The sequence below is a fragment of the Melanotaenia boesemani genome, chromosome 5 (assembly GCF_017639745.1).
Source record: "Melanotaenia boesemani isolate fMelBoe1 chromosome 5, fMelBoe1.pri, whole genome shotgun sequence".
In the NCBI taxonomy this organism is placed as follows: domain Eukaryota; kingdom Metazoa; phylum Chordata; class Actinopteri; order Atheriniformes; family Melanotaeniidae; genus Melanotaenia; species Melanotaenia boesemani.
Genome location: NC_055686.1, coordinates 9,100,970 through 9,225,356, shown reverse-complemented (window position 1 = coordinate 9,225,356; position 124,387 = coordinate 9,100,970). Strand labels below are relative to the sequence as shown.

At 38.7% G+C, this 124,387-nt stretch overlaps 9 protein-coding genes and 2 long non-coding RNA genes across 21 annotated transcripts; 6 read left to right on the top strand and 5 right to left on the bottom strand.

The window, feature by feature from the left end:
- The first annotated feature begins 3,258 nt into the window (after nt 1-3,258).
- LOC121639739 (tripartite motif-containing protein 16-like) lies at nt 3,259-5,531 on the top strand. Its single transcript, XM_041985204.1, has one exon. The coding sequence runs from the start codon at nt 3,259-3,261 to the stop codon at nt 4,921-4,923; it is 1,665 nt and encodes a 554-aa protein (XP_041841138.1). The 3' UTR covers nt 4,924-5,531.
- A 4,171-nt stretch (nt 5,532-9,702) lies between these two features.
- LOC121639734 (tripartite motif-containing protein 16-like) lies at nt 9,703-15,654 on the top strand. 2 transcript variants are annotated; one of them, XM_041985198.1, is made up of 2 exons: nt 9,703-11,180; nt 14,935-15,654. In XM_041985198.1, the coding sequence occupies exons 1-2, from the start codon at nt 9,900-9,902 to the stop codon at nt 15,328-15,330; spliced, it is 1,677 nt and encodes a 558-aa protein (XP_041841132.1). In that variant the 5' UTR covers nt 9,703-9,899; the 3' UTR covers nt 15,331-15,654. The 2 variants fall into 2 exon arrangements, with proteins under 2 accessions (XP_041841132.1, XP_041841133.1); XM_041985199.1 differs by lacking the exon at nt 14,935-15,654 and having other exon boundaries at nt 9,710-12,241.
- LOC121639718 (type II inositol 3,4-bisphosphate 4-phosphatase-like) lies at nt 12,419-47,185 on the bottom strand. Of its 6 annotated transcripts, none has more exons than XM_041985172.1 (26): nt 47,107-47,185; nt 46,516-46,715; nt 45,380-45,438; nt 45,212-45,293; nt 44,922-45,122; nt 43,956-44,003; nt 43,736-43,836; nt 43,440-43,559; nt 35,905-35,984; nt 34,637-34,727; nt 34,325-34,394; nt 34,090-34,237; nt 33,643-33,773; nt 32,516-32,623; nt 32,332-32,440; nt 29,982-30,147; nt 29,702-29,911; nt 29,479-29,617; nt 29,058-29,257; nt 28,466-28,589; nt 28,121-28,247; nt 27,906-28,046; nt 27,387-27,484; nt 27,182-27,279; nt 25,742-25,896; nt 12,419-12,722 (listed from the first exon to the last, which is right to left on the bottom strand). In XM_041985172.1, the coding sequence occupies exons 2-26, from the start codon at nt 46,634-46,636 to the stop codon at nt 12,602-12,604; spliced, it is 3,048 nt and encodes a 1,015-aa protein (XP_041841106.1). In that variant the 5' UTR covers nt 46,637-46,715; nt 47,107-47,185; the 3' UTR covers nt 12,419-12,601. The 6 variants fall into 6 exon arrangements, with proteins under 6 accessions (XP_041841106.1, XP_041841105.1, XP_041841107.1 ...); XM_041985171.1 differs by lacking the exon at nt 12,419-12,722 and adding an exon at nt 20,443-20,754; XM_041985169.1 differs by lacking the exon at nt 12,419-12,722 and adding an exon at nt 23,017-25,535.
- Nucleotides 47,186-47,631: 446 nt separating this feature from the next.
- On the top strand, nt 47,632-54,220 carry LOC121639791 (high affinity immunoglobulin gamma Fc receptor I-like). 2 transcript variants are annotated; one of them, XM_041985297.1, is made up of 8 exons: nt 47,632-47,683; nt 49,544-49,576; nt 49,695-49,825; nt 49,911-50,031; nt 50,777-51,028; nt 52,315-52,455; nt 52,915-52,999; nt 53,087-54,220. In XM_041985297.1, exons 1-7 carry the CDS (start codon nt 47,653-47,655, stop codon nt 52,971-52,973), a joined length of 768 nt encoding a protein of 255 aa, XP_041841231.1. In that variant the 5' UTR covers nt 47,632-47,652; the 3' UTR covers nt 52,974-52,999; nt 53,087-54,220. The 2 variants fall into 2 exon arrangements, with proteins under 2 accessions (XP_041841231.1, XP_041841230.1); XM_041985296.1 differs by having other exon boundaries at nt 52,915-53,108.
- Nucleotides 54,221-54,750: 530 nt separating this feature from the next.
- Nucleotides 54,751-66,399, top strand: LOC121639781 (arfaptin-1-like). Of its 2 annotated transcripts, XM_041985275.1 has the most exons (8): nt 54,751-54,963; nt 56,491-56,574; nt 59,845-59,941; nt 60,576-60,685; nt 60,786-61,007; nt 61,903-62,060; nt 62,756-62,930; nt 63,056-66,399. In XM_041985275.1, exons 2-8 carry the CDS (start codon nt 56,506-56,508, stop codon nt 63,209-63,211), a joined length of 987 nt encoding a protein of 328 aa, XP_041841209.1. In that variant the 5' UTR covers nt 54,751-54,963; nt 56,491-56,505; the 3' UTR covers nt 63,212-66,399. The 2 variants fall into 2 exon arrangements, with proteins under 2 accessions (XP_041841209.1, XP_041841210.1); XM_041985276.1 differs by lacking the exons at nt 54,751-54,963; nt 56,491-56,574 and adding an exon at nt 56,629-56,997.
- Nucleotides 66,400-69,607: 3,208 nt separating this feature from the next.
- On the top strand, nt 69,608-99,180 carry LOC121639713 (FH2 domain-containing protein 1-like). Its single transcript, XM_041985156.1, has 14 exons — nt 69,608-69,767; nt 80,509-80,950; nt 81,060-81,227; nt 81,357-81,418; nt 86,166-86,268; nt 86,367-86,452; nt 87,733-87,833; nt 89,728-89,798; nt 91,427-91,534; nt 91,761-91,831; nt 91,982-92,099; nt 93,104-93,268; nt 93,690-93,782; nt 93,865-99,180. Exons 2-14 carry the CDS (start codon nt 80,660-80,662, stop codon nt 95,848-95,850), a joined length of 3,423 nt encoding a protein of 1,140 aa, XP_041841090.1. The 5' UTR covers nt 69,608-69,767; nt 80,509-80,659; the 3' UTR covers nt 95,851-99,180.
- On the bottom strand, nt 86,159-86,944 carry LOC121639828. Of its 2 annotated transcripts, none has more exons than XR_006010247.1 (4): nt 86,805-86,944; nt 86,581-86,645; nt 86,388-86,457; nt 86,159-86,250 (listed from the first exon to the last, which is right to left on the bottom strand). It is a non-coding gene; the product is annotated as an uncharacterized LOC121639828 (long non-coding RNA). The 2 variants fall into 2 exon arrangements; XR_006010246.1 differs by having other exon boundaries at nt 86,809-86,944.
- A 3,999-nt stretch (nt 99,181-103,179) lies between the features above and the next one.
- LOC121639838 lies at nt 103,180-120,883 on the bottom strand. Its single transcript, XR_006010257.1, has 3 exons — nt 120,873-120,883; nt 111,881-111,885; nt 103,180-103,263 (listed from the first exon to the last, which is right to left on the bottom strand). It is a non-coding gene; the product is annotated as an uncharacterized LOC121639838 (long non-coding RNA).
- LOC121639736 (tripartite motif-containing protein 16-like) lies at nt 103,259-106,610 on the bottom strand. Its single transcript, XM_041985200.1, has 2 exons — nt 106,539-106,610; nt 103,259-105,382 (listed from the first exon to the last, which is right to left on the bottom strand). Exon 2 carries the CDS (start codon nt 105,304-105,306, stop codon nt 103,630-103,632), a length of 1,677 nt encoding a protein of 558 aa, XP_041841134.1. The 5' UTR covers nt 105,307-105,382; nt 106,539-106,610; the 3' UTR covers nt 103,259-103,629.
- LOC121639732 (tripartite motif-containing protein 16-like) lies at nt 107,583-110,891 on the bottom strand. The gene is made up of 2 exons (XM_041985196.1): nt 110,598-110,891; nt 107,583-109,823 (listed from the first exon to the last, which is right to left on the bottom strand). Exon 2 carries the CDS (start codon nt 109,759-109,761, stop codon nt 108,034-108,036), a length of 1,728 nt encoding a protein of 575 aa, XP_041841130.1. The 5' UTR covers nt 109,762-109,823; nt 110,598-110,891; the 3' UTR covers nt 107,583-108,033.
- LOC121639757 (tripartite motif-containing protein 16-like) lies at nt 110,208-113,544 on the top strand. 2 transcript variants are annotated; one of them, XM_041985228.1, is made up of 2 exons: nt 110,208-110,459; nt 111,703-113,544. In XM_041985228.1, exon 2 carries the CDS (start codon nt 111,785-111,787, stop codon nt 113,417-113,419), a length of 1,635 nt encoding a protein of 544 aa, XP_041841162.1. In that variant the 5' UTR covers nt 110,208-110,459; nt 111,703-111,784; the 3' UTR covers nt 113,420-113,544. The 2 variants fall into 2 exon arrangements, with proteins under 2 accessions (XP_041841162.1, XP_041841161.1); XM_041985227.1 differs by lacking the exon at nt 110,208-110,459 and adding an exon at nt 111,188-111,533.
- Nucleotides 120,884-124,387: the final 3,504 nt, after the last annotated feature.

Sequence of the window (124,387 nt, the reverse complement as noted above, 5' to 3'; positions counted from 1 at the left end):
AGATTGTCTCTTTTTAGCAGAGGTTTGATTACAGCTGTTTTTAGAAGTTCTGGGAAGACACCTGAAATTAAAGACAAGTTAACAATCTGTGACAGATCTGGTTCCAGAGTTCTTGAGACCTTTTTGAAAAGGCAAGTGGGCAGGATGTCCAAGCAGCAAGAGGAGGAGTTTAACTCACATATGATATCTCCCAGAACCTGGGGCCGCTGATGAACCAACTGTTTGTCTGATATTCTGGATTTTTTCTGTGAAGAATTTGGCGAACTCATTGCAGGCCTTGGTGGAACAAAGTTCAGGTGCTACTGACACAGGAGGATTTGTTAATCTGTCGACAATAGCGAATGAGACCCGAGCATTATGATAGTTTTTGCTAATAACGTCAGAGGAATAGGACTTTCTCGCATTCCTCAGTTGTAAATTATAAGAGTGAAGTTTCTCTTTATACATGTCATAATGAACCTGTAGATTTGTTTTTCTCCATCTGCGCTCAGCTTTCCGACACTCTCTTTTTCCATTTTTCACCAATGTGGAATTTCTCCATGGAGACAACTTTCACCTTAATAGGAGCAACAGCATCCATAATACTTAACATTTTAGCAAAGCTTGAACTAAACTGAGTGTATAACGAAGGTGAATCCAAACTAAAACAGAACCATTACGAAGTCCCCACATGGGACGCACCACAGCCAGGAATCATCCTGCTGTGCACAAACAATGGTCTGCCACCAAATGATTCACCACCACGAAGCACAACGAATATCCAGTAAGCCATACCACCCAAAATCTGCCATAATCTGTACAAGACCACCTGCGCTAACCAACTTTGCCCAGATACCACACGCACACCCAGTGCACAAAGTGAGGGGAAAGCGGCCTAGTTCTTGATTTATAGATTATAAAGGAGTTGTCCATTTTTATTGTTAAAACTAATTTCCAGGATCAATATGGCGGCGCCATTGACAGACAAAACGGGACCAATGCACCGTCTACATATTGTTGCAGTTCCATAGTGGCCCTGCTAATGTTAAGGGTGGTGTTATTCCCCCATGGTTCTAGCTAATGTTACGGGTGTTAGAATGTTCGAGGGGCGGGGAAAAGGAGTGGGAGTAGTTTTCTTTTTTCTTTTTCTTCTTCTCTCTCTGGGGTTAGAGAAGCTGAGAAGGTCGGGTTGAGAGAGAGCTGTTTAGGAGTGTACGGCGTGGTTACGGCCAACAGTAACCAGTGTTTAAAGCAATGATGCTGTCGTTCTTGGAGAAGCTCCACCTGTTTTTTTACACGTCCAGCCGGACGTTACTACATGTCTATGACAGAAACCGCCATAGAACCGCCAGAGAAACCTGTCATGCTAGCTAACTAGCATGTAAAGCTAGCTAAATTGTTAGATGACCTACTTGTAACTCCTGTTTTAAGAGAGATCAAGCAAAACAAAAATAAACTACATCCAAACTTGATTTATATATGATATATATATGTATATATTTATATATGACCTAGTGTATGCTGCAGTTCATCACTTACCAGAAGTTCAGCTTCCCCACCACCACTGGCTGCTGCCAATCTCTCCTCCTTCCTCCCCTTCCCCTCATCCACCTGAGACCACCTCCATCACCTGTTGCTGATTCTGCTGAGGAAACTCCGCCACTAGCAGCAAAATTTGTGTTATTTTAACAAATTTTCCCTTTCTGTCTTGCTTTTTTCTGTGTCTCTTAAACGTTGTTTGTTCTCCATCTTGTTCTTTATCTATGGCTGTGTGATTGGCATGACAACCGTGGCCTACGAGGAAGGGGGCATCGGCTCTAGGCTGTAATTGGTCCAGCACAGAATCAATCATGACCAATAGGTCGATCTATCAGATGTGAGAACCAATAGGAATCGTGCCTTTTATAATTAGTACAACTAGTAGCCTAAAAAATAAATAAATAAATAAAAAATCACAGCCTAAAATCACCGTCAGCCCACCACCATTAGCCAGTCCACCACTGCTGTAAGTATACAGCATTCACCCACATCAGCCATAGCCAGTGATTGCTTCTCTCAAAAACACTGGTAAGTTCTTTTATGGCCTACTGTTGGGCCTCCAACTAGCTTTGTGATGGAACTGTCTAAAAGGCCCCTAAAGTCCACCTCCACTGGGCAAAGCTTTACATTTCAGCCCCGGTCCTCTGCTTCAGCTGCCAAGTTTGCATATTGAAGCCTTCTCTTTTCAAAACTAGCTTCTACCAGTCCTCATTGTTCATCAGTACCAGGTGCCTCTAGAGTCTAAGATTTTCTGTCTTTTAGCTCCTTGTTTGGTCTCCACCAACTCCTGGATGAAATATCTGAGTCTTTAGCTGCTTAATGATCCACTTTGCCCCCCAGCTGTTTGCTGCTGAGCAGATGCTGTTCAAAAGATTTCTAGAAAATTCTTATAAAAAAACAGCTACCTCTAGAAAAAAAACTATTAAAACTATAATATTATAGTTTATTTTAATGGGGTTTTTAATCAAGCTGAAATGACCATGTTGTTGGAGTTACAGCTGGTGCTCAGAGACGGATGTTTGTGGTTTGGCTCAGCTGTAGGGGGGAGGTTGTGGCAGGTGAAACATCAACCAGCTCTCATTAATGACGGTGATCTTATATGTGCAGTAGTGTGCTGAACTTAGGTGGAGAAGGATTTATCTGGAGCAGCCAGCTAGAGCTGGTGATGGTGTTACTGGTGAAAATACACTATGTGTCCTTGCTATTATTGCCACTAATTAGATTCCTGGAGGGCAGAATTTACCAGATTAAACTGAGTCAACGAATGTTTTTCAATCTCTTCTATTGTCAAAAAGGATTAAACACAGTGTCTACTACAAGCTGCTCCTCTTCCAGGAATCAAACCTCTAAAATAAGATGAATCTGAAAAAAGTTTGATTGAATAATGAGTATGACAAGAAAAGTAAATCAAGAGAAGTGTTGATCCACCTCTAAACTCAGATATTTCAAAATTAATTTCCATTAAAAAATAATAATAATGTGCTCTCCTCTTAACAAAAGAAAAAAGTGGGTTAAATGAACATTTTCTGCTTCTCTTCCTGGAACTAAAGTCTTTTAAAATCTCCATTATATTCCTGTTACGAAACAAAGCAGCTTCAATCTGTTCACTTATTTCCCCTCCCCCCTTCAGATCTACCAGTTTGATCATGAGTGTTAGTCCTCAAGTGGAAGAGATGATGTCAGTCTAGTTTCTGCTGAAAGGAAGTGAAACTAACACATTTGTTGTTACTGAGAGCCGAAATGGCGCAGAGAGGAGTTCAGCTGAATCAAGACACCATTTCTTGTTCCATCTGTCTGGGTCTTCTAAAGTATCCGGTGACTATTCCCTGTGGACACAGCTACTGTATGAACTGTATTAAAACCCACTGGGATGAAGAGGATCAGAAGGGAATCCACAGCTGTCCTCAGTGCAGGAAAACGTTCACACCGAGGCCTGTCCTGGAGAAAAACATCCTGTTAGCAGAGTTAGTGGAGGAGCTGAAGAAGACTGGACTCCAAGCTGCTCCAGCTGATCACTGCTATGCTGGACCTGAAGATGTGGCCTGTGATGTCTGTACTGGGAGGAAGCTGAAAGCCATCAAGTCCTGTCTGGTCTGTCTGGTTTCTTACTGTGAGAAACACCTCCAACCTCATTATGACGTAGTTCAGTTAAAGAAACACAAGCTGGTGGAGCCCTCCAAGAATCTCCAGCAGCTCATCTGTTCTCGTCATGATGAGGTGATGAAGGTTTTCTGTCGTACTGATCAGCAGAGTATCTGTTATCTCTGCTTAATGGATGAACATAAAGGTCATGAAACAGTCTTAGTTCCAGCAGAAAGAGCTGAGAAGCAGAAGGAGCTGGAGGTGAGTCGACAACAAATCCAGCAGAGAATCCAGGACGGAGAGAAAGATGTGAAGCTGCTTCAACAGGAGGTGGAGGCCATCAATGGCTCCGCTGATAAAGCAGTGGAGGACAGTGAGAAGATCTTCACTGAGCTGATCCGTCTCATCCAGAAAAGAAGCTCTGATGTGAAGCAGCAGATCAGATCCCAGCAGGAAACTGAAGTGAGTCGAGTCAAAGAGCTTCAGGAGAAGCTGGAGCAGGAGATCACTGAGCTGAAGAGGAAAGACGGCGAGCTGGAGCAGCTCTCACACACAGAGGATCACAGCCAGTTTATACACAACTACCCCTCACTGTCAGCACTCAGTGAGTCTAAACACTCATCCAGCATCAATATTCGTCCTCTCAGATACTTTGAGGATGTGACAGCAGCTGTGTCAGAGACCAGAGATAAACTACAGGACATCCTGACAGAGGAATGGACAAACATCTCACTGGCAGTCACTGATGTGGATGTTTTACCAGAACCAAAGAGCAGAGCTGGATTCTTAAAATATTCAAGAAAAATCACACTGGATCCAAACACAGCAAACACACATCTGTTATTATCTGAGGGAAACAGAAAAGCAACAGTAATGGAAGAAGAACAGTCTTATTGTAGTCATCCAGACAGATTCAGTTATTGTTACCAGGTCCTGAGCAGAGAGAGTCTGACTGGACGTTGTTACTGGGAGGTGGAGTGGAGAGGAGAAGCAGTTTATGTAGCAGTCGCCTACAAGAACATTAGCAGAGCAGGAGATTCAGACAAATGTTTATTTGGATTTAATGACAGATCTTGGTCATTATATTGTGACCAGAAAAATTACATTTTTAGGCACACCCAAGTCCAAACTCCAATCTCAGGTCCTCCTTCCTCCAGAATAGGAGTGTATCTGGACCACAGAGCAGGTATTCTGTCTTTCTACAGCGTCTCTAAAACCATGACTCTCCTCCACAGAGTCCAGACCACATTCACTCAGCCGCTCTATGCTGGACTTTGGATTTTAGCTCCTGAATCTTCAGCTGAGTTCACAAATATAAAATAGACATCAGTCAATATTTTATCTTACACAGCTGATATTCTCAGTCAGACACACTGATTGTGGGATGAAGTGAATCTGTTCATATAATCATTCAACAAGAATCATTTAGCAGATTTTGTTGATTTAATGTAACAAACTTGATTTTCATCATTAGTAAAGATGTAATAGATGATGGTTTCTGAATTTATCCTAAATTTAGTCATTATTCAACATATTATATATTTGTTTTATCAAATACATTTAAGTTTGTGTCTGGAGACAGTTTGATAGTTAAATTTAGGATTATTTGTTTTTTTTTTTTATTTTCTTTAATCTTTAATCTATCCAGATTTGTCTGCATCATGATGAGCTCATCTTTTGGTCCACATTGATGTTTTCTGTATTGATTGAGTTTTTTGTTTTGAATGTGTTTCTGGATTGTGGAAATTGTTCTTTTTGTATAAATAATGACGTGATGTCAGGAAATGTTGGTGACGCTTGGACAGAAGCTGTAAATTTGAGGAGTGGGAATCAAACGTGTGAGAAGAACGGTACATTTGTATTCATGTACAATGTTTTGGTGTAAAAGACAAATGAAATATTAAATTTATAGCAAACTGTTTTTTATGTGATTTTGTATCATCGTGTTCAGTTTTTATCAAATTTTAATTAAATAAAATTTTATTTATATAGTACTTTTCATACACAAAGTAACACAAAGTGCTGAACATAATAAAAACAAATCATGCAGGGGTGTGGGTACCTTCTGGGGTCGGTGGCAGCTCATTGGCTGTGGTCCCTGTATTGCCCGGTCGTGGGGGGTGGACTCTCCAGGTCTGTCTTGCCCTGGGGGACCTCCCAGGGAGCGTTGGTGCCTAATGCCACTAGAGGCTTAACATGCAGAGGGATATTCACTTCCCTCTGGACTTACATCCCCAGACCCCTCTACTTTCCCGATCTCTCTCTCTGTCTCACACACACACACACACACACACGTAGGAATTTGGGAGGTGTGCACACCATGTGGGGTGGAGTGGAGGGGGCCACTCAGTTGTCTCCTCGGATGCATCCCGTGGCGACTCGTCTCTCAGTTTTAATTGCGCTTAGACACCAAAACACAAGAAACACAACACACAAACAACACCTGGGGGGCGTGTCATGGGGTGCATGTTGGGCAGGGCCACTTAGGTGGCCTGGCTCCCAGCAGATTGTGGTCACTGCTCCTCAATTTTAATTGCAAGCAACACACACTTCATAAACAGTCAGGAGCAGGAAGGAAGAGGGTAGTGAGGACCTCTCACACCCCTGTTTCCCCTGGGTGTGGCCAGGGGCGAGTGGGGGGAGGTGATTGCCCCAAGGGCCAGGACCTGGAGTGGCTACTGGCTCTGTGGGTCCTGGGTCGGGTGTGGGGGGGGTGCTTGGGGCTCACTGTCCTCCTGGGGTGTCCCCCATGGGGCATGGTGGGTGGATTACGTGTGACTTGACTGTATGATGGTGAGTGCTTGTGGAAACGGCACAGGGGAGGGTGTGAGTGTGGGGTTATATGGGGTGGATATTGGAGTAGGTGGAGGGTGGGAGACGGGGGTTAATGGTGCTCTGGTTCCCGGGGTGTGCGGCTGGCCTACGCTGGGTGGTTGTCTGGGGGGGCCTGGTTCTCCTAGGCATGGTGCGGGCCCTCAGCCTTTGGGGGTGGGGGGCCGTCTCTGGGCTCCTGGGGCCCTGGGGCCTTCTCTCGGGCTGCCCTTGGGTGGCCGGTCCCCAAGACCGTGGGGGCCTCTTGCTGGGGCTCTCCTCTGCCGCCCTTTGGGTGGGGCTGGAGTTGTTTTCGTGGTGGGGTGGCTTGGGTTGGTGCTCCGGGGCTGCTGCTGAGGGCCCAGGTCTCTGGGCTGCCCTGGTCTGCCTCTGACCTCCGTAGAGGCGTGGTCACATTTGCACGATTCCACTCACCACTCTTCATCATTGATCACTCCTTATTCCTCATCCTCTGCATGCTGACACAGTCACTGAGTTGTCCAGTGTTTATATACTGAGAGATAATTCTTCTTTTCTGCTGTGAGTTAGTATCTGATCGCTGTTGTGCTACTTTCATGATATGTCTTTTTGATTTGGTTAATAATTAGGGCTCTTAATGACTAGCAGCTGTGCTTTTTGTAGAAGTTGTAAGAAATTTTCTGGTGTGTTCATGTACAGGTGCAACAGTTTGTTGTTTGGTGATGGTGTGGATTGAAAGGTCGTTTCCTTCTGTCTGTGATCTTTTTGTCTCCTTTCTTCTTTCCCTTTTGCATGTTTTTGCTATTTTCCATCTTTTTCTATCCCCTCCGGTCAGGTCCTGCAAGATTACATAGATTCCGTGATTCAAAGTAAATAAATAAATAAATGACTCAGATTATCAATTTTTCCCATGTCCCAATCAACAAGAAAATGTATTATAACACACACTTTGTAAAAACAGATAAATAACTTGGTTGAAAGTGAAACACAACCTTAGATTGTTACTAAAGAGAAGATTTAATTATTCATTAAATTAAAAACACACATTTATATCATTTTCACTTATACAAGAAATACTTTGAAAAAAATTTCATATTTGCAATAATATATTCTGAGTTTAGTCATGAATGTTTCTGGCCAAAAGTTTCTATAATCCGGTATGTTTACATTCATGCTGTATAAGCCTGTCTGTTCATTAACATGCACTGTCCCGCTCAAATAAATAAATAAATAAATAAATAAAGTCTTTCAAGTTTCTTTTGTGGCCGCAGTAACAAACTTGAAAACGGCCACTAGGTGGAGTTGTTGCTCCATGATAAAAATCCATTTAGTTGTACTTTGTGACACTGTGTCCCAGAAACTCTGTTCAAAATACCATTTGTGTTTTCCTAATGTGTGGAATCATTTTAAACCAATCATTATAACAAAAATCAAACATTTGATACTGTTTAAACATTCTGTTTAAAACAGTCCTGAAAGAAAAACTGGTTATTTTCTTGACAATTCTTAACAAAGTCCAACTGTTGTCTTGTAGAGCTTAATTGGGCTGGGTGATGGTATCTGCTTGATTTACATGTGTGAAACGTCCGGGAGAAAGAACCCTTGAAAGAGGGAAGATGGGCTAAGTATCATTAATCAACAAGGTTGTTAGATATCCACAGGTACGAGCTGACAATTAGTTCTGGATTTAATCAACTTGAGATGGCTTCTCAAGGCTCCTATTTGAAGATTGTGAAGTCTGAGTTTTAGGTCTGAGTTCTTATCCATTTAATTGCCCACAAATCAGGAAATCCAAGAGCCTTGGGCCTTAATGCTACACCTGTAAGATGACCTTGAGTGTCATGAAAGGCACAGAAGAATTAAAATGTATTATTATTATTATTATTATTATTACTATTATTATTATTATAATAATTCAATTCCCTTGGCGCTGTAAAGGTGTTTGACAGAGTCAAATGGATTTACGTTTTTCAGTGTTTTGAGAAGTTCAGAATTAGCCCCAAAACCTGGTAAACAATTTCTGTACAGTTCCCCCATCTCATCAGTTCACACCAATTATTTGGATTCCCAACAATTCTTCTGAATCAGGGCATGAGGCAGGGTTATTGCAGTGCTTTTAAAATCTTCTCCTGAGATTTGTGTCATTTTAAGGAGTAGAAAGATACACAAGCTGTGGTTATATGCTGATGACCTGTTTCTGTATTTCACTGATACTTGAGTCTAGTTGGCCTCTATACACCACCTCTGCAGCTTTGACTACCATGTTCATGGCAAGAGCAAAGAGGGTGACAGATATTGTACACCCAGTGATGATGCCCTTCTCCCATCTGTGCCAGCCTGATGTTACTGGCCCAGAAGCGACTCAATCTAAAGTTGTTTTAATAGCCCAAGATGAGGTCCTTGATCTTACTTGGAACATGGTGCTGGTTTAATGTAGACTCTTCCAGCTTGTGCAGTATTGACCCATATGCATTTGCCAGGTCTAAAATCTTGCTGTCAACCACTAAGCAATGAGATAGGTCTGAACTGTTCAACATTTTTGGATTTTTCTACCTTGGGAATCCAAAACCCTTCAGTGTATCTCCATTGCTTGGCAATGGCTCCCCAGCCCAGATTAGTTTCCAGAGAATTTGGAGAATGACTGTACAGCGCTTATAAACCTGATAAGGAATGATGTTTGGTCCAAGTGGTTGAGCTGGCTCTGGCTGCTTTCACCACATCTTGGATTTTCTTCAGGCTCACTTCCTTCATGTCAAACTTGACTTTTGCAGGACCCTATGATCTCTCATAGGGCCCTGCAGTGTGGCATGGAGAAATTGGTTTATCTCCTCCTTGGAGCAAGAGAGACGGCCAATATGCTTGTAAACAGGAATGGGTTGACCAGAAATGCAGTGTGCTTCCTTGTTCTCTCCTTGTCACGTCTCCTGTGCCACTCTGCCCTCCTGAGTGTCATGAGCTTCCTCCTGATCTTTCCGGTTGCTTGTTGGGGGTGCTGTCATTCCAAGCTATCAAATATCTTTACGGTTGTCACCAATCTATTACTGGTTGTCAATCAGACTGTTCCTGCTGGTCACTGGTGTCCCCAGATTGGAAAGTTAAACGATACATCCTACAGATGCATAAGTGACGTAAATATAAAAAAACATTAATATTCCAATAACAGATATATATCTGGGTTTGAGAATAAATTTATAAAGTTCATAAATTTTATACTAATGATGTATTTGGTTTCATGAAAACGAAAAAAAATTATGATCATCTCTACGTTACTCTACTGTAAATGAAACCTGATAACTCCTCCTCCCCTTTCCTGATGTAAAACACAGCAACTCCTCTCTGTTCACTTATTTCCTGGTTCCCGCCCCTTCAGATCTACAAGTCTGAAGATGGGTGTGACCAGCATGTGCTGAAGTGGAAGAGACGAAACACATGTTGTTTAGATCAGATCTGCAGCTACTTTCACTTGTAAGGAAGTGAAATTGACACAGTCATTGTGTCTGAATGCTGAAATGGCGCAGAAAGGAGTTCAGCTTTATTCAGAAAAAATCTCTTGTTCCATCTGTCTGGATCTACTGAAGGATCCGGTGACTATTCCCTGTGGACACAGCTACTGTATGAACTGTATTAAAACCCACTGGGATGAAGAGGATCAGAAGGGAATCCACAGCTGTCCTCAGTGCAGGAAAACGTTCAAACCCAGTCCTGTCCTGGAGAAAAACATCCTGTTAGCAGAGTTAGTGGAGGAGCTGAAGAAGACTGGACTCCAAGCTGCTCCAGCTGATCACTGCTATGCTGGACCTGAAGATGTGGCCTGTGATTTTTGCACTGGGAGGAAGCTGAAAGCCATCAAGTCCTGTCTGGTATGTCGAGCCTCTTACTGTGAGAAACATCTCCAACCTCATTATGAATCTTCTACTTTTAAAAAACATAAACTAGTTGAGGCTTCCACTAAACTCCAGCAGCTCGTCTGTTCTCGTCATGATGAGGTGATGAAGATTTTCTGTCGTACTGATCAGCAGAGTATCTGTTATCTCTGCTTAATGGATGAACATAAAGGTCATGAAACAGTCTCAGCTGCAGCAGAAAGAGCTGAGAAGCAGAAGGAGCTGGAGGTGAGTCGACAACAAATCCAGCAGAGAATCCAGGACGGAGAGAAAGATGTGAAGCTGCTTCAACAGGAGGTGGAGGCCATCAATGGCTCTGCTGATAAAACAGTGGAGGACAGTGAGAAGATCTTCACTGAGCTGATCCGTCTCATCCAGAAAAGAAGCTCTGATGTGAAGCAGCAGATCAGATCCCAGCAGGAAACTGAAGTGAGTCGAGTCAAAGAGCTTCAGGAGAAGCTGGAGCAGGAGATCACTGAGCTGAAGAGGAAAGACGGCGAGCTGGAGCAGCTCTCACACACAGAGGATCACACCCAGTTTCTACACAACTACCCCTCACTGTCAGCACTCAGTGAGTCTACACACTCATCCAGCATCAATATTCGTCCTCTCAGATACTTTGAGGATGTGACAGCAGCTGTGTCAGAGGCCAGAGATAAACTACAGGACATCCTGACAGATAAATGGACAAACATCTCACTGGCAGTCACTGATGTGGATGTTTTACTGTCTGAACCAGAACCAAAGAGCAGAGATGACTTCCTACAATATTCACATGAAATCACACTGGATCCAAACACAGCAAACACATATCTGTTATTATCTGAGGGAAACAGAAAAGCAACAGTAATGAAACAACAACAGTTTTATTCTAATCATCCAGACAGATTCACTGATTGGAATCAGGTCCTGAGCAGAGAGAGTCTGACTGGACATTGTTACTGGGAGGTGGAGTGGAGAGGAGAAGGAGTTGATGTAGCAGTCGCCTACAAGAACACCAGCAGATCAGGAGATTCAGATGAATGTGCATTTGGATTCAATGACAAATCCTGGACATTACATTGGGACATAAATGGTTACAAATTTTGGAACAACAAAGTGCAAACTCCAGTCTCAGGTCCTCCTTCCTCCAGAATAGGAGTGTATCTGGACCACAGAGCAGGTATTCTGTCTTTCTACAGCGTCTCTGAAACCATGACTGTCCTCCACAGAGTCCAGACCACATTCACTCAGCCGCTCTATGCTGGAGTTAGTTTCATCTACACTGGAGACTCTGCTGAGTTCATAAAACCAAAATAAACAAAAGTCATTAAAGGCTCAGATGGTTAAAATGTGTATTTTAGTTTCCAGTTTATTTATCTCCATCATTGTTGAGTCATTTCTTCAGCTGTCAATCACACTTTCTGGGTGGTTCTCTGACATCTTCTTGTTTGTTGTTTTGTTGATGTTTGGGTTTGTTTGGGTGGAGCTCCTTCCTGTGTCTGTTCAGCCATGGAGGCTATCACTGCTCATGAGCATTTTATTCACCTAAACTAATTCCATTTTCATTTAATTAGTCAGAGCAAATGTTGTTGTTGTTCTAATGGATGTACAGATGAGGTGATGTAAACAGTAATGATCATGATCATCATCAATCAGGACATCAATCATTATTTTACTGATTAATGTGACAAACTGATGATTTGCATGATCAATAAAGATGAAAAAGATGATGGTTTTGGGATTTATCCTCAGTTTAGTTCTTATTCTGCATATTTTATTCTTTTTATCAAATATAAACATGATTGTATGGTTACGTTTTTATAGTTAAAATTTGTTGTTTTCTTTAAACTTGAATCTACTGATTCATGAATTTTGGACAGAAGCTGTTCTGTAAATTTGAAGAGTGGGAATCAAACATATAAGAAGAACGGTACATTTGTTTTCATGCACAATGTTTTGGTGAAAAAGGAAAATAAAATATTAAATTCTCTGCAGACTCTTTGTTTTTACGTGTTTATGTATTCTCATGTTCTGATGACACTAAATCATCTTTAATCTCTATGAACGTTCCTCACCTGCTTCCTTGAAAGAAAGTGTGAAGTTTCAGATGATTTTCTACCTGCATGGTGCTTCAATGACTGACGTCAGGAGGACTGTTTGGTGTCCAAGTCTTCATTTATTGCAGAAACATGTTTGTAATTCAAACATCTGCAGCCACAATCAACAGCACAGAGGCTCCTCATCATCAGAAACATCTCATTATTCACATTTACAAGACAACACACACACACATGGGAAAACACACAATCTTCTGTTATAAAACATGTGCAGAAACAGTGGTGAGTCTATCCGTAGCTGCCGTCTGGAGGTCTGTAGAGTTTGGGGAAGGTGAGGAGCTGGACGCTGCTGAAGGCAAACTTCCTGCTGCCCACGTTCTTCTGCACGTTCTCCATCCTGCAGCCGTCCCTGCACACATGCAGCATCACACAAATACACATGCACATAGATCAGCAGTCAGGTGACTCATTATGACCCACTTTCATTCTGAGGAGACAAATACTAATCATTTACAAGAATCTGAACTTTTTAAATGTTCCCATCTTTGTAAAAGTTGCTCCAGACCTCACTTCCAGCTCGTCTTCAGATATCTGACATCAAAGCTGCAAAGTTAAATCTGTCCACTTGGTGGCAGCAGAGTGTCAGAACAGCATGAAGAGATCATCACATTTTAGTAAACATGGTCAACTTGTTGGAGGTGATCTGAGACTCTTGAGACCACATTCTACTAAAATGTGAACACAGACGTGTTCTGGGACACAATGAAGGACCAAATAACCACCTGACCCATCTTCACACAAGCAGCCTAGTTTAGAAGAAGCTGTTTTGTCTCACTCTTGACACACACTGTGTGTTCATTTCCACAGAAACATGAAAAGCTGTTAGTTTAGTTGCAAAGCTTCATATTCATCCTGTTGCTTCATATCCATTTCATCATGAGCTGCACATTTTCTTTAGCAGGTTCCTGTCACACAGACCTCATGACCTCAGAGAATCACTGAACTCAAATATGTTAATATGAATTTGCATTGAAAATAAAAATAATAATAATAATGTGGTCCCCTCTTAATAAAAGAAAAATGTGGGTTAAATGAACATTTTCTGCTTCAAACTGTGTCTCTTCCTGGAACTAAAGTCTGACAAAATCTCTATTATCTTCCTGTTGTGAAACAAAGCAGCTTCAGTTTGTTCACTTATTTCCCTTCCCACCTTCAGATCTACCAGTTTGATCATGACTATAAACAACAAGTCCTGAAGTGGAAGAGATGATTGGCTACCTCAAATTATCATCGGATGTCAGTCTAGTTTCCGCTGAAAGGAAGTGAAACTAACACATTCGTTGTTACTGAGAGCCAAAATGGCACAGAGAGGAGTTCAGCTGAATCAAGACACCATTTCTTGTTGCATCTGTCTGGATCTACTGAAGGATCCGGTGACTATTCCCTGTGGACACAGCTACTGTATGAACTGTATTAAAACCCACTGGGATGAAGCGGATCAGAAGGGAATCCACAGCTGTCCTCAGTGCAGGAAAACGTTCATACCGAGGCCTGTCCTGGAGAAAAACATCCTGTTAGCAGAGTTAGTGGAGGAGCTGAAGAAGACTGGACTCCAAGCTGCTCCAGCTGATCACTGCTATGCTGGACCTGAAGATGTGGCCTGTGATGTCTGTACTGGGAGGAAGCTGAAAGCCATCAAGTCCTGTCTGGTCTGTCTGGTTTCTTACTGTGAGAAACACCTCCAACCTCATTATGACATAGTTCAGTTAAAGAAACACAAGCTGGTGGACCCCTCCAAGAATCTCCAGCAGCTCATCTGTTCTCGTCATGATGAGGTGATGAAGATTTTCTGTCGTACTGATCAGCAGAGTATCTGTTATCTCTGCTTAATGGATGAACATAAAGGTCATGAAACAGTTCCAGCTGCAGCAGAAAGAGCTGAGAAGCAGAAGGAGCTGGAGGCGAGTCGACAACAAATCCAGCAGAGAATCCAGGACGGAGAGAAAGATGTGAAGCTGCTTCAACAGGAGGTGGAGGTCATCAATGGCTCCGCTGATAAAGCAGTGGAGGACAGTGAGAAGATCTTCACTGAGCTGATCCGTCTCATCCAGAAAAGAAGCTCTGATGTGAAGCAGCAGATCAGATCCCAGCAGGAAACTGAAGTGAGTCGAGTCAAAGAGCTTCAGGAGAAGCTGGAGCAGGAGATCACTGAGCTGAAGAGGAAAGACGGCGAGCTGGAGCAGCTCTCACACACAGAGGATCACAACCAGTTTCTACACAACTACCCCTCACTGTCAGCACTCAGTGAGTCTACACACTCATCCAGCATCAATATTCGTCCTCTCAGATACTTTGAGGATGTGACAGCAGCTGTGTCAGAGACCAGAGATAAACTACAGGACATCCTGACAGAGAAATGGACAAACATCTCACTGGCAGTCACTGAAGTAGATGTTTTACTTCCTGAACCAGAACCAGAACCAGAACCAAAGAGCAGAGCTGGATTCCTAAAATACTCAACAAAAATCACACTAGAAAACACAAATCTGTTATCTTTTAAAGTTTTACAAAAAAAATTTAGTTCTTACGATCATCCAGACAGATTCACTCATTGGAATCAGGTCCTGAGCAGAGAGAGTCTGACTGGACGTTGTTACTGGGAGGTGGAGTGGAGAGGAAGAGGAGTTTGTGTAGCAGTCGCCTACAAGAACATCAGGAGAGCAGGAGGAAACTCATTTGAATGTTCATTTGGATTCAATATCAAATCGTGGTCATTATATTGTGACGCAACCAATTATATATTTTATCACAACAGTGTAGAAACTCCAGTCTCGGGTCCTCCTTCCTCCAGAATAGGAGTGTCTCTGGACCACAGAGCAGGTATTCTGTCTTTCTACAGCGTCTCTAAAACCATGACTCTCCTCCACAGAGTCCAGACCACATTCACTCAACCGCTCTGTGCTGGAGTGTCATTTCCTAGGTATGAATCTGTTCCTGAGTTCATTAAACTGAAATAGAAGTGTTCCAACCCTCTGCTCTATACTGGCCAACTGTGTCCACCTTACCTGGTTTTTAAAACCCACATTTGTTTTGTTAATGCATATTATCTGTAATTTCTCTGTCATCTGGAGCTTCTGATGTTTTATTTTTCACCTTCAGTATATAAATAATTCACTCCATGGGCATCATTGGGCCTTTTGAGGGGCTCTTGAGCCACCCTAAAATGTTCTTATTAGGGTCCGAGCCATACGAAGTATGGAAGGACCCTATTATTTTCCAAATGTTTATTATTCTCCTCCTCCTCCTTCTTCTAAGCATTTTGAGTCTAAATATCACCCCCTAAACACCCATGAAAAGTTGTGAAACTTGGCACAGACGTCAAGCCCGGCGAAAATCGGAATATTGTAAGGTCCGCATACACTTCAATGCAAAAATGGCTCAACAGCGCCACCTAGAAAAAAATAAAATCCCCAAATAAATGGGGTCCCGAACGTCTACTTCGACGTAGGAAGACGAAACTCTGCACACACGTGTAACACCCCGAGTCGAGCAAAAAAGTCAATCGTACACCTGTTGCCATGGAAACGGAGCGCCCGCCATTTTGGCGTGTGCGGCCATTTTTTCGCCACTTTTTGCACTTTACACACATCGTATTTGAACAAACTAATCTGAGGGGATTCGTGCGATTGACTCCAAATTTGGTGGGAAGCTTCCTGACAAGTTGGGGACCAAACGCTCCTCAAATCTTTCTAATAGCAGAAAGCGTGTTACCGTGGCAACCGACGGAAAAACGCCTTCTCGCCATGAAACACGGTTTGCTCATATCTCCATAGAAATACATGGAATCTGCCCCAAAGCTCACAGTACGTGTAACACCCCGAGTCGAGCAAAAAAGTCAATCGAACACCTGTTGCCATGGCAACGTGGTGCCCGCCATCTTGGATTTCACTGCCATTTGAACGAACTAGTCTGAGGGGATTCGTGCGACTGACTCCAAACTTGGTGGGAAGCTTCCTGACAAGTTGGGGACCAAGCGCTCCTCAAATCTTTCTAATAGGAAAAAGCGTGTTGCCGTGGCAACCGACGGAAAAACGCCTTCTCGCCATGAAACACGGTTTGCTCATATCTCCATAGGAACACATGGGAACAGCACCAAACTTGACAGGATTCATACACGTTGGGTCCTTAACGCATTACACCACCTGTTGTCATGGCAACATCGGGTGGCGGGGTCCAGGACGCTCGGACCCGATGGATGCCGCTTGCGGCTTTAATTCAACTTATTTTCTCGTTGTTTTATTTAAAAAAAAATCAGGCTTGTGTCTGGATACAGTTTTACAGTTAACTTTTAGATGTTTTCTTTTTTAGTTTCTTTAATCTTCAATCTATCCAGACTTATCTGCTCATTGTTTGGTCCACGTTGATGTTTTCTGTATTGATCAATTTTCTTGTTTTAACATGTTTCTGGATTAATGAAATGATTCTTTCTGTATAAATGATGACGTGATGTCAGGAAATGTTGGTGGCAATTGGACAGAAGCTGTTCTGTAAATTAGGAATCAAACGTGTGAGAAGAACGGTACATTTGTTTTCATGAACAATGTTTTGGTGTAAAAGAAAAATAAAATATTTTTAAATTCATTGTAAAGTCTTTGTTTTTATGTGTTTTTATATCATCACGTTCAGTTATTATCAAGTACAACCAGAATGACATCATCAGTATTTAAAGTATTTTATTGATCCTGCAATGAAAGAGAATAAAACCCAGTTTATTATTCATTTTTTATGTTCATAATTCATTTTAAGTTCAAATGAAATAAATAAATGAACATGTTTTAAATGAAAAAAGTCTGTTTCAGCTTCTACAGAGTGAAAACTTGTTTTCATTGGCACCAAATGACAGTAAACTGGTTTTAAGTTACATTTCTTTTCATTGGCCGGGGGTATCAGTGGAGAGGAAGAACTCCATTTAAACAGGAAGAAATCTCCAACAGAACCAGAACCAGGAAGGTCATTCATCTGCTGCAACCAGGATCTATATCAGGAGTTTAAAACATATGACCCGAGGGCCAAAACCAGCCCACCTGAGGTTCCAATCTGGTCCACGATGCTAAAATGATAGAGGAGAACATACTATATTTTAATAGTTTATTTTGGAACTGGCTGCAGCTGACTTACATAGCCACATCGGCTAACTGTACATAAGACACGAGGCAATGAGACTAAAGAGCATGAGCACTTCTTACAAGTACGGCATCTGTCATGGTCATGGATGTATTATAGAACTGGATAACGGACTGAAAATGGCGGCCCATTCATTTCTATGGAAGTTGCTCACCCAGCGCATACGCCGAAAAAGTTCTCAGGCTTCCGGGTTACTTCCGCATATTGGGCCCATAGAGCATGCGCAGTAGTGTCACCTCCCATCATGCTTCACGTCACTGTGAACGAGCAATGCGCAGCCCAGTGACCTGATCCAGCGACGCGCGGTCACGACATTAATCTGCAGTATGAGAGCTGTACAAACTCAGATGATGATTTTCTACGGCACACGATCGGACCTCGATGTAAAGTAATGATATAATATACGTGGAAAAAGTTGTGTAGTAATTGTTAAAATGATGGTTTGTTTTAATCTGATGAATTTCTATATGGGATTCGTAATAGCCCAATATAAGTCAGTCTATATTGTATATTTGTATAATCCCGTGTCAAATTTTCACGATGACTTACAATTCCTACCTTTATTCATGAATAATTTCAGGCACGTCTTTTGTAATAAATGTTAGAAGTCCTTGTTAATGCATTATTTCATTGTGCTACCCATGCATATTCTCTTTATTTTTCTGCTATTCCCTGGATGACACCAAGATGATCAATTGCGTCTCTTAAAATGTTCCTTTCTTGTGTTTTGCCGGATTCCACTTTGTTAAATGCTGCAGTTTTTTAATTGACAAAGAAAAAAAAAACTTTGTTTAAACTGAGGACTATGTTAAGGAAAACTAGGCCACTTGGGTTATCACCATTCTATATTTATTATGTAGTTATGTATTTTATGTATCGTGATTTCCGTTAGGGATTGAAAATGGTTTTGTAGGCTATTTTACCTAACTTGGCGACATTGTGTCGCTGTCATGAAATGGCTCAACACTCCCAAAATATTTAACTGTATATGTATAACAAAATATCACTGACAGCGATGCGTCAAGACTGTTATTCATATTTTATTTGAACTAACGAAAATAGAATAGCAGCTCATAAGACAAAATATTTTAATTAAAAAAATTCTATTGCCCTCTGGGTGAACAGTGTGATTAAACTACTTAACAAAAAGTGAACTAATGTGAACCAAAATATAAGAAATTAACAAATAAAAAAAAAAGCCACCCTCACTTTCCCCGATCTATTCATGGGCTGAATCTCTCTTTACATAAAATAAACCATTAAAACGCACTATCAGGTGGTTTAAACAGGTGGTCGTAACTACAACCTAGAGCTAATTAGGATTTAGGTCACAATACGTTTAAAAACAGGAACTATCATGCATGTAATATCAAACATTAAGAATACAAATGTATTAAGTTACTCGATATCAGAAAAAAGAAACTTAACTTTAACTTAACTTTTACGAACAGCTTTCCCATCATATTGAAGTCAACAGCCGTCCTCCTCGCTCCCGACACAGCATGACCGCGCTTCGGCAGTGCATGTGCACAGCCGTGACGTCACCGGAGAAATAGAGACTTTTCTGTGGCTTTTATGGCCTTTTGAAAAATAATTGACGGATTAAATGTCCATGAATTAAAAATATTGAATAGAAAGATTAGTAATTAGCTGTGTTTAAAGCTGAAGACGTCCTGTCAACAGTTTTACAGCCGTGTCTTTTACCATTGTGGCCTATGGGAAAAATGCTTTTTGGGCCCCATGGGATTTTTTGTTGCAGTACCACGAGTGGCCACTGGGAAAAATCGGCGTGCCGCCATTGTTCAGTCCGTTATCCAGTTCTATAATACATCCATGGTCATGGTCCACGTGTAGCATAAACCCCCATCGTTTACCAGAATGATCTACATCCTCTCCTTTAGCACGTGCCTTGTATGCAAATGAAAAAATGCTATATGCAAAAAAGTAATAACACCAATCCTAATATTGCAAAACTTTGATATAAACTAGCAGTTGATGCAAGTATTAATTTGTAATGAACCAACAAGATTATTATGCAAAAAAAAAAAAAAAAAAAAAAAAAAGATTTTACCTTTTGTGCCCTTAAGTTAACACTATGCAAATTCAATACTCAATTAAGGTTATGAACATCTCGATTAGAAAACTCAAAATCAGCATTTTCTTAGCTTTACAAACTAAATATCTTGAAAATACCTGTTATTTCTTCTCTTGTAATAAACACAAAACTTGTTCAACAAACATTACAACTGAAAAGTCCAATGCATCAAAAAGGAAAATAAAATATTTTTAAATTCTCTGCAGACTCTTTGTTTTCATGTGTTTTTGTATGTTCTGATGACACTAAATCATCTTTAATCTCTACGAACTTTCCTCACCTGCTTCCTTGAAGCTCTGCTGGACCATCAGTTGGGTGAAATGTGGCCTCCGAGAAACTAAAGCCTCCAGGTTATGTGGTGCAACAGTCATTTCGTCTTGATTTTGTAGATTCTTCCTAAAACCAGTGGACCTGTAGCAGCTCAGTCACTGTGGAGAAGATTCTTCCTCTGATCAGCAGGTGGAGGAAACGTTGGAGATCTGCAGCAATGAGCCCAAACTGGAAAGAAGAGGCCTGCAGGCTGGTTTACATGATGGAAACAATCAGCTTTTTAACTTCTTCCACAGGAGGGAAATGATCCTGAAATTTGACTTTCAACATATTTTCTTAGTTTCTAAATGAGGAGGATTCACCTGTAGTAGAACTAATGTAGAGACCCTGGTTTGTAGAGGTCCTGGTTTGTAGAGGTCCTGGTTTGTAGAGGACCTGGTTTGTAGAGGACCTGGTTTGTAGAGGTCCTGGTTTGTAGAGGACCTGGTTTGTAGAGGGGTCTCGTGTCAACAACTGCTTAGAAAGTGTGAAGTTTCAGATGATTTTCTACCTGCATGGTGCTTCAATGACTGACGTCAGGAGGACTGTTTGGTGTCCAAGTCTTCATTTATTGCAGAAACATGTTTGTAATTCAAACATCTGAAGCCACAATCAACAGCACAGAGGCTCCTCATCATCAGAAACATCTACTCACATTTACAAGACAACACACACACACATGAAAAACACACAATCCTCTGATATAAAACATGTGCAGAAACAGTGGTGAGTCTATCCGTAGCTGCCGTCTGGAGGTCTGTAGAGTTTGGGGAAGGTGAGGAGCTGGACGCTGCTGAAGGCAAACTTTCTGCTGCCCACGTTCTTCTGCACGTTCTCCATCCTGCAGCCATCCCTGCACACATGCAGCATCACACAAATACACATGCACACAGATCAGCAGTCAGGTGACTCATTATGACCCACTTTCATTCTGAGGAGACAAATACTAATCATTTACAAGAATCTGAACTTTTTAAATGTTCCCATCTTTGTAAAAGTTGCTCCAGACCTCACTTCCAGCTCGTCTTCAGATATCTGACATCAAAGCTGCAAAGTTAAATCTGTCCACTTGGTGGCAGCAGAGTGTCAGAGCAGCATGAAGAGATCACCATCCAGGGCTCCAGACTAACTTTTTGCATTGGTTGTACTAGTGCGCCTAACTTTTTAATTTGAGAGCACCAGCAAAAAAATTAGGTTCACTCCAATTTTTACAGCGTTGCTCTCAGCAGCTCATTTTTATACATGTTAAGGACTGTCTTCTGATCATTACACATACACATTAATGGTTATTTAGGCCACGTTATTGTGAATAATACTAAGATTTAGGAAAAAGTTTGTCTTCATTTGAAGCATAAATGATAAGTAGACAAAAAAAATCTAAAAAATAAAGTTCAAGCTTCACCGAATGAAACTAAACTAAACATTTTACACAATTAAACATGCTGCCTCTGGCAAATTTCCCTCCTCTGGATTTACGTTTAATCTTTTCATGATATTTATCTACTTAATCCTGAATTTTGTAAAAGACAGCTCCTCTTAGGTTATATTATATACCATGTGTTTGGCTGCTTAAACAGCCAGAAACATCCAGGGCAGTGAATAGATCAGCCAGCCTGGCTTCAGTCCCAGATCTTTTGATTCTGTTTTATTGATCTCCAGTAGCTCCTGCAGTACTCCATAGTACTCCATTAGAGAACCACAGCTGTACACAACCAGAAGAACTCAATGATTTCATTGTTGTTGAACATGGTGAATGTTTTGCTCTTCTGAGAAATTTAATGTTAAACATTTTATTGACTTTTTGGTAGTTTTCTAGTGTAAAGAGAAACAGTTGGAATCAACATCAAGTAACACCAATCTTCCAAAATTAAAACATGAGAATAAACATGAGGATTCACCTCTTTCAGTCGGTGAAGCTCTCCAGCATATGCCCAACAATAAACCTCCAGGTCCAGATGGTTGTCCAGCAAAATTCTACAAAGAATTCTGGACAACGCTGGCACCTACTTTCTACAATATGATATTAGAAATAAAGGAAAAACAAAAATACCTTTGATTATGAACTTAGCTAATATTACTCTACTATTAAAACCAGGAAAAGACCCCACAATTCCATCCAGTTATCATTCAATTACATTGAGAAACATAGATCTTGAAATAATTAGCAAAGCTCTGGCCAGAAGGATAGCAAAAATAACCCCTCTAATAATACATCCTGACCAAACATTCCTCTACTAACATGTGTAGATTAATTAACATAATAGATTATTCTACTCTACATAATCTGGAATCCAGTCATTTCTTTAGACGCAGAAAAAGAGTTTGACCGAGTAAACTGGAAATTTTTATTTGCAACATTAAACAAATTCGGGTTTGGGTCATCTTTCATAGATTGGATAAAAATATTATATAACAACCCAAATGCATGTGTGAAGACCAATGATCAAACATCTCCAAGCTTCTGTTTGCAGAGAGGAACCAGACAGGGCTGCCCGCTTTCTCCATCACTCTTTGCTATTTTTATTGAACCCCTAGCTGCTGCCATAAGACAAATTAAAGAGATTAAAGGAATCCATGCCAAAAATATAGAACACAAGATAAGTCTTTATGCTGATGATGTATTACTTTCCCTCCAGAACTCACCAACATCTCTCCCCCGGCCATTAACACTTATTAACAAATTTTTATCAATATCTTAATACTCTGTTAACTGGTCTAAAACTATTGTTATGTCCTTTAACTGTGACTAATAAAACAAACCCAATACTACAATACAGTCTGGAAACATTAGATATTTAGGCATAAACATGTCCCCCAGGTTATTAGAACAAAGCTAAATTATGTCTAGGTACTAAAAACAATAGAGGATGATCTCTCACGGTGGAGGCGCTTACCCATATCACTCATGGGGAGGGTTGCCACCATTAAAATGACGGTTTTCAACTACCTGTTTTCAATGATACCCACTAAACCATCCTCCAACTGGTTTAAGTCACTGGACTTATATATCTAAATTTCCATGGAAAAACAAGCCATCATGTATCAGTCTAAAAACTTTACAACAGACTAAAGACAGAAGTGGATTGGACCTACCCAACTTTAATCACTGTTTCTTAGTATCCTTCAAAACAAAAAGATGATTAACTTCACACAATGTAAAAATAAAGGAAAAAACAGAACATTTAACAGAAAAGGAAATGTCTTGTCATTTGACACTCACTTTACAATATGGAATCAGTAGCACTTAAACTTAACTTATCTAAGAATTCAAATATGCCACTAATATAATTACAAATTCTTCATAGAACTCATTATACAAAACAAAGGATGTTCAGGATGGGTCTGTCACAATCAAACATCTGCTCATACTGCACTGACAACACAACTGACAACTATTTTCATGCCTTGTGGTCCTGCACACCTGTCCTGCAGGTTCTGGCTTCACATATGTGAAGACATGTCAACATGGCTTAAATGCAATATTCCTGCAAATCCCAAACTGTACCTGCTAGGTGACTTGGGGGATATTACCAATTAACTCTATACATATTATTTTCAAAGTCTTATGCATTGCAAAGAAAACTATCCTTGTGAACTGGAAAACCAGAAATAATCTGTTAGTTAAGTTAAGGAACCTCTTACTAGATCACATCAGTATTGAAACAATGTCTGCCTCCCCAAACAATCAGATGATTTTCACTCCCTCTGGTCCCTGGTGATTAGCTCCATCACTTAGTGTAGGTGGAGGGTTGTGATCTTGTCGTGGGCTGAGTGGAGTTTGGGGAATTGTAGAGGGAGGGTGGGGTGTGTTTAGGGATGAGAAAAATAAAAAAAATCAACTTGAACACAAAAAAGTTATTATTGAGAATGATTTCCCTTTTAGAAATTACAGACTGCTTTGTTTTATAGTAACTTATCTGTTATAACAACGTATACAGATTCCAGCTCCTATTTAACACAGTAATACCAGGAACGGTCAGTAGATGGCGATAGTACTCTATCTGGATGTGGTAGATGTCCATGAAAAAAGAAAAAAAAACATTAAAAAGTTGTTTATTTTTTTTTCCTCTTTCTTTTTCATAAATAGTTTCACAAATCAGAAACTGTGTTAATAAGTCTATAAGCTCTGCAGAATATTTTATTCTGGTTTCAAACAAGTCTCCAGGGGCCTCATGTACAAAAGATTGCATAGCTTTCAGACTAAAAGATGGTTTACGACCAAAACTATCATATCCCACAGTGTTTGACAACATGGTCTAAGGCCAGTACCACTTCTCTTTATTGTCTGTATAAACCAACCTCGACAGAAAACCCAGACATCACAACCCCCGTCTTCTCCCGACAAGCTGTTGGGACAAACATACAAACTGCTGTCTGGTGTATAAAATCCTGGATGGTCCTGCTCCTTCTGTTCTTGGACAGTTTATTAAGGTGAACTTTTCACAGTGAAGAAGGAAACATGGACAAACTGCTTTTTCCATTAAAGCTGCAGCCAGTGTCAGAGAAATAGTGAATTAAAAGTATTTAAATCCAGTCTGAAGAAACGGCTGCTCAGCACTGATAGACTAGTTCAGTATTCTTACCCATGTTTTATGTCTTTATAGTTATTCTTTTCTACTACTGTAAGATCTGATTATATGTTTTATTTATGTTTCATGTGACCTTTTAATTTCTGGATTTTCTGACCTTTTTAACATTCGGTCGATGAAACACAGATGCTAAATGTTCCTGGGACATTTACATTCAGATGTTTATCAATGTGCACAGTTTATTCTAAATAAAGCTTTAAATAGAATAAATAAATATATTACACATAAATATAGAATATTTTGTGTGAAACTCCTTCATTTCAGATCATCGGTGGTGACATGAAGAAGCAAAGTGACTGAACAGACTGATTGGTGGAGGCTTGGGTTGTTTATCCCACTACGGACCATCGTGTCCACAATGAGAACAAGACAGTAGAGAGTTAGATGCTTTTGAATTAAAGGTTTATTTAAGCTTGTATTTCTCTTCATTTATATCTACTGTTTTTTGGGGGCCACATTAACTCTGCTGCAGAGATGCAGTCACATAAAAAACTGCAGGCTTTTTGCAGCTTTTACAATAAACCTGATTGTTCCATGAGCTACTGGATCCTCCATTTTCAGTCTGACTGAGAGAAAAATTAAAATCAGCGTCTACACCAACATGTCCATGTGGTGGATTTTACTCTTTGGTGTCATTTCAGACGAATCTGAGCTAATTCATTCTGATTTTTCTTGCAGAAATCCAGCTTCTCTTCATCATCTTCGTCAGTGACTTTCTGAGTCTGACCACAAACCTGACGTAAGCAATGAGATTCAAACTGATTTTGTTATCGTCCGTGCCGTCCAGTGCTCCCAGTCTTTGCTGGTCTACTGGTATTTGGCCAGCAGTATCACCAGGCTGAGGATGAGCCAAACAACCAGGAGATGAGAGGTCACCAGGAGGAAGGCCACCGGGTAAAGGTGCCGTCTGGGAGCTTTGGGGGCCAAACTCTGAGGGAGCCAGGAGCTCTGCAGACCTGAGGGGCCCTGGTCTGGACCTAACCCAGAGACAGTGAACCCTGAGTGGGCATAACAGCCCAGCATCTGACCCCAGGACAGACGGGATCTGGAGGAGGGGGAGTGTTTGTGTGTGATGTGAGATGGAGGAGAAATAAAGACAAAGAAAAATAAGGAAAAAGAAATTAATAAAGAAAAAGAGATTAAACCATAAATTAAGAAGGGACAAAGGAAAGCAAAGTAGGGAAAAAGGAAAGAAAAGAGGACAATAGGAAGGAGACATGTTTTCCTTTAGGGATAAACACACACACACACCTCCTCATGCAGTCCAGCGCCGTGCTGAAGTGTTGCTGACCGAGTGAGTGTCGCTCCCGAAGTATTGCACATTGTTCCAGCGTCACCGACATCGCCGTGCGGTCCTTCGCACTCTTACAGCTCGTCAGCCGCACGCCGTTCACCTTACGGCACACCTGCACGCAGGACAGCACACACACACACACACACACACACACATCAGAGATTTATTTCCAAGTCATCCAGCGTCAGTTTTCATCTGTGTCCAGCATCACTTCACAACAGACATCAAACCTGCCTCACAGCGGAGAAGATGGACACTCGTCAGGTCATTTCTAATGATGTTTATTTTTTCATATATTATGAAAAGAAATGTTTTTGTATTTAGTTTATGCAGGGGACACTTCTTAAAAAGACATATCTTTTACTTACTTACACTTTCAAAGTTTTTATTAATTGTTATTTATTCTTTTATTTATTTTAAATGAGGTAAAGTGCTAAAATGTTGCATAATAAGTCCATTCTCACTGCTTGCACAGGAATGAAGTAACATCCAGCATTATCGCCTCTATAAAGGCAGCAGCTTGTTTGTCTGGAGGTTTCTGATGTGTGTCAAGGAGGAAAGACATCAGCACCATCAGCAATGATTGCAAAACTGTAAAAACATAAGCGCTACATCTCAGACTCTATAAACCCCAGTTAGCATGTTCAATGTTAAAGTTCATGACAGACCGAAGTAAGGCTTGTTTGGAAGAGTTGCAGGAGAAAAATGCTTCTCTCTGAAAACAGCAGCAAAGCTTAGGTTTGCAAACTGAATCTGATAAAACTACGAGACTTCTGGAACAATTTCCTGAGAAAAACACACCAGACCACATAACCAAACACAAACGGTGGTGGAGGCAGAGGCGCCGCTTGGCAACACACATACCAGGCAAATGCTTGGACCCGGAACCAGGAGGGCATCCGGGGGCCAACCAACTTTAAATCCTACAGAGCAGTGGCAATGACTGTGGTCAACCTCCACCTGAGGCTGTATTTACCTCTTTTTAAGCTCTGCTAAGGACCAGATGATTATCTGCTCTGTGCAGATACTTAAATATTAGAAATGAAAAGAGATGTACTCTGCGAAGTGGACGAATAAAAGAAGACATTTTATATTTGAAGTGGGCCAAAAGGTCTTATTCTAATAATTCATCAATAACTAAATCAACCCTGTTTTTAAATCTATGTGCAGATTTTCCAGTGCAGGAGCTGCATTTGATAAAAAATATGATTTCCAGATTGTTTATATGTTTACAGACAGAATACCCTGAAAGTTCTCAGTTAATGAAAACTAATCCTGCTACAGAGGAACGTCTTTACTTCAGAAATAAAGAGAAAAGCCGTCACACAGCCAGACGATACAGTTACTGAGTATATATGAGTCGACATGGTGAAACAGCTGTTTTCAGAGCAACCTACCATTGCTGCAATCCACAGCAGCTCCACGTTCTTCCTCTTCCTGGACTCCACACTACGGTCCAGAGACGACAACAAGTCTGCCAGCGACTGGATACCAGCTGAGACAGAGAGAAAAGCTGCTTCAGTTCAGATCCTCATCATATAAAACTGAGAAATCAGCTGGCTCAGGATGATCCCAGTTCTCTCAGAAACACGACAGGCTTACCCATATGAGGCAGCGTGTCCCTCAGTGTGTTACAATAAGCTTTAAGGCGCTCGCAGCTCTGATGATTCACTCTCTCCTGCAGGGAACTGTCTCCAAACCTGAAAATAAAAAGAAACTACTGCAACATCAACAGCTTACAGAGGCTACATCTTAAAGTTTACGTTATATTTAACAAAATAAAATTTTCAAACGTTATTATAAGCATTGGTCCATCTTAAATTTGATGGTAGAAACTCAACCCTTAAAGGGACAGCAGCATGTTTATAACCGATGATCCTCTGGTACACAGAGGAGTTCATGGTGGAGTAAATCAGGAGACTAGATGCATCGTTGATCAACCTGATCATGCTCTGTCACTAGAGTTTCATCTCATGCCCTCTGGATGGCACCATCTTATCCCACAACGTAAAACAAACACTTAAACACTTCTGATGCTTGTAAATAATTTTAAAGGTCTTGTATATAGAAACTCACTATTTTTTTTATTTATTATGAATTATTGTGTGTGTGTTTCTTTACCTCTCAGCCAGACTCTGATGTTGGTTGATCCCAATGTTAAACAAAACCGGCTCAACTCGAATCAAGCAACCATCTTTTAGTTCCTGTGGCAAAGAACTGAAGGTTGCCAGGGGCAACGGCACCTCTACAATGAAACTGCCCCTGTTCAGAGGGGAACAAACAGGGTGAGGACGCTACACTTCCTGGGCATGCGTGTTTACAACGTGTGTTCCCACCATGCTCCACTGAGTGTCGGCAGCAGGTCGTCCGGTTGCTCCGTTCTGGCCTGTGTGACGGTGAACGCCACCCTGCTGAGATCAGCCACGCCCACCTCCATGTCCTCCAGCATCCCCACCTCATCACCTGAGAAACACACCACGGATGTTTCTGACAGCGTTTTAGAGGAACACAGTTCAAAGCTGGAATTAATACTGCTGAATTAGTCAGTAAAGACAGCTGTACTGAATTTAGTTTAATGCCAAAAACAAACCATTTCTCAGCTGTTTCCCTTTACTGTCAGTAAAAACAAAATTTAATGTTTTATCGTTGTTCATTAGTAACTGTTGTGTTTGTATGTGTACCATAGGTGCTCAGCAGGCCTTCAAACTGAGCCAGGATCCCTACGGTAGGAAGCTGCTGCAGGAAATCAGGATCCTCCAGACCTCCGTACAGTTTCAGCATGAAGCCACAAACAACTGCTGGCAACTGAAAGACAGAGAGCGTCAATATTATAGTACACCAGGAACTCTCCTTACCAAAAATAACATAAAACAAAATGCTAAAAACTGAGCTAAACTAAAATAAAAAATAAAAAAAAAAACTAAAAACCAAAGATAAAATTTTAAAAAAATATGAAAAGAAATGTATTAAAGAAAATGTCAAATAAATAAAAGAAAAGACGATAAATAAATAAATAAAATTTAAAATAAAATAAAAGATTAAAATAAATTATTACTGATAAAAAATGAAAATTAAATTCAATTAAATTAAATGAATGAATGAATGAATGAATGAATGAATGAATAGATTAATAAAAAAGAAACTAAATAAGATCAAATAAAAAAAATAAAAAGTGGAACGAAACATATATTATTTCATATCATTAAAAAAACCCACAGATAATATAGACTTAACTTAAGACTTAAATCCTAATTTAAAAACAATCCTTCTCACCGCCTGGCTGAAGACGGCGTGGCGTCTCTGGACCATCTGAGCAGACCCCTGAGCGACAGTCGCAGTCACCGCCCCCTGCAGGACAACAAAGGTCATAGCAGCTCGAGCCTTCGTCACCGCCTCACGAACACAATCCCTGAGAGTGACGACGAGAGGCAGCAGCTGTTCCTGCCAGGAGGCTGAGAAGGAGGAAGGAGAGACTGGAGAGAAAGAAGGAAGAGGGAGGAAAAGCTCTGTTCATTTGATGGATGTCAGCCAGGAAGCAAATAAATGTTACTCAAAACAAGATTTCACTGATTTTGAGACTTTGAACAGAAGCGTTGCACTCAGTGATGACAGATGTGTAAACAGCAAACTTTCAAAACCCAGTGAAGCTGGTCTGACAGCACATATGCATCTGAAACTTGAAATAACATCCCACCAGTGTTCAGAGGTGTTGCTTCTCCTCTGGATTCCCCTGGTGACGAGCTCTTTGACAGACTGCGCTCTCGGCCCTGCAGCCGGTCGACCATGGCGATGATACAGTTGAGGCTTTTGGCAACATTTATCCACACCATGTCCTACACACACACACACACAAACATACAACATATAACACATGAACACACTCAAAGTGAGCTGAGCTGACACACACTCCAACTTGCCCACTCATCCTCGTCGTACTCCGTGTGGCGCCGGCCATGATCCTGCAGCCTGAGTGACGGCAGTCCGTCCTGCCCATCTGAAGAGGTCTCACATAGCAACCCGTTGCTGTGGACATGGCTGCTGTTGCAGCGCGAAGCGACCTGGTCGTGGATCGCCAGCAGGGCATTTTTAACCAGCTCGTCTTTCAGAGCGTGAACAAAGAGCTCCGTCTAAGTGGCAGAAAGGATGCGTCACATTATTGTGTTAATAATAAAACCAGAGTTTTTTCTCCCTCCTCACCTGTAGCTTCAGGTTATCTAGGACCTCCTGCAGCCGGGCGGCGTTCAGCTCCAGGGAGACGGAGAGAAGCTCCTCAGCGAGCCCGAAGATCAGAGGCTGTAGCTGGGCCATGCTGGCCAGCAGCTCCCTGGCTCTGCAGCTCTCATCCCGAGTATAAGACACAGAGCTGGAGACAGAGATGGGTCAAAGCTCTTAACTTTTATTAACTTAGGGCCCAACTTTTCCAATACAAAGTGGCCCAGGGCTCATTCAGATAATAACACTGTATTGGTTTAATTTGTATTCAGTAACTAAACAGAATCCACTTACAGTTTAACAGATAAAACCTTGTCAAATCATGGCAAAATACAATGAGAGCATCACAAATATATTTATTCATCATGTGCATACTAGGCTAACAAAAAAGAACTCATTTACAAGGTCAAGTCAGGATTATTAACACAAAACTAAAGGGAAAAAAGGAAAGCTGACTGATAAAATGATGCAGTAATAAAATAAATAAATTTAAAATAAAAGATTCAAATAAACAAAAAAAATAGAAAGTTTAGTTATTTAAGTAAAAAGAAACCTTTTTATGTTAGTACATTTCTATTGTTAATTCTGCATCTGTAGCTCAGGACCTTCATGATTTATTTCATACAAAGGCAGAGTCATAGGAGAACACGTAAGTTTTTTAGAGCTGGAATCAAACTTTTCACCACAAAAAATCTGAAGTAAAACATGATTTCTATTTTTTGGCTGCTAGCTCCCACAGTTTTGTCTGCTTTCATGTGACATCTGGTTTGTGTGGTTTGCTTGAAGTAGAGAAATTAGCAGAAGCTAAGTGGACAGTGATATTCTTATGTTTTTCTTACATTCCCATATAATCATTTGGAGTTTGAACTGTGTTTGGTTTGGATGCCAGCGCTTCTTGGAGTCTTTTAGCTGGGTTTCTCCCCATCATGTTGTTATGCTACATGTTAGCATGGCTGCTTCCTGGTGTCTACAAACATCTTCTGTTCTGCTTGTATCTTATGCTGCCTCCTGTACAGGAGGCTCTCATCAACAACAAGCGGCACCCTCCGCCGGTAAAATGTGAAGCCTATGCAGAAGTGCAAAAAATTGCAGTTCACCCCTCATCTGCTAGGGGCTCCAAAACAGAGCAAATCCCCTTAGACTCCCATGTTAAAAGGACCAACCTCACAGCAGAAATAAACATATTTGAAGCCTGGAACAAAAAACATTTTAGGATTAATAGGTCAAGTTTACCTTCATGACAACTGTTAGGGGGGTGAATTTTTTTCTAACTCATCTGTTTGGATGTTATTTAATCTTGAAATTCAGCATAATTAGGAGCGTGTCCTTTTAATTGGCAGGTATCCAATATCTGCGGTAATAAGGGATAGTGCAGCACAACTGCGGTTTTTGGCCAGCTAACAGCGCGCCGTAGCTTTAGCCCGCTACCTCCGTTAGCTGGTTAGCTACCGTTAGCGCCGAGTTAGCTTGGTTAGCTCTTAGCTACAGGCAACTCGGAGTTTAATGGGTGTCAATCATCCACCCCGACCTTCACAGTCCCCCGCTCAGCTCCACCTCTTTGCCCATTTTTGGATTTTGAGGGAATGACGACATGCATGACGCTACCAAGATGGCAACGGTGGGAACTGCCCAATAAGCTTTAATTCAGCTCTTCAGAAACCTACGGGTGATGTCACGGAGGCACCGTCCATCTTTTATATACAGTCTATCATCAAGAAGTTAAAATTGGTTTGGGACCACCCATCTTTATGTTTTCGGTTTTTTCCATAATATTGCTAAAAGCTAGCAGCTAGCTGGGTGTCTTCTGCTTATTGGAGCTTTTTAAACTACTGACTGACACATTACTGCCACCAAGTGGTGGGAAGCTGTATTGCAATTAAGTTTCTTATGAATAATAGTAATCTCTCTGCTCTTTCGTTCTCATGGTTAGGAATCTCTGAGTAAAAGGACATGAAAAACTTCAGAGCGCTACCAGTAAACTTAAACACATGAAGAAGTTGTGAAATGTCTGCTTAGATCCATTTACTTCACAACAACAGATGGAGAGAAAAAAAGACCATAACTCTAAAACTTTTGTGTAAAAGCTTCATGCTGTTCCACAAGCAGACTGATGACCCCAATGGAGCCAAACAATTCCATTAACTCAAATTATTTGTGTCCTAATCTACAATGCAGCGCCTCTAATCCTGACAGATCAGATCCTGACACACATTAACCGACATCAGCCAACACTTTACAGAGATAGATGAAGGATGAATGGAGAGAGGATTTAAAAAAAAACAAAGAGGAGCGGAAACTGTGTGAAATATCTGGAAAGTGGAGGTGAGGAGGTCACCTGTTCCTGCGGTGCAAGTGTTTGCTGAGAAGTCTCTTCAGTCCTCCATGTTTGAAGGCGTGGTGATGATCGGCCGGAGCGCCGAATGTGATGACCTCATACCACACACCTGGAGAAGCACACGGAAGAAAGGATTAGAGACTGCAGGTGAAAAGATGGAGGAGGAGGAGCTTCTGGGTGTTACCTGTGCTGTTCGGACTGGTGACCTCCATCCTCTGCGAGTGCAGGTTGGTGGGAACAAACTGAAGGTGTCTGTCGGACTTGGTGCTGCTCGACTTAAAGCAGGACGAGGCTGTTAGGAGAACATTTAAAAAACACCTGAGAACCTGCTACATGTTGTGGAAAATGTGTACAACTGGTGTTCTTTTTAACTGGTTTTAACTAGTTTTATCATGTTTCTAACTAGTTTAAGTGCTGCAGTTTTCCAGCATTAAGGACCCAATTAATTGTACATTTAATCTTTTACTGACATCTCTGTTTTACTCCCCTTTTAGATGAAGGTTAAAGGACATTAAAGAGGACCGACAGCAGCCTGGATTTCTGGCTGATGGATGGACGTCGACACCATGATGAGGAGCATCATGTTATCAGGAGCCAAGTATTAAGCCTGTATTAAAGTATTAAACTTAATGTAAACTTTACATCACAGCTTGAATTTTACTTTTCGTGTTACTCAAAGTTAAAAAAAACAGAGCTGGTTGGTATGTATAAATATATTCCTGGAAATTTTAAAATTAAGATAGAAAACTGAAATCAGTAAGATGACAATAAATACACGCAAGCAGCCGTGTTTGCTTATATTGGAAATAACTGTTTCTTCTTCTGCTGCTGTTTCTAGAAAGTGGAATAAAAATGTTTCATGTAAACATACGCTTTCACAAATGATGTGACACAGATCTTGTCTTTGTTGTCATGGCAACAGGAAACCAGCACAACACCTTTGCTAACCTCTAGACAGAATTTTCTATAAATTGGTTGTTGCTTTGTTGCTTGTTATTTATAACGCACTAAAAAAAAAACAACAAAGTTTGCCAAAGTGCTACAACGTGCAACTTGCTGCTTCACTCTAACGGAGATCATTTGTTGAGGTCAGGAAGGCTGAACGAGGAGAGGTCTCTTCTATTTCTACCTGCTCAAAGTTAGCCGTCACTGCAGATCATCTCGTTTTGTTTTTAGCTTCTCTGTCGACTGAAGTTATTTTATTTTTCATTCTTAAATGATGCATTTTTTTTCTCTGGGAAACAAAAGATGGAATCATCTCCCAAATTATTAAACTTTGGTCGTACATTGTTGGTAATGTGAAAGCCTGACCTGAGAGCTTGTTGAGCTCGGCCAGTGTTTCCTCATAACAGCCAATCAGATGGTTACAGTGGTTGATGACATCATGGCGGAGCCCATCCCAGTGGGGCGAAAGATCACCCAGCTCCTTAAGTTCGAGAACTCTGAGACAAAAAAAAAAGACAAAAAGAGACAGTCAAAACAATTTCAACCGGCCAGCACAAGAACTCTACGAGACCTGTAAAACAGATCCTTAAGGTTTTGGAAAGTTTTGACATTTCTGAACATCTCTGTATTGTGATACAGGGTCCAACCCAGTACTGGCAAGGTAACCTAGCGAATGCTGCCTCGATCTCATACTATAACTCTCACTTACATTAAGTCAGAGTAAGTGTAGATGCAGTGTGTCAATAACCTGTTGCTCAACCAGAACAAACCCACATACTGTACATGTGAGATGACATATTCTAAATAAAATACCTGTTTGTTTGCTCCTGAATGAGCATGTCCAGTAGCTGTTTGGGTAAAGAGAAAGAGAGCGGTGTCTCTGACATCTGTTCCCTCACCAGCAGCCACCTCCGGTCCTCCGTCTGAAACCTGTACACCTTACATATGTGAGCACACAGTGCTGCACACACACACACAGATATAAATGTTGAATAGGGAAAAGTTGAGTAGGTGCACAAACGAACACATGACTGTAACTGAGTCTCACCAGCTCTCATCATGGGACTGTTTTCCTTGTCCTGGACAGAGCTGTGAAGAGTGTCGCACAGTGCAGGACACTGCAGCAAGAAGGAGAGAAAAGCCAAACAGTGTAAAAATACCCCTCCTCCGTCTTCTTACCTTTACCCTAGTCTGAGGTTTCCTGGTGTCATATCAACCCTCCAAAACAACATCATCATGTCTTAATAAAGCCTTACGCCTGACTCATATAACTACTTACACCCATAAAATGTCCCAGTGTAAACTACAGAGTACAATGCCAACCGAGTCGCACAAGTGTTATTAGAATCTCTTCACATACCTGGTGTTCGGGTGCTTTATCTCCGCCATCTTCCTCCATCTGTAGACGCGACACCTTCACCTCCCCGATGTCGTTCACTCCATCCATCGCCCTGATAACAACAACATAGAAGGAACAGATGAAAAAAAATTGAAGAGAGATGCCAATGATATGCATGACAGCTAATTTATTCTTATTAAGTCCCTTTAAATAATCTACAACGAAACTCCTTCACTTCCTCTCAGCGTTCCACACACTCCTTATTTCAAACAGATAAAACTGCTCTGTAAAACTCTAGAAACAAGACAGCTGACTACAAAAACTAACTGGAAACGAATCACCAAGTCACCAAGGTAGAAAACACTAACTATAAACAACCAGTAAGAAAAAGATCAAGTTAAGCTATCATCAATATGAATATAACAACAAACAAGAACAAAAAATTAAACCTATTAACTACACAGTCACAACAATTAGCAAGGATAACTAACCTTAACTGCGCAAGCTAGCAAAACAACAACAACTAAATATTACAAAGCTAACTGGGAACAAGCTGGGAAAATTATTAAAGATGTTTATATAAGCAACACATAAGGACTAAGAGAGTTACATTACACATATTTTTCTGGTACATGATACCAACAGAAACAAAAACCAAAACAACTAGCCTTTGCGTGGAAACCCCAACGTTGCAGCACTAGCTCTCTGTGGCTTTGCAAACCTGTGCCAGAGGTATGTATGAGTAGTCAGACGCCTGAATGCAACATGTCAGGACAGACACGCTGACTGCTTACATCTGTCTCACTCCGTCTCTGTCTCCATACTCCTAGTCCTGTCTTTCTCCTGCTTCTTTAAATCTCCATTTACGATTCTCCGTCTGATTCTGAGTTATGACGCCTAAACAGGAGGTTTTTCTACACTGTGTTGAGGTAAGGCTACACGCTGCCCTCCCACTTCCTCTTTTGGTCACAGGTATCCAAGCAACAACCAATCAGGGTATATGTCCGGGACCCTTTGAGATGGTTTATGACACACAATTCACTGACTTCAAAGAGCCTCTTTGACACGATAAGGGGAAAGGAATACAGAGAATATGAATGGTGGGTACAAGGCTGGTAGTTCAATATTAAGACGAGATTAGTTCAGGTTGTTTATGAAGGTTTTTGATTATAAAAAGCTTTTGGATATGATTTCTCTGTAAACAATATGATACTAAAACAAGAGAGGTGACAAATATTTCCAGTAAAATTATCTATAATGAATGGAAAGGAGAGTTTAAGTGTGTTTACCTGAGGCTGAGGGAGATGTGAGGTTCCTTGGACCTGAGTAGATCTCTGACGGAGAAAGAAGCGAAACCCATAAAGCTCCTCTATAGGAAAGAAAAAGGAAACAATTTATCTTGCATTAAACTTTGTTTTAAAGCTCATATGAATCAAATCAAACTTCTGAAGTTACTACATTTGAATTTGCATTAAAACTTATTTTAATATAACCATATAGATAAACATGGCATTATTATTGGCTATCAAATTAAAATCATCATTGACATGAAGAGAAGCTCCAGTTTGGTCTGGTGAAGGCTCATGGATCGATACCAGGAGAGGCTCGTCCAAGCTTAAGGTAGCATGACGTCTACAGTTTTTTACAGAAGACACTGGATGATAATATATCTGTATTAACAACTCAAAATTAGCTAGAAATCATCAGGATTTTAAATACTGCTGAACATTTTTTTATTCCAACAATATTATTTAGCAACTGATTAGTTCTTCTAGGAACAGGTTAATCACAAATATCAGTCATTTATTTTCATATCGCACCCTGTTTTCTGGCCCGTGGGTCAAGATTTGAGGCCCTGCCAAGATCAAGAGTCCACCTTCTGCCCTTGGTTTGTTTAGGACAGTGGTTCCCAACATGGGGTCTGGGAACCCCCAAGGGGGTCCCAGAGGCTTTGAACATTCAGAGGCACTGTGATTAATGTGTCCTTATTTTAAGAAAAAAAAGAAGGATGGCTATATGTTATAATTTAACTTTGGCTTTATTGAAGGACAGGACTCAGCCAGAATACATTATTTATTGTAAGAATCTCACTTTTAAAAGCATAAAACTGAGCATGGAGGGGGTGGCTTTTTAGTATTTGCATGAAGGGGGTCCTCAAGGAAAATAGGTTGGGAACCACTAGTTAGGAGATCAGTTTTGTTCTACGTTCATGGACTTTTTGATCCAAGGCATTGACGCTAAATCATGGCAAAAATGCTTAAATCTGTAGAAGAAATTAACAAGACTTATGCTGGGCTCACACCAAACGATTTACGGTCGCAGACTAAAAACGGAAGTCTTTAGGAAATCTTAGGAGTTTTACTGGAGTCACAGCGCGCTCCCGTCTTCTCGGTTGTTAGGTGTGAGCTGGTAATCTGAGCTGTTTAAGGTCAGTCTTTCTCCAGTCTTGGATCTGCGACAATTTCTAACATGTTAGATATTATCGCAAGTCGCAGTGACGAAACACGATCAACAACCAATAGATGAGCTCTGACAAAAGCAGAAACAGGAATCCCGACATTCAGACCACCAGCAAAAACGGACGGGGGAAAAAAAAAAGAGGACGAACAAGAAGCGGTGATGAAACGTCGTCGGTGGTCCGTCCAGAAAGAGGAGCGGGTGGTTATTAGAAGTAAATGTCTGCTGTGGATAATTTATGTGTTACAGTATAATGATCTAACAAATAAGAGAATAAAAACTCATTCATCTCTCCAGATTCTGATGAGTCGGTGTAACACCTGGTGGAGATGCAAAGCCACACTTAATAATGATGATGTGTAATTCCCTCCTGGAGGGAAACTCTCCCCTTGCTTGCTTTACTGTGTGCAGATCAGCCCAGTCTGAGACCAGACTGAGACTTAAGACTCTAAACATTGGTCTTTAGATGTGAGCTGGTAGTCTTTCAGAGTCTTGTGCAAATCTTTTAAAAGTCTTCTGGTGTAAGCTCAGCCTTAGTCAAGGAGTAAGACTAAAAAATCAACCCAGAAAGGGAGCATTTCATAACATAAGGAAAAGCTAGAGAAATACTAAATGCAATGACATCTATGTTGTCCTGAGACTTTGCTTTGGATATCATGGTTTTAGATGGTGCACAGAGCAAAATAATAATAATAATAATAGTAATATGTTTTATTTATATAGTCCTTTTCAGAACACTCGAAGATGCTTTATAGCAGGAAATAAGAACAAAGATGCAATACATAAAAAAACATCAGCAAAATTAGAAACAACAAACAGAAAATAAGACAAAAATAAGCAAGATAACAAAGTCACTACTTAAGTGTAAGACATGAGCAATAATTCCTGCTTCATAGAAGACAAAATGTTTGAATTCAAGGAATATAACGTCACAAACTGCTTTTCTCTCCAACAGGACGATCTTCAGAGGGTCATCATGGTGGCTTTAGTACAAAATTTAGCTGCCACAGGATGTTTTAAAAAGGCCTCCAGCAGCATTTATCACCCAACCTTCAAGGGCCACCAACTTTTTACACTCATGGTGATCAAGCGCACACAACACAAATACAGACAACGGGCCAAATCACTTGTAAAGTGGATGGTCTGTCTAAAAATCTGACTTGCTAAAAGTCTGATTTGCCTACAGCGTGGATACACCGTTATAGAGTATGTGTCACAGAGGGATTAAAAAGTGAAGAAAGTGGCAGCAGTAATGTTGGTAAACAACTCTGGAAAGTCTGGGATTTGGAGCAACAGTAGGTGAATCATTTTGTCATCATTTTGGACGACACTTCAGCAACTTTTCCCACAAAGTATTTCCTGCATCACCCCCCTTCCTACCATTTAACAACGTCAAAGCGAGGTCCATGTGTAAATGATTCAATCTATACTCTGATATAACTGTGACTAAAAGTCAAAGCCCTTTGACGTCATGAGGTCTCAGGTTTTACTCCCCATAAACTGACGGACCTCACAAATATAGAAAACACTCACAAACTCATCTCCACCCGACCACGGCCGAGCACCAAAAACCTCCACAGCAGTAGCATTGAAATCCCTCTGTTGCTATGACGATAATCAAAAGCTCAGAGGATTACCTTGACAAGCGAAAAGCACTGAAATCACCCAAAACATACACACACACACAAACACACACACACACTTCTACAAATAATGCAACACAATGAGGAGAAAGTACACAGCATGAATTTAACATTCACAGCTTCTCTAAAGTTGGTTTTCCCCCAACTTTTGTAACTTTGTGGTGATCTCTAATGCAAGGCTTCTTGCTTAAAGTGGGGAGAAAACAACTTTTGCTTCTCTATAAAGAGCAAGCCTACACAATTTGTTTTAAAAAAAGCAAATGTTTTTTTTTTTTTACTTTAAGCCAAACATCCTACATTAGATGTGCAGTATGTAAGAATTACTGACATCTAGTGGTGAAGATGGGCATAGCAATGACTTTAAATTTCAAGCACAGATGGCCGTCAGTGGCCAAAATTCCTCCAACATAAGCGTGTTTTCATCTGCAAGTGGAGCCAGCGGCCTCAGGTGCAACGATAACTGCACTACAGGTAACTACCACAACATTGTGTGCATGCATACTGTCTTCTTCTATGGTCCTTTTAAGGCGTTACTTTTCCAAAACGGTGCTCTAGTTTCTACCAAACAAAGCCAGTAGTGCAATTTTAAAGCTGGAAGGTTCTCACCTCACACACCATTATTTGTCCATTCAGAGACACTGTAGTAAAAATGGAGGCACAAATATGGCAGCTGCTATGTTTGTGGACCCACGACAAGTAGATATAAATGTCTCATTCTAAGTGAATAGAAACATAACAGATATTTAAGTGAGTATACACCAATAGAAACACAGCTTTAATGATATATTAAAATCTGTCACTAGCTGCGTTTCATTTACAGTTTGTCGCAAAGTAAAAGAAATATTTCTAAAATTTCGACACAGTACAGTTGCGATTTGCAGATGTTCCCACTGAACCGTGTTAAGCACATTAGCTGTTACTCTGAGTCTCACGGGACTCCACTTTGAGGAGGAAGGAGGTTTTCTAATTCTTTGTAAAACTCTGCATTTATATTTTTTTTTCTTTAATTTCCAAAAAGATTTTCGTCTCCTCCTGCATCTACTCATACCTCGCCATCTTTACTTGAAATGAACTGGTCACCTGACCCCCTACGTCACGTCCAGAGATGTGTAAACGCGAAAAAAGTGTTTCCATTACACTTGTGCAATATAGGCTACTTCTAAATCGACACGTCTGAAAAACCACCTCATGAGAGTGTAAAGACCTTTTAGCAATATTTGAAAGTTTTTTTTTAAATTTAGGTTTTCCATTACCACTTTTTTATTGCGATGTTCAGATTTTGTGCAGATCTTGGGATAATGGAAACGTAGCTATTGATCTCTGATTTAGTTACATGTTGCACCTTGAAGTTGAAAAAAATTTAAGTGTATTTATGCAATTTATTTTACAAATTATATTCGATAAAACAGTAACTGTATAATATGAAACATTAAATTAAGTTCTCTTATAGAATAGAATAGGCTAGAATAGATTAGAATAGAATAGAAGAGAATAGAATAGAATATTGCTAATTGTCTTGGAAAGACAGACCTGGTCCGGATTTAGGAAGACAAATTCTGGGACTGGATTCGTAAAAATTTCAGCTGCACCTCATGCAGAGATTCATGGAAACATAGTTGAACAAATAAAGTTTCATTTACTTCAGTTTCCTTTTCAGGTCTAAAACTGGTTTCTAACATGTTTAAAGCCTTGTTTAAAACATAGATACTTGTTGATTTCTCTCTATTCTACCACAAAAGCATCATATGGAGCTCATCTCTCTCAGATTTTCAGATTATTACAACCTAAACCAAATATTAGTTTTCTGTTAACTAGCATGAATCAGTTAACTCAGCCCAACAGTCTCAGAAACATCTGAAAACCTCTTGCAGTTGTGTTATAGACAGTCAGATAGAAACAGGTTATTAGGACATTCACACCACACTAACCACATTTCCTCGCCTCTGCTCAAAGTCGGGTCAACAAACATGCAAACACTCAGTGAGTCAACGTTTCTTAAGAAACAAAACAAGAGGCTTTAAGATTACCTGCTAATCCTCACCAAACCTAAATACACACACTCAGCAGAAAAACCACCGCTAACAGCTGAGCGATCAAACAATCTCAATTATTAGGTTAAGATTGAGTAATTTAGAAAATCAGCTTATAAATGAGAAACAATGTTGAGCTCCAGATCAGGAGGAAATGCTGATGTAAGCAGGAAGTATAAAAAGGACAAAGTACATGTAAGGCAGGCAAACTGTGAGGAGAACAAGAGACGAGTCTTGAAGGTAAAGAGGGTCACCCCTGCTGAGATACATGAATTTATTAAAAGATATAGCAGCATGAAGGCCGACCAGAACAAGAAAGCAGAATTTATTACTAACAGAACTTTGTAGAAATAACACACAGATCAGCAGTGAGCAAGCCTTTTCTCATCTGCATCAGGAGATAAAATATTAGCACTGAAACAAACACACAACAGAAACTATTTACATATTTACAGTTTTCCCTCATTTACAGTAATTCCTACTATTTACCTGCTATCCTAACAAAACCAACTCGGCTGCTTTGTGGCGCCACCATGCATCAGAAACGTCGTCTTGGCTTTATTCCAGCCGTAGAGGAGCATTATCTTTCTTCTTTTCAGACACACACAGAACTTCCTGCTCACTTGTTGATCTTTGGCTGCTCCTGATTGGCTGTTACCGTCAATCTAACATCTCTGATCGGTGGAAAGTTTGACAGGAAGTGTCTTCATCATCATGTCCAGGTCTAAATAGAGGTCTCTTAGCAACATAGTAGTGATAGTGATCTTTTTATGATGAAAATGTGATAAACAATGTTTGACTCTATGGCTTTACCATAGAGTCTGTGATTAAACAAAACATTTTATGGCATGATTATAGCATAACGTATAACATATAAGTGTTTAAAAACCATCCATAGATCACCTAAAGGACAAGAAAAGCTATCCATCACAATTTACCCCACAGTTACGCTACTGATCCTGAGAAACTGTTGACAATATAAGCGATAGCACTCAGAGGCGCCAGAGATCTAGTGGCGTTTTCAGGGTTAATGTTGGCTGCATCTCACATAGAGGAAGTTCTACATTTGAGTATCTTCTACAACTAAACCAGGTTTAGTATAAAAACTAACAGCAACTTATTCCATATTTTTCCAAAGGCGTCGTCAGTCTGGAATTAAAAAACTGGGGAATTTAAAAAATCCAGCTGAATGAATCACCTGCTGATGATCATCATTTAGGATGATTTAGCTCGATTTATAAGATTTAAAAGACAGCCTTTACAGCCATGATGGACATCCAGGTCAGCTTCCGCATCCAAAACCAAGCGAAACCAATCTGAACCTGACAACATGACTGATCTCCTTTTCAAAAAAACCAGCTCACTGTCATAACATGGTTCATCAAGGCTGAATGCTTTTACTCCTCACTGGTCATATTTCAGCTGTGTGTTTTTTCTGGAACAATACTGGCATTTGTTTGCATTTATGTGTAATTCCCTACCTGTCCAGCAGAGGAGCTGTTGTCTCCTGTTGGACGAAAACACTCGGTGCACGCCATCATCGTCCTCTGCATCACCAGCTCTGCTTTGAATCTGTACTTAGACTTTCCTGTTTCAGGCTTCAGCGATGAACAGAAACTCGGATAAAAGCCTCTTTTTCTATTGTACGTTACAACATGTATCAATTTTAACATAGGATGTCTATTTTAAATCTATGATAAAATATTAGCTGCTTTTTATATTTGACTTTAGACCGGCCATTTTAGAGATAAATATATATATATAATCCTTCAAAAGCCATCTAAGATACAGAAGGTATTATGAGGTTTACAAATCTAAATTTAAAATAATATAGTCTGAAACTAACTTAATGCAAAAAACAGTTTCAAAAAGCACAAATTTAGTTTAAGATAAAATTATTTTATTAAAACAAAGAGAAGATTCTGTCTGCTTCTAAGTCTGATAGTAAAATAAATAAAAATAAGCTGAATTGTAGCTTCTCCAAGACTAACTGGTAAGTTTTGTATGTGCACCTGAATGCACCATAGATATCAAAGCCTACTGGATATTTAACGATTGCAGCAAACAGTCATATATAAATGACGGAAAACGGCCGAAGGCTAAAGGATAATTCCTCTTACACATCATACATTTACAAGAAGAAACATTTAGCAAAGATTTGGAAAAATAAATAAACAAAATAAAATGCAGAAGAGCCGTCCGTTAATCCAGGAAGGAAACGAGTCCGGACAAAACGATCCGATCGAGCATAAAACACACTCAGGGTCCCGTTTTGGTCTCCGTCTGCCAAAAAGACTAACACACTCCGGCTGGGCAAGTCTCTGCTCCCTCCATCTCTCCTCTTTCATCATCCCAGAGGGATTAAAAACACAACGCCCATGTGCATCATGGGAAATATGGAGATTAGTGAAGCAGCTGCATAGTGGAGTTTGGCAGAAAGCTAGGAGAGCAAAAAGCTGGACACAGAAATATCCGTTTATCTAAAACCTGCCTTTTCCCTCCAGTGACTGTTTCATCCATGTCTGAGTGCGTCTGCGTGTCAGAGATTAAACAAACTCTGGGAGAAATCAAGAGTGTTGCAACGCCGCCACCGATGATCTGACACATGGGCACATCCTCAACACTAATCCTCTTAAACACACATTTTTCAGACATATAACACACTCACACACATGCAGTAAAACACACACTTACCGTGGTGTGTGTCATGGACTCCTCTGGCCGGTAAACTGTGACTTCGATCCTGTTCGGATGGTTCGTAGGACTGTCTCCACGGAAACACACCGAGGTTAGAAACTCACCATCTTCTGATGTCTAAAACACACACACACCTCCTGTCAAATAAGAGGAAAACGCTGGCCCTAAATAAATAAACAAACATCCTGCTGTGCAGAAAAGTGAAGCTGGTCCTCACAACAGCAGCAAAACAAACCTGACAAACACATTATCAGCTTATGTTGAAAAGTCAAAGTATGTGTGTGTGTGTGTACCTTTACTATCTGAGTGCTGCAGTACTTCCTGCCTGTGTGGGCGTTCGTCACACAAACTTGAACCTGGACTGTGGCTGCCATGGCAACCAGGCCTCGACACTCTGATAGAAAGCATGATAAAGTGACAATAAACATGTGTTTTTATTTTAGCCATCATGACAGATGAAAGCAGCAAGTCTGTGGTGTGTGTGTGTGTGTGTGTGTGTGTAAAACAACATACCGACAGCTAGGTGCAGAGGAGAAGCTTCAACAGCTGACTGGGCTCCACCTTGTGGCAACAGAACAACATTACATCAACACTGTATTTCCAGATGTTTATACATCTACAGATGCTGGTTTCCAACATCTTCATCATAAGCTGCTATTTAAGGGTGTCAATGTGACGCTCAGAGGTCACTTGTTACTATAATGCTAAAAACTTTGCAAAATTAAGGGAAAAAAAATCCATCAAAATGTGTGACATGATCAGCATTACTGTGTTGGAGAGTTTTAGAAAACATTTATCACATGGTTAAAATAAATCTGAGCAAAGAGCTGAACCTTAAAAAATACATAATAAAGCAAATAAAATGTAAACATATGTATATAAAATGTCTAAATATCCTAAAAAAAACATACAAAGCAAAAACACAAGTTAAAACAATACAAATCAACATCTCACGCTGGGTTGAAAGCCTTGTGGAAGACGCGGGTCTCGATAACAGATCTAAAGATATCATTATATTAAAAAAGCTGATGAATAACATGTGTCCAGGACCAAATTCTGCCACACAGCTCCAGATTTCTTTCTCTGCTTTTTCTTTTTTTTTTTTTTTTTTTTTTACATAGGGATTGTTTATTTCAGGCTTTATTTCTAATCTGTCCAATTTTGCTGGGAAGATTGGTGATGTGTACCCCATTTCCTTAAAAACTGCCACCATAGCCTCTGTAGGATCTCAAACCATGAGTCCTCCTTGATCAGAACCCTGCAGAATTCAGGGTGGGAAGTCTTCTGATCAAAGCCGATGCACTGCTGCCTACCATGACCTCCTCTGCTGCTTGCTCGGAGGCTTTTCAGCAGCACATCGACCGATTGCTTTGAACTGCATCACAAACGTCACATTCACCAGTTAAAATGACAACTACCATGCCATGTTAGCACTTCACTGGACTTAAGTAATATTGACTAAATTGTTAAAACACTCACTTGTACTCCCTTCATTTTCCAGGCTGCTGTCTCGTGTTGTGTTCGTGTGCTCTTGTGAGTGACTGTCAATGAGCGTGTGCAGGTGTGTGATGCGTCTCCTCAGCGTCTCCGTGTTGGCGTCTCTCAGAGCAACGAGCCAAGATGCAGATTCTGCAGAGCTGCTGGACTGCAGGAAGACCGTAGAGTCGCCGCTCTCAAAGCCTAAAAACACACATAACACCACCTATGTACATTTACTCAAATTTCATACAAAAACATGCAAATGAGTTTTTGTGCGTTATGTAACGTACTGACAGCCAGCCGTCTGCCATCTCCTGAAAGCTTCATGACGTTACATTTCTCCAACAGCAACACCTCCTCCAGTTCTCCTCCCTGTGTTAACATTTCATTTATTTCAAAGGGTAAAAAGACAAATAAAACTTCTTCTGTTTCATCTCCATCTTCTTTCTGTCGCTTACCTGTTTCTTTAAGATGAACAGCAGGTTTCCTCTCAGGCGACAAAATCTCTCAGCAAGAGCTGAAACACAAAGTTTAATTAACACCAACAACACTCAGAGTGATGTAGTGATGCTTTAAGGAAAGGAAGCAGGGAGAAAATGCAGAGGTAGGCAAAATTAGACAAGAATGTACTAAAAATCAGTGGCAACAGGTCTGATGGAGGGATAAATCCTCCCCAGAGCCCAAACATTACTGAGGCCGAGTGGGATCATCTGGACAGAGAACGGCACAAAAGGCAGAAACATCCACAGAAGAGATTTTGAAAGTCCTTCAAGAAACCTGGAGAACTGCTCCTCAAGACTTCAGAAATTAAAAGAAAGCTTGTAATTGAGGAATAAGGTGCTAATAGCAAATTTTGCCTTACATATACACTGCATTTCCATAAATGTTTGCACAATCAATTATTGCAGCTATTTATTGCTTTCCTGACTACATATAAAGAAACAAGGGGTGGCTCATTATCACAGTTATAAACATGGCTTTTTAGATTGTGAGTCATAAAGTTGTTCTGGTTTTTGACCACACGGATATTCCAGGAAGTCAGAGTTAGTCAGAAGATGGAAACAGAGAAGAAAACCAAAAAGAAAAAGAAAAAAACGCACACAAGAACAGGAAAGATCAGGAACGAAGAAAACATGAAAGATACAGTAAAGATTAGGAAAAAAAAAGATGTGAAAAGAAAGCAAAAAATAAAAATAAAAAAGATAAAAGGAAAACAAGACTCCCTTATCTCATTTTCCGATTAGTACATTTTCACTTCCTCCATCTGACTCCTCTTCTCGTGTCCTAGCCTCCCACCAGCAGAGGAAGTGAGGAACTTTGATCTGAGCCGTTGTTTTAAATCTACAGCAGAATTATTGTCACCCTTCCTTAAGATGTTGCAGATGACGAAAAAATGTCCAGTCAGGACACATCAGAGCATCATTGCTTTTATCTCTAATGAGAATGAGAAATCCTTCAAAATATTCTGCTGTGATGAATTTCTAGGTCTGAGGAAGGAGGATGGAGGAGGTGAAGAAGCACAAATCAGATAAAAGAAATTAGCTTTTTGAGACAAACAGAAAACAACAAAACAATAAACTACAACATCTGATACCTGTCTCCTTTCGTCCAACCTGCAGCATTCCTTCTTTCTGGAAATTTTCTGATGTTTTCTCTTTGGACAGATACAGCAGCTGGCTGCGGTTTACCCTTAGCTTCACCCTCCTCATCTTCATCCTCCCACATCACAGGTCAGCAACTCTCTATCGAGCCCATCATCTTCATTTCTTCATTATCACAAGCACATTCAGTGTTCTAAGTAAAAACACAATCAAGTGTGGAGGTTTTCGGGGAGAAAAGAAGGAATATTTGTTTCAATTTCCTGAAGCCATTTAAGAAGCCAACACGTGTAAATACAGCTCTCATCTGACTCAACATGAATCAGTGAACATGAAGTAAAACTAGCACACCAACAACACACCAAGACGCTGTAAAGCAAAAAGTGCATATTGCCATTTAAAGCCGAATATCAGCTGTACCTTGACCTATTTACATAACCTTTTAGCCATCCCGTCATATTACAGTTGAATACTGAGTTAAAAGTTAGCGTGACTTGGTTAAAACATGCTTCTAAAATAATCTTAAACGTAACTTAAATGTAAATATAAATTTTTAACATAATACGAGGTTTATACGCATCTCTTACCGGGGGAAAAACAGGTTTTAAGCCTCATGACTTTTTCACCCGCTGTTTGTTTGGACTGGAGATCATAGTGTAAAATCTGAAATATCGCGAGAGATGTGTGTAGTCAAGGTTACGGTTCCTATGTGCAACCACAAGATGTCGCGAGATAGCAGAACATAAAACGTTAAATGTAAAATCGAGATTTAAAAATGGTTTGTTCCATTTAATTTAAAAAGACCTGATATTAATAAATTAAATGTTTAACTATACTGTTTGTAACCCCTCGTGATGTTTTTGGGCTCTGTTTTTAAAACCGGACAGCAAAAATAAGCTAAACATGAACTGTAAAGGGCCTAATGTAACTCATTTTTAGCATTTTGATGTATTATTATTCCACTTTAGATTGTTAATTTAGACTTAGTTTTAAGATTAAACTGTCATGTTTTTCTTTCATCTTTCTTTTCTTTTCTTTTTCTTTCTTCTTTTCTGTCCACCACCTCTTTCTCTCTTTTTTTTTCTTGTTTCCTTCCTTTCTCTTTCATTCTGCTTAGTTTGCAGCAGGTCGGAATGAAGGTGACAGCTCTTTGTCTTCTTCTCAGTAAGTTACTTCCTTTTTGATGTTTTGAAGAATTTTAAATATTGTGTTAAATGGTGTGTGACTGGGTCACTTTGTAACTGTAAGACATTCCTAATTCTGGGACAAAATATCTTTTATCTCTTTGTAATGTCTCCATTCCCTCTCAAAACACTTCAAAGATGTTATAGCATTGAGGAAACCAAGCAAAGAAAGACTTCAGTAGTTGTTTTATCTCCAGCATTCTCTGTTAGGGACAAGTCAGGACTACAGGCAGGCTAGCCTGGTACTCCTACCATCTTCTTCCTCAGACATGTCATTGTAGTGTATGCAGAATGTGGTTTTGTGTTGGTGTCCCAAATAAAGATGGGGTCTTGAATGCAGTGCATGTTATTGTAAAGTCTGAGTGAAGTGGAAATACAACCTTCACCAATTCAATTCGGTTTAACTTTTTGCTGTCATTGTCACAACAATGCAGTTATAAATAACAGCGATATATCGTTTGAACATCTTAAAACTGGCATAAAGTTATTGAAAGTGAAAAAAGTTTACACTCTGTAGTACTGCTGTAAGCAGATATTAGTATAAGCAATATGGGCAGATATCAAACACTCACTTAATATGCTAAAGAAAAGTGCAGCGCTGTTCAGAAACTGCTGCAATGCAATTTTTTTTCACAGTTGAAATGGAGGAATGTGGTGTGTGTTATGATTGGTTGGGGCAGAAAGAGGAAGGACAAATCATTAAGCCTCACTGCCTGAGGATAGAGGCTGTAGGCCAGTCTGGTGGATCTGCCTCAGAGGGATTTATATCCTTTCCCAGAGGCAAAGCAGGTTTATTTGTACAGCACATTTCTGTACAGCAGATGGTCTCATAAGTCTTGATGACTCATATGCCATCAGTAGATCAAAAATGTATTTTGGACCAGAATCATTCAGAGCCTTTTACATCTGCAGCAAAATCACTTATTTGGCACACAGGAAGCCAGTGTAAAGATGTGAGAACTGAAGTGATATTTTCTCTTTTTCTGGTCTTTTTAATTTTGTTGCACTTTTTGTTGCAATGACAAATAAAGTTCTATTCTATTTGTGAGGACACAAGCAGCAGCTTTCTGGATTAGTTGCAGCTGTTATAGTGATTTTTTTTTAATTATTTTTTTTATTTTTTGAGAAAACTCCACTACAGTAGTCAGGACTACTAAAAACATGCATTAACAAGTTTTTCCAAATCATGTTTATTCTAGATATATTATTGTATGGTAAAAGGTCGATGTGGTTACTGATTTAATATGGCTGTTAAAATTGAGCTCAAAGTCCAAAATGACACCAAGATTTCTGGCTTGATCAGTGATTTCAATTTCAGCAACACATCCACGTATTGATTTGACTGAGACACACACTTAAACTTTATATGAGACCAGAGCATCCTGGATAGGCAATAATATAGAGCAGAGTGTCATCAGCATAATTATGATGAAATAATTAGCTTGTCTCCATGATCTTAGCTAGTAAGAGCATGTAGATGCTGAACAATAGGGGGCCCAAGATGGAGCCTTGGGGAACTCCACAGGTAATCTTTGTTTGAACAGATCTATAATTACTAACTGACTAACCCTTCAGAACTGGACGAGAGATTCCCACCCAATTTTGCAATCAATCTAATAGGATGTCCTGGTCAGCTGTGTCAAAAGCAGCACTGAGATCTAAAGCCCTGTTTCCACCAACGTGTGTGGGTTGCGGCAGGGTGGGTCAGTGCACATTTTTTGCCATTTCCACATGCAAAAACTGGGAATGGTAACCTTATATCCGACTCAGCATACACAAATCTGGTTTGTTCATTTCAATAAAAGATGATTTGCTTTGTGTTTCATTTTGTCTGATTTAGTGATTGAATTTGTGGATTCTGACGAAACAACAGGTAAGATTATTAGATTTTTAAATTCAGTAGAGGACACTGCATCATTATTTACAAAATTATTTGTCAAGGTAGAGCATTACTTGTGTTTCATATTTTCCATTTCTTTACCTCTCTTTAGTCTCTGTGACAGTTTTTCCTGAAAGACTGCAATTCTTTAAATATGAGCATTTCTCTGTGAGCTGTGAGGATAAGGAGGGGAAGAAGGAAGTGGCTGGATGGAAAGTAATGATGAAGATGGAGGAGGAAGAGGTTTGCTTGTTCATATTAAGCTTAAGTCTTTGCTCTTGTCACAGCTGATACTGGAATGAGAGTGTAACCCACGGTTGTCCTGCAGGTGTGTTCAAGGCAGCCCCCCTACTTCGTCAGCGCTGCGTTTCCCACTTCAGACAGTGGAGTATACTGGTGTGAAACTGAACTTGGAGCAACCAGCAATGATATCAACATCACTGTCACTGGTAGGATTGGCGACATATTTAAACCAAAGTGGTAATGGTTCATTTCAGACAACGCTAAGTGGATTCTCAATTAATTTGAAACATAATCAAAGATATTCTGTATCATTACTACCTAAACCACTGTAAACATCCTCGTATTCTTCTGGTTTTGATCAGTGAAATGGTCATGGTCGCCCTCTAGTGGTTGGTTATAGCTAAAACATGAACCTCACCCCACAGCTGTTGGCCCATATGAGTTCAGGTTTGTTGTTACAAGAGTCATTCAGCACAATTATAAGTCACTTAAAAGATACCAAATCTAATAGCAGGGCTTTGATAGCCAAAAAAAGCAATCAGACATATCTCCATTGGCTGGTTTTAAGAGAATTAACCTGGTTGCGTAGTCTCTCCAGAGGGTAATATGGATATTTTCCATGGCTGAAAGACGACTACTCCTTGATTCCGCTAAAAGTTGGAGCACCTTTCCTCTGCAAAAAAAAAAAAAAAAAAAGAAAAGGATAGAGGCTAAATGGTAAGAAAACTGAAACTGGGTGCAACTTCTCCTCAAAACAGGCAAAACCTCCCCAAGGAAACATATAAATCCTCTTGTAAAGTTTCTTTACTTAAAAAAATTGCAATGGAAACCTGATTAGTTCTTATCCCAATGCTGCCTCATCTAAACGGATATAAATGGCCAAATCAGTGAATGAACCATCTAAAACAGTGTCATTTGATGTGCTTTCTTATGTGTCTTCCCATTGTTCAGATGGTCTTGTGATCCTGAAGAGTCCAGTCCATCCCGTGACGGAAGGAGTCAATCTGACTCTGAGCTGCGCATGCAAAGCTGAAGCATCCAAATGCAACCTCCCAGTAAATTTCTACAAAGATGGCAAGCTCATCAACAGCAGTTCTACAGGAAACATGACCCTCCTCAGTGTTTCCAGATCTGATCAAGGACTCTACAAGTGTAACATCTCAGGATCAGGAGACTCACCAGAGAGCTGGCTGACTGTCAAAGGTGAAGAGGTTTTTAAATGCTACCCGTGTAGAAGCTTATGTAGAGCTCACACTCTACAGCAGGGATCTCCAACTCCGGACCCTCTTGGGCCAGTGTCCTGCAGGTTTTATATGTTTCCCTGCTGCATCACAACTGACTCAAATGAATGAGTCATTAAGAAACAAACTGAACAAGAAACATTTGGAGATTTACTTCCTTGGAACCAGGTGCATTGCCGCAAGAAAACATCTAAAACCTGCAGGACTCTGGAACCAACTATTGTAACTATTTTAAAAGCTGGGGAATTACTGAATTTTGAATGAATAGTTGTTAGTTTGAATTTGGTTAAATACAGCTTTGTTAGTATAACGGCAATTCACAACAAAGTCATTTCAAGTCACTTATAAAGACTTTAGGGTTTAACCTTATGGAACGCAGAATGGTGATGTCCACTGAAGTGCACAACCAAAAGGAAAAAAAAACTCCAGTATTAGCAAAGTTCTGTTTTTTACTCACTTTTCTTGTGACATTTACATATTCCTCACATCCCTTACCAAGTACATATAAAGAGTACCATTCAGTACCAAACACATGAGTGTATTTACAACTGTGACCATTATAAACATTCAATACAAACTAGTTCTAAACACAACATCATAAAATACAAAATTACATCCCACCATAACCATTTACAAAACCCCCAAAACAACTAATACTAATTAAGAACAACCGAAACTTAACTACTTCTAATAACCAACTATTAATTCAGCACACTAGGCCTTTGTCAGCAACACTCATGGGCAGGCTTCATGATTGTGCTGATCTCTAAAATCACCTCAGAGAGAGAGAATAGAAGCAAACTAAAACATATACTGAAAACTGAACTAAATCAGTGCATTAACTAACTAAAGAGGATCCCTAATCTCTAAATAAATGGCATCAGAGTGTATGTAAAAGTTGGAGTACATGAAACTGAGCTCCTACTGCATCTCCTTCGCAAAGACACATTCTAATTCAATACAATTAAAAAAAATATATAATCCGCAGTAATCAAGTTTACAGTAATACAGTATAAGTCTATGCATAAAATATGATTGCCTAGCTGAGGAAGCTAAAGGATTACATCAAATCTTGGAATGCAACTAAATGTGAACTCCCCCCACCTTCCTTTCTGCTGCTTTAAGACATCTGGCTCTTTCTGCACTAATACTGCATCCATATCACTACAATGAACAGCAACAGTTTGAAGATATATCTTCTAATTTTAAATTGCTCATAATTAATGATAAGTTTCTTTCTTCTTATAGTGCCACCTGCAGGTGAGGATCCTCCAATGCCACAAGTGTCTGTCTCAACACTTGTCCGACACTTAGTGGTTGGAGCTCCTTACTTGATTTCCACGGTTCTTCTGGGACTTATTTATAAAGACAGGAAGAGGGAGAAAAGAGGTGATGTTACTACACTATAATTACTACTGATATCATCTTAGTTTATGTTTATTTTCTCAGATAAATCAAATCTTCCAGCACTGAATTGTTCAAAGAACTCATACATTTAGTGGTCCTTGGCAGTCAAGCTCAAGAATAAAATGGGCATCCGCTCAGCAAAATAGGTCCTGACTGGCCATTTGAGACACTAAAAGCAGTTTCTGTCAAAATGTGCCAGAAATGCAATGATATAGAAACAAAGTGGGTGGTGCACAGGTATTTTAATGCTATTATTAAACAGCAGCTATATTTCATGAAATGAGTTGGTTTCAGCCATTGGTGTCAAAAGGAAGCAGGTACTTTATCTTATATAGAAATAGATTATTCTACTGTTTCTGAGATTATTCTATTATTTAAGCAAAATGCTACTTTAAAATTGTCTGTTGTTAACTTTTGTTGTATTTGTTTTGCTGTTTGCAGACCAGGACATTCAGACGAGACATACAAGCAATGAAGTCCTCATGCAGATAATTACATAGATATGATGATGCTCAACATGCTCGTTAACCATTGGCCCACAGACTAGGAACTATATTTTCTATCTTTTGGTGTCAATCTCTTTGTACCTGTTTGCAATTAAGAAAAAACATGAATAAATGTTATCAATAACGAATTGACAGCTCTGACATAATGTGTCTTTCCTTTGAACCAGAATAGAACTTCGGCTTTTCTATGTTTTATGGCAGGTTTAACACATTGGTGCCTGTGGGTTGCTGGTCATTGTTTCTGTGCTCCTTGAAGTGAATAAACAGGAAGTGTGGGGGTGTGAGGTATTAAATGTAAGCGTCTAAGGGCACATATAGGTCACTTATACGCCTGTTTCTGTCTTTGTGCTAAAATTAATTTTATCTAAAATTCAGTCATTGTTGCCTTAGTCGCATACATTGTTTATAATAGCAATCATTTACCATCAAAGATGATAAAGAATCATTAATCACATAAATCTGCATGGCCTCAATATAAAGCCATAAGTGTTAAAGTAGTATACATAACACTTAAAAGTCAGCAGAAGCAATGCAACACCTTCTACTGTTTCCTCTAACTTAGTCAGGAGGTTGAAGTTTTGGTAAGCAACCCTCCGGTTTAACAGGAAGCTACCTTATGTTTAGAAGAAACCCTGATGGTCTTTTATGCCACCCATATCTCACTTCTATGACTGAAAAGACACAAAGACGTGGTTTTAAATTGTGTTGAAATCTAAATTATTATTATTAGGTGTTTCTAATTAGTTTTAGTAGAATTTATGCTACAAACATCTAATCTACTATGCATAGCAAAGAAATGAAAAGTATACTACTAAGGTATTTGTAGTTTTAAGTGGTATTGTGTATGTTTTTGCAAGATTTAAACTGGTGCAACTGGATCATGTATTGGAAAAAAAAAATAGAAGAATAGCAGGTATTTTCTATAGACAGCATCCCAGTGACCTTTAGTGGTCTGAAACAATGCATCCACTCTTAGGTGGTTTCATTTAACTAAGAAATATAAGTTTGAATAAATAAAATCTGCATCTGTTTTCCGTTTTGTTTTCATTTTAGATGTACAGCCTCTTGGTTAACACTTTGTTTTCAAACATGCATTTAAGTATATTGACTTGGTTTGGACAGTTATAACTTGTAATTGTAATTATAATAATAATAATAAAGTTGCACTGGATTTGACTGCAGAAACATTAGTATGAACAAAGTACTAATTTCTTTACGACCAATTGTTTGTCTATGTTTATTCTACCAAAATTATGATACAATTTCTGTGACATACAAAGCTAAATTAAATAAAGCCGTAATATGAAAATGTGGTTTTAATGCGTCTAATCATCATCACTTTGTCCATCAAGGTAAGTCTAGTATAATTTTAGCCTTTTTCCAACTTTCTAAGATCAAAATAAGGGGTAAAATAGACACTTTGTGACCAGCCATTCCTTGTACAGACATGTTTTATAGCCTGTGGTGCAAATAAGTGATAGAAGTTCAGTTACATAAATTTCCAGCCCTCGGGTTGTTCTGTTTTGTTTTTGGTTTTTGAACTGCTTGAAACCATAGAAACTCTGTCACAAGCTCCATAGTGATATCTTAATCCTTTGTTATTTATTTGTTGTTGTTTGTTTTAAATTTGTTTTGCCATCTATTACTTTTTCTCTTTGATCAATCTAATAACTTAAATCGGTTTTGTAAATTACTAAAGGAAAGTTTTTCTAGACTGTGAGCTCCTCACCGTGAATATCACCGCCCTTGCGGTACGCAAAGGAGTACCTACCGAACAAACCCTGTTGGGGAAGAAGAGGGGGGAAAACACTTCCGGGTGTGTTTGACTTTTTCTTACTTTGTTTTCATGGCAACTTTTTAATCAGTGTCTGATTCAAAGTTTAACTTCCAAACATGAGGAGTTGACGGCAAGAAGAAAAGCGGAAGAAGAAGTGAAAGAAGAAGAAAGAGGAGAAAAGGAGGAGTTAGTTTGACAGCGGTGAAGGTAACTGAACTGTGGTTACTGCTCGCTGTTTTCCTGTTTGTTTTTAGCCGTTTAAACTTCTTTAACGCCATCTAAATCCACCCTGACAACGTTTAATTAGCATTTAATGGTAAAAACGGGGGGTTTACAAACATAGAAACTCCATTTTCATGTGTCAAAGTAGTTGGATAGGTATTTCAATGACTTCAATGCAAAACCTGATGTATGAAACACACCCATAAAACCTTACAGGTATGGTCACACAAGTTGTCTTCACTTCCAAACTTATTATATCTGCACACATGTACTAAAAATAGTACAACCTTTTAACACCAAAAAAAGTTTTAATAATTAGATTTAGTCGTCAATATACATTTATTTGAATTATTTAAAGATGCATATATATATTAATTACAGCTTTTTTATTTAGTTTTATTTCATACTAGAATGTTTATACGCATATCCTCGAATGTTTTTACTTCATATCATAAAAAATCATTAAAAAAAAAACATATTGCAGCTAGAGCAAACACCCCACAGCAATGCTGAGTTTACTGACCTAGTTTTGTAAGGAAGTCACATACATCTGTTTTTTCCTAAGCAGAAGTACAGGTAAGTCCATTTTATAGTAAATGATAGTAATTTTGTTGTGATGTGGATGATTTTTAAAATTAATATAAACATAACTGAGGCATTTTATCACATGGTTACATAATAACTTGTAGATTTAATGTCTGGATAGTTGATATGGGTGTTTTCTGGGTTGGGACTATAGAAGGCCTAAGGTCACCTTTTTCAGTTTTATTGTCCTTTGAATAAATTAGATTCTATTCTATTCTATTCTATTCTACAGTCATTTAGCAGACGCTTTTATCCAAAGCGACTTACATTTGAGAGGAAGAACAACACAAGCATGAATTCAAACAAGATGGGACGTCATAATTAAGTGATAGTCAGACCGCTTTTGAGTCCAGTTGGACCCAGGTGCTGTCATGTAGTGCTAGGTGCTAGATGATGCAAATGCACTTTGCACCTAACTTTATAGCCACAGACATGAATTACAGCACCATCACATCCATAAAAGCATTTTGTAATGCAACAAAACACCAGGGTTTGTTGTCTGCCAGTGACTCAGGCTTCAATTACTATAAACATGGCTGTGTTTATGGTTAGTTATAATTCCACCTTCTGCCTCCATCATTATAGTTGTCACAGTGTCAGTTTGTAAATGGTATGAATGGTGTTTTCCAGGTGGCAAGGTGTATTTAAAGTTGTAAGTTTAGTTTCTTTCTAAATGAATGAAGCAATTTGTGGGATTGGAGCACTAATGCTATGCGTGTTAGCAGCCACTAGAGGGCGATAGATGGCAGCAACAGGAGTGTACAGTCAGGAAAAAAAGCCAGATTGAAATGAAAAGAAGTGTTGTCGTAATCTTGCAGATTTGTCTCAGGCAGTACTTTTTACATCCATTAAAACAGTCTTGATGGAAATAAGATCCCTTAAAGCTTTTGTTTTCAGAGTGAACTGATTGTTTTCTTTTCTGTACAGACGAGAAGGAGGAAGATGGAGGAAACGGAGCAGGGAGATGTTAGTGTAACATCCACCAGTACAGAAGAGGAGTTTCCTCAGAAGGTGAGACACCATGAAAACCTTCATCTGCTTACCATCTCTGATGTCTCTTAACTTCTGTGGCTCCTCTCAAAGGTTACAGTTTCTGGCTTTAAAGGAGCACTGCAGCAGCCTGTTATGAAGATCAGCATCATCACCTTTACTCACTAGGTTCCTTTCAACACTATCACTCAAAAACTTAAGCAAATTATTATTTAGAATTGAAATATATTAACATCTACCACCAACAATCACCCTGATGTCTTAAATAAACTTTAACCGAAGCTCCTCGCTATGACCTGAAACGTGCATGTGCTTGATTTTGTTAGTTCCCTACACATATACCACGTGCCTTACAACTGGTCACATAAGAGAAGGAGCAGCTCCTACAATGTTATCAGCAACATACACACCAACACAAGCAGAATGGAGGGATGAACGGTGACAGTAAGTGGATGAAACGTGTTTGATACGATGGTTATTGTTGTGGTTGGTTATGAGTGGAGGAATGTGACGCACCTGTGTGAAAAAGAGGGAATGCTGGTACCGGGTTGGACCGCCTTTACCTTCAGAACTGCCTCCATTCTTGGTGTGAAAGATTCAACATGGTGTTGGAAACATGCCTCAGAGATTTTTCTCCATATTGACATGATGACATCACACAGCTGCTGCACTGAGCTTTGTGACATGGTGCATTATTCTGCAGGAAGTAGCATCAGAAGATGCTACACTGTGGTCATAAAGGGATGGACATGGTCAGCAACAATACTCAGGAAGGCTGTGGAGGTTAAACCAGGCCACGTTGGGACTAAGGGGGCCAAAGTCAGTCACCCTAAAGATGGATAATACCATAATTTTTTCTTTTTCTTTTGATATGATGCCTTTAATTTATGCTACTTTTTCATCAATACAGATACTTTTTGTCCCTTAAAGGAAAATCATGATTGTACAGAGTGCATTGATATTGTTATTGCAAGGGCAATGTTTAAAACTCATCAACATACACGATTAAAAGAAATAAAATAATAAAATATGTCAATATGTAGATTAAATAAAAAAACAAGAAAAAGAAATCCTTTAAAATTCTGATAAAAATAATAACAAAACCTAATTAACTTTCTTAAATAAAAAAAATAAAACATAGTGCTCAAGGACCTGCATTAGACTAGTAAAATATTAAACAGCATCATCATCATCATCCGATAGGCGACCATCATCATGTGACATGGAAGGAAAATGCTGGAGTTGTTTTTACAATGTAATTTTATTACCTGGAACTCTTAGAAATTAAAACAAATTGCATGTTTTCTATCAGAACAGTGGTATCACAATATTTTAAAAAAGTATTGAATGTAGTATTTTGACTAGCAAATATCAAATACTGGCAAAGTATGTGCTCCAGAGTATCGATACTTCCATCCCTAACTCAGACCAGTTACAACCATGCAACGTTCAGTCACTTAAATCTTCCTCGTTTTGATGCTCAATTTGGACTGCATTAAGCCGCCACCATGTCTACGTGACTACATGATTTCTTTATGTTAATAAGCATTGAACAGATGGATCTAATTAAGTGGCTGGTGAGTGTATATTTATTTTTCCTCACAAGTCATGATCTTTTCTTAAATGTTCAAACTAAAATGGGTACATTAAGGCATCATTTTCTTCTCATCCAGAAAAACTACATCTATTTTTTTTTCCCAAAACACTGTGAAAGTTCTGGCCCAGCATTAAAACAAGCGTGAGCTCGTGTCTTGCTGCTAAATGAACAGATGGTGGAAGCAGTGAGGCATCGGATTGAACAGTTTCCACTAAAATAAAGTATTCAAATGATGTCAAGTTCAGCTGCTGGTCTAAACAGTAGGATTTGCTCATTGATGCCTTTTTATTTTTTATTTTATTTAAAATTTATTTTATTTCGTGTTATCTGATTTTTGTTGTATCTTTTTTGTTTTTACTTTATTTTATTGTATTTTTTCTTTTTGTTTTGTTTTCTTATTGTTATAAATCTAAGCAAGCATCTTAAATTGATGATGAAATACAAATCTAATTGTCGAAACAATGTTATTATCTACAGTGAAAAAAATGAGCCACAAATGTAGAATAAATCCAGTCTTTTTCGTAGATTTTCTCTTAGGGCTCATTGTAGGGATCAGGGACGTCACACTCCAGCCTCTCTAACCTTTGGAAATGTCAAACGTGGATGCTGCGAGGCTTGCTTTACGTCAGTATGTGCTTCTCTGTCTCTTCACCGGGACGTTACACATCAGCCGGCTTCCTTCGGTGTCCTTTCCATTCACTCCTCCTCAGGTGTGAGTTTGTGTGTCGACCACCGTGAGGAGACGTGGGAGTTTTAAGCTTTGGGAGTGTGGACTTTCCTGTTGTAGCAGAGGGCTGTTTGAGGGTTCGGACCTGGTTTTAGGGTCTGGGTCGGAATACGGTGTGAGGGATTGCTTGACGGTCCTCACAAAGATGCAAGTACACTTGTGTGTGTCGTTACATCTCATATCTGTCAGACTATTTCCTCTCCTGATTGTTTCGGAGAACTCTGACCTCTTTTGCTTCCCACCAATCACAGCATGGAGACATTGTCTCCATGGCAACCTCACAACCTTTTGATCTGGTAATTGGTTGGCCACTGTAAGCTCCGGTTCCCACGGCGGTCCAGCATGTTGTCGCTGTGACTTCTGACCTTTTTACTCTTGGGTGCTGATGAGGTTAATGCTGCTTTCAAGAACTACTGGAAATTTTAGCTTTTACAAAGAAAAGGAGAATTCGTCTTTTTTTTTATCTACATTGTTTTTTTTTGTTGTTTTTTTTTAATGTATATACCTGTGTTTTTAAGGCCTTTTGATTAGTTTAATTTAAGTAAAAACACAGAACTGAGATAAAAAAAAATCTTGTTTTTTTTCTATTTATTTTTTTTTTCATAGCAATTTCTTCTTATTATTATTTATTAAAGGGATCCTTGTTGTTATTTTATTTAACCACATGGTCCTTGTGTGCATATCCTTCTTTCTCTCTGTTTCTTCTCTTTTTAAAAATAATGTATATATTATATATATTATAATAACTTTTGGGGCTGGGTGGTGGGTTGTTTTCTTTTGTATTTGTACATTTGTACACTATCCTTAAAAAAGCAAGAAAAAAACATAAAAAAAAAAACTAAAGCTGATGGCTATTAATTCTTGTCTTGAAAGTTCAAGCTCATTAAGCCACTTGGATTGACTTTGACATGAACACACCGTCTGACAGAGGCTAATATTTCTTTACCCACAATGCTGCTCTTTACAGGAAACAAACAGCGACTCCAACCAGAGTGACAACGAGGTTGCTGATTGTCCAGCTGAGCCTATGTCAGAGGTCTCCATGGAAACGGAGGACAGTGAAGGTAAAGCAGTGATGAATTAGAGGCTGAACTTGAAGCACATTTACTGTGAAGATTTAACAAAAAAGTGGATCTCGGAGCTGTCACTGTATGAATGATTTTCTCATTCAGATTGATCCTCCAGTTTTACCTCAACATTTTATGACATTAAGTGGAACCCTGAACAATTTCCTACTTGAACCACAACAAAAATATTTGTTAGTGAGAAGGTTCAGATTTATTTAACCCTCACACGTCAGTATTAAATATCTGAATGTAAACATTTTCCAGAAAATCCAGTTGAGTTTTGGCAAACATTTCAATGTAAAACCAGCTTGTGAGTATTTTCCAGATGGAGGGAGGAGGGCAGATGTATGATGAGGATGCAGGAGAGGAGTTCAAAAAGGTGAAGAAGTGAGTGCAGGCGGGGTGGAGTGAGAGGAGATAAATGTCAGGAGGGATTTGCAGCATCGTGGATGATTGAAAAGGGTTACTAGAAGTTAAAGAGAACAGCTCTGTTACATGGGTTTGAAACTGTGTCATCAGTAAAAAGAAAGGAGGTAACAGTATCACAGAGATGGCTCAGATAGAAGTTTTGGGATTAAAAATAAAGGGATTGGTGTCTTAATTCATACTAGCACTGACCTCTGACCCCCAGAGCTCCCAGTGACACCACAGAGTGGACCTGTGGTCATTCAAGGCAACAACAAGAACCCGGCTAGCGAGAAGCTGCAGAGAGTCCGCAAGTGGAGCATCACCAAATATAAAGTGAGTGGGGACGGACCAGTTTGTTTCTGTTCAGATTACAGATGTATGATCAGTAATTACCAGTCTGATTAGCAGTAATGTCCCCCTCCCCCCCACGCAGTGCACCAGGCAGGCTCTGTCTGAAAAGCTTGGCCGTGGATCCCGTACAGTGGATCTGGACCTGGAGCCACGCCTCGACCTGCTCAAAGACGACCGACAGCGCTACGATCACATGACCAAGCTGGCTCAGACGCTGTCCAATCAGCTCGCTCAGTTCGCCGTCACCCAGAAGACTCTGGGGGACGCTTTTACCGAGCTCAGCGTGAAGACGCCGACGCTCTACGTAAGTCTAGAAAATGTCATTTATCTGTAGTGGTGAGAAGCTACTGCTCTGCTTCCACAAGATGCTCTGATGAAGTCATTCAGTTCAATTTAAATTTATTTGTATAGATAAATTCATGACAAAGTCATCTAAAGACACTTTTACATCACAGGCCACAGTTCCCAGTCCAGACAGGAAAAGAAATAGGAACAGAGCAAGAAATATGACAAGAGTCAACATCAGACTGACTTTTTTACTGACTAGAGAGCGCTCAGAGAGGAGGTGGGATGCGACATGGATATCCAGTTGCTAGAATGCAAAATTTATTTATTTTTTATTTATTTATTTTTCTTTATTAATCCCACCTTGGAAATTCTTTCTCTCCATTTAACCCATTTTAGTTGATAGGATCAGAGGGTTGCCAGGCTAGATTCCAGCCTTGCTCAGGGGCCTTTACCTTAGTTGCCAGCCTGGGGACTTGAACCCAGGTTCTCCAGACCCAAGCCCACCTCTGTAACCACAAGGCTACCACTGCCAAAGTGAAGCTTGGCTATAACAGGATGTTCATGGCTGGAATTCAAAGTTGTGAAGTGGTTTCTCATCCTCAGGACGCTGCAGGGCAACAAATTAATAAATGTCACCGTGCCATCAAAACCAGTCAGAAACACATATTTTTGTAGCCCAAAGGTTACATGATGCTAATGTAAGATCCAATAGAGCTTGGAAGGAAGCAACAAAAGGAGAAGCTAAAATTAGATAAACATGATCTCTGCTGCTAGTTCTCCTCAGAACTCTGGCTGCTGCACTTTTCAAGTTATTAGACAGCCTAATAATATGCAAATGCAATAGACCAGTCTTGAAGTAACAAATGCATGGACTTGATTTTTCTGCCCCAATGATGTAATACTGACATCAGGTGGAGTTCAGTCTGAATGCAGAGGCTCAGAGGTTCCTGTCAAAGAGCGGCGAGACCCTGACGGCCGCCATCAACTCCTTCACATCCGACATGAACACTCTGGTGAACAAAACCATTGAGGACACCATGATCAATGCCAAACAGTATGAGGCAGCCAGGTGGGTGGAACACACTTCCTCTTTGCTCCTCCATCCTTCATTTGCTCCTAATTACACTGTTCAAGAGCACAAATAACTCTGTGAACTATTCATTTGCACATCTACAGGATCATGGACCTCATACTTATTTATTTATTCAATCTAAATAATTTATATAATTAATTAGTTTGTTTTTTTGTTATTTTTTCCCTCCCTGAGTTGCACTGTAAATAAGGTGGTTTTCCAACTTCCAGCAGTCTACAACTTTGTGATATTTATTAAGCCTCTTTTTAGCAGCCATGCAAACAGCTGCTAGTTTTGTGAACTGTCTTGCAATATTTTCTTCTTCCAAGGAATTATTGCAGAAAAAGGACTGATATTCAAATACTTGACTGGCTCAGGGGAAAATATTTGTTAACCCCATGAACCTAGTTTTTATTGTTTTTTAATGGCGTTCCCATAATGAAATTCATGAGATTTGTTGAGATGTATAAATATCAGTGTATGTGTTACTGGTAAAGAATAAATGAAAATGGCACATTAAATGGAAAAAAGTTTCATGCTCACCTGAAAAAAACGAAAAAATATCCCTTCCAGGATGAAAAGAAAAGAATATCTCTCTGGTCTCAGGTCTTCAAAATGACCCAAAAGGGAGATCTCAGGTTTTAAAATGTGAAGCCATCGAAGATGTGGATGACTTTTACCCTGTCTTCCAGGATCGAGTACGATGCGTACCGAGTCGACCTGGAGGAGCTGAACTTAGGACCTCGAGATCCCACCACCCTGCCTAAACTAGAGGGGGCCCAGAAAAACTTCCAGGGCCAAAGAGAGAAATATCAGAAAGTCCGAGATGACCTGTCCGTCAAAATGAAGCTTCTGGAGGAGAACAGGGTGAGAAAGGAGAAAGTTTTAAGAACCAACAACTGATGTCACATAATTAATCTTCATCTATGTATAAGGATCATCAAAGCTGTAAATTTAGAAACAAGTTAGTAAACTTAATATTCTCTCTGCAGGTGAAAGTCCTCCATCATCAGTTATGGCTGTTCCATGGCGCTGTTGCTGCTCACTGTTTGTCATGTCATGGTTTCCTGGAGCAGAACATGCTTCAAGCTGCCAAACACCTCAACAATGCCAGCGTGGACGGCCCCTCCTGGCTGGAGGAGAGTTGATACAAAAAGCATCAATCAAGACTCAAAGTGTACCAAAGTTGCAGACATCGAGTGAAAACAGGTTGGACGGCTGTGAGACTTGTGTTTATGGGTGCATAATTAATTCATATCCGACTGGAATTTAATTTTGAATGTTTCTGTTGGATATCTTGCTTCTGGAAAGGTCTGGAAAATGGGTGAATGTTTGCAAAGGAAGCAGGGGACTTAGTGGAAAAGTAGTTTGTTTTGGATATTGAATGGAATTTATGGGGTCAACTCTTGTTTGTGAAGGCCAAAGAAAGGTCTCAGAATTGGTTGTTGAACTGCACGAAAGCTTATTCTAAAATTACATTCACAGTTTCGGTAATTATCTTTTTAAACCATACATATATTTACGGACACAACACACAAACTTACAGCAGACACCCCTTCTGGTTTCCTCTCTGTCTCAGTGTGTTGGGAAGTAAATCCGTCTGATCCTTTGTGGAGCACTAAGCCTCTCTTTGAACTTCAAGAATCTGCAGCCACTGCAGTCAGAAACTCAGAGACTAAAAGTGCCTTAACACCACTGCTGGAAAACAACTTCAGAGTCGATAAGTACTGCTATAATTCTCTTCTCAGCACCCCAACCCAATGAAACACATTCATTTCTCATTGCACTTTTTTTTTGTCTTTTTGCATAAGCAAAGAAAATATTTTAGCATTGACCATCATATTTGCCATTTCCAGTACCGAGGCACCAAATATCAAATATATGCTCTTTAATATTTTGAACGCTAACTAATTTCTCAAAGGGATTTGGATTTTGTCATGTTTGTAAATATATTTCCATTAATTATATATATTATATAATAAAACCTTGAAACATGATAGCTAAATGTTGAATAAAAATTTGTTCTTTGGGGAAATATTCAGTTTCAATTGAACATGCAAGCAGCAGGTTTAACATCGGGATCTCTTGTCTTATCAGTCTCAGGTCCATTTCCTTCTTGCTTTGCATCACAAGCAACTGCTAAAAGACCACTAGTTTGGATCAAACCAAAATAAATGTTTTGCTTTTGTTTTTTGTTGATCAAATGTTGGTATTTGTCTGTGTTCTAGTTGCCAAACTTTTAAAGTTTATTTCCAACCTGTTGGAGACAAATATTTAGTTTCAGTAGCATTCGTCATGTTAAAACCAAAGTTATCCCTGTATGCTGATGATGGTGTCTTGTTTGTTGGTAAAGTCGGATTGTTTGTAGCCATTCTTTCATGCAGTAATTCCTCATTTAGAGGCTGTGTTTGCTTACTTTGCCAACTACATACGTTTTTTTTTTAATGGCCATTGACTGTTGACTCCTGGTCATCTTCTTGTATTCTTCTTCACTGTACGGACTAATGATTTGCTTCTAACCAAAACTTGTTGCCTCTTTTGTTGCTATATTTTGCTAATATTATAATAGAACTGAGTGTATTTTTACATTATTGCGAGAAGATTAAGTCTTAGTCCTACACCAATAACTGCAAGTTAAAAAATAAAAACTGATGTTGTTAAAACAATGAAAAACCTGTTTGTTGCTCATGTTGGGTGGATTGTCGTTCAACTTTAGGGGAAGATTTCATCAGAAAATAAAGTTGTCACCTTACTTCGATGATGTTACTTTGATAATAAAGAAAATTTTGTTTTAGACTGCATTTTTACAAGTTAATCAGCTTTCAAAACTTAGTCTTTTTTTCTTAAACCCTCACAGATACAGAAACACTAACTTGAATTAAGACCTGTCCATTTATGGCAGAGGATGATTTCTGTATGATGTTCTCCAGTGACTCACTCCAGTTAATACGCATGAGTTGCATTTAAATACTATTTTCTGAAATAAGTTTTTTGGTGATAGGAAGCTTTTAAATTACAATATTTAAAAAAAAAGTTTATTGACAATTCAACAGGTTACATTATTTTATTTTAAGCCATTCTTAATCCAACGTGTTAGTATTATTTGTTTTGCATGCTAGAAAAAAATGGTAAGGACTTAAGGAGACATTAGCTTGGTTGAAAATCCTAAATAATTCTTTTATTTTCATTTTACTAAGCTGCTGTCTCAGTGGACAAATAACAGATGAAATAAAAAGGTCTCATTTTAAATGGTTAAAAGAGGGGTTTAACAGTGTTTTCTGTATTTTCTCAGCTTTAAATATTTTCTAAGATGTTTATTACAGCTGCGACTCAAAAAACTCTTGTTGACATGTGAGAATGTGTTTTTCTGTGTGTAAGTTTACCTAAAAACTACAACTATGCAATCAGTGACTGAATGTATTTATGCTAAAAATTTCCTCAAAATTTTCTTGCATTTATAAATTATGTGGCATTAAAGAGAAATTTCACTGAATGGGGTGGGGGGGGGGCAGTCAGCACAACTCAAACTTTAATTAGAACTGTCCCCTTTTGCAAAAAATAAACACACTGTTCTTAAATGTATTCAAAGGTAATTACATTGTCCGTAGCAGTAGTCTTTACCGCCTTACATATGTTAAATCCATCCAGTGTGCTGCCTTCCTGTCACCTTCTAAATATACAGAATATACATGAGTCTGAAATGCAGTAAGACTGCTAGATAAATATATGACCAGCAATTTACATTCATTTGTGGTTAGAACAATTATCTTACTTCTTAGTCATCTTGACGTTCCTGTATGATGTCATACAGTTGCACTATGTGTAACTTGAATCTTTATATTGTGGTTCCAGTTACGTCATAAGTTTCTCAAACGATACCTATATTTCATTGCATGTAAATCCTGCTATCTTGACAGTAATGACAGTTTTATGCAATTTTGGCAAAGCATGCAGTTAGCTGATCTCGAACACTTGACAACTTTTATGTGATGCCCTCACTCCTAAGCAGAGAGGATAGAGTTTGTGGATTTGTTGCTGCTCAAGGAGTAAAATCCAAAAATATTCAAATGTAATTGAGTGTTTGAGATTTTCTCTAGGAGCAGCAGGTTAACAGATGATGCATCATCTTTCTCTGATCTGCTAAAATTCCCAGTTAGTTAACATTATCTAATTTCTTCTTGTAAGACTAAAACAAAGGGTTGACATTTAGTCATTCATTTGATACTAAAAGAAGACAAACACGTACACAAATACAATCATTTTAATCATGTTTGAGTGTATGTTTTGTTGCATGTAATACATCTTGAGCTTGCCAAATAAACCAGTTTTAATCCAACATGTGTCTGACAGGGAATTTCTGGTAAATGTGATTTTTAATAATTTGAGTCCTCACTGAGCTGAAGCACTGTCATCTAAAGTTTTACTGATTTTAGTTTCATGTTTGTATGAGTACAGTTTTCTTCCCAGTTGATTTTATAGGTGCTTTCCACAGACACAATATGTGGTTTTCACCTGTGTTTCCACCATAATTTTCCCTTTCTGTGAGATTTAAGTGAGATTAAATAAGATCATAAGCCTTTGTTATCATTGTCCAGACAATAATAATAATAATAAAAAAAAACAATTTAATGTCAGTTAGCTGTTTTTAGCAGTACATGAGCCTGAGTTTATCCCTCAGATGGATAGCTTACCATTAACAAATGAAACTTTAACTTTTTTGTGTTTCACAAGTAAACAAAATTAATTGATCAATAGAACAAATTCGTAAGCTTGGGATTAAAGGGAATTTCTGTAATCTAACATAATTGAGTAAATGCATTGTAAGGAAACGCTAAAGGCCAAACCAGATTTACAAGTTTAACACATTAAATACATGGATTGTTACTTCATTTTCCAGTTACAATTACAATACCAGCTAACAGCGGAGTGGATTAGCATGCAGTGTAGACCTTCTCTCTTTATGCAGGACGATTTAATAACAGCACTCTGGTCTGTTTGTGGTTCTGTTGCTCCAACTGCTTTAAAAAGAGGCAATTATTCACCGGCCAACAGCAGGACAAAAGCTGGATTCTACTGTTTGGTCAGTGTGAGACTGATTTGTACTCTTGCGTCCAGGCTCAATTTCCCAAACATTTCCATTACAGAAGTTTCACCCTACAGAAACTCAGTCTTTGTCTTTTAGATGAGGGCGTTAACATTTAGGCCTAATACTCCCAACTGTAAAGGTGGTGGTATAGAGCTGTGGTTCTCAAACTTTGTTCAGTAATTACTTAGCCAAGTACCCCCTAAATAACCAGAGGTGTCAATTTACATTTTAGTTCAGGTGCCACATGCAGCACAGTCTGATCTGAAGTGAGTGGCAACAATAAAATAACAGCATAATAACCTATAAATAATGAAAAAAATACTTTTCTCTTTGTTTTAGTTCAAAGAAGTACAAGTACATTATCAAGACGTTTACCTTTAATGAACTAGCCTTTTAGAACAACATGAAATTTCTGGAAAATAAGTGAAGTTTCAACCATATTTTACAATAGTTAAACATTTTTCTATCACATATAAATTACAACATATAATCATATTATAAAATATATAGAAATCCATTAAATATTTCACATCTTAATTTAAAATCTATTTATATAATTGAGCAATTTTATATATTTCTTGAACAGATTTTATCATTTCATATATATTAAATAGACTCTCTCTCTTTCTCTCTCTCTCTCTCTCTCCCTATATATATATATATATATATATATATATATATTAATTTCTGTTTTATAAACTTTTTCATCTTCTCAAAATATATTTTCTTTTTATTTATTGTAGATATTTGATTAGTTTTATATATTTACACATTTATTAGAACTTCCTGATCACAACGGATCTAAAACCACCAAACTTTTAATCCCAGGTATCTGGAAGTAAAACAAACTCCAGTATTTCCAGTAATGATCAGAATAAGTTTTCCAGAACTAGAAGTTTTTTTAAATATACATATGTGTACATTTCCTCGTGTGTAGTAATCCTGACCACCTAGACTGTCTCATCTCATAATATCCCTCTTTATTTTCTCATGTTGCCCCATTTAAGAAACACTGTTTTAGAGAAAGAGTTTTATTCAAAGATAAAGAAATTACTTCTTTTTGTTTGTTTGTTGTTGTTTTTTAGGAACATGATTGTATGATTAAATGGATAAAGGATCTGGATTTGCTAGAGTCATGAGCCAAATGGTTTTTATCGCCTTGATGTAAACTAGACTAGATAACTAGATAAGATTATCTTGGTTATCTTGTGTAGACTAGATAACCTTCAATGACCCTGACAGTGACCTGACACCTGAAACGCTGGACAGATTGCATTAGACAGACATCTGTTTGTCGATCAGAAACCTAAAACATTTTATGATCCACCTGATTTCCATGTTGGAATAATAAAAACAACCTCTGACGCAGGCCGTGGCTACCACTGAGGAGTATTTTTCTGCTGTGTACGTAATCAGATGAATAACATAAATGCTTTTGATTTGAAAATTAATTAGTAGTGACTGATACGGACATATCTATTCCTCCCACACCAACTATTTATATTCTGGAAGTGATTCTCAAACTAAATCTCATTCTCATATTGAACATCTGGGGATTATTCAGAAGCAGAGGCGATGAGGTTAAGATGAGAAGAGGACAGGTGCTGCTGTAGGGGGAGACAGACATCACTCTGGATTCCTTAGCTGCTGCAGGCAGGTATGCAGCCCACAGAGAGATGTGGTTTATTATTCCAGATCAGCACAAACTAAGGAAGGTGTAAAAAAAACTGTACTTTAAATGTTTTTGATGCTACCAAAATATAGAAATGTAAGAATCACAACTATTATAGGGAATATATAAGGGATATATAAGGGAAATATAACTGAGTAAAAATGGATAAAAGTGTTTACTAAATTAATGTAATGTCATGAAGTAGATGAAATCAGTTACAGGTAAGTGTTAAAGAAAAATCTTTTTTCTATAAGTATCATATGTCCACCCACCTTTAGCTCATTACTTTTTTAATTAGACATAAATTATGTTGCTACAGAGATATAGGAGACATTATGGAAATGACTGGGGCTTTGTTATTGTTTTGTTACCTTTATTAGAACTTTTCCTGATTGATCATTTATTTGTCAGAGACCAGCATGAGGCCGAACATTACGTCTCAAGGGTCGTGGTTAGAATTAAAGTTAGGATGTGGTTTGGAAGTCTGAGCAGCGTCCTAATATAAAGATGGCGGTATAAGCCAGCTTCGACTGTGTTGTATGTTTTCTTTGTTTCTTATTTATAATTTTTTTTTTAAGTGTGTTTTCTTTTTTCCGCTAAAAGCATTTCTGGTTGAGCTTATCTGGGCCGCACACTCACACGCGAACAGGTGGGCGTGTCCGAGAGAGACAGAGAGAGGGCGTTTTGCCTGCCATTTGGGTGGGCGCGCATGCGCAGACTGGCTTAAACGCCTGATTTTATTCAGTTTCTCCCTCCTTCATACTTCAGTAACAGCACGCGCCCACAGCCAGACTCAGAACGTTGGTAGGCTTCACAGCACGCGCTTCTTCTGGATGCGAGCCTTGGAGAAACGGGATCAATAAATAACATTTTTTTCTGTGTTTTTGGTGTTTGTAAACCGTCTTTTTGCGCAGACGGATCCGCGCTGCTGGACACGTTCACCCCGGTATGTTTTTCTTTTTTCTTATCACGTTACCCCTTCTAAGGGGGAAAAAAAAGTTTATTTCAGTTTGACAATTTGAATATAATCATTGCACGAGTTTGAACATTTAAACGTAATTTTAAATTTATATAATAAACATTTAGATGTTTACTTGTCGTTAATGCTGTTTATGTAATTAATTAAAATGTATTTTGTGACAACATAGTCACATTTGACTTAAGTTTACGTATGTTATTGATGAAGGCTGTTTGTTTTTCTTGCTCTTATGGACAGTTTTCTGAGCTATTTCTACTTACATTTTCAGTACCTCCAGTTAATCTAAAACACCTATTGGTAGTAGTGTACAGTAATGGGAATACGTGTTTTTTTTATAAGGTTTATCTACAATTTTATTACGATTGATTAAAATGAACCTAACAGTTGTGGTGCGCTGTTGTGCCATCACCTTACAATTCATTTATTTTCATTATTATTAAATATCAAAGTAATGAAAAATGTCTAGTAAATTTAAATAATGTTCCCTTTTTTCTTGAAAATGTTTTATCTTCATGTTTTAAATTATATGTTTTTAGCTCAAACGAATGTTTTCATATGAATATTAGAGACAAGCAGACACGGGGAAAAGATAGTGAGACATCTTTTACATTTTTACTGTAAGATTGTTTTGTTGGTTGAAATGTGTGAATGTGAAACCAAGAAAGCAGCAAGTTATTGATTATTTAAATTAATTTTATGTTCAGAAACTCAGAAACCAGCAACCTTAAACCAGACTCAAAGAAAGAATAAACTGTAAAAAGTACGGAAACCAGCTGAAAAACTTGTTTAAGGAAACTCAACTAAAGGGTTCTGGTGTGGTGTGAACCTAACATCTTACTGATCAAAAACAATTAAACATTCCCATTGCAACCTCATCACAGGTTATTTTAAAGCCGCAATCAGCTGTTCTGTAGAACGTAAACACCTTTTGAATGACTGGTAAAAGTGACCTTCAAGTGCTTTGGATAGTTCAACCAAGCAAACCTGTACCTAATAATTCTTCTTAATTTATTTTTCTTAGTAAATAAGGTACAGTCTCATGTCTTCCTCAACTTTTTTAGATATTGTTTTAACTAAACAACATGCGATGATCCATGACTAAGCCTGAATATCTAGCCTAACTTTGTTCAGTTAAAGGTACTTTCAGTCACCTTAGTTAAGCTTTGCAGCTGGTTGCCTTACTTTTCAAGTTCACTCAACTTTTATTACAGCGACACCTTAAACAAAAAACTTATTTATGCTGGTAATGAACTAATGAACCTCTTTTTACTTCCATATATGTGAAATTAACAGGGTTTCTTTAGTTTTTGGAAATTTCCACATTTTTAGAACTTACATGAGCCAGTGTGAGGGTACGGTCTCCTTGTGGTTTTGTCCCTATGCTTCCCAGCAGGCAGTGGCCCCACCAGGCTGACTGCTCCGCCCGACCCCCTGACATCCCTGGAGCTCTGGTGACGATATCAGGATGCTTTTAGGGGGTTCTCTGTTCATGTTCCCATAGTAACCTCTGAGCCCAGGGATGCTCATCCAGCTCTTTGGCTGTAAAACAGAGCAGTGGACTTAATCTCTCTTGTCCCCTTGTTGTAGAAAAGAAGAGCCATGAAAGCGATTTAATAGAGATTTTCCTACTGTTAACACCTCTTTTGGCAGAAAAACAACATGTTTAACAAGCAGCTGGGATGCTGGTCTGGGCTGCATCAGTGTGGGGGGTCCTTCATCTCCTTTACCACTCACACCCTCACAAACACGTGTTTACTGTTGTTTATGTGGTAAACGAGACAGAGGCCATCTCTTCCTCCTCAGGGAGTTTGACTGGGTTTCCACGGCGACTGAGAGTCGTCTTTGTGCCTGGTCCACTGTATCGAGGTTGGTAGTAGTTTGTTGTTAACGCCTGTTGGGACTGGTGAGTCTGGTTTGATTGTTGGTTATTTACAGATGTTTCTGTTTTAAATATTTTCCATTTTATTGGAGATATGTATATTGTTATATATTCTTTAGAGGCTTTGCCTTTGTTTCATTGCAAATTCATTATTAATTTAAGAAATTCTAGTTTCTAGTACAGTAGAGTTGAAGTGTTGATCTTTTGATATAACGAGGGACTCAGAATGCACTCGTTTGATATTTATTGTTAATTTCAATATCAATTCAATAAATATTTTTGGGATACTTTTAATGATAGATTTTTTTTAAATGTATTGGTTATTTCTCTTTAGATTTATTTTTGAGTGTCTTCTTCACTGTTTATTGGATTATTGTGTATTTATTGTATTCTTTTTATTGGTAGTCTTGGCAAGGTGAAATGATTTTTACTGGTGATCCTTGAATATGTGATGGTGATTTAACAATCTCCATTTTATTTGTGATGAAGTTGGTTTACTTGGCTTTTAGCTGTAGTTACAATGTACGTTTTCAACATTTTTTTTTAGATTTATTATTGATTTATGGGGATTTTCTTGATATTATATTGTTGATTTATATCTTTGGACCTATTTTAGGGTATTCCTTGGTCAGTTTTTGAATAATTTCAGATAGGGCTGCAACTAATGACTATTCTGATGGTTGATTAGTCATCAAATTAATTAATTATTAACTGGCTCACATTTCACTTTCAGCTTTCAAATCTTGCATCACGTTGTTATGTAAGTCTGACGTGCCTCGTCTTTAAATGTTTGAGCATTGCGGATGTACTTACGTGGTACACAAGGCCTGCTTTAGAAATCGCACATGTATTTAATTTATTTTGCAAGTGTAATGTGAAGTAGTCCCAAACTTTTGGCGTCCTCTGCCACCGTTTTGTTCCCTGGTCTGCTGCCATATTTTTCCCCTGGCGGACTTTATTGTGCATGTGCATCTCTCAGCAGAGATAGGAAAGAAGACGATATTAAAAACTGTATTTCCTAATTATTGATGAATGTACCTTATTAACATCATAAAGGAGATGTATTTAACACCCTAAAACCAAGTACAGTTGAAAGTTAAAAACAGTAGCTGAGTATACCAGATATAAAGCAAACTTATAAAGAACTAATTACTCATTTCTTTGTCATTTTGTGGATGTCCAACACAGTTATTTTCCCCTTTCTCAAGGTTTGCTTCTATTTAGAAATGCTACTTCTTCTACTGAATTACAACCAACAGCAATGTAGTGTACACAGCCTAGTTTACTCACTTTACATACCTCAAATCAGAAAGTGGAAACTGATTCCCATTTTGCTTAATGTGACTTTTCAAACATCACTTCAGATTTGCTTAAATGGTGAATGAAAACTGGGCTTAATTGAGGTCAAGGTCAAGTTTATTTTTATAGCACATTTAAACAACACAAAGTGCCCAAAGTGCTCTACAAATCTACAGTCTATTAGTATAAAAACTAAAAAAATAAGAATAAATGTAAGATAAAAAACACAACAGATACATAGTAAAAAGATAAAATAGCACCTGAAAACACAGCCAGAGGATAAAAGCCAATAAATGTCCCACACTATCAAAGTCTCACACTTGTACTAAAAGCCAGGCAAATGGGTGTGTCTTTAAAAGAGATTTAAAAATCTTGGTGTTGTCTTTAGATTTTTTGGGGGATGGTAATGTGAAAGGAAACCACTCCATGCAACATAGTTATGCCACAGACTTCAACAAAACATCAGGATTTGGTTCCCTGGAAATGAGAATGAGTCGTTTGGTCATTTATATTTATATTTCTGATTTGGTCATGACCTTTCAATGACATCACTGACCTGCCGTTTCCTAATTTGGCTGGCAAACAATCAACACTTGGCTGACTGGTTTCTTCCCAGTTGTAATATTCCAGATATTCCCAGATATTAAGTTAATTTCTGAGAACTTACCAATTTCTTTGTCATTTTGTGGATGTCCACCAGTTATTTTTATCCCTTCTGGTTCGAACAACTACTTCTTCTAGTGAAATACAACTATTAACAATGTAGCTTACACAACCTATTTTACTCACTTTATTCGCTTCAAATCAGAGAAATACAAATGTATGAAAATTCTAGTTTTCTTTTGTGGCTTAAAAGGATTGCTTTGGATTTTCTTTAGTTGTAAAAAAGAACCTGGCTTTTTCAAGGCGGTCCCTGACTTTTGTCTGTACAGTGATGCTAAAGCACACCTTGTGTCCATCATGGAGATGCCACAAAACATCAGAATTTGACACCTTAGAAATTAAAACGAGTTGTCTTGGCTCATTTTTGGATCAAATTGCTGATTGGATGTTTATTTTGAAGTAGATTCTTGGATGTCCATTGATATTCTTTTAGATATTTTTAGATATTTTTTCAGCAAATTTTTAAATGAAAGTAACAGATGGCCCTCTTTTTTATTTTCTGGTGGGTTTCTGATAGTTTCAGGTTGTGCTGATGTATTTTCAGGTATTTTCTTGTGTATTATCTGGCAAGTTCTTTGTCAAATAGATTGATAGCTGTATTTTTTCATAATTAATTTATATGTTATTTCTAAAGATATTATGCATTTCATGTGAAGATTGTGGACTATTTCTAGAATACAACCCTGGAAATTTACTTAGTTTGTTTCATGAACCAGTTTCAGCTATTAGAATGATTATTATTGGCTGAGTGTGTGTGCACATGCAGGGAACTTGAGTGTCTTTTGTGTAGTGTGGTACACAGGAACAGGAATAGCAGCTACAAACAAGGAGGACAAAGAAAAATACGTCAATATTTAATGAACACATGGAGTTGATCATTATGCACAGTGTTTGCACCTGTGTGCTTGGTTTGTATTAGTGACATTGGCTGGAGTTGCATTAACACAAAAACATGATGTGTATTGACGGATTTCTTGTTGATGATGTATGAGTCCAGGGTTTTCCTACATGCGGATCAGTTCCTGGATCATTTGGTGTTCTTGAATAGTTTAAGCAAAGCTGTGTGTTCTCTCCCTGCAGCCTAAACGTCAGACATTCAGTCTGCTGACCTGCTACTGTAATCCTCGAACTGAGGCGTTGGGAGATCTGTCACTGCTGGAGAAAGTGTGGGAGCTATAATCTGTCAGACTGCTGAGCAACGAGCAGCTGGCCTGAAAACCCACAGAAATCACAAGAGAAGAAAAAAGAAGTGCTTTAAATGCCTGCTGTGACTCACATTGTGTTGTCTGCAGCAATTTCCCCAGTTTTTCTTTCTGGTTTATTCTTCAGAGCTCCAGCTTCCCTACGATGCTTATAGGTGCTAATGAGACTCTTCGGTTCCAATAAGCAGTGAGTGATGTGAGCAATCACAGCTAAAATGTGTGTTTCTTATCTCTGACTGCATTTCTGCTGCTCTTCATAGTCAGAAATAAACCCCAGCTTATTTATGTCTATTTTTACAATACAAATTATTTACATTTTTGTTTTGATGGCACATTATTTCCAAAAGAAATCTACAATTTATGTACATTATATTAGTAAAAATCCTATATTGGATTTTTATTTTAATAAGTATTGAGCATCTTCAAACTTAGCTAGTACAAATTTTGTGACAAGACTTTGATTTGAGGTGGTTTGGCTCCATATAAGTAAGGTTACTGTTTATCTGTTCACATCCTTAAACCAAGCTCATTCCTCCTCATTCTGTAGTTTTGATAAGAAAAAACACAGATACTATAAAACACCGTCCATTTAAATGTTGGGGTCTGGAAAGTTCAGTCTGAACCTTATACCCAGCAAGTCCATTTGAGTTTGTGTGCTAAAAATTCTATCTCTAAACGTAACATGGAAGAGGATATTAAAAAGAAAAAAGTGCCAAGAAAGAGCTGACAAGTAGAGGGTACGCTGGAGAAAATATTCACAAACTCCCCTCAAAATAAAAAATGGATGAAATGTGAGAAGAGGTAGAAATGATGGAAAATTACAGAAATGGAAACAGTCCATGAAACATGACCATAGAAAACCTTCTCAGGTGGGAAACTCAACCTCCGTTCAACCTCTAGAGGATTCGTGTCTCATACGTTCTCTTTACTTCAACAAACCAGCTCTTGTTTTGTCCCATCTCACCAGTTTGGATCTAAAGCTTTCCTCAGTGTCACATTAAAATACCAGTGTGTTTACTTTTTCTACATATTTCCTGGAGAAACTTTGAGGAAAATTCCCAAAATGACTGACAGCAGAGAGTCTACTGCACTTGCAGGTTTTGTTGAAATCCACCAGCAGCTGTTTGACCTAAAAGACAAAAAGATGATAATGATGATGATGATGATGATGATTATTATTATTATTATTATTATTGTTGATTGTATCAAATTATTATTATTTATAACCTAAAAGTTATTGGCACCATGGAGAAATGTACAGCTTAATTCACATCCAGTGGAAGTTTGAGTCCTTCCTTGTCTCCTAAAGTCTATTAATAACCTGTCACACCACATGAGTCATCATCTGAGACACGAATGTGTATTTGAGTCAGGTTATGTTGTCTGATAAGTTTATGATTTGAATACTGCGTGTATATATGTGTGTGTGTCCTCTCTTGTGTGTTAAAGAATAGGTCAGATGAATTTGTAGTGTAAATATTTGTCAGTTTCTTAAACAGGTTTCCAGTGACTTGCATATTTGTGAGTGTGTACAGTGTGTACCTCTGCTCCACATAATGCAGAAGCATTGCAGAGTTGATGTGGAGCAGCTGGTCTGCAGCTTTGCGGCTGATCAAGGCAAATCTAGTCAATCAAAATCCTTCCACCAGGTGCGCCGCGCAGTATTTGTGAAGCGTTGCTGCAGCGTTGTGATGCTCCGGTTCCTCAAAAATACTGTTCTATTTTTTGAGCTTGACGCTTGTAAACCATGTCAGTCTTGAGCAAAACAATGACACAAAGCTCAGATCATCTCCAACTGCTTTCTTGAACATGACACTGAGTTCACTTTTGGATGTGGTGGAACGGGAGATTCTGTAGCAACTGTGTGATGCTGTCAATATGGAGCAAAATCTCTGAGGAAGGTTTCCATTACCTTGTTCAATATATCACACCAAGAATTAGGGCAGTTCTGAAGGAAAACAAGGGTCCAACTCGGTACTAGCAAGGTGGACCTGATGAAGTGGCTGGTGAATGCATATTTAAGTGAATTTAATAGAAAATATGCATGGTAATAGGTGGTACTTTGGCTAGATTAGTTAATCTGAATCCTCCTGCCAAATCTGGTGCATTTTCCTCGATACATCCACTAAAAACTTTATCACTTTATTCAGAACAGGGTGAGTACTAGGTCAGGCCTGCCATTCCTCTGAGACTCGACTCACTGTTGATTCATCACTCTGTCACCTGCAGGAGGAGTTTTCACACACTGAGACGGCGACTTTGGACTCTCCTCCTCTAACATTTGAAGTTAATTTTTATCTTTATCTACAGTATTTGTATCATCCAGCTCTGTTATTGTTTACCTACACAACATATCTGACCTCTGATGTAACCGAAGTTGTTAGTGGAAAATCATTGGAGAAAGAGGAGGATGGATGAAAGCCAGTTACTCATTTACTCTGTGTGTGATTCTCCGCCATCAGTATTGAGGTCAGAGTCGATGCTGCAGGAATGTGGAGCAAAAGATGGATTCATGGAGCGATCATAACTGGGTCGACTGAGAAGATTGTTGGGTGCTTGGTGTGAATTAGGCTTTTTGTTTTCTGAACGAGTGCGCTTTACTTTCACAGTAGATTTCCCAGCATTCATGTAGAGCTGTGGCCTCTTGTTCCAGCAGCAGCCGCTCCCTCAGATTTACCATCAGATGGATGGACAGAAAATTCATATTCCCCTGAGGATGACTCCTGAGTCTCTCCAGAGCTACCATGAGACTCACAGCTGTAGCTGTGGGTGAAACTATAGTAACCAGACCACCTGTTGCAGGACTCTGATCATTATATTTTTATTACTGGTCAGTATTTGTGTTATTAATTTTATCCAGCTTCTACAGTCTTTTGGATATTTGTTGTGATATTTGTTGTAGTCTCTTTGTGGTCTTCATACTGCCTTTGTTTTGGTCACTCTTGCCACCTTGTAGTTCTGTGGTTGTTTGTAGTTTTTCTGCATCGCTGACTCAGTCAACCCCTCAAAGTTGTTGTCCAATCAGAAGTATTTATCTGAGCCAGAGTTTGGTCCCGGTCTATTTTTACACTCCTGGTCATGTTATTGGATGATTCCATGATCCCTCCAGTTTACGTTGGCCCCTCGGCCCTCCCTGAAACCGATGAGAGAAAACCATGTAAATCTTTTCTTTGCTGGGCTTCGAAGGAGGAAGGATGAAAGGAAACAATATGAACAGAGGGCGAAATCTCACACACACACACACACACACACACACACACACACACACACACACACACACACACACACACACACAGTGACCTAATTTTTGCTCTCTGCCAAGTAAACACACTGTCATTGTTTGTAACCGGTCTGTTACCACGACAATCAGTAGCTCTCCATCCTGTTGCCACGGTAGCGCATGGCAATCTTCGGTCCTGCCATCTGAAACACACTCCTTTTCTGCCTCTTCAAGGGAGAAAACATAATAACATTATAATAATGATAAAATATAATAATATTCTGGACATAAACTAATTATACTGTAAACTGATCAAACTTTAATGATCAAATACTTGAACATTAATAATAACAAAATAACTCACTTGCACTAACATCATGGTAACTGAAAAGGCTAAATGATTATAGTAAATAAGTTAAAGAGTTGAAAGTGGTGGGACCGGGTCGTGAAACACACACACTGGGCATTTCTGATTGTTAAGAAGATTGAGCTGAAAATTTGATGGAAGAAATCAGGCGATCAGTGATGTGAGATTAAGTTATGTAACACTTTTACACACTTTCATCTTTAATTCATCAACAGGAAGTGTATATCTTTGTCGACATGTATCCAGAACTTCACACAGGGGTGGGGGGGGGGTTCTGCCTGTTTATGCATTAAATAATTAATCAATGCAGAAATGCAGACCAGAACGGATGTGTGGACTTTGTACCACAAATCTTCTGCCATACACTCGAGTAAACAAAGTGTTTTTTTTTTATTGGAAAAATAACACTAATTGCAGCTCTTGAGTGTAAAATGCTGAGGCTGGAACAACCTCAAAGTTCAGATAAAACAAACAAGATTCAATGAGAAACTCAGAAAACACACAAACACAAGACATAAAGGCAAATATTCAAAGTTGTAAGACAAATGTTTAATTGGATTATATGCGATAACGAGACATTTGTGAAAGGGACACATTTATAAACACGCAGTCAGTGTGAATTCACAAATAATGAAGGCAAACACGTTATTTCATTACACATTTCTAAAATTTTCTACTTTACAATTTATTATTTACACATAAAACCAGTCCAAAGTAAGTAAGATGTATGGAAAGTACATTACTGTTTTGCTTATGGGAGCACTAAGAAATGTGCTCCTGTTAGCTGCTAAATCTGCTTGTTAACAAGCCAGTCAGCTAAAATTAACATCATGGCACTGGGTGATTAGTAACAGGAAGAGCTGCTCAGAGAAGGTGAGATTTTGTGTTTTTAGGTTTTTTTAAACACATATATTCACACACTAGACAGTTTATTAGATTCATCTATTCAATATACATGCAAATATATAATCAGCCAATCACATGGCAGCAACTCAATACATTCAGTCATGTAGACATTGGGAAAGACAACTTGCTGATAATGCACCATATCACAAATGGCCTCCACAGTCACCAGATCTCTGTCCAGGAGAGCAGCTTTGAGATGTGGTGGAACGGGAGATTCTCATCATGGATGCAGCCGACAAACCTGCAGCAACTATGTGATGCTGTCATGTCAATGTGGAGCAAAACACTTTGTTGAATCTATGACAACAAGAACTAACGCAGTTCTGAAGGAAAAAGGGTTCCAGCCTGATACTAGCAAGGTGGACCTGATAAAGTGACTAATGAGTTTATGTTTATATGTAAATAAAATAAAGTAATGTTCTTCCTGTATGACTTATGCTAGTTTCATAAATATCCCTTCTGTTAACGCAGATGAAGTAGCGTGGCTCTGCTTTTGCTTAAACAGGATATGAGTTATTCTCCTCTAGCCTCACTTAGACATCTTTGCCTTGAAAAAAAATGTATTTATTGCCTTGACAAACTGAGCAACCACTTTCTCCACACCTGCTGATGTGAACAGTTATCAGCTGATGATTACACTTTTTTTCCTTGTCACAATGTGCAAAATGCCCACACATGAGCCAGATATATGGCTACAGGTTATAAGAACCAGGTGCTATTGTCTGGAATAAAGAAAAATCAAACATGCCATATTGCCACAATATTCCTGTGGTTTTAACACGATTGCAATAGGTCTGCTTTTTAAACATATAAAAAAAAACACTTGGGGCTGCAGCCCTGGATGCCCAGCCCTATTTACCGTATGATTTGGATAATTAAACCTGTTTATACAGTGTCACACCTGAGGATTGCAGTTGTCACAACTTACTAATTCATGTGCAAAGTCTCACAAATGTAAAACACAATAATTGGGAGTGAATGAATAATTGGAATTTGCCCAGCCTGGTAGTCACAAAAAAGCTGATATTTATTGTTCCGCTCTGTATATGCTTGATATTACTGTAAATAACCACATTTCTTCAAATATCGAAAGTACATTTTAACAACATTTTTAAAGTTCCCTTTTTTTACCTGAATTTCATCTAATTTCTCTCCATATGCCCATTTACTAGGATCTTTTACAGCTACACCCCACCAACATCCTCTAAGGCATCGAAAGAGATGACCCATCATTGTCATGGTTAACCATCCTCCCAGTGACCTGCCATTTTTCTTCCAAACCTGTCGCCTTCTTACTTTGCTCCCATCCAATCAGCTGTGGAGATGCACGTCATGGGAAGCGTCTCCCCAGCCAATGAGAGAGAAGGTTTTTCCTTCCGAGAGGAGGATGTAGCCATTGCCGTGGCAATGCCACCACCTTGTCCTCCAAGTTTTTCTGACATCAGAGAAAATGGTTCAAAACTGAATGAGCCTCCCCATCCTCCTCCACCTCCTCCTCTTCCCCCACCTCCTCCCCCTCCTCCGCTGCCCCTGACATCAGGTGCCCCTTCATTAGGCCTGAAGAAGAGGAACAGTGTGAGGAGATTCTTCTGGAAAAAGATACCAGAGGAGAAGGTAGAGTTGCAAAGAGTGGGCAAAACTAAACACTCAACTATGACTGAATGCTCCATCTTTACTTTTGGGGGTTTAAAAACTAACATTACATTGGTGAAATGTGTTGCAGGTGAGAGGGCATGCCAACCTTTGGAATCAGGGCCAAAGGCAGCAGCATTTCCAGATCGATGCCCAGAAAATTGAGGAGCTGTTTGGTCAAATCGAAGGTCAAACAGATGCCACGGGCGTGCTCCACCAAGGAGGAAGGAACAGGAATTCATTTAGAGAAACCAAAGAGGTGTTTGTGTTTGTGGTGCTGTTTGTTCAGGGTGTGGGGATGGTGAAGTGTGTTTGTGGACAGTTTCCATCCGAGCTGTGAAGTGTGAGATACATTTACTCAATATTTTTCTCTGTGTCTCTCAAACAGGCCTCCATTCTGAACTCAAAACGGGAGATGAACATCGCCATTTTCCTCAAACAGTCCAAGAGGTAAATCTTGCAGTGAGACTCAGACCACAAATATTTTGCTTTCATGTGCAAAATGTCTCCAACACATATGACCATACATGAATCCTGAGGGGCCGAAAGTTTGCCAATTTATTAGTTTTAGATTATGTACAACGGTGGGTTGGTAAATGTATTGATTGTGGCAGTTCACTATGTCTGAAAATAGTACTTTGACAGAGTGTGTGTGATAGAGTGACGTGTCTTCTCACCCTCATCCTGAGGTGTTATGGGTAAAAACAGACATCGGTGTTTCCCCCAGAGTCACAGCCTTGAGAGGGTGGGTCCGGCAGGGTGGAGGACACTGATATACATCTGTCCAATCCATCCATCAACAAATAATTAGTCTGTTTTGACTCTTCAGTTTCATTCATGTAACTTAGATACAGGCTTAATAATAGGGTGCAAATCTCAACCTAAAAATCAGCTCTGCTGAATCATGTATTCATGAACTCTGCAGATGTAACAGGTAACCTACCCATTCCAGCATTACAGTGGGAATAGGACACATGGTAATGACAAAGAAAACCTTATTTAAACATCATGTGACAGCTAGACTCAGCTGTGAAGTCACATCGCATTTCCAAACATTTCCATAAATGACCTAAATGCGGTAATAAAAAAACCCAATAAGGACACATAAAGTTAAACTTTTTAAACGTCGTGATGAAGTCAGTTTCATTCGCTGGACTTGCTCTAAATATTCCTAAAGTTCAGATTTCAGACAACGTGTTTACATTAATAAAACCTACAAACAATTTTGGATCCATTTTTAAGCAGAAATTCCTACAATGATGGCAGATTCAGCTTGTTCAGCTAAACATGATGGGCATGAAGTTCTAGGCGTAAAACCGGAGCAGGAAAAATACTCCAGTGGCATCAGGGCAGAACTTCACAAACAGCAGCTATGACATGCCATCATGTAAGTCAGATAAATAATATCAAACTCTAGATATTTAATCAAAAGCCAAACTATAAACCTGTTCTGGAGGAAAGGGAACATGAAATTAGCTCTGTTGTGACTTGGTGCTGTATAGAAAACCAGATCAAAATTTAATAACTTGACCCTCTATTGGGGGCAGTGGGTCTCGTTGGGGAGGCAGGGCACCCTGCTGCTACATATTTTTTAATTTATTTGATCTTTTGAAGCAAAATGTCTTTCTGGTAAGGTAAGGCAAGGCAATCTTATTTATATAGCATATTCCATACTCTGAGACAATTCAAAGTGCTTTACAGAAACAAGAAAAAGAAAAAAATAATATAAAAAGAGATATAATACATGTGATAAAAAGAAAAACAAAGAAAAGCTACACAGTGCAGAAGGTGAAACCAATCAAAAGGCACAGGAAAACAGCTGAGATTTGAAGGTGTTTAGAGTTTGGATACATTTAAGATCATCGGGAAGCTGGTTCCATCTGTGTGCTGTGTAGTAGCTGAAAGCAGCTTCACCTTGTTTGGTCCTTATCTGGGGTACTACCTGCTGACTGCCTCCTAAGTATCTCAGAGCACTGCTGGGTTTGTATACTTCAGGAAGAGCAGACCTGTATTGCTGAAGGATAGTTTTGGTAGAGCTTGTCGCCAGACAAGGATTCTGTTGTGTTTTCTAGTCTTATGAGAATGCAGCACACGCCTGGGTGTCGTTGCAAAGTTTCACTGCCCACTAGTGGCCTGGCATGCATACTACATCATTTCTGGTCCTATTTGTGTTTTCCCCTGCTGTTGTTGTGAAAATTCTTCTTTTTTTTTTTTTTTTTTTTTATGTCAAATATGCAAGGGAAAAATTTCACATGGAAACATTATGTAAAGAGGCCCTAAATGTATCGAACTGCTACCATGTGATTGGTTGATTAGATATTTGTGTTAACAAGCAATTAAACAGGTGGACCCCATAAAGTGGCCAGTGATTGTGTTTTCAAAATGGTCAAAGAGAAGAGAAGGCAGCAGAATTACAAAGTGTCCTGAAAGTGTTTATGATATATTGACTATGTCAACATGTCATGCTCAGTGCTTACCAAACACACCAGCAGATATACTGGTATGAGGGAGACAGAATGAATGGATATAAATAGAAATGCACCGATACCACATTTTCACAAACTGAGCACAAGTGTTTGAGTACTTGCTGATACCGAGTACTAATAAATCCTGTTGTGGTTCACTTGTAAGGAGTGTAGACCAGATGCTCTAAAGTTAATTGTCGTTAATTGTGTGATATATCATGAGTCATAGTGCAGCATCCTCTAAATGTAAGGCGGGAAAACTGTCAGAACCTTCATAAATAAGGAGGATGAAGTGGTTTTTGGTGGATTCTGTTCATCGCTAACTAGGGCTGGGCAATATATCAAGATTTTCAAATATATTGATACTTTATCAGATGCAATATAGAAGGAGGGAATATTGTTTATATCGAGATATCTTGTTTTGAGGTAAAAGCATCTTTTGTTTTGCATTTTGCACAGCTGTATTTTTGTTTTGGTCATTCAAAAGTATTTTTTAATTTGTTTTGTTTTAGGAGCATTTAATTTAATATAAAGGTTTTTAATTTCAGTCAGCTGTTTTAATGCACATGTGCTGCTGATCGTTAATAAAAGTATATTTAGCACTGAAGACTGTAAATTAGAACTGTCTCGTTCGTTACTTGACAAAAAATAAATAAATAAATAAATAAAATATCGAGAAATATATCGTGTATCGTGATTCAGGTAAAAAATATCGAGATATATAATTTGGTTCATATTGCCCAGCCCTTTCGCTAACATGGAAACTACATGCCAAAAATGAGGTCAAATTCAGATTTTTAATATGGCTTGAGTAATAACTTTGTTAAATAGAATTAAATAAATAAAAATGTTAAGTAGAAGAGAAAAAAGCAAACATTGATTATCTTCAGGTCCGATTATATTTTTAATTCCAGAAATAACCAAGTAAGCAGTCCGTAGGGTTTACCACATGCTTGGATGAATTGGAGTCTTCCTGCTGGGTGATGAGAAGTCTGGCGGGGTACAGGAGAGATGGCTTCAATCCCATCTTGTAAAGGAAGGATTTTGCTTTTGTATATTCCTTCCTCTGGTCGAGCACCTCCGTCTTCATAAACCCTGAATGAATGACCCTGGTAACGTAGCGTACCTCTCCTCCGAGCTTCCTAGATCAGCTGGAAGTGTTGGAATAATAATAAGTTGTGGTCTTTCCTCTGGTTTGAGTGTCACGCTTCGGTGAGCCCGGTCCAGTTCGGGTGGGGAAGAGAAAATTTCCTCACAGCCCCTTCTGGAAGTTTAAAAAAAAAAGAAGCTGTGTAGGTTGTGGAGCTTTAATTCCATCAAGGAGCTCAATCAGCCGAACGTTGTAGCTTCTGCTTCTCCCCTCCAGGTCAGTTAGTTTAGCTGTTAGCTTCCTGTTTAGTTTGAAGCTAAGTGCATAAAGTTTTTACCCCCTCCAGCCGCTTGTTTGGACTCAGTCCAGTTTATCCTTACGTTCTTGGAAGGATTTCTTAAACTCAGAGTTGCGTCATGCATTTTCATGCCTCAGACTTTTCACTTGTTTTAGTGGTTTTTAGTGGTTTATATGTTAATGCATTTTTAAAAGAAATATGTTTCAGTTTCACAGATTAATCTCTTTGCATTAAGGTGTTAAGTTAGATAGCATTAGTTTTTTCACACTGGTATCAGTACATGCACATGGTATCGGACCGATACCTGTTACTGGTATCGGCACTAAATATATCCCTAAAAATAAACTACATGTGTGGCAAAAATACAAACAGACATGAAAATGTGTTGTATAACAATGTTTTATTTGTTACAGAAAGTGTTCAGGAGACTGATTACATGTGTAAAAAAAGTAACATTCAATTTTAGTTTTAACTTCTGGTCTCCACCAGTTGTTCACGTGTCAGCTCCAACACTGTTACCAGAGATGATTGCAGGTTGATTTAAACAGATTTAACAGCTACGACTTCATATGTCACATCAGAACATCAACAAACCCTGCAGCATGACGCCAAGAGCCAACAGCTCTGAAGATTTTTAAGTTCAGAAGGTGACAAATGTGTGATTTTACTCAGCAGAATGATTCTGATGCGTTTAAAAGAAATCAAATATGGGATAAAAGAAAACCATGATGCAGCCTGAACAATGCAAAAACACAGCTGGTGTAAACCAGATGGGACACATGGATAAAATGTGATCACCTTCCCCATTAAAACTCACACGCTTCAGAAAAATAGGACATAAAACGCAGGTTTCATCTCCATTAAGTGAATTCAAATTAGTCTGCTCTTCTTGCACAATAACAATTTACTGGCTTTAATGTTTATTTCAGCATTCATAAGATGAATTTCAAATACAAATAAATGTTATTCTTCCCTAAACCTGTGAAATTTTAGACCAGCGTTTTCAGATCAAATAACAAATCATCACCCAAAATATCTCCATCAACATATATGTGTTCATGTTATTTGTTCACATAGGACAACACAAACCTATAAATTACCAGCAAGAGCACAAAGCATATGGAAAAACTCCAACACACTAAATATTAAAGTTTTTGATTGTTTGGGAGGTTTATATAGTTGCCTAATAGTTGAAACGATGGGTTGTCATAGCAACCTTTAAAACAGCAGCAAAAATAACTACTAAAGTCGTTAAATTTATGACGCTATTTCTTTCAATTCTAGCACATTTTCTAAGTAATTTATCAAAATTGATTAAATGTATAACTTTCTTCCTCCCTGCAGGTCCAATCAGGCGATAGTAGATGATATTCGCCATGGCAACAGTGACTCCTTTGGGTTGGAGCCTCTTAAACAGCTGCTGAAGCTACTGCCAGAGACAGAAGAGGTGATAACACACAGATTTTAAAATTACAGTATGAACTCTCAAACACAAACGTCCTCACTTGCATTGATAAATAAATCCTGCTGTTTGATCTACTGAAGGTGGAAAAGCTGAATTCGTACACAGGCGACATCTCCAAGCTCCAGCTGGCCGACTCCTTTGTGCTCCTGCTGATTCAGGTGCCCAGGTGAGCTGTTATTTTAGACTTTTTAATAAAGAAAATTCAAGCTTCAGTTGTTTAATAAAAAAAGAGGATAAAAGTAAAGACTTAAGTGTAGATTTAAGGTTCACACATATGAAGGTAAAGACCTTTACTTCAGAGAAGTCTTTAAATTCTTGTTCCACTGCTGCATTCATCTCAGTCACTAGCTAATATGGAGCTAGGATGGGGACAAGAGTTTTTAGACTTGCATCTCCAGCTTGGTAACTCTCATTTCCATATTTGTAAGTCTAACAAGGACAGGCAAATCAAATCTACAAATACAGTTAATTCTGCAAGTCTGAAAATACAAGTTTAAAACATCTGTCACACATTTTACCCACACACTTGTCAGGCGAGCCAGAGGGAGAAGCCGGACACAAGCACAAGTACAAAGCCAACGTGTTTAATAAAGCCTCCAGCTCAAGAATGACCAGTGTGCATCAGGAGCGATACATAGATCACACAAGAGACAAACAATACTACACAGTGAGTCAGTCTGTTCGGGGAGTCTATTTAGGTAGACGACCAGGTGTAGACTGATGATGATGAAGATGGGATGCAGGTGAGATCGAAGATGGCTGGAACAGAGGGATTCTGGGTAATGACGTGCTGGGACTGGTGGTTAGAACTCAGGAGAAGTGGAGCGCACCCGAGAGGCGGGTGTATCCATGACAGCACTGAAGAACCAATCAGATTTCTCTAATCCAGGAGTGTCTAACATGAGGCTGGAGGTCCGATCATGCTAGCAGGATGAATTTGGTTAGTGTGAAAATGACAAGCTACTGAAATCAGTTTTTGCAGAGCTAAAAGAGAACAAACAGCAACAGATTGTAATTATGGTGATTTAGTACCACTATAAAACAGCTGTTAAATAAATTAAAATTATTTTCAAAATTATACAAATGAAAATATAAAGGCTAGTTCCTGAATCGGAGGCCCTGCTTGTCCACTAGGGCCCATCCCTAGCACCGGGTCTGCTTATGTCCCAAAATAAGCAAACATGAATTCTAATACTTTTTCCTCTTCTATATGACAGCTGATTGTTTAAAGGGTTAACAGACAGAAACAGTCATTGTTTCAAACAGGGTGTCCAGGTCTTCGAGGGCCGGAAACCTGCAGGTTTTCGATGTCTCTCTGATCCAACACACCTGATTCAAATTCCTCAACAGCTTGTTGTCAAGTTCTGCCCAAGCATGTTGATTTCTGTGTGTGTGGGAAATGTGTAAATTTTCCACTAGAAATAAAACTGGTATCTCTGTCGGCAGTTACTCAGTCCGCATCGAGGCCATGCTGTTGAAGAAGGAGTTTTCTGGTTCCTATGAGGCCATCAAACAGAACATCAAGCTCTTTCGCTCTGCCACCAAAGGTAACAACTTCTCAGATTATTTCTGTAACCATGTAAAGTACTGGTTTGCTGTTATCTTTACTGGGACTACACCGTGTTTCTGAAGTGTCACAGCTAGTAAAAGAGTTGATTAAAATATTGATGGGTTAGCAGCTTGACTGGTAGTGGCTGAAAACTCACTGAGTCTGTTGATTCCTACAGCTGATTGGTTACCCTACCTGTAAACTAGGAGCAAGGTTACTTAGCTACCTGATGTCACCTACTGCAGGAAAGGCTAACTATATTATAAATCGGTTTTACTTAAAACCACTAAAAATTTAAGAGTTTGGTGTTGCTACCATTTAAACTGCACCTGACAAAACCCCCAAAAATCCACTGTTTATACCTGATGTAGTCAGGGGCTCTGAGCTTTCAGGCAAAAAACCCACCAGCCACTGGGAACCAAACCTTCAGTACATTCTGAGATGTTTGCGTCAAAAGGTTGCCAACACAGAGCTTTCATTAGTAAAAAAAAAAAAAAAGCAAGAAAAAAAAAACAACAAGAATCATTTTGAAAATATGTTTTGCTTAGAAAAAAAGTATTTTCTCTCAAAATTAGATATTAAGCAAGTCTTTTTAATATATTAGCACCAAGCTAATTATTTAAAGCAACACTACATAACTGTCCAACCTTAAAAGATTGTTTCTGACTCATTTTAATGGCTGAATTACTGTCGTTAAAGGTGCCCCACAGAGATTGTCAAAGTTGTGAGTAATAAATTACAGCAGTAAAACGTGAGAGAAAATCGCAGTTTTTAAAAGATTAACAAATAATATTTAAAACAAAAGAGGGAGAAATATATGAGATATGGTGTATGTTACATAAGGAATATCCATAATATATATATATATATATATATATATATATATATATATATATATATATATATATATATATATATATATATATATAGATCTTCACTCAACAGTGAAACAGGAAAAAGGAAAAGTTTTACTTGGTGGTTTCAGTTCTTGAATCTTTGGCCTCTTTGGAAAAGATTAGATGGAAAAACAGTCTGTGGTAGTTCAGAAGAAAAACAAGAGGCCAAAAACTGAACCAGCTCTCACCAGCGTGAGCAGAACCGGTGGACTCCAGCTTCAAGTGCAGCACATAAACACTCTGTACAGAATACGTCTCAGGGTGGAGATTATCATGAGGAAGACACACATGTACTGATTGATCATCATATGTCAGCCGTGTCTAGATTCATTGATCCAGTTTTACGCCAGAAAATCTAAATGAACTCTAAATCTTCATCAGCTCATTAGTACGGCCTCATTAGTGAAGTCCTCCACACCCATTACAGACATCTGCAGTTATTTATATCTCCTACAGTTAAATTAAAACTAATGATAAGACACAAAAGCTTAAAAAATCACTCTGAGATTGTTGTTTTACACATGGCCTGAAGACACAGGCATTATCACCACATATTCTGCCCTTATTATCAGTCAGTGTGCAGAAAAAGGTGTGTGTGTGTTTTTCTTTAATTAACGTTTTGTTTTTGATCCATCTACTTCTTCCTTAACACCAAACATGTTTCTCTGTCTCGTGCTGTGCGTCTGAATATCTCACAATACGACGTGATGCAGAATTAGTTGCCAATAAAAAGATAAAAGTCGTGTTTAAGAAGCATCAGCTTCCAGAGCCGCTGCAGAGTGAGACGTCGTCATGTGACACAAACTAACACCTCAAGTATTTTTAGCAGTGTGTCAATGTGATGGACTGTTAACTAAGCTCCCCGCCCCGCCACCCTGCACCCCCAATCTGCTTACACTTGCAGTGATAACACAGTCTAGCATTTTAAACTCACTTTTTTTTCTTATATTGCACATTTACTCTCCTCCCCCTTCTTTTCCTGTCTTTCTCATCCAGAGTTAATGTGCTGTGAGGAGCTCCATGCTGTTCTCCACTTGGTGCTGCAGGCCGGAAACATCCTCAATGATGTGAGTGGGTTGAAAACAAAGGAATTCATAAGTAATTAGACAAGAAAGACGGAAATGAAGCCATAAATCTATTTCAAGCTGGTTCTTAGATTAATGTATTTGTTATGCTATATGTCAGGCTGACTGTATTCTCTCTATCTCTGCTGTTGAGATTCAGGGAAAAAAAAGTCCTGAAAACAAATCTACAAAAATCACTCATTTAAAGCTCAATCCAAGAAAGTTAGGCAAAAAAAACAAAACAAAAAAAACAAACAAAAAAAAAAACTATACAGCTAATCTGGAACTTTGAAGTCCCCCATTTATCCAGTGATGTTACTCCTCACATCCCCAATCAAGGTTAATCTCCAGACATAAGATGGCCCTGACCATCGCAGACATGTTTGGCACTGATATCATCTACAAGGCTGGAAAATCTAGTTTTTTGAGGATTTTTTTTCTCTCTCACAGCTTTCCAAAGATCCTGTTTTTACATGAATTAATCATGAGACTGTTTCCTGACACGACCAGCCTGGATGATTCATCTTGTTAACTGTAACCTCTACTTTGTTTCAGCTCCCCTGACAGCTTGAATTCTTGGAGAACTTTGCTGATGACAAACAATATTCTTCATCAGTGTGTTTCAACTTTCTTGTACGGCAGTAAAGAGATTAATTTATAGGATGGAGGTTTTTATTGGGGATGGATATAAAAAAACAAACAAAAAGAGAAAATGAGTCAACCTGTCTTAGGAAACACACTCTCGGTTTAGATCAGGGGTGTCAAACTCCGGTCCTTGAGTGCCAGTATCCTGCAGGTTTTCATCGTTTCCCTGATCTAACACACCTGAAATTAATGGGTTATTGTGAAGATATTGACAAGATCCATTTGGATCCATTTGATTTTATTCAGGTGTGTTGGAGCAAGGATGCTACATCAAAATTATCCCTAAACAGAAGCAGCATTATAATTCAAAGCTTTTTAAATCTTATAATCTTATGTGGCCATATAGTAAAATAAAAGTATAACATTTTTATATATAAAAAAAACCACAGGATCACCTGAATTGAGTCTTATTAAAACAAATCCCTGCCATGCTTCACAAATATTTTGAAGGGCCTGGACCAGTCAGTGGTTCAGTGTTTTGAAAAGGGTTTTAATCTCTTACATTACAACTTTATAAATACACTGACACAACCACTATTCTGATTAAATAAGCACCATTTAACCTGTTTAAAAACAGAGATGCAGCTGGGAAAGCTTCTTTTATTATAGATTAGTTATAATGGTGAAGTAATGAAGCCCTTTCAACTATTTACCTGAAATGCATCTAACATGATGTCACTCTTTGACTGTATCAAATATTTCGAAACTGCAAGTCAAAGTCATGGCAGACGTGTCAAAGTGATTTCGTGCTTCACAAGGCTTCAGTTTCACCATCCCTAAACCACACTGCAGTAAAAAAGAGATAACATTAAATAGGAGTACCTGAATCCCATCTACTCGAAACAAACCTCTCTTCAAGTTCAAACAAATCACTTACGCGGGTTACATCAGCACTGAAAGCAGGAGGCTGATGGGAGATGTAGTTGTCCAATGAGTCAAGGTGCAGCATTGTGTTGAATGAAGCTGCGGTGTTCTGTGTGTTACAGGGTGGTTACGCAGGAAACGCTGTTGGCTTTAAGTTGTCGTCTCTTCTAACTCTGGCCGACACAAGGGCCAACAAGCCGGGCATGAACCTGCTGCACTTTGTCGCCCTGGTCAGTAAACCCGAGCATTAATGTACTTATTTCATTTTAACTGTGTGGCTATTTATGTTAATATTACTTGTTTTTTTAGTGGATGTGTTTCTGTTTTGAAATTGTGTTTCATGTTTTTGTTGTTTTATTGTTACTGTGAGCGATCTCTGCAGTTTTCTGTTTTTCACTTTTTGTAGCCCATAAACAAACCAAACACAAACTCTAAAACCATTTATTTTTCTTTCAGGAAGCTCAGAAAAAAGATGAGAAGCTGCTGACGTTTCCTCTCAAGCTGAGTGACGTCCAGGCCGCATCCAGGTACGTATTTTTTAGACAACCTCTCTGGTGTCCTGTCACTATGTTCTTTTACCGTTTGAGTTTTTTTAAAAGCTCACTAAAGGCCAAGTCATTGATTCATAAACTGAGCAGGTAGTAAATAAAGAGAAATTAAGAGTTTGTCTTTGTTAGGATCTCTTTGGAAACGGTGGATACTGAGCTGCAATTACTTACATCTCGCGCACACTCTGTAGAGGAGAGCATCCAGAAAGACACAGAGCTGCTGCAGCAGATGGACTGCTTCCTTCAGGTAATACACCCACAAACACAGTACTTACTATTAGTAAGTACTTTAATTTCATTAATATTTTATGTATTTTCATAGAAATTGTATATTTTACCTAATTGAGTCTTCAAGGCTTCATTAATTTACACTGTTGAGGTGTCCTACTTGCTTAAATAGATAAGGCAGCTTTTTAAAAAATTATAGGCCCTGGTAGAGATAAAAACAAAATACAGAAACACATACGTATGACCATACGTATGACCATATAAACATACCACACACACACACACACACACACACACACACACACACACACACACACACACACACACACACACACACACACACACACACACTTCTTTTCTGCTCCTTAACCCTCCTGAGACCTTTTGCATCACTTGCTTAAAACCTTGTTGTACACAAGCTGGTAGTTGTCTTCTGCCCCCTGGTGGGCAGCTTTTGCACTACAATAGTTTAGACAAATCACACAGTTGGTGACAGTCAGGATTCTGGGCTGTTGTATCCTGATTTCTGTGTAGTTTATGGTTTAAGACAACGCTATTTATTCTCTCTGGTTCTACGAGAGCCGGTGTCCTGCAGGTTTTCAATGCCTCCCTACTCCAACACACCTGACTCAGTTAAATGAGTCATTGTGCAGAACTGCGTAGGCTGTTAGATCCATTTGTGTAAAGTATGTTGGAGCACACCGAATTGTGGAACCAAAATGAATAGCCCAGGTTATGAGGTTCTCTGCTCTCTTCTCCAGCCTGAACAACTCAACTACAAGGCTTGCAGTAATAGTGGTCAGTGTCTGGGAGAGTTGTAGCCGTTGGTGTTTTTTAATGGTGGTTTTAATGGTTTAGCTTCTTTTTTCTTGAAAGCTCTGAGTCGCATTGAACAGTGTTTCTACTGCTGTGCTGGTCAACAAAACTCTACAACTAATAAAAACACATAACAGCAGAGACTGCTGCAGACTGTTAGCTCACAAAGACGCCTGACAGCATGCATGTTTCCGTGGTGTCTTTTAGAGCACCATGTCATCTCTGTCCTCGCTGCGGGTCAGTCGGGAGCTGCTGAAGAAGGAAAGCAGTGAGCTGATTGACTTCTTCTGCGAAGACAGCGAGACTTTCAGACTGGATGACTGCTTCAGCATCATCCACACCTTCTGCACCAGATTTTCTAGTGCTGTTCAAGTAAGCACAACAATTAAGACATTCACAGTTAAAATAAAAATACTACTTATATGAGGACAAAAACAGATTTTAGACAGGATTAAGTTTTTGCTTTTTATTTACTTGGAATGAATAGAACTGTGGATCCGTTTCTTCACTCTGCCAGTATCACTTGCAGTGTAAAGTTCAGAAACTCTTACATGTATGTGCAGTTACATTTTCACTAATTGTTTTTAGAGCTCAAAATGTCAGGCATGCCCACTGCTGAGGGCAAACATGTATCCTGCTCTAATGTTGTTTTTTATTTGTATTTGTAACTTCATGCTCTGAGTTTAGAGATAATTTTGTTTGTTAATCTAGAGCTAGATAAATGAGCTCTTCTGTGTCTGAGCTCAGATATGAGTTCAATGAGTTAATAAGTATTGTCTTCTTGGCTCTAAAGGAAAACATAGAGAGGGAGGCAAGGGAGGCTGCTCGTCGGCAGAGAATGCAGGAAGAGGATCAGAAGAGGCATTCGTGGCCTGGTGGCGAGGAGGTAAGGAGAACGCACACTTAGAAACAAACATGCACCCAGTCCAGGACTAATAATAAGCCTCCGTTGTGTGGTGCCGTTGTAGGTGGAAGAAGCATTAGCCTTGCGCTGCAGTAGCGAGACGGACATCGTGTCGCAAGATGATGATGCCGAGTCCCTGCTCTCCTCTCTTCTAAGTAGTTCACCCAATCCTCGAGCATGGTCGCGGAGCCACATAAGCCAACACCGAACCCGAACCTCTCCATCCTGTGCAGCATCTGTTGCTGCCGAGCATGACCTCAGTAAGTTACTGGGAATGACAACCGACCCCATAGCTCCTCAGCGAAGAGGAAGCGGAGATGCAATGAAAGCTTTCCCATCGGCCTCACCTAAACTTCAGCTTCGTTCAGGACTCTCTTCAGCTAAGGCCTCAACTCAAAGGCAAATAGAATCACAAAGCCTCTCAGTACATTCCAAGACCTCCTTTTCTAGCCAAGAAAACACAAACCGTACCACCCCCACGTACCGCAGCAAGGACAATGCTCAGACTCTAGTAAACGATGTCAATATTGCAAATACAGTAATAGATTCAAACCAGCAATCTGACAACAGCAACAATGAAAATAATGATCAGGTGTTTAGTAGCCAGATGGCTGACACTGATGAAGACAGTGAACACAACACAGCTGTTAAAGAAAGCATATCTGTGTTTATAAAGGAAAATACACTGGTGCCTAAGCTTAAAACTTTTGATGAGGTCACCAGTCTGACCAACAATAATGAAGCTCATTGCATCAGTCGTCACATGGAGGACTTGGTAATCACAGATTTGGAAGAAGAGGGAGTGGACGAATCCCAAGAGCAGAAGCTGGAAAGTAAATCCGAAGAGACTGGGAATGCAGAGAAACCAGTTGTGATGAGGTCTTCATCACAAGGAGAGGAAAATGAGGAACAAGAAGACATGGCGATTGCATGGTGTGTGACAGGTGTATGTGAGGCCACTGGTGAAAACACACAAGCACAAACAGCGATGGATCAGCATGGGGGTGACAGTCAGGGAGGATACCAGCAAACTTCCTCTTTCCAAGCCAATCACAAGCCTGACAAGACAAACAAGACGACCTCTCGGACATCCACTGATGGAAAAGCAAAACCTTCAGCTTCATCCAAACTATCTACAAAAAACCTCCCTACCTCTAAACATGGGATGAAAACATTAATCCCAAACATCACCTCTTCAGTTAGCAGATCCAGGTCAATTCGAACCCTAACCCAGTCTGAGAGCCAGAGTTTGAGGCGAGTTGTGCCCATCAGGACCAGCCGAGGTTCTCCATTCATAACCAAACATCCTGAAAAGTCTGCAGCCCTCATTCGAAGCTCCTCCAGAACTCCGGTGCCCACCGGTCTGACTCCTCCCCACCTCAACAGCACCTCTTACCAACAACGAGACAGACCAGCACCTTCCTCCTTATCCCAACGATCTGGCCCCGACTCCAAAGAATTGAGAGACCAGAAGGTTTCGACCATTCAGGGATCTGTTCGAGATCAGAACCAAGGCTTGCAAAGAAAGCTGTCAATCCGGAAGCCTGGAACAAAACCTGAAACTCAAACAGAAGAAAAATTATGTGTCTCCAAGCTGTCTGCACTTAATCAAGGTGGACAAGGAGGTAGCGTGAGTGCTCCTGTTACTCCTTTGCACAAAACCAAAATGCCCTCACCACGTTTTGCTCGGAATACTGCATCATCGTCTTTCAGACGATCCCACATCATCCTTGATCCTTCTTGTTCACCTATTAGTGGTTCCCCTAAATCTTCCAGAAAAGATTCCTCTGCTGTCCCCTCAACTTCTGCCTCTTCGACTTCTACCAGACCAGAGTCCCCAAGACCCAAAACCACATCACCAGATCTCCTCAGCGTTTCCTCCTCGTCTCCACTGAGGAGGTCTCAGAGTATTCGGTCATCTACTCTGTCACTGATCCACAACTCGCTGCCTTTCTCTAAAGGTCGCCACCGAAGCGATAGCGGCAGCTTCTCTGACAAGTCCACTCATTCCAAGGACGTGGTCAAAGCCACAAAGCCAAGCTGGAGATAAGAGCACACGTTTGAACATGACATCTGGGTGAAGTCTCCTTATCCCCCCCTTACTGGAGCTGAAATAAAAGTCAGACTCTTTCCAATGTGAACTGTGGATTCCTGGATTTGAGGAGTCTTGGGAAAAGGATCCTATATTCCAGCCTAAAACCTAACTTCCTTCAGGTTTGAAGCTTCATTGTGGTTGAATAATTTGTGTGCACTGCATTTAAACTTACACTTTTTTTCCTGGTAAATGGATGCATTGATCAAATCACTACTTTATGTACCCTATGTACCTATGTACCTACCTTGTACTTGAAGTGCTCATAAATGATGAGAATATTTGATCCAAGTAAATGTTGAGGTTGATTTCCAATATAACAATAAAGTAAAGACACTTAGATCCTCAGGAAATGCTGCATTTTAGCTAAATCTTTCTCAGAGTTTTCACAAAACAGCTGGTGGCTTATTATTTGCCTTTAAGACATTTTCTCTACGTGGACATTGGATTATGTCTTGAAAAGCACATTTAGCTTCACTGGTTCCCCCACGTGCAGTAAATGTTAGTATTTTTGTAATGCTTTTTATGAAAACTCTTGAAAAAAGAGCCTTAAGTAGCTACAAAACAGTCAGTTGTGTTTGGCAAGATTTTGGTGAACAGGTGGTGTGTAGTGCTAGATGTAGTGATTAAAATACTGATCATTTAGTATGAATTTTGTTTGGACTTTAAGGTTGGATCAGGCGAAAAAGAAGAGAGGTTTGAAACCCAGGGATTCAGTTTTTTGGTTTTTCTTATTTATTTTTTAATAAAAATAATTTCATATCATTTTAAAGGGAACTTTCAGTACATTTCCTGTTAGAAACAGCCTATTTCAATCACATTTTAATCCAATTCAACTCATTTTAGTGTTATATAATTAATGAAATGCCAATTCATGAAATGTTGCTGAGCTAGCACTACTGAAGTTTGGCAGATATTCACACTGGTGCCCCCTAAAGACGGCTAATCCAGCAATAATCTTGCATCCAGGCTTTTCTCTGAGCTCTCACCAGCCTGTAAAAGTCAGTCCGATGTTGACTCTTGTCTTTTCTCTTGCATTGTCACTTTCTCTCTTGGCTTGGTCCAGCATAAATGTGATGATCTGTGGGTGTGTGGGGTCCTGTGCAGACATCCATTGACACACCAGTTTGAAAGGATGAATTAACTTGATTCACACAGTAAATACTGATGATGATCAATGCTTACATTTACACAAACCAGTAGTAACCACACACGTAACTTGCAGAATAAAATAAAATAAAAACACAGAGGCTAAAAAGAAACCCCAGCATAAGAGACTGATCAATGTACTTAAAGGACAGAGTGTAAGTAGAAAGTAAATAAGTGGAAAGTAAGTGAAGGTGTTAAGGTGGTGTTACACTGTGTGATTTTAGCCATATTGTAAGCTCGTTTGATTTAAGACTAGTGTTATTGGCAGCAATCAAAGATTTGACCACGATTCCTTCATGTTTGCCATCTTTTATCTACAACAGCTGAAAATTGCACAGTGTATGAGAGTAGGGGTTCAAGGAAGAAATGAATCTAGCAGAAATTCTTGTAGAGAGAACTTGATAGCTGCATTTCAGCATAGCATACACATCTGAGTATAATCAGGCCCTAAGTTGAAGTGATGCATTAGCATCCATTAGCATAAGAGCTAGTCTATTGAGAAGCAAGAGTGAAAGATTTAGTCAGAAAGGAAATTATTTTCATGAGGAACACCATCTAACCCACCCTTTAATCCTGTCAGTGACCTCAAAAGATGCTAAATACCCTCAAAACGTAGTCTGTGTTAGCATACACAGCTGAGTATAATCAGGCCCTTGAAGTGATGCATTAGCATCCATTAGCATAAGAGCTAGTCTATTGAGAAGCAAGTGTGGAAGGTTTACAGTCTGAAAGAAAATTCTTTTCATAATAAACACTATCTAATCCTCCCCTTAGTCTTGTCAGTGGCATTAAACGATGCTAAATACCCTCTAAACTCTGTCTTTGTTGGGCTGTTTTGATGTGTTGCATGGTTTACCTTTTATCCTTTTTAATCAAAGTGGTTCACAGCTGATTTAACAAGGTTGGTGTTTCAGCACTGCTGCAAACATGGCAGACTGTAGTAAACACAGTAGGCTTGTGATATTAAAATGCCCAAGAAGATTTATAAATGTTGCTGGAATAGCTGTTTATAGTTGAAAATAACAATTCTGAATGCCACATTTTTGCAGCACTCTCTTTGCAAAGCTGATTCCTTGCCAGTAAAAACACATTTCACACTCACATTTCCCAACAAATCCTACTCCACTTGAAGGTTAAATGATGAAATACCCATTTGAGAAGTAAGAAGATCTTCATGCAGGTCTGTGTTGAGGTCAAAGAGAGCGATTTTCTGTCAACAGTGAAACAAAAGCTTGAATATGCAAATAGTACCAAATAGTACTTGTCCAGTGACTTTAAATCCCTGTATCTGTTTTTCTTTGGTTGTTTTATTTTTTTAAGGGGGGTGTTTGTTTTTTGTGATTCTCACCATGCACTTTTAATTTCACTAAGTAAACTGAAGTATCTGAAAATCTGGTTTGATTAAGAGAATTAATATAACAATTAATGAATCTTTTTTAATCTGTATGATTATAAAATAAGTTATTAGTTTTGACTAAGAGGTGTTTTAAGCTCTGATCTAAACCAACAGTGTGTGACTCGCTGGAAAAACTTTGTAGTGCCAACTTTATGATTTGATGTAAATATATTTGTATATATAATCTGTCTACTAATCAATAAAATGATACTCCTTTGACATAATGGATTTAAAAGCTTGTCCGTAAATGTCTTTTTCTTTTGTACTTTTTAGTGGAAGATTCAGAATTTTTCCTGAAATGGTGACTCTAGAAAATGTGCTTCCTATTGATGTTTTTCCAAGACTGAAATACAATAAGTAATTAAAAAATAAAAAACTGTAAAATCTAAAATAAGACAAAATAAGACTATATTAAATACAAGAAATAAATCACCTGATTAAAATTTTAGATAGTAAAATCAGGTCAAGCTGGGTCAAAAGCTAATAAGAAGAGGTCGACTTTCAGTAGATTTAAAAACGTGTAGGGTCCATTGAAGGAGTGGTTTTTAAACTTTTTGAGCCATGACCCCCAAGATAAGATACATTGGCATTCGCAACCATCACCCCCACACCACAACTTAGTGATCATTGTGTGATGTATCAAATGGGTCATCCTGCAGCATCCTCTAAATGTAAGGCTGGAAAACTGTCAGAATCTTCATACATAATGAAGCCGAAGTGGTTTTTGGTGGTTCACCACAGTTGCCAAGCACCTACATGCCCAAAGCCAGTTTTTTTTTTTTTTTTTTTAGCTGAGATAATGTCAAATTCAGATATTTAATATGGTATGTGTACTAACTTTGTTGTTTATGTGTTATTGTGTTAAGATAATGAATGTTCTAATTTTAAAGATTTATATCCTCATTAATGATTTCATGTTGACAGCCCTGGTAATATATATATATATATATATATATATATATATATATATATATGATAAATGTAGACTATGTTGTTCAAACATAAATAAAAGCTGAGAAGTATATTTTCCACAATGATGCCGCTTGTACATCATCTTGTAATCTTCTTTGATATCAGCCAGTAAAAATATCAAATTAGATACTTTTTTGAGTATTGAGATACCATTCTGCTGATACAGTGATACAAAACACATTATTTGTTTTCACTTCTGAGAGTTTTGGCCAGGGATCCCCAACTCAAGGCCCGCTGTCCTGCAGATATTCAATGTTTCCCTGCTTCAACACACCTGACTCTGATTGGTGGCTTATTAACAGACAGGTGCAGAGCTTGTCAGTGATCTATTTAATATGAATCAGGTGTGTTACAGCAGGGAGCCATCTAATACCTGCAGGATAGAGGGTCCTGAGGACCGGGGTTGGGGATCAGCCAGTGTTTTCCTTCTGTGTCACATGATCATAGCAGCCTATCAGATGTCTTAATGATATTGATGCTGCTGTTGGTGAGGATGAGGTTCTGATTTGATATTTTCCTGATTTAATTCAGGTTATTGCACATTATGTTTTATTATATTTATTACTATTACATGTTTTTTATTTTCCATTTTGAAATAACTGAATAATCATATATCTTATTTTATTCTGTATTTTAAATATTTTATTTTAAAACAATTTCTTTATCTGATTTTCTTTTTTATTAATTTAATCAGTATAATTGTTGTTTTAAAAAACATTTCTCTGAAGTACTGATGTTCTTGAGTTTATTATTTCATACTTCCCCTGCAATAAAGACATTAATGCACACTGTAAAATTGTGAAGGGCCAAGAAGTATCAATATCATTACAGATGAAAAAGTACCATAAACTAATGGTATCGTATCGACAGGAAAATGTTGGTATCAGCCATCCCCTTGTAAAAAACAGCAGTTTTTTTGTTTTTGTTAATTCACGCATGAACATTTCTGACAGGCTCTGCCTCTTTTAAATGCTCCTTTCATACCCAGCCATGTTACTGACCTGTTGCCAGTTAACCTTATTAGTTGTCAGATTGTTGTTGTTTTTGATTTGTACCAATAAATTTCCAGCATTTTGTTGCCCCCTTTCAAACTTCTTATAGATGCGTTTCTGCCATCACTTTCAGAATTAGCTCATATTTTCCATAAAAAGATAAAATGTCTGTTTTAATGTCTGATATGTTGTTTATGTTCTATTGAGAATAAAATGTGGGTTGGTGGGATTTACACATTGCATTCTGTTTTTATTTAGAAGTATAACCTTTTGTTTGAATGAATTTGCTAAACACAGACTTTGACTCAGTACTGGTTACTGATCAGCAGGTCTTGGCTTCAGTGGTACAGTTCAGGTATTCTCAGTTCCATTCTTCAAAGCTGTTTTAGCAATAAATAATAAATAAATTTAAATCAAACCAGGCAACAAGAGTTGTAAACAGTTTCCTGAAAAAAAGACTAGCCGTGTGCTGCGACCTGAATCTGACACACTGGACTGTGGTGCAGTTCTTTATAAAAGTCAGTTTTTAATTAGCTGAAAAACATCTGTTTCTATCAGTTACATTAAAGCTTGGTGACCCAACAACCCAAAACTTTTCTGGCCTAAAAAATAACTCTACTTAACTAATTTTCTGTTTTATATGATGACCATAACTGATAGTTTGATTGTTTTGCGCTTAAAATGTTGTGTACTACAAATAAAGTTTAATATTATTACACAGCCTAAACTTACAATATTTTTACATGACAAAAGAAAAATAAGTAAATTGGTAGCCTGTCAGTTCATGCTTGCCTCAGTTTAATCTTAAACACAATAACTTTTACATGTCCCACATTTTTTATATTTGGTAAAAAAAATCTTATAAGTAACCAGCTGCAGAGTTTAGTTTAGCCTTCTGTGTGGAAGGACACTATGTTAAACTTGCTTTTACTTAGTTTAATTTGTTTTTATTCTCTCTGTATTACTGTTATTTAGTGTTTTATCTTATTGTTAAGCACTTTGTCATTTTTATCTTAAAAGGTGCTATATAAATAAACATTTACTTACTTACTTAAGTAACTTAACCTGCCTGAAGAGGAACATTTCTGATGGGATTTAATGATGGAATCATGCTAAAACACTTATGTACTTCTTTTTAAAGTCTATTACCATCCAAATCTGTCATTCAGCACACATTAAAAGCCTTAAATCAAAGCTAAAAATAAACAGGTTTCTTTTTTTGGAAAAAGTCAAATTTCTCATTTAAAACAAAAGAAAAATTTTGGGTTTTTTTTGCCTCTACTAGATCATTGTGCTCTGCATTTCATTTAACGTCTGTTGAGACTGCTCTTTATAAGCTACGGCTAACTGGCCAATCACTGTAAAGCCTTTCTTTATAGTTCCTTTACATCCCTCCGTCTGCTCCTTCCACTTGGAATAATTTACAAACTGATTTGAAAATAACAAAACTGATTTCTCTGTGGGAGTTTAAGTTGATTTAAGGGCTCGAGAAGAAAACTTGGTCAGTGTGACATTTCTATACATCACATAATTCATCCCATGCTGGATTTCATGTTCCAAATTTGCTGCCTTGTACATGTTGTTTGCTAGCTGATGCCTCTTATTTAGTCGTGTGGTAAATTATAAATTTGTAGTTGTGTTGTCGTCGTGGTCAGGTCACTCTTTAGAGATTTCTAACCTTAATGATGTTTTATCTGGTTAAATAAAGAATAAATCAAATGGCAATTTGCTGATATCCTAAATTCCACCATTATGCTATTTCTATTAAACTCATGAGCCAGTGATCAATGAGACGATATCAACATGCTGATTTATTTTTAAACTCAGACATTTAAATGAAAAACAATCAAAAGTCATTCTATATGTTGAGCTAAATGTTCACATCATGTGAAAGAAAAGGAATAATTTTCTATGTGTAGACATTAAAGCAGAAAATAGTTTAAACTTTTGTCTTTATAGTCACAAAATAAAAGTTTGTTAGAATAATTGAGGTAGTACAGGCTATAGTTAGTGTAGGTACATCATTGCATATCACCATGCTCCTCATCAAATCAAAACAAGACATTTTGGTTGTTAAAAAAAGAAAAAACCCAAATATTCTTGTTTAAGTGTGTTTTACAAATGATAACAGCATCTATGTCGACTGCTGTGTAGCAACCATGTTAGAAAGAACACACACATTTGGAGTTGTGATGGGAAAGGTGGCAACTCTGGAAAGGGGGATAAAAATACCATTAACGATAATGTAAAATATCAGGGGTGTCCAAAGACGGTCCGTGAGGGCCGCAGTCCTGCAGCTTTTCAATGTGTACCTGCTCCAACACACCTGACTCACAGTATATGGATCTAACAGTCAGAAGTTCAACACAAAGACTCAATTTGAATCAGGTGTGTTGGAGCAGGGAAACGTGGAAAACCTGCAGGATTGTGGCCTTGACAACCAGAACGGGACACCCCTGCAATAAGTCAAGACTTCAGGAGACTCACACTTCACAGAAAGTAAAACACGACTATTCAGACTCGAGTAACATTCATGAATATGTGGATAAAATGTTTTTTTTTTTTTTTAAAAGTGAGAAAAAAATGACTTAAAACAAGTATATTCATAAAAAACAAACAAAAAAAAAAAACATGTTAATCATGTAGAAATATGTTTTTAAATGACACAGAGAATGCCATGTACATCACGGGCAGCTGAACAGAGTCTACCGCCACTGCAGCAATTTCTGAGACCCTTTATTGGCCAAATTACCATATTTGTTCACTTCACTGGGCATCCAAAACACCTGGGCATGCTAATCCATGAGGTCATACAACCACACGAGTTCTCCACACCAATCATCAAAGATCAGGCTACATCAGCTTTAAAATGTGAAGGAAAAAAATAACTGTTAGCACAAACCACTAACCTTTATTTTAGTAAAGAAAAAACAAGTATCCAAGTTTTAAAGTTTTGTGATATTCTCCGATAGAACAACTTTATGGTTAGTTTTTAATTTCCAAGTGTTTTTCAGTGTCCGATGGATCCTGTATTCTTTATAGGTTTTAATGTCAACGTCATCAGAGCTGTGAAGAATATTTAGAGCGACTACTCTGAATGAAATAATCAGTCCTGAATTTTTTTTTTTATCTCAATGCAACTGTTGTGGTTTCTTTTTTAAAATGACTTTAGTACACAGCATAAACTACGTTCAGTATTCATGCATCAGTTGTCCCTAAAAATGACTTCTATTTGAGTTTGATGAATTCTGCAGTGTCTCCATAAGAGTAATAAAAGCGAAGTCCAGCATAGAGCGGCTGGCTGAATGTGGTCTGGACTCTGTGGAGGAGAGTCATCCTGCTTTTAGAGACGCTGTAGAAAGACAGAATACCTTGAGACTGATAAACATAAACTCCGATTCTGAAGCTCTGAGCCTCAAAGATTGAAAGTTTGACATCATTGTGCCAGAATGCATAGCAGTCCTTGCCACAAGCCATTGCCCAGGAGATCTCATTGCACCCAAATATGGATTTTAAAGACATTCCGGGTCGGGTGATGTTTATGTAAGTGACTGCCACTGTGATGGAGCTCCCTATCCATTCCACCTCGAAGTAACAACGATCAGGCAGTGGGTCTCTGCTCAGGACTTCAGTAAAAGAGGTGAATCTGTTTGGATGATCGGGGTAAAACAGCTGTTGTTCCATTAATTTGGCTTTTCTGTTTCCCTCAGATAAAGAGAGATGTGGGTTTGCGGTGTCTGGATCCAGAGTGACGTCACATGAACATTTTATGAATTCAGCTCTGGTTTTTGGCTCGGCTGGGGGAAGTAAAACATCAGCTTCCACGATTGCCCATGAGATGTTTTTCCATTTCTCTGTCAGGATGCCCTGTAGTTTACTTACACACTTAGACACAGCTGCTGTCACATTTTTAAAGTACGTCAGAGGACGATCAGTGATGGAGGGCGAGCGCCGAGCTTCACCGAGTGCTGCCACAGTCGGATAATTGTGTAGAAAATGGTTGTGATCCTCTGTGTGTGAGAGCTGCACCAACTTGGCATCTTTCCACTTCAGCTCAGTGATCTCCTGCTTCAGCTCATCCTGAAGCTCTTTGACTCGAGTCACTTCAGTTTCCTGCTGGGATCTGATCTGCTGCTTCACATCAGACCTTCTTTTCTGGATGAGACGGATCAGCTCAGTGAAGATCTTCTCACTGTCCTCCACTGCTTTATCAGCGGAGCCATTGATGGCCTCCACCTCCTGTTGAAGCAGCTTCACATCTTTCTCTTCGTCCTGGATTCTCTGCTGGATTTGTTTTCGCCTCACCTCCAGCTCCTTCTGCTTCTCAGCTCTTTCCGTTGGAACTGAGGCTGTTTCATGACCTTTATGTTCATTCATTAAGCAGAGATAACAGATACTCCGCTGATCAGTACGACAGAAAATCTTTATCACCTCATTATGAACAGAGCAGATTTGCTCTTGGAGTTTCTGCGAGGGGTCCACCAGCTTGTGTTTCTGTAATGGTGGAGCATCATGATGAGGCTGGAGGTGTTTCTCACAATACGACGCCAAACAGACCAGACAGTACTTGGTGGCTTTCAGCTTCTTCACAGGACAAACATCACAGGCCACATCTTCAGGTCCAGCGTAGTGGTGAGCAGCTGGAGCAGCCTCTCCGGTCATCTTCAGCTCGTCCACTAAAGCAGCTAACATGACGTTTTTAACCAGGACGGGCCTCGGTGTGAAGGTTTCCCTACACTGGGGGCAGCTGGGGAATCGTCTTCTCTCCTCTTCATCCCAGTGGGTTTTAATACACTCCATACAGTAACTGTGTCCACAGGCAATAGTTGCCGGATCATTCATTAGATCCATACAGATGGAACAGGAGAAACCCTCTTCATCCAGCTTAACTTTTTTCTGCTCCATTTCACTTGTTGGTGGCAACAACTGTGAGGTTTTATTTGGTAGAATTCTAATCTAAATGGATGAGCTTGAATGTGACCTGTCAGGAGGAAAAGAAGATAAAGAAATAAGGTTAATTCTATGTAAAATTATTTTACATAGTGTTTTAAAAGAATGTTAAGCTCAACTATTAAAAGTCTTAATAAAGGCATACCAATTTATTTAGTTTATAAAAAGACTAAATTACAATATCTACACCTGTAATTCAGGTTCTGCACTGCACTGTAATGCAAGGTACTTCAGGTTGACTAAAAACTCGTTTTCTACAATAGTTTAGGTAAAAAAATAATTCTAGTCATAAGGCAACAAAAAAATGTTTTTCATTTTATAAAATCTTTTCACTTTAAGCTATAAAACAAAGTTACAGGAGTGAAGCAGAATACAATTAAAAGACTTATAGAATTAAAGAATTATAGAGCACTTTTCCTTGCTAGGGCAACACAAAGCGCTTTACATGGTAAAAACAATTTATGCATAATAAAGTAAAACAATGTGAGGAAACAATGGCAAACTCATTGCAGAGATAAAACGATGTCTTGGGAATTCAATCACACCAGGAACCAGTTCGCCCATGTCCACAGAGATCACTACTGCAACCACCCAGACCTGGGCAGGCCAGAGTCCACAGCACAGCTGCAGGGCTGCATGCAGGACCCCCCCAGCCACCAGGACAAGGGCGACCACCATGGAAACAACCCCCAGACCCTTGGCCAAGCTTCTGGCGCAAAAAATCCCCACGAGGAAAACAGTGGAGTAATAATATTAAAAAGTTCAAATAAAGATCAAATAGTCCCATAAGTAGAAATGAGAACAGAGATAAAAAAAAAAAACACACACACACACACATATAAAGAACTTCATAAAATAATGTGCTAAAAAATAAATAAAATAAAACGTGAATTAGATAAAGATAAAATAGAATTCTGTTATAAACTAAGCTAGAAACCTAAGTATGTATATATCTCTTTAGTATATCTTTACGGAGGAAAAAAAAAAACAATCGCCAAAGAAAAAAGTCACGTGACACTGAAGAAAAAGCCGCGTAGAGATTCAGAAATTAGAAACTTCAAGAAAACTTATATTAACGGTTAAAATGAAATTAAAGCAGTTAACGCCGAGTAGTGCGATCGGCAACACAATGGACTGATAATTAAAAGAAAAATAAAAGAGTAAATAAATAAACTTGCACAACATACCTCTCCACTGTTGCAGCTGCTTCTGATGATGATTCTTCTTCGTCTCGGTTTTTACTTTTTGGCGGTTACAACTGCTTCCGCTTTTTCTTCTTCGCGTCATTTTCCATGGCGGTCAGCAACAAAAAATTTAATTGGTGCTATAACGCCACCACCTGGTCTGGAGTGTAGGAAGGATTTTGGTACTTATTGCTTATTTCGAAAATAGATAAATAGAACAACCGAATAGTCAAAAATGACAACTATCACCAATTCCAGGATGGAGATAATGCTTGGTAATGTTCAGAAACAATTTCCTGTGTGAGGAGGCTATAATTTTAATTTAACTTCCTCGCTTTTACTGAAACAAAATGCCCAGCACACATTCTGGCAGGCAGCGTTTCTCAGCCTGCCAGAATGTGTGCTGCTCATACAACTTTTGTAACTAAAGACCAAACCAAATATAAGATATTTATGGATCAAAACACACAATGGTAGGCTATAATGTAAGCTAAATGGGGAGGGGACGCAGATCATAGCAGGCTGAAAGATGTTGCCTGCCAGAATGTGTGCCCCCATAATAATAATATATACTTTATAGATCACAATTGGGAAATTGGCCTCTGCATTTGACACATTTATAATTACATTAGAGAGCAGTATAGTACAATCCATGCCCTCAATATAAGTTATGTAAACAAATTCAAATCCTCTTCATATTAATTGCAATGATTAAGAACAGGGTTTTCTGACGTTGCCTGGGCTCTCTTGGGATCTGTCTATCTATCTATCTCCTTTATTTTTCAAGACACAGAAATTAAACTATATTGAAAATATTAAATAACAGAATTGTTATGTTTTATATGAAATGGTAAGATAGATAAGAAAACTGGATCTAGTTCACCAATACAAGCATTCTCTTAAAAATATCAATGACATGAGACATAATCTAGAGTGTATTTCCTGTATGATATACTGAAAATGTCCCGTTATTCTTAAACATGAAGCTGATGGTAAAAGTATAAAACTAATAAAATATTGAAATGAAAACCAACAGAGAAAATGTTCATTCATGAAACATCTTTATTGATCAATTAAATCATCAATTTGTTGCAACATTACATTTTTAAAATCTGCTAAATGATTCTTGTCCAATGGTTTCAAGAACCGATTCTCTTCATCCCACAATAAGTGAATCTGACATTATGATACTGATGACATCAGCTGTGTATCACCTCATCTGTACATCCATTAGAACAACAACAACATTTGCTGTGACTAATTAAATGTAAATGAATTAGTTTAGGTGAATAAAATGCTCATGAGCAGTGATAGCCTCCATGGCTGCAGACACAGGAAGGAGCTCCACCCAAACATCAACAAAACAACAAACAAGAAGATGTCAGAGAACCACCCAGAAAATGTGATTGACAGCTGAAGAAATGACTCAACAATGAAGATAAATAAACTGGAAACTAAAATACACATTTTAACCATCTGAGCCTTTAATTACTTCTGTTCATTTTGGTTTAACAAACTCAGCAGAGTCTCCACCAGGATTTGAAAACAGGTTCTGGTAAAAGCGAATTCCAGCATAGAGCGGCTGAGTGAATGTGGTCTGGACTCTGTGGAGGAGAGTCCTGGTTTTAGAGACGCTGTAGAAAGACAGAATGCCTGCTCTGTGGTCCAGATACACTCCTATTCTGGAGGAAGGAAAACCTGAGACTGGAGTTTTTATACAGTTGTGCAGAAATGTGTAACTTTTAGTGTCACAATATAATGCCCAAGACCTGTTATTGAATCCAAATCTAGTTTCATTTGAGTATTCAGCTCTGTTGATGTTCTTGTAGGCAACTGCAACATAAACTCCTCCTCCTCTCCACTCCACCTCCCAGTAACAACGTCCAGTCAGACTCTCTCTGCTCAGGACCTGATTCCAAAACGTAAATCTGTCTGGATGACTAGAAAATGACATCGTCTTCCACTCATGTTCATCATCCTTTAATGTTGCTTTTCTGTTTCCTTCAGACAATGACAGACGTGTGTCTGCTGTGTTTGGATCCAGTGTGATTTCTCTTGAATATTTTAGGAAGTCATCTCTGCTCTTTGGTTCTGGTTCTGGTTCAGACAGTAAAACATCCACATCAGTGACTGCCAGTGAGATGTTTGTCCATTTCTCTTTCAGGATGTCCTGTAGTTTATCTCTGGTCTCTGACACAGCTGCTGTCACATCCTCAAAGTATCTGAGAGGACGAATATTGATGCTGGATGAGTGTGTAGACTCACTGAGTGCTGACAGTGAGGGGTAGTTGTGTAGAAACTGGCTGTGATCCTCTGTGTGTGAGAGCTGCTCCAGCTCGCCGTCTTTCCTCTTCAGCTCAGTGATCTCCTGCTCCAGCTTCTCCTGAAGCTCTTTGACTCGACTCACTTCAGTTTCCTGCTGGGATCTGATCTGCTGCTTCACATCATAGCTTCTTTTCAGGATGAGACGGGTCAGCTCAATGAAGATCTTCCCAATGTCCTCCACTGCTTTATCAGCAGAGCCATTGATGGCCTCCACCTCCTGTTGAAGCAGCTTCACATCTTTCTCTCCGTCCTGGATTTTCTGCTGGATTTGTTGTCGACTCACCTCCAGCTCCTTCTGCTTCTCAGCTCTTTCTGCTGCAGCTGGAACTGTCTCATGACCTTTATGTTCATCCATTAAGCAGAGATAACAGATACTCTGCTGATCAGTACGACAGAAAATCTTGAACTCTTCATCATGACGAGAACAGACGAGTTGCTGGAGATTCTTGGAGGGCTCCACCAGCTTGTGTTTCTTAAACTGAGCTACGTCATAGTGATGTTGGAGGTGTATCTTACAGTAAGAAACCAGACAGACCAGACAGGACTTGGTGGCTTTCAGCTTCCTCCCAGTACAGACATCACAGGCCACATCTTCAGGTCCAGCATAGCAGTGATCAGCTGGAGCAGCTTGGAGTCCAGTCTTCTTCAGCTCCTCCACTAACTCTGCTAACATGATGTCTTTTTCCAGATCAGGCCGAGTTAAGAAAATTTTCTTGCACTGAGGACAGGCATATACTTCTAGGGTAAAGATTCTTCTCTGATCTTCTTCATCCCAGTGGGTTTTAATACAGTTCATACAGTAGCTGTGTCCACAGGGAATAGTCACCGGATCCTTCAGTGGATCCAGACAGATGGAACAAGAGATGGAGTTTTGACTCATCTTTGTCTTTCTCCTCAGCATTTCTCTGCCCAGTGAGTTTCTCCTGACTGTTCCTCTACAGTGGATCTTCCAGGTTTAAGCCACTGTGGATCCAAAAGACAACAAAGAAACATAATTAGAATAAACTTTACAAATATAACCTTTAATGTTAAGCTGATTCATCACAAGTAATGTCTTCGTGTTTAATGTGTGTTGTTAGCTACGTTTACATGGACAAATATTTCATGTATTCGATTGAAATCAATCAGCTCAGAGATTCCAGCTGGCATGTTTATAATAGTGATCAGATCAGCTGCATGTAAATGATGGATAGATTTAAAATTTCACGTGTACAGCGCCTACTACTTCAGAACATGTGTGTTAAATTTATTTTTTATTTTTACAATAGAAATCCTGAAAACTTTTACCTTAGTTTATAACAAAAACATATGCGCTACCGTCCGTTCTGTTTTGCAGCATTTTTCAAATCCTCCCTACGTTACGTAACCTCCACGCGGGTTAAGCATGCGCAGAAACAACAACCACAGAATTGATCTATACATATATATAAATATATCTGAATGATGACAAATCGAGGGTTTAAAACACCCCTCTCGATTGGATTGAAAATGATTTTTGATCGAGGGCGATCGGACCAGCTGACATGTTTACATGATGCATTTTTATATAAGATCGTATCAAAAAGCTCCATGTAAACGCAGCTAATATGCAGATGTTGGGTAGGTTGTGGAGGTATTGAAGAGAAAGAAGCAGCAAAGCTTAATCCAAAACGCTAAACTTGACGAAAAGATAAAGAACTGGAGAAGCAGATCTAATAACACACAATATTTCTCAGTTTTCCCTCATGCCAGTCTGACCTGATAAGGATCCAGAGGAACGAGGATCCGGTGGCCGAGACTCATCAGCTGGTTCGGTTGTGAAGACGCCGTAGAAGCAACCACAAAGTGGATTCTTCTGGGTGTTTGCTGTTTATCTTTGCAAATTGAAGCTCTTCTGCACACAAGAAATAACCCTGGGAACCAACGGACCGCAAGACTAGTTTAAAATTTGACGTCACCAGTTATTGATCCAGTGAACCAATCCTGACTGACAATACGGAGTCAGGGGTGGAGCTCAGGGAAAGCTGCAAAGCGTGGAGGATTGTGGGAAACTGAGCTCATGAAAGGCCTCGTGAGCGCCACACAGACGTGATGCTCCATGTTTGCAGTGTTGCACAAGTTGCTGCTTCTCATAAACTAGTTTAAAGTTAAATTCTTACAGGTTCAATATAAATATTTCACTTCAGAGTTCACCATTTTAATTTTGAGCTTGTTCAAATTTTAGTTAATTAAAATTTATTTTAGGTGCAAAATGTAAATAAAGCCTGGAAAAATGTTGTACGACAAAAATGTTTACTAGACAAAAAGATTAAATAAAATGTAGAAGTTGAAGATTTTTTTTATCTATCAGGAACTGGGAAGCAGGCAACGCCACGTCTCTGTGGAGAGCCGAGACCTGTCCTGAACTCAAGTTCCCACAATCCTCCACGCTTAGCATCGCTCCATGAGCTCAACCCCTGACTCCGCATTATCAATCTGGATTGGCTCAACTGAGCAATGGCTCGTGACGTCAATTTTTAAATAAATCTGCTGGTCCATTAGTTCTCAGGGTTATTTTCCGTCTGAAGAGAAGCTTCCAACTTGAAAATAAACAACAAACTTGAAGAAGAATCCGGTTTTTTATAGAGTCTCCAGAACCGAACCAGCTGACGAGTCTCGGCCACCGGATCCTCGTTGTTCTGGATCCTTCATCAGGTGAGACGGACATGGTTCTTTAAAGGACTAGATGTTGCAGTCCTAGTCCGAGATAGTTTGTTTCCTTTGCAGCGTTTCCATGCAGGTTTATAGCTCAACAGCAAATGTTTAAAAGAGTCCAGAGTCGGTTCAACTAATTATGTTTCTATTTTCTTTTTTGGATCCACAGTGGCTGTAATCAGCATTTAGTGAACAGAAGCCTGGAAGATCCACTGTAGAAGAACTAGTCTTGTTTTTCCAATCAAGGAGATATGGTTCGAAGAAAAACAAAACTGAACCAAGAATCCATCTCTTGTTCCATCTGTCTGGATCCACTGAAGGATCCGGTGACTATTCCCTGTGGACACAGCTACTGTATGAACTGTATTAAAACCCACTGGGATGAAGAGGATCAGAGAAGAATCCACAGCTGTCCTCAGTGCAGGAAAACGTTCAAACCGAGGCCTGTCCTGGAGAAAAATATCATGTTAGAGGCAGTAGTAAAGCAGCTGAAGAAGACTGGACTCCAAGCTGCTCCAGCTGATCACTGCTATGCTGGACCTGAAGATGTGGCCTGTGATGTCTGCACTGGGAGGAAGCCGAAAGCCATCAAGTCCTGTCTGGTCTGTCTGGTTTCTTACTGTAAGAAACACCTCCAACCTCATTATGACGTAGCCCAGTTTAAGAAACACAAGCTGGTGGAGCCCTCCAAGAATCTCCAGCAGTTCATCTGTTCTCGTCATGATGAGGTGATGAAGATTTTCTGTCGTACTGATCAGCAGAGTATCTGTTATCTCTGCTTAATGGATGAACATAAAGGTCATGAAACAGTCTCAGCTGCAGCAGAAAGAGCTGAGAAGCAGAAGGAGCTGGAGGTGAGTCGACAACAAATCCAGCAGAGAATCCAGAAAGATGTGAAGCTGCTTCAACAGGAGGTGGAGGCCATCAATGGCTCCGCTGATAAAGCAGTGGAGGACAGTGAGAAGATCTTCACTGAGCTGATCCGTCTCATCCAGAAAAGAAGGTCTGATGTGAAGCAGAAGATCAGATCCCAGCAGGAAACTGAAGTGAGTCGAGTCAAAGAGCTTCAGGAAAAACTGCAGCAGCTCTCACACACAGAGGATCACAACCAGTTTCTACACAACTACCCCTCACTGTCAGCACTCAGTGAGTCTACACACTCATCCAGCATCAATATTCGTCCTCTCAGATACTTTGAGGATGTGACAGCAGCTGTGTCAGAGACCAGAGATAAACTACAGGACATCCTGACAGAGAAATGGACAAACATCTCACTGGCAGTCACTGATGTGGATGTTTTACTGTCTGAACCAGAACCAGAACCAAAGAGCAGAGATGACTTCCTGAAATATTCAAGAGAAATCACACTGGATTCAAACACAGCAGACACACGTCTGTCATTGTCTGAGGGAAACAGAAACATCACATTAATGGATGAACATCAATCTTATCCTAGTCATCCAGACAGATTCACTGAGTGGTGGCAGGTCCTGAGCAGAGAGAATCTGACCAGACGTTGTTACTGGGAGGTGGAGTGGAGAGGAAGAGGAGTTGATGTTGCTGTCGCCTACAAGAACACCAGCAGACCTCTAGATCGATTTGGGTCATGTGACACATCTTGGGCATTATATTGTGGTACAAAAAGTTATATTTTTCGGCACAACAATGTAAAAACTGCAGTCTCAGATCCTCCTTCCTCCAGAATAGGAGTGTATCTGGACCACAGAGCAGGTATTCTGTCTTTCTACAGCGTCTCTGAAACCATGACTCTCCTCCACAGAGTCCAGACCACATTCACTCAGCCGCTCTATGCTGGGATTCGCTTTTATCACCATTTATGTACACATCCTGTCAGAGACTCTGCAGAGTTCGTTAAACTGAAATAGACAAAAGTAATTCATTGATCAGGTGGTTAAATTGTATATTTGATCTTTATCAATCAGGACGTGTCATTATTTTATCCTACGGAGCCGATATTCTGACATTGATTGTGGGATGAAGTGAATCTGTTCAAAAACCTGATAACATGATCAATAAAATTTTTGGTAATAAACATGTTCTCTTTTGGTTTTATATATGAGAAGAATGAGGGAGTTACAGTATATTACACAGAGAATACACAACAGTCATTATTATATTATATATTATTATTATTCATTAATTTATTACTGTCATGAAGAAAACACTCATTTCTCATGACAAAAGCCACTAGATGGCAACATAACACAGATTTCTTTATTCAGTCAGTCAAACTTCAGTGCCTACACCTGACCCGGTTAAATTTTACTGCATATTACACGTTTATGATCCTTTTACACTTTAAAAATGTGTTGCTATTTAAGGCAGCTATGAAGCTGTAAGGATGACTTCCATTTATCTGTTTAATGCAGTAGAAACAAAGTTTCTTATAGTTTAATGCTGGTCTATGTAAAACAACTCAAAATGATTACATTTATTTTAAAGTTACATTAATTAGGAATACACTACCGTTCAAAAGTTTGGGGTCACTTCCCTATTGAATCCCCAATCCTAGTGACCCCAAACTTTATTATTATATTGTGTGTGTCTAAGAAATGAGGTTGTGTTCATTGCACTTGAAAGGAGATATGGCCATGAGAGTGTTGTAAATTAAAATGATAGAGAGGATTACAAAACTCCTTTAACAAGGGAATTAAACTATGTTCTTTACATTAAGGTGCACCTAAAATGAGGAGTAAGTACAAACAAAATGGGAACTTTTAAAAGGGAAACATGCAGGTTGACAGAGGAAGATGTTAAAGAAATATAACAAAGTAGAAGATGGACAACCAGTTCGTCTTGCTTCAGGTGCTCCTGATGATTCTCTGCTTTGCTTTCATAGAGAAGCTACAAGATGTTTTCTATTCAGTGTTTATTTTACAAGTGTACCAACTGCTTCTATTTTTTAAATTTTGTTTACTGTACAGTTGTTTTCTTTTTTCTTTTCTTTAATGCCCCCTCCTGTCAGGTCCAATCAGCAAGCGGAGCCACTTGGATCAGTGTTTATAGTTTAGCTGTAGTAACCGGCTGAAGGAAATGGTGATTTACATCCATTCATTTGTATTATTTTATGGTCGGCTCACATCATGGTGTCACTTTGGTTTTTAACTTTAATGTGGTAGCAAATTCAGAAAAATGGTCCACGATTAATTTGCACTTATATGAATGTGATGCACTGAATATATATAAAAAAAATGAGCCGACAAGACAAGACATATAAAGACTAAACAAGTCGACCAGTTTTACTTTTTCCTTATAAAAAGGTGCAACAGGCATAAAAGTGGGCAAAAATGCAAGTTTCCCACCACAAAACAGCTTAAAACTGTAGCCAACCATGAAACTGACTTGTACTTACTGTTTTTACTGGTATTATTCAGTTATATATTTGAGTGTTATTTTCATTATATTTATTTTAATTCAGGACATCCTGAGATTTCAGGCATCCCATGGGAGTAACTTAATTGGCTTATGCTAAATATACCTGCCTCTCACCAACTAGATGTACAGAAAACTTTTTTCTTTGAGCTTCGTAAACATCCAGCAAATCTGGTTTTCATCCACTTAGATAAACATTTATTAGTTGTGTATCAGCAAAGCTGAATGTAAACTGTTAACTATAAAACTCAATACCAGAAATTCTTACAATTTTCATGATTTATTGTAAAATTGTTTACATTAATGAAAATCTTGGGCTCCATTTTGTCTGATTTGTCGAAGCTTTGATTGTGGCTTTTGATTTGGGTTTTTGCAGTCTGTTTTCTTTTCTAATTTTGTACTTCGTTCCTTTGTGTATTCTGTTTTGCCTTCTGTTTCCTGTTCATTAGTTTAGCCGGTTTGAGTTGTTTATTCACTTTATCTGTTCGTCATTAGTCTTTCTGAGTATTGGTAATTTTTCAACCTGCCAGTCTATTGTAAGCCTTCATGTCCTGTTACTGCTGTGTGTTTATTGTAAAATAAACCTTGACTTCTACACCGGTCTGCCTCCAACCCCCTCAGCCTACACGTGGCTCCTCTCCTCCACGCCTCAACCTTGACACTTTCTTTGCACCCAGGTAGACAATGGATGTAATCAGAGACATAGAAACCCCCATCTGGACCATCAGTAACACATTCATGACAATTTGTATCTGTATTAAGGTAATTTAGCAGATATGTTTTACCTAAAACGACCACTTCAAGCCTGGATCAATGTTTTAGGTAAAAAACAGCTTTAGCACAGGAGCCATGAGCACCAGAGCAATCGTGGCCCAGATCTATCAGACCAGGCAAGACTCCAGGTGCAGACTGTGCAAAGAGGCCCCTGAAACAGTCCAGTACGTAACAGCAGGGGTAGGATACTGCCAGAAAAACAATGCATGGAACGCCATAACCAAGTAGCCAGCATAGTGTAAAAAAGCATCTGTGCAGAATATGACACGTGACACGTAGATCACAATGGGAAACACCTCCCATGGTGGTGGAGAATGAGAGGGCTAAGATCCTGTGGGACTTCCACATACAGACCAATAGAATGGTGGTGGCCAACCAACCGGACATTGTGATGATGGATAATAAGCAAAGAAAAGCTGTAGTGATGGATGTAGCCATCCCCAACCGTGGAAATATCCGGAAAAGAGAACACATGAAACTGGAGAAATACCAAGGACTCAATAAAGAGCCAGAGAAAGCCTGGAAGGTGAAGGCAACAGTAGTACCAGAGGTCACCAGAACACCTGGGGCTGGAGAAGTGGCTTCAACAGATGCCTGGAGAAAGAATTTAGAACAAAATGAATCTGAATACATTTGAGTTTAATTGTTTTGGCACATTCAAATTTAAGATGTCTCAATGGGGAGTAATAAAGTTTTAATTAACACATTTTCTGCACACAAGTAAACCCTGGAAGGACAAAACCAAGTGAAACAATAGATGTGATCAGAGACATAGAAACTCCCATCTGGATCATCAGTGACCCATTCGTGACCATTTGCATCTGCATTTAGATCATTTAACAGGAATTCTCACCTAAAATGACCACTTCAAGTCTGCATCAGTGTTTTCATTCAACAGATTGATTTACCTTTTTGTTTGGTTTGAAGTGCTCTCTGGTTTTCTTTGTAGCTCTAAAATCTCTGTGTTAATGTGATTGTTTTTTCTTTTTTGTTTTTGTGGTGGTCAGTACGCAGCGATTCAGTGTTATTCAGAAAAAAAACTGAGTAATTCCACAGATTCATCTCTTTGTGTAATCTCATGTTATTTTGACATGCCTAATAAATTAAAATCTTATTGTTTCATTAAAATTTTACTTAGTGAATTGAAAAATTATTCACTTAATTTTAAATTATTGCAAAAACATCTTTCACAACATAAAACTTGCCTATCCAACACATTCTGTTTTCAGGATTCACGGTTTCAGTTCTTCAGCTTCTTCACTCCAAATAAGTTGTTCTCATTAAAGTTGTTGCTTATTCAGATGTGTTGAATTCTTTAAAAGAATTATTATGTTGTTTAATCAGATGTTTAATGTTTTGTGTCTAAATAGTGGAGATTTTCAGGTTGTAGAGTGAAATTAATCATATTGGTCTACATTTCAGGGTTTGTTGTCAAAAAAGTACAAAAAATCTGTCGTGTTGCAAATTTGCAAAATTAACTACCCTGGAGTTGCAGAGTGCCAGCACACACAAGATGCTGTAGAAAACAATTCTTTTTAAAGGGTTTTGGATCCGTGTGTGTCTATGTGTGTGTGCGTGCGTGCATGCATGTAACAAAGATAATTCAAATGATCAAACTTGTTTATTAAAGTGTCTGTATTTTCTTTTATTAAAATTTTATGTTTACCGTTGTGCTGCTACTGTTTATTCTGACTGAGAATTTCAATAAAAACTTATTCTCATCCGGTTAACAATCCTGTTTTCTATTCAGTGTTTATCTCCACAAGATTTTTAATGTAATTAAAATTTATGTGATGTAATTTTCATTATCAAAACTGACACTGGAGGCAAAGAAGTAGGTCAAAAGACTTCAAAAATGCTTTTGACAAACTTTATTATTCATGTTTAAGTCATGTACAAAAACAAAAAACTTTAAAATCATTCACTCTAACGTTTTCATATAAGATGATTAAATAAACACAGATCAAACACAGATTAACCCCTTTCTATTTCCCTCCCTCTTTGCCTGTAGTTTACAAGTGAAATTAACAAATGTGAATATAGCGACTTTAGAAAAACTCGTTTTCTACAATAGTTTAGGTAAAAAAATAATTCTAGTCATGAGGCAACAAAAAAATGTTTTTCCATTTTTTAAAATCTTTTCACTTTAAGCTATAAAACAAAGTTACAGGAGTAAAGCAGAATACAATTAAAAGACTTATAGAATTACAGAATTAAAGAATTATAGAGCACTTTTCCTTGCAAGGGCAACATAAAGCGCTTTACATGGTAAAAACAATGTATGCATAATAAAGTAAAACAATGTGAGGAAACAATGGCAAACTCATTGCAGAGATAAAACGATGTCTTGGGAATTCGATCACACCAGGAACCAGTTCGCCCATGTCCACAGAGGTCACCACTGCAACCACCCAGACCTGGGCAGGCCAGAGTCCACAGCACAGCTGCAGGGCTGCATGCAGGACCCCCCCAGCCACCAGGACAAGGGCGACCACCATGGAAACAACCCCCAGACCCTTGGCCAAGCTTCTGGCGCAAAAAATCCCCACGAGGAAAACAGTGGAGTAATAATAATAAAAAGTTCAAATAAAGATCAAATAGCCCCATAAGTAGAAATGAGAACAGAGATAAAAAAAAAACACACACACACACACACACACACACATAAAGAACTTCATAAAATAATGTGCTAAAAAATAAATAAAATAAAACGTGAATTAGATAAAGATAAAATAGAATTCTGTTATAAACTAAGCTAGAAACCTAAGTATGTATATATCTCTTTAGTATATCTTTACGGAGGAAAAAAAACAATCGCGAAAGAAAAAAGTCACGTGACACTGAAGAAAAAGCCGCGTACAGATTCAGAAATTAGAATCTTCAAGAAAACTTATATTAACGGTGTTGTGGAAATTTCATATTATTCCCTTTTACTATATTGTGTCTACTGATCACTCTCATGGTAAACAGATTGTTTAAGTTCTTGGTAATTGAGTTTAATGCTGAGTAGCCTGTTGCTATCGTAAGTTGATGCATTCCTTAGAGCAGTTCACACTGACCTGTGTGACTTATCTGGATACTAGCCAGATATCTTCAGGATGACCCAGCAGGGCATCCTGGCCTTAATGTCACTGGAGTTGTTTATGTGCTCAATAAGTGTCTAATCCTGTGTGAGGAACAGACAGTCTCTTTGTTTTTATCTTACAAGATATATGATGTGCTGTGACGTCATCATTCTGCTTAAAAGATGCTGCCTGTGTGTTTCTTATCAGATTCTCTTCAGATCTGTGCTGTCAGACCTCTGAACAGTCTCTCGGATTGCAATTCTATTCTTTGTATTCTTTGTATTTAATTCTGTGTTCAATAAACTTGTAATCATTCTTCACTTCAGAACCAGACTCCTCAATCCTTGACAGAGTAACTTTTTGCCTCAACAACGGTTAAAACGAACATGCTGGACAACACACCAGTGTTAACAGTTAACGCCGAGTAGTGTGATCGGCAACACGATGGATCGATGATTAAAAAAAAATAAGAGTAAATAAATTTGCACAACTTACCTCTCCACTGTTGCAGCTGCTTCTGATGATTTTTCTTCTTCTCGGTTTTTACTTTTTTTTTTTTTTTTTTTTTTTAATCTTCACCATTTGTTGGATCCAACAAAAAAGTACAGATCTTGTACAATGCAAGAACTAAACAGCAAGGACGAGAATTACAAAGGTGTAATGGTGTGAAAAGATAAGACAGAATACATCAAGAGCTAAAAGGATAAAAATAAAATAAAGAGGAGAAAAAAAGGAAAAAAAAGAAGAAAAGGAAAAAAAAAAGAAAAAAAAGAACATAAACAGGGGTAACCAGTACCAAAAACAAAGATACAGAAAAAGACTACAAATTACAGCTCAGGGCGTACATAAGTTAAATGCAATACAAGTAGCAATTGTCTTTCTTGCCTTACTGTTAATTGCTTTCAAAGATTTAACATAAGACATGAACATTCTGTGAAACAACAAGAAAAGAGGTTGATGCTGTGAGAACTTACACTTATGCAGAAAGAATTTGGCCATAATAATCAGTAGATTAATGACATAGGCTTTTTTAACAAAATTTCTATCATGCTTAAAGAAACCAAAAATCACATGTTCAAAGGACACAGAAAAGTCAATAAGCAAGTTGTCATTAATAAACTTGGAAACATAAAACCAAATTTTTTTACTGTATTCACAATACCAAAATAAATGGGGAACAGTTTCAGGGTGAGTTGATATCAGCATTGTTAATGAATTTCTTGAGGAAGTGTTTGACAGGATAAACTTTGTGTAGAATTTTAAACGAGACCTCCTTGATCTTATTATTTAGAATATATCCATATCCATATCCAAACATGGGCCCACGGAATATCTTTGACAACACTATTCCAGTATGTAACAATATTAGGTTTGGTGACAGTATCAGACAAAAATAAGCTACGGATAGCCTTGTTACAGTTCTTAAGACCTGAGGAAAAACAAATTTTCCCACATAAGGTCTCGGAGGGATGAATCAAGACAGGATCGGCTTGAAGTGGTACATTTCTCAGGAGCAAGATTGACCCTGTCGGGATAGCTTTGATGACCATGGCATATTCTTTATCAGAGATTTGAATATTGAAACGAGAAATAAAATCAGCAAAACTCATAAGTTGGCCGTTAGGAGACATCAATTGCATAACAGAAAAAATACCTTTATCAAACCACTGTTTTAAAAAAAATACTTTTATTTTTAAGTAAAATGTCCCCATTGTTCCAAATGTAGTACCTATGCGGTGAAAAGTTGTGCTTGTAAATTAGTTTCCAGGCTTGTAAGGCTTGCATATGAAAATTAGACACTTGAACAGGGAGTTTACAAATTTTGTAATTGCACATGAGAATAAAGGGCAAACCTCCAATTTAATCAAAAACAAATTTAGGAATGAAATTCCACATGGAAGAGTCATTTATTAAAAACTGTTTTAACCACTTGACTTTAAACACATAGTTTAAGGTAGAGAAGTCCAAAAGGAATTGGCGACAACTGATTTTCTAATGTAGTGCCGACGTTTTTTCCATAGAAAATTGTATAATACCTGATCAATTTTTTTGGAGGTTCTATTGTCCAAGGACAGTGATGATGCAGCATAAATAAGTATAGAAAGACCTTCAGCTTTGGACAAAGAACACGTCCTTTTAAAGACATGTCCCTTTGTAACCAGAGATTGAATTTGTTCTCAGCTTTCTTAATCAGAGGTGCAAAGTTAAGGTTAACTCTGTCCTTTTGGAGTTTAGCAATAGTGACACCTAAATAATTCAACTGGTCCTTGACCAAAATATTGCTAATAGAGGTTACGGCACACGTCTTTAAGGGAAAAAGAACACACTTATTAAGGTTTAAACAAAGGCCTGAAGCTTTGGAAAAAGCAGAGATGGTATCAACAGCCCGCTGTACCTTGGTAGCATCTTTCAGGAATAAACAAGTGTCATCCGCCAATTGACTCAATAGTAAAACCCTATCCGCAACAGAAATTCCTTCAATATTGCTTGATTTCAGGTAATGACAAAAGACCTGCCCCACAATAAGAAAAAGGTACACAGAGACCGGGCAACCTTGCCGAATACCTCTCTCTAACTGGAATCTATGAGTTGTACCGGTACTTAATTTAATACAACTATTACCATTAGCATAAAGGGTTGACATGGCGGAACAGAAAAACCTCCCAAATCCTAGTTTTTCTAGACAAAAAAAAATAAATAAATGGATGCTCAACAGAATCAAAAGCCTTACAGAAGTCTAGGAAAAGTATGAAACTATCTTCATCAATAAGGTCAGAATAATCAACCAGATCAAGAACTAGTCTTATGTTAATGAAGATGTGTCTATTAATGATGAACCCAGATTGATTTTCATCTATAATACTATCCAATGTCAATTTAAATCTCTGAGCAAAGACAGTAGCAAACAACTTATAGTCATTATTAAAAAAGGTTACTGGTCTCCAATTTTCAATGTTAGTAATTTCTTTGTTAGGTTTAGGGATCAAACTGATGACACTCTGAGTCATGGTAACAGGGAGTGTGGCGTTACTGAGGCTTTCAGAAAAAACTTCAAGAAGAAAAGGGGTAAGAGTATAAGAGAATAATTTATAAAATTCAGCTGTGATTCCATCACTGCCCGGTGATTTGTTGCTTTTAAGGCGTTTTATAGCCTCAGCAATCTCTTTTTCAGTAATAGTAGAATCACAGAATAATTTTTCTTCCTTACTAATTGATTTCATGTTTCCCAGACGCTGTGAAAACTTTAAGAGGGAGTCGTTGTTAAACTGAGTTTTATACAACAAGGAGAAGTACTCAAAACAGAATTTTGAGATATCCTCCTTGTTATTAATAACCGTATTATCAATCAACAATTGTTGTACTGTATTTTGTTTAGCTCGTGATCTCTCCAATTTAAAAAAATATGATGACATTTGTTCTGTGTTCAAGCCATTTTTGTCTCGACCTTATAAATGCCCCTTCTGCTTTGTATTTCTAAAGTTCATCCAGCTTTTCCTGTAGTTCCGATGGCTTCAGTTTCTCTACATCATTTAAGTCTACTGTATTTTTATTAGAAAGACTCGCAGTTTCCCTAACAACCTTTTCTTGATCAAGTGACCTAGATTTAGCCAATAAACTACCATAATTCCTTAAATATTTATCTATCTCGTATTTTAAAAATTCCCAATTAGATCCAAAAGAATTTTCTTTTTTTGCTTTTTCCCAATAAAAAGAAATGAGTTGTGTTAAATTTTCTTTTACGTAGTTATGGCTCAGAAGGGAGCTATTCATTTTCCAAAATGAGAAACCTTTTGAAAGGGTTTCACCTGGTAATAAGTTAATATTGAGTACTATCGCCTTATGATCGGTTAAAGGCGTTGGTAAAATCTGAATGGCGACACTGCTTTTATCGAGTGAACGAGGAACAAGCCAATAATCTAAGCGCGAGCATCTAGAAAAGTCTTTATTACTTCAGGTATACACTCTATCAACTGGAAACTTATCTCTCTAAATATCAGTTAAATCATATTTGTTCACTAAATTTTTAAGGTTTGAGTTTGAATGAGAGGGTTTTCCGGGTGGCCACCTGTCCATAACTTCATCCAAAACAACATTAAAATCCCCCCTATTACTAAATATGCATCTGGGAACTTGGATAGGTAGAAGTGAATTTTCTCATCTAACAAATCTAATAACAAATCATTTTCCGATCTTAAATTGTAGCCGTAGAAATTACTAATAATAAGAATCTTGTTATACATCTTTAAAACTAAACAAACAAAGTGGCCATTTTTTTCACAATCCGATAGCAGCACTTCTCCCCTAAAACTGTTTTTCAAGCAAGCAACCCCTGCAGAGTGTTCAGAGCCATGTGACAGCCATATGTCGTTGCCCCACTGTGATCTCCAAAAGTTGTAATCTTTAGCGAGAGAATGTGATTCTTAAAGTACAAAATCATTTCTAAACTGTTTTGCAAATAAAAATAAAGCTTTGCGTTTTAGAGTATTTCTTAACCCCCTGGTATTAAAGGGGGGGGAAAAAAAGACATATAATTGAGCAAGTAAGAAAAAAGGAACGTGTGAATGAACAACGATAAGGAATAACCTTATTAAACAACTACTTAACCCTTTACAACTTTATAGAGAATAGGTCGGATGTGAAACGCAGCACCTAAACCAGTAGAAATAGTGCTAAAAGTATCCCAAACTATTAGCGAACTGTGAAAAAATAAGTTCAAATCAGTAGGACACTTAAGTGAGCGTCCATATATATGTATACTACCATAGGAAAATTAGTCCAAAAGTTTTATTTCACCTTCTCCTGCGATGAAAGCTCTTGCACCAGCAAAAAACGCAATTTTCCCTGCAGGGGGGCCTTCTGCACCTCAGGCCACAGCTTCTGTCTCCTGTCTCTGTCCCCTTTGGAAAAGTCCTACTTGAATCATCCTCGACGAACTCCTCGACGCCCCCAGTATTCAAAGAGTAATCGTGGCCTCCAGAAGCTAACGCACATGTCGGACTAGTTTTACCTAGCTCGGTAGAGTGGGAAGAATGCTCTCTTTTTTCCCCATTTTAAGCCTAGTAAAGTTCACCAAAGTGTTAAAATCACATAAACTTTTAAAAAGACAAGATTGACTTATGTTACAGATATTTAAGCACAGTTTTCAGCAGAAGCTGGTGCGGAGCGTCTCTGCATGCGTCTTCTCAGGCGGACATTTCAGCCAGAAGTCCCCTGTTTTTACTTTTTGGCGGTTGCAACTGCTTCCGCTTTTTCTTCTTCGCGTCATTTTCCATGGCGGTAAGCAACAAAAAAATTTAATTGGTGCTATAACGCCACCACCTGGTCTGGAGTGTAGGAAGGATTTTGGTACTTCTTGCTTATTTTGAAAATAGATAAATAGAACAACCGAATAGTCAAAAATGACAACTATCACCAATTCCAGGATGGAGATAATGCTTGATAATGTTCAGAAACTATTTCATGCGTAAGGAGGCTATCATTTTAATTTAACTTCCTCGCTTTTACTGAATCAAACTGCCCAGCACACATTCTGGCAGGCAGCGTTTCTCAGCCTGCCAGAATGTGTGCTGCTTATACAACCGTTGTAACTGTAGACCAAACCAAATATAAGATATTTATGGA

What these genes read in the sequence shown, in the direction of transcription:
- LOC121639739 (XM_041985204.1), top strand. Translation starts at nt 3,259, where the DNA reads ATGGCGCAGAGAGGAGTTCAGCTGAATCAAGACACCATTTCTTGTTCC.
- LOC121639736 (XM_041985200.1), bottom strand. Translation starts at nt 105,306, where the DNA reads ATGGAGCAGAAAAAAGTTAAGCTGGATGAAGAGGGTTTCTCCTGTTCC.
- LOC121639734 (XM_041985198.1), top strand. Translation starts at nt 9,900, where the DNA reads ATGGCGCAGAAAGGAGTTCAGCTTTATTCAGAAAAAATCTCTTGTTCC. An exon ending in GATTCACTGATTGGAATCAG is followed by an intron (nt 11,181 to 14,934) that starts GTCCTGAGCAGA and finishes CATTGGAATCAG; the next exon opens with GTCCTGAGCAGAGAGAGTCT.
- LOC121639718 (XM_041985169.1), bottom strand. Translation starts at nt 46,636, where the DNA reads ATGAAGATGAGGAGGGTGAAGCTAAGGGTAAACCGCAGCCAGCTGCTG. An exon ending in CACCAGTCCGAACAGCACAG is followed by an intron (nt 32,441 to 32,515) that starts GTAACACCCAGA and finishes GTGCTTCTCCAG; the next exon opens with GTGTGTGGTATGAGGTCATC. An exon ending in GCGCTGGACTGCATGAGGAG is followed by an intron (nt 25,536 to 25,741) that starts GTGTGTGTGTGT and finishes CCCCTCCTCCAG; the next exon opens with ATCCCGTCTGTCCTGGGGTC.
- LOC121639732 (XM_041985196.1), bottom strand. Translation starts at nt 109,761, where the DNA reads ATGCTGAGGAGAAAGACAAAGATGAGTCAAAACTCCATCTCTTGTTCC.
- LOC121639781 (XM_041985275.1), top strand. Translation starts at nt 56,506, where the DNA reads ATGGAGGAAACGGAGCAGGGAGATGTTAGTGTAACATCCACCAGTACA. An exon ending in GGAAACGGAGGACAGTGAAG is followed by an intron (nt 59,942 to 60,575) that starts GTAAAGCAGTGA and finishes TCTGACCCCCAG; the next exon opens with AGCTCCCAGTGACACCACAG. An exon ending in AGCTTCTGGAGGAGAACAGG is followed by an intron (nt 62,931 to 63,055) that starts GTGAGAAAGGAG and finishes TTCTCTCTGCAG; the next exon opens with GTGAAAGTCCTCCATCATCA.
- LOC121639757 (XM_041985228.1), top strand. Translation starts at nt 111,785, where the DNA reads ATGGTTCGAAGAAAAACAAAACTGAACCAAGAATCCATCTCTTGTTCC.
- LOC121639713 (XM_041985156.1), top strand. Translation starts at nt 80,660, where the DNA reads ATGCACGTCATGGGAAGCGTCTCCCCAGCCAATGAGAGAGAAGGTTTT. An exon ending in TTCCTCAAACAGTCCAAGAG is followed by an intron (nt 81,419 to 86,165) that starts GTAAATCTTGCA and finishes TCCTCCCTGCAG; the next exon opens with GTCCAATCAGGCGATAGTAG. An exon ending in CTGCTGATTCAGGTGCCCAG is followed by an intron (nt 86,453 to 87,732) that starts GTGAGCTGTTAT and finishes CTCTGTCGGCAG; the next exon opens with TTACTCAGTCCGCATCGAGG.
- LOC121639791 (XM_041985297.1), top strand. Translation starts at nt 47,653, where the DNA reads ATGAAGGTGACAGCTCTTTGTCTTCTTCTCA. An exon ending in GGATTCTGACGAAACAACAG is followed by an intron (nt 49,577 to 49,694) that starts GTAAGATTATTA and finishes ACCTCTCTTTAG; the next exon opens with TCTCTGTGACAGTTTTTCCT. An exon ending in CAGGAAGAGGGAGAAAAGAG is followed by an intron (nt 52,456 to 52,914) that starts GTGATGTTACTA and finishes TGCTGTTTGCAG; the next exon opens with ACCAGGACATTCAGACGAGA.